At 37.1% G+C, this 144,179-nt stretch overlaps 1 protein-coding gene across 2 annotated transcripts; it reads left to right on the top strand.

Moving 5' to 3' along the window:
* The first annotated feature begins 74,634 nt into the window (after positions 1–74,634).
* On the top strand, positions 74,635–125,981 carry Ano5 (anoctamin 5). 2 transcript variants are annotated; one of them, XM_070032718.1, is made up of 22 exons: positions 74,635–75,098; positions 83,045–83,091; positions 84,432–84,479; positions 88,468–88,509; positions 91,119–91,232; positions 93,716–93,784; positions 94,429–94,713; positions 101,452–101,565; positions 103,884–103,993; positions 105,544–105,678; positions 105,999–106,104; positions 106,211–106,271; positions 107,477–107,628; positions 109,968–110,042; positions 111,645–111,867; positions 113,475–113,644; positions 114,937–115,034; positions 116,451–116,581; positions 117,352–117,557; positions 120,729–120,910; positions 123,083–123,188; positions 123,634–125,981. In XM_070032718.1, exons 1-22 carry the CDS (start codon positions 75,056–75,058, stop codon positions 123,853–123,855), a joined length of 2,739 nt encoding a protein of 912 aa, XP_069888819.1. In that variant the 5' UTR covers positions 74,635–75,055; the 3' UTR covers positions 123,856–125,981. The 2 variants fall into 2 exon arrangements, with proteins under 2 accessions (XP_069888819.1, XP_069888820.1); XM_070032719.1 differs by lacking the exon at positions 88,468–88,509.
* Positions 125,982–144,179: the final 18,198 nt, after the last annotated feature.

Raw genomic sequence — 144,179 nt, 5'->3', positions numbered from 1 at the left:
AGTTCAAAGACAGCCCAGGAAGGAAAGTCCATAAAAATTCTTCTCTCCAATTAACCACCAAAAATCTGGAAGTGGAGTTACGGCTCAAGTTGATGGACAGCACCTAGACCCAGAGTTAAGTCCCACACAAATTACTAACATTTTCCTAGAAGAACAGTTCATACATGTCAGATGTTTCACTCCTTCATCATCAAGTTATGTCATTACTTTTATTTATATCATATTTCATTTTGTAAACTTATTAATTCTAATTAATGAATAGTTGTATTGTTTTTTGTCTTCGATTTTTGTTTGTTTTTATTATCTTGACATTATGAGGGCTGGAACTCAGGGAGTCACACTCTTGTTCATCTTTCTTAATCATGGCTGGTATCCTGCCATTTCAGCAGTGCTTCTAATTTGGCATTTTGCTGGTAGATGAAATTTCAAGGAGTTTCTGCTCAGGCTGCCTTTGAAATGTGACCCGCTGGGTCGCAGCCTCCCAAACATTTAGGATTACAGGCATGAGACACCCTTACCCAATGATATTGTGATTTTAATGTCCATTTTTTGTAGATGTTTATTGTCCATTTGGATATCTTCCTAAAGTGTGCCATGTATGAAGGAGTATTTTTTTCTTGATGATCTATAGGAGTACGATGTATTTCTGTGATATGTATCCCTTGTCAGACATATATGAATTTTATGAATGCTTCTATCTAAAGTTTCACTTTTTCCTTTCTTAATGCTACTTTTTGATTAACCAAAATTTCCAATTTGCTTTTATTTGCTGTTTGTTTCATTTAGTCCTGTTAAATAAAATTTCTATTGGGTGATTTTCTTGGAATAAGTTCTGCCCAATACACCAAACAATGTGGAGTTATTTGTGTTAATATCCCACATCACCAAGACAAAACGAATTTATCTGATCTTCTTAGAAATCAGGCTACAAATAGAGATTATCTCTCAATGTCTAAAAAGGCTAGCATGACAAGTAAGTGCTCTCTAACTTTTACATAGAGTTTTATTTTGAAATGGCCAACCTGTTTCTGCTCTCTTCAGCCCTTTTAATTTTACTATTTTACCATAAAAGTTTGCCTCCTCTTCTCCATTCAAGACATCCATTTTGCCTTGGAGCATATATGTAGTATTTTCATTGTAGAACCACAATAATACCACTAGATCTTTAATTTTGTTTGTAACTTTGTCTTTTGACAAATGTTCAATATTTTTACCTATGGTATGTTGACAAAGAAGTCCTATATATTTCCCCCATCACATTTAGGGTTGTAGTCTATCTTAATTTGCAGTGCAGGGTTTTCTTTTTTTCTGGAACATTCAGTAGTTCTGATGACATTTACTAAAAAGACCTTTCCCCTCATGGAATCTTATTGCTATAGTCTTTACCAAAATCATTCTTTCTCTTTTACATCAAACTAGAGAGTGCAAATAGCTTTATTATATGGTCATTATGAAATCCAACACAAAATATTATATGGAGATCAGATAAAATTTGAGGTCAACTTAAGGATATAAGCAAGCTAGACCTCATATTAATTTAAAAATTAAAAGCCAACATCATATATTATTTCTCTGTAATTATTTATTCATACCAGCTATAAGGAACACTCAACTTCTATTTCATATTTCATATTGCTCCCTCAATCAAATATATCTATTTCTATATCTCTATATCTATCTGTTTATCTACCTTTCTCTTCAGTTTATTTTTAATGTGTATTTTTTATTGTAAAGATACTGTACAAAGGGGTTACAGTTACATGAGTAAGGTAATAAGTACATTTCCTATGGAGCATTGTTACCCCTCCTTTGTTTTTCCCCTACAATCCCTTCCCTCTCCACCTCCCCAACTCCTATCTCTTCAGTTTCTAAATGATCTTGACCTGAAAATTTCTTCTGCTTGTTTCCATGAAAGTCTCTTCCTCTCAACTACAACAGTATGTGCTTGGTAAAATAGAGACAGTCCCTTACTCTGCAGATGACTTTGGATATAAAATTCCTCATCCATCAAGTGATGGAATCAAAGGGTAGATCTAAAAGCACCTTTACCTCCTCTGCTATTCTAAGATTCACTGGAGGAACTGGACGGTGTGCCTTGATTAACAATATGTGCTTCACCATTCATTACAGGGTTTGATAGGAAGGAAATGTATTACAAGGTTTTCCCCTCTCACATCATTTATCCAGCTAGTCAATCCAATGAACTCAATTAAAATTCAAAGTTTTAATTCATTTGTCTGATGTTTTTTTAAAAAAAGAAAGAAAACCCCATAAGTGTAAATCTTTTCCCTCTCTCCTTCCAGGCTTGGCAGCGGTCATGTGCTTTTAATTTGAGCTTACCTCAGCCATTTGTGGCGACTCAGATTCATTATTCTTCACTCCTGTGTATTGATTACATATTTGTGTCTTTTACTCTAGATAGGGATGGCAATTTGCTTGAACAGAATGTTAGAAATGTGCTACAAAGATTATAAATTACCCAGAAATTACTAAAATTATTAGAGAATTAAGTGCTGTTAAATGGCTCTTGGCCAGATTAAATAGGTCAGCCTCACACATGCTATATTTGTAAGTGTTTTTTATCATGGGTCTCACATGGCCTGCTGAAGCTAATCCCTACATCAGAAGTTCTGCGATGTGGTGAAACCCCTTATGTCAAAATAAATTTCCCACAGCTGTATATTTTCACTGATGCTTTCTTTCCTAAATGTCATGTTTACTTGTTTTCAGTATGCGGTCATTTTACACATTAAAATCAAACAAAGAAAATAGGTTTCAAAAAAGCAAAGATGACTGTGTTCTTTTTAAATTTCCATAACATAGTTTCATAAATAATACTAGAAAACAATGGATATTTGTTAAATGAATGAATAACTTCAGAGTTTTAAATGAATAAATCGATGTATTTAGTTGTACCTTTATTATTTTCTTTTTTTAATTTTTAATGTTTTTATTGTGAAAATACTGTACAGAGGGGTTACAATTACATGTGCAAGGTAATGAGTACATTTCTTATCAAGTATTGTAGCCTCCTCCTTTGTTTTTCCCCTACCATCCCTTCCTCCCATCTCCGCAACTACACTCTCCACCCCCACTGTAAAATTCGTTTTTCGACATAGCGTCTTATACATCTCATTCATCAGAAAGAATGACATTGCCCCATTTGTTAGGAAATGGAAAGACTTGGAAAAAAATATATTAAGTGAAGTAAGCCAGACCCAAAGAAACATAGGTCCCATGGTTTCCAATATTTGCAATATATAGTATATGTCTGGGATAAGCAGAAAAGGTCAGATAAGGTGATGTTAGGCGAAATGAACCCCACGATAAGGACACGTGGTTTTTTCTTTCTTTCTATTGTTTCTAACGTATTTATAAGCTACCACGTGATTTTTTTGTTGCTTTGTATGTCCCTCCCCCACTGTATAACTCCTTTATATTTTCTTGAAAATTCTTGTCCTCTCCTAACAAGGATTTATTGTTATATCACTTAAGCACTTACTCAATACAGCTAATATGCTTAGAGTTTTGACAGGTTTTAGTTCCCTCCTGTATCACTCAACACAAATACAGGACAAAATTACCATTATTACTTTCAAATTCGCATTTATGAGCTCAAATGTAGAAATGATAAATAATTTACTCAAGTATCAATTAAACAGTAACAAAATCAGCATTATTATTCAATTGTAAATAACAAACTAGGCATGGAGAAAAGCAGGAAAAAACAACATAAACCAACTAATATGAAAATAGTCACTCCCTGAGAACATTACAGGAAGGAAAAGAAGAAACCCTAGGTCTCCTTGGCCCAGGCCGAAATTTTCTTAATAAAGACTCAGAAACACAACAAATCAAAGAAAGGTTGGACAAATGGGATTGCATGAGTCTGCAGAGCTTCTGCATGGCAAAGGACATAGCTAGCAAGATCAATAGAAAGCCCACAGATTGGGAGAAGATCTTCACTAGCCATACAATGTACAGGGGTCTCATATCTAAAATATACCTGGAACTCAAAAAAATAAATCCCCCAAAGAAACAACTGCCTGATAAACAAGTGGGCTAAAGACTTAAAGAGAAATTTCTCTGAAGAGGAAAGAAGGATGGCCAATAGACACATGAAGAAATGCTCAACCCCTCTAGCCATAAAAGAAATGCAAATCAAAACAACATTGAGATATCACCTCACCCCAGCTAGAATGGCTAGAATCAAGAACTCTAATAACAACAGATGCTGGAGGGGATGTGGACAGAAGGGAACCTTACTGCATTGTGGGTGGGAGTGTAAACTTGTTCAACCACTTTGGAAAGTAGTATGGAGGTTCCTCAAAAGACTCCACTTAGAGCTCCCCTATGACCCAGCAATCCCACTTTTGGGAATTTGCCCAAATGATCACAAATAAGACCGTACTAAAGCTACCAGCACAACTATGCTTATTACAGCATTATTTACCATAGCTAAGATATGGAACCAACCCAGATGCCCCTCAGTAGAGGAATGGATCAAGAAAATTTGGTATATATACACAATGGAATTCTATGCTTCCATAAGAAACAATGACATTGCTCCATTTGTGAGGAAATGGAAAGACTTGGAAAAAAATTATATTAAGTGAAGTAAGCCAGGCCCAAAGAAGCATAGGTCCCATGGTTTCCCTTATTTGCAATAACTAGTATATGTGTGAGACAAGCAGAAATGGTCAGATAAGTTGATGTTAAGCGAAATGAATCCCAAGATAAGGACTCAAACGTTTTTTCTTTCTAGCTATGTGTCTAACATATTTATTTATAAGATATTTCTTTGTTGCTTTGTATGTCCCTCCACCATGGTATAACCCATGCTTTCACTGTACTTGATGTTGGTATAATTTATGCAGGGGAAGGGAAAAAACAAATTGTTTAAATAGGGATACAGGTGGACCCATTGCACTAATGAGATGTACAAGATGTTATGTCAAAAATGAACTTTACATTGGCGTGGGAGGTGTGGGGGAGGAGATGGGAAGGGATGGGAAGGGGAAACAAAGGAGGAGGCAACAATGCTTGATAAGAAATGCACTCATTACCTTGCCCATGTAATTGTAAAGCCCTCTGTACAGTATTTTCATAATTTAAAAAAAAATCTGGGGAAAAAAAGAATTATACCATTTTCACTCTCAAGAAAAGAAAAGAAAATAGTGTCACTATTTTGCTCTAAATTTTCTTTCAAAGAATTTTATGCAACAGTGTTACTCACAAGATACTATGTTGGAAATCAACTTTATAACTTGGGGAGAGCGTAGAAGGGGGGAGGAATATCAGGAGAAAATGAGGGACAATGTAACAATGTTCAACAAGAATTGTGCTCATTATATTACTTATGTAACTGTAACCTCTCTGTACATAACCTTTACAATAAAGAGAAAAAAATTAAAAAAGAATTTTTGTTTTAGCTAAGGGTATCAAAAGCAAATGTTTTTTTAAAAAGGTATATTCTAATTCTTGTATTGTATATTCTAATTCTTGTATAATTTGGGTAATTATCCTAATTATTAATTAGGTAACTTTCCTTAAGGAATGGATGGTCTTGGAATTATGTCTTCTCCTGCCTGGCTATTTTATATTCACTTAAAGGTAATAATAATAATTACACATAAGATATCATTATGGCTATTGTTTTTATTACTAATGTTAGATTCAGAAGCTTACCATGAGTCAGGCACTGGTCATGGTACAGTGAGCACTTTAGATGTAATACCACATGGAAAAACTATGATTATGCTAGATAATCTCTTCTCAGGGCTTTACTTGATAGCATGAGCCTTTTTGGCTCCTTTGCATTTTACAGATGAAGTTTTGAATGAGGAGGAGGGAAATGGAATGGTGAGGAAGAGATTCTACTTAAGAAGTTTAAAACTTTGGAAAGCAGTATGGAGGTTCCTCAAAAACTTCACATAGAGCTCCCCTATGACCTAGCAATCCCACTTTTGGGCATTTACCCAAATGTTTACAAACAAGACCACACTAAAGCTACCAGCACAACTATGTTTATTGCAGCATTATTTACCATAGCTAAGATATGGAACCAACCCAGATGCCCCTCAGTAGATGAATGGATCAAGAAAATGTGGTATATATACACAATGGAATTCTATGCCTCCATCAGAAAGAATGACATAGCCCCATTTGTTAGGAAATGGAAAAACTTGGAAAAAATTATATTAAGTGAAGTAAGCCAGGCCCAAAGAAACGTAGGTCCCATGGTTTCCCTTATTTGTAATATCTAGTATATGTATGAGTCAAGCGGAAAAGGTCAGATAATGTGATGTCAGGAAAATGAACCCTTAGATGTGTATTTTAATGTTTTTTTCTTTCATGCATGTGTTTCTAACGCATTTATAAGATTATCTCTTTGTTGCTTTGTATATCCCTCCCCCACAGTATAACCCCTGCTTTCACTATATTTGATGTCAGTATAACTTGTGGAGGAGATGGGGGAAAACCAGTTATACAGGTGGACCTGTTGCAACAATGAGAAGTACAAGTTGTCATGTCCAAAACGAGCTTTACAACGTCGGTGCGGGGGGGGGGGGGGGGGGGGGGGAGGGGGGAAGGAGAAGGATTGGGATTAGGGGGGGAGGGGGGAGGCTGGGAAAGGATGTGAAGGGTAAACAAAGGAGGAGGCTGCAATGCTTGGTAAGAAATGTACGCATTGTCCTGCCCATGTAACTGTAACTCCTCTGTACAGTATGTTCACAAATTAAATTAAATTTAATTTTAAAAAAAGAAGTTTAAAACTACAGAAAATAGCTCGCTTCATTTTTTTTGTCAGCGAGATAAAAACAAGACTTCTATGAAACTATCGTTTGCTCACTTTTCCATCGACTCCTTCCTTTCCCTTCAGTATTGGCTTTCAAAAGAAAATGAATTGTCCAAGTCTTTTTTTAAAGTTTTTCCTGTTTATACTTCAGTCTTTACTTCCCCAAAGGTTTCAAACCCATTAAGTGTACAGCCAAAAGGAGTGTGATAATTAATCCATCTTACTGTATTCCACATCTCTTCCTCACTATTCTTAGTCACTCTATCTACCCAGAAAACACACACAGGAGGAATCCTAGGACCTTCCCGAAGGCCACAGGCAGGGTTGAGCCAGCCCCTGCTTGGCCAGATATCTAGTATGGCCATGGAATACAAGAGGCCCAAAAGGAAGGTAACGCGTTCCCTTAGTTGTATGCACCCATGCTCTTTGTCTGAACTAATATTTCCATCTCACAAAACTTTTTGTATGGAAAATACTCACCCAGTGATAGTCAATCTTTTCTATTCTTGGGCACACTTTAAATTTTAGAATTTGCATTTCTCACTTGAAGATTATATTTTATTCAAGTTATTCTGCTATTTTGTCAATCTACCTTCCACACTATCCCATTACAAAGGAACACATTTGACTGTATTACTTCCTTCACATATGAGAGGTCTTTCATCTTCCTCTAAATAAAACCATTTCTGTGTTATGCTATTCTCTTTGCTTTACTTACAGCAAAAAATTACTCACCTACATAAAATTTTGCACAAAGCTTTACATTTCCTCTGATACATGTCAGAGTAGTAATATATAGTCTCATTTGCATCTAAAGCAGATTTTATGCAGCACTTTAAATTCCATAGCTAACCCAGTACTGAAACAGTTGTGATATCTGTGTGCCAAAGCTGACCTGTTGCAAATCACATTCCTAAATGGACTTATGCTATCTATATACCTCTGACCACCAGTGAAAATCATTTCATTATGGCCTTCCTTAAATCAAACCCTCACACCTTCCTCAGGTAAGAGTTTGTGAAATTCACCACCTGCACTCTCAGAATAACCAGTTCTTATTTCCTCTGTCACTCACCCCCCCAAACTGAACCACCGAGCACTGTTTTTGTAAATGTTTCCATTTATTCAGGCATTATCAACTGCTTAATTTCTTTTCCAGAAACAAGATAATCTCACTGAAGAAAAGGAACATAGGAAACCACCTGGCATCTGGAAGTCATTTTTTCTGGAATGGTCATTCTAATCCTCTCCTAAATATCTTTTCTGTGTTCCAATATATGTGACCCTGACTTGTTTAGTTTTTCATCTATCATTTTTTTCTTTTGGTAGTGATATATGGATCATACCAAGGATCTTGTACTAAATGCTAAGAAAACACTTTACCACTCATCTTCATTCCCAAGCCCAGAAGAGAGCTGCAAGAATAAAGCATTTAAATGCAATTGAGGTGATACATTAAAAATAGAGTTTCTCTGCATTTCTTACCTAACAGTAAGCCACATGTATATATTTGCCACTTTCCTACTCTTATTATCATTGCTACACTCTTCTTGTCAGGAAAATAGATTCAATTTTATGAAAGTTAAATTCTATTGAAGAGATGTAACAAAAAAAGATATAAATAGCAGGTGTGATAAGTAGGAGGAAGGAAGGGTAGACCTCTACATTACTTCTACAATACAACACTTTTACCAGCCTTCCCTTTTACATGTAGCATATTGACCTATAAATAAAATGCAAACACTTGTACATGGAGATGGGTAAATACTGTACTGTGACTTGTATTAAACATGAATATTTCAAAATAGTACTTGATACTAACGAATTGTTAACTGTACAATCTAGATAGAAATGAGCTATGGAAGACAGATGAGAGACAGACTGGTTTTGTTGTTGTTGATTTTATTTCTTTTGTTTATTTTTTACTGGTGAAATAGATGGATTTTTCTAGTTAAAGAGATAGGAAGGGTCTTAGAATCTCTTTTCTCAAGTCATTTTAATCTGAATGGTAAATTCTTGTCTGGTACAAAAGTATTACCATCTCTTCTTCAGTTTTTCTATCCAAAACTTATAGTGAATGACTCAGGTCCTTTGGGCTCTTAGTAACTATTAATTAAATGGAAATTACAAAGCAATGTGAAGAAACAAATATAAAACACAGAAAAATACCATTTACCACAGCTCAATTAACTTATTAAGAAATAAAGCTGGGGCTGGGAAGATGGCTCAGTGGTAGAGTGCTTGCCTTGCATGCATAAGGCCCTGGGTTTGATACCTCAGCACCACAAAAGCAGAAAAAGCCGGAAGTGGCGCTGTCAGTCAAATGGTAGGGTGCTAGCCTTGAGCTGAAGAGCTCAGGGACAGCACCCAGGCCCAGAGTTTAGGCCCCACAACTGACAAAAAAGCAAGCAAGCAAGCAAGCAAGGAAGCAAGCAAGCAAGAAAGAAAGAAAGAAAGAAAGAAAGAAAAGAAAGCTATTCCATGAAAATATCTTTAATTAATTAAGGAGGAACATATGTATATGGAAAAATACTATCCAGATAACTTAGAAACCTTGAGTTATTAGTAATATATTCAGATGTCAAAAATAACAACTTTTCTCCTAGGGAAATGTCACCTGGTGTGTTAACCTCAGTAATGGAAAGAAATATTAAAAAGTACATTAATGTAATATTAAGCAGTCAGTAAAATAAATATCATAAGCTGAAGAAATAAAATCTCTTCAATCATCTATCATTTAAGTTGTGTTTAATTCAAACTTAGTCTTAAAAAATTGAACATTCTAATCAGGGTCTGGTGTTTTGAGCCTAGAGTCCTACCTACTCCAGAGACTGAGATCTGAGGATCAACAGTGCAAAGCTAGCCCAGGCAGGAAAGTCCATGTGACTCATTGCCAATTAAGTACCATAAAGCCAGAACTGGAGCTGTGGCTCAAGTGGTAGAGCACTAGCTTTGAGAAAAAAAAAATCAAGGCTCTGAGTTCCAGCCCAGAATTGGCATTAATGAAGTAAAGCACACCCAAAGAAATATAGATCCCATGGTTTCCCTCATTTACAATAATTAGTATATGTCTAGGATAATTTTATCAGATGAGCAGAAAGCTCAAAAGCTAATTGCAGGGCTGGGATAGGGGCACAGTGGTAGAGTGCTTGCCTTGCATGCATGAGGCTCTGGGTTCGATTCCTCAGCACCACATAAGCAGAAAAAGCCGAAAGTGACACTGTGGCTCAAGTGATAGAGTGCTAGCCTTGAGCTGAAGACTGAAGGACAGAGCCCAGGCCCAGAGTTCAGGCCCCACAACCAACCAAAAAAAAAAAAAAAACCTGTGTACCAATGAACTCCAAGATATGCACACAAGAGGTCTTTGCTGGTGTTTTTAATGTATATGTGATTTTTTTGTTTCCTTTGTATGTTCTTCCCCCTATGGTATATCCTCTGTTGTCACTGTACTTGATTTAGTACCTGCATCTTGTATATACATTTGTCTGATTTGGGGAGGGAAAGGGGAATAACAAAATGGCGAAACAAGGACATAGGATGACCCATTGCAACAATGATACCCACAAGACAGTATATTGGAAATGAACTTTTCAACTTAGTTGTGGGGGAGGGGAGCATTGAGAGAGGTGAGGGAGGGAAGGGATAGTGGGAGAACGACAAGGGAAGGGGGTAGCAATGCTCAACAAGAAATGTACTCATCACCTTACTCATGTAACCGCAACCCCTCTGTACAGCATCTTTACAATAAAACAATTTTTAAAAAAGAAAGAAAGAAAGCAAAGCAAAGCAAAGCAAATTCTCCAGTCACAATGCATGCATCCACTTAGGGAGCTGCTCTCTTTAGTGAAATGTCAATGCTACATGGTCCTCCGCATCCTTGAGCGGTATCTGAATTCCCTTATACCATAGACTGAGCTTTTAATCTTTGTGAGTGTGTGTGGGGGGGGGGAGGTCTGGTTGTGGGGCCTGAACTCTGGGCCTGGGCGCTGTCCTCAGCTCTTCAGCTCAAGGCTAGCACTCTACCACTTGAGCCACAGCACCACTTCCAGCTGTTTTCTTTTTTGCTTATGTGGTGCTGAGGAATCGAACCCAGGGCCTCAGGCATACAAGGCAAGCGCTCTACCACTGAGCCACCTTCCCAGCCCACTTTAGACTGAGCTTTTTTTTTTATTGTGAAAATGCTGTACAGAGGGGTTACAATTACATGGGCAAGATAGTGAGTACATTTCTTATCAAGCATTGTAGCCTTCTTCTTTGTTTACCCTTCCCATCCCTTCCCATCCTCCATTACCCCCCCAATCCTCCCCCCCCAAGTTGTAAAGTTCGTTTTTGACATGACAACTTGTACTTCTCATTGTTGCAACAGGTCCACCTGTATTATTCCTTTAAAAACAAACAAACAATGCAAGGCACCAAGGTTATGCTATTATCAAGACATCATAGTATCTCCTAGGGAATCTAATGCATGTCTTGCCCTCTCCCTAAATTCCCCTTTGCTCTCATCTCCAAGCTCACAGTCCCAGGAAAATATTTCCTTACAATCATCATTCAGTGGCACTGTTCTATCCCCTCTCCATGTCCACTGCCACCAGCTTGGCCAAGACCTTATTCTTTCTCATCTAGGCTATTCTTAGGTTCTTAATGGGTCTTTTTGTGTTTATGTGTATATATAAATGATACTAATTTTATAACTAGTAAATTAATATGGGGAATTGCTAATTGGCCTTATCATTTGCTTATCTTTCAGCAAAATTAGTAACCAGTTCCCATGGAAAATACTAAGCTTATAACAGAGATCAAGAGAGATGTAGTCCCTATTTCCAAGCCTACATCCAACCTACATTTAAATACATTACAGTCTAACACTAACCTTTCACTCAGAAAACAATTTTCCCTTTCTAGACGTTAACTCTACCTGACATTCCACACATACCAAGTAAGCCTACTGATTACTTTTAGGCTCAGCAATCAAAAATAACCTCACAAAATAAGGTTATTTGAATTAATAAGAAGAATGTACTAGTAATAATGATGTGCTGTTCATGGAGTTATCAGAGTTATTGCTTTGAGAAGGAAAAGTATATGTTTATTTATTATATCTTTAGTAGACACTCAAATATGTCGACACCCAACAAATGCTAACACATCTTCTTGTTAGGAAAGAATCATTTAAGAAGTTATTTACATATCTTAAATCAGATAATGTAGACTATTTCGTAAAATCACCCATGTGTTATTCAAGTTATTTCATATCCCTGTTTTTATTTTAAAAATTAAATGTTCTCATTCCAATTCTTGATCATTAAAAGTGAAAGATGCTGGAATTTTCTAAGCCTTATTTAGATAATCTCTATGGCTTAGATTAGAAAATACGATAATAAATGATGCAATTTTCTCTGAAACTTGTTTAGATCCTCTTTATGGTTTAGATAAGAAAATCAGGGACTCAGCCAGCAAATGTATGTGAACTTCAAAGGACTGCATCCAAAGGTGCAGGGAGCATTTCTTACAAAATTCAAACACCACAGCAAGATTTGGGATCCTCTAATTTTCTATTGTACAGACCAATGGTGCTGGTCCACAGATTCTCTCAACTTTATGAGCAAGTTTGTGGCAATTGCCCACACTAAGGAAGGTTGAGGAGTGAAACCGCTACTCCAAGCTCTGCTTGTTGTTGCAGGTTTTATAGTCACTTGGCAACACTTTAGTCTGAACTTTTCTCACACACCCTAGCACAAACCTGTTCTCTCATCAAGGGCATGGGGGATTTTGCTAGTGCAAGTTTTAACATGTGTTGTAACCTTTTTTTTTTTTTTTGCACCAGCTTCCTTCCCTTAGGCCATTTCCAAATAGTCATGATGTTTGGAGGATGACATTTAATAAGAGTAAATCATGTCTTACAAGGTCTCTGAATGCCAGAAGTGAAAGAGAGGAAATATGTATGTATATATATATATATATATATATATATATATATATATACATATATATACACATATCTTAACACTTGTGTTGGTCTGTATGCATCCAACATTTCCTGGCAACTTTGGCCCTGGGCAATAATCCAAAATAAGAAGGCATTGTGCCATTTTAGCAGATGGACATGCAGAGAAGTAGCCAAAAGACTCTGTAACAAGTACCATGGAGGCAGCTGGAGGACCGGATATGCATCTAATAACATTCAATTGGCTCTTTATCAGTTGCTTAGAAACCTCAGGTCAGGAACACTGTCCTTTTAATTATGACTTGAGTTTAGGACCATCATAAGAACCATGATCTGTGAATGCCATTGCTAATTATTGGGAGCAGAAGGACAGCTGGGGCTTCGCCACTGCCAATAGAGTCAGCAATGAAACCTGCACTGGGGATGAGAATCGCTTCTGCTCAAGCTATGTCCAAATAAAGAAGAGGAAGAAGAAAAAAACACTCTGTGGGATTGTCAGAGGGGAAAGGCCAAGATGGATCCTTGCATGCTTGTGCTCTTTCCCTCTGCTTTCACTCGGAGTGAACAGGAAAATCAGGTGATGCACAAAGAGCCAGACCATAAATCCTTCCTAGACTGGAAAGACAGAAGAGAGTATGCTAAAGCAAGACGAGAAAGGACACAACAACAAATGAGAGAACTGGACTCCAGATCAATATATCAAAGAATATTAGTGTGAAGCATCATGTTATGGGTTTGAACTCAGATTGCACATTATCTGTTTTTGACCTCAGCACCTTACATACAAGCTGCGTAATTACAATACTACTAAGGTCCCAGCTTCATTTTACTTGCTCACAATATGGGGAAACGATAGCCTATATGGAATTTGGAGGATTAAATGAGTTCATATTTAACTAAGAATATTAAATTAATATTAGCTCATAACATTAACATTTAATATTTAGATCAAATATTAGCTCTCATTATCACAAGCAGAGATCACACTATCTTAAATAAGCTTAAACAGAGTTATGTGAGAACTCCAAAAAAGTTATGTGCTTTATACCAAGCGAGTTCAGTCTTATTGTTCCAGTCTTGTTTCTGATTATGTACAACCTTCCAGTAGAACTTCTGTTATCTAGTAGCAGCCATCATCACATAGAACAAACCATACCCCACAAACTCCCATCTCCTGGAAAGAAACAGATAGCTTAAGAATTAATCTGAATCCATTGCTTATCCTTTTTTGTCTCATTTTACAGACATTTTTATGTCTAATTTGTTCAGCTCTATAGATTCAGCTGCTTCTCACAGAAAACAAAATTCCAAATAAATGTTCAAAGTGAGATATGTTTATTCAATCATGTGTCTATCAATCTATCTTTTCATGACACACAAGTTCTTCAGACTTCATGTTCACATGGTTGATTTTTGTGCACAATTGCCGTTCTCCTGGAAATAGGATGCATTTCTTCTATATCTGTCAACAATGTATATTTCCTGGGTTGCTCTGATAGTCTTAAAAGTGTACTGATATTTGCCATAACGTATATGATTGGGCTGTAGATCTCTCATCTCAATGAACTTGCCACAAAGTTGCTTAAGCTCCTAACTTTCTCCCCACCCTATATCTCAGAAGTATAATCTGTCACCCTCCCTTGGCCAATCATACCTATAATTACCTTGCTCTCTTTCATTACATTACCCCTTTCTTTAAGTTTCTTAAATTAGATTTCCGTATTTAGTTTTGTTCCAAACGTATCATTCACAAGACCACCATTATAGGCATTTCAAACCCCAAATCTAATGGTGCCATTTTGCAGTTTAAAACTATGTTCACAGTCTCTAACATGTAAAAGTCAAAACACAAGTTTCTGCCTTGCAAAAGTTTGCAGCTAAATATGTGTAAATGAATTCCAAATATTTGTCTCCAATATCATCTCTCCCAAAGTGGGAGCTTGAAGGTACTTGTCTATTTCTTCTCTGTGGAAACATACATTCCATGCTAAAATTTCTAAATTTAAACCCATAACTTTACCACATGGATCTGCCTTCCCACTTTTCCACCCATAATTAAATGGCAGCTCTTTAACTATACTTTTGTCCAAAATGCCCCCACTCCCTTTATTCTTTATTTGTTTTATTATGAGTGAGAACTCATTCCTCTCCTGCCCGCCTCTTCTCTCACCTCTTCTTAGTTTTGTAGGATATACACTGAATTCGTGTCTGCATTTTCCTTCTCTTCTCTTCATTTGTCTGTTCCTTTTCCCCTTGATCCCACCCACCCCTGCCTAGTACCCACTTCCTGGTACTTTATTTTGTTAAAATTTCTCTGATTTTTTTTTTTTTGTTGTTGTTGTTCCAGTCGTGGGGCTTGAACTCTGGGCCTGGGCACTGTCCCTCAGCTCTTCAGCTCAAAGCTAGCACTCTACCACTTGAGCCACAGCGCCACTTCTGGCTTTTTTTCTTTTTGCTTATGTGGTGCTGAGGAATCGAACCTAGGGCCTCAGGCATGCAAGGCAAGCACTCTACCACTGAGCCACCTTCCCAGCCCCTATTTTGTTAAACTTTGATTTAGGCTCTCTAAGGAGTTACACTATTTGAGATCTCCCTTAAATCTACTGTATTTCAGTTAATACATGTATATGTACTTGCACACCAAACAATTTATTTACTTATGAATTTGTAAGCTAAACATAACTTCTACACATAAGAGAAAACATACATCCTTAGTCTCTCTGGACCTGATTGACTTCACTTGAGATAATTTTTCCAGGTCTTTCCATTTCTTTGCAAATGGTACAATATCATTCTTTCTAACTCTTACTCCCTCCTCATTATTCCATTAACAAATTCCACTGACTACAAGATGTAATATATCTCAAACTATGCTACACTCCATAAGATCTATTACAGGTATCACACCTAGGAAATTGTCATTTCTTTTCTGGATTTCTAGGGAATTTTTTTTAACTCTCTTTAAAAAATTCTTTTTAAAAAAACTTTAAAAAATTCTTTCCCTCTTTTTTAAAATTACCTTCATAGTTTGGTAATTTTATTTTATCTCCTTTATGGACCCATAGCATATTTAAATTTTTTGAGTCATTGCTCTGGAGTTTATAGTAGACATATTCATGTTTGCTTATATCTTATGAACAATGCAAAACCTTAAATGGCATTACTGCTTTCTCTCTCAACTTTTTGGTATTATTGTTCACTTCACATTTAATAGTTGTAAAACCCATGTGTAACTAGTTTTGCTTTAAATAATGAGGTGCTAAGGTGAAGAAAATATTGACCATCACCTATGTTCTCTTATTCTTTGTATAGATCAACATGTCCAGTTAGTGTTACTTTCCCTTGCCCGCAGAACTTCACTTAAATTTCCTGAGTACAGCTTGCTGTTAGGAAAAATTCTCATCTTCTATCCATCTCCAAATAGTTACTTCCATATTATTTTTAAAGATGACTTTACAGGGTGTGGAATTACAGGTGAACAGTTCTGTTATTTTAGTTCATTAAAAATGTCATTCTACATTGTGTTTGAATTGTGACTCTATTGTGTGTAATGCATTCATCTTCTCTGGTGCTTTTAGGATTTTAGTTTTATCAAAGGCTTTGAACAACTTGATCGGGTATAGTTTTCCTTACGTAGAGTCAACTTGAGAGTCACTGGGCTGGTGTTATGCTGGTACTTCATATCACCATACATGGAAAAATTTAGCTACACTTTATTCAAGTAGTTGCTTTGTTTTGCAGTTTAAGACACAGACAGAAATCTGCTCCTCTTGTTTTACTGTGACTGAAAACTGAAATACAAAAGTTATTTTTTTTTACATTATGGCCCTGTCTTGCCATTAAACTTTTCATAGTTAATCCACCAATTCTTAGAAAATCCTACAAATTCTTCTCCAAGGAAGGGTTCTAGGATCAAATATGTTTCATTAAGGCTTCATATAGTATTGTCTCAGGGATTCACAGTTCCCTGAAAAGAAATTGTAAGTCTTATTGCTAAAAGTCCAAAGTATTTAAACTTGATTGAATATTTTATATCTTAATTAGCACTTGTCCTACCATAGGATATGTGAGGGTTTTAGAATTCAGATAATAGATAACACATGATGCGATAGTCCAGGGAAACAGAAGTGTGATGATAAAATAGGATTATAATTCTTTCTTTTTGTTTGCATTAAATTATATTTTTATTTGCATTAAATTAAAAATAAATGTTATGGGATAAATATGGTCAATTGTTATGCCCTGACTACAAGAAAGCAGGAACAACTATTTGAAAATTCAGGAGAAAATGACATGGAATGAAAAATACCTCTGTCCTGGGGCTTTACACCCACATCTTTATATCTTCGAGAAATTTCTAAGCAGTATCCATGGTTCAGAGATTCAATAACTTAAAATGTTTAAGAGCACAGACACTCAGCACGCAAATTCAATCAAGTTTCTTAAATTCTTTAAGGCTCTGCTACCTCATCTGCAAGAGGTGAATAAGAAAAATTCCTAAGACAGAGAGCTGCAGCAAGAAATCAATATTAGGTATAAAGCATTTCACATCAAAATTTCACTATTCATCAAAGGTTCATTAAATATTAGCCTATGATATACTTTTTACAAAGAAAACAAAAACCAGAGAAGACACATCCATGGCTCTAGAGTAAACACATGAAATGATATTCCTAGAGAGATACATAGGAAAATGTAACTTAAGAAGCAGGAAAAAATTAACAGGAGTATAGATACAGCTTGGGTAATCCTTGGTCTTTTCATGTTGATTTAAGGTTTTTGAAGAAATCAGTTCACCTCTCCTCATCTCAGTTTATTCTACTTAGTGTTGAAACAGAAATTTTCTTCTGGTGGGATGTGAGGTAAGATGAACACATGATACAACCGATATTGCCAATCTGAAAGAGGACTTATGCATCATGGAAAAAAAATGTTTAGTGATGCTATTTCTAATGGGAATCCTATAATACCTAAATGCAACGAGTAGCAATGTGTAGTTCAGGCTCAGGAGGACAATTATCATTAAATATTTACAACAAATATACAGGAAAGTGATGCAGGGAGCCTGATGATGAGTCAAGACCCACCAGATAAAGAATCAAGGCTAGAATTTCAGGTTTTTAGCCCCATGTCTAATATTCTCTTTCAGCAGCACCTCAGAATGGCTGCAGTTACTTCTAAATAAGAATCTACAATGGCCCTTGATGCACCAGTCATGAGGAAAACCCTTTCTGTTTCTGTTTTACTGCTTTGCAGGTACCTGAGGAGCATACCCTAAAACTATATTGTGCAAAAACCACATATCTTCCTTGAGGTCAATGATATTGACATTTTCTGATTCATCTGAAGATGCTTTGGCCACAAGTCACAATAAATCTGACTTAGTTTCTTTCTCCACACTACCCGATAATAATGGCTTTGGCAGGAACATCCATCAGGTCACCAAAACAAAGTGAGACAGCAGATCTAGATTCAGAGGTCCAAATGGGATATATGGTGAAGAGTTCTGAATCTCAGCTTCTTTCTGAGTTTTTCACTAATAATGCAACTAAGTTCTAAAGAAAGTTGGAAATAATTCTGAAAACATACTGGATCAAGTCTTATCTGGCATGCTAAGTGGCCAATTGAATCAACAAAAAATATTTATTCATAAATAAGAGCCACAGACTGGACATGACATAGGCTAGAAGATGGGAGAACAAAAATAAAACACCTTAATGAAATCCTTTAAGACCAGATGGGAATTTATTTGAAAAGTATAGCCTTAGTCATTGTTTTTCCAGATAAGGTACTGTAAGTACTAGTATTCTCTTGTCATAATACATGGACCATTACAAATCCAGATTGGGGAATAAACACACACAGAGCATCTGAGCCTGTCCTCCTTTCCCTCATTTGTAGTAGAGTTCTGGTTTATTTTCATAGTCTTTGTCTGTTTTTTCTAATAACACCACAGTAATTTTTCTATTTGGAGACAGTGTAACCACATTTCTTAGAAGGTTTGTACAGCTGTCAAGTATAGTGCCTCCACCTTCCAGCATAACACATGCACATGTGATTCAATATACCTCCTGCAAGATTATAAGGACTGGGTCAATGATGTCCAAAGGTGGAATTGCTAAGACCCTCCTCCAGTAATACTCTCCCAACAGTTGCATCACTTTAATGAGCTATTCATGCACAAAACTATGTTCATTGAGCTAAACCAGTAAAGGAAGAGACCAAATATTAGTTTTAGAACCATGATAAGGAAAGATCTATTGAAGAGGAAGGAAGAAATTTCCCATGTTAACTATCCTCCCTAACTCTGAGCAATGAAATTTGGAGACAGACACTTTCTGCTTGTAAGAGAAAATAAAGATCAAGCCTTTGGTCTTTGGAAAATAGTGAATGTTGGCTGGGAAGGTGGCCCAGTGGTAGAGTGCTTGCCTTGCATTCATGAGACCCTGGGTTTGATTCCTCAGCACCACATAAGCAGAAAAAGCCAGAAGTGGTGCTGTCGTAGAGTGCTAGCCATAAGCTGAAGAGCTCAGGGACAACGCCCAGGCCCAGAGTTCAGGCCCCAAGACCAGAAAAAAAAAAAAACAGTACATGTTGGTCTTTAGTACCAAATAAAGCCTCATGATCCCTGTTCCAGGCCATTCTCTGTGAGCCAAACTGCTGGGCCTGTACTAGCCAAGCACACACAGAAAGACAGATACTTAATGATAATTTGTGAAGTTTGAAAAATATGTCTTACAGAAGTTGAGAGTAGTGGAGTAATTTCTTGAGGTTTAGAAAGGGACAGAAATAAAAGATCAGAAAAGAATTACCTGTGGATATGAATTATAGGCTCATAAGAGTAAGAACTTCTGTTGATTAATTACACACTGTTACTACAGATATTATATTATATAGTATTATGTAGTAAGCTATAAATCTGTTGTTCAGAAAAAATAGAGGCAAAGTTTTTTGTTTGTTTTTTTGGTTTTTGGGGGTTTTTTTGTTGGTCGTGGGGCTTGAACTCTGGGCTTGGTCACTGTCCCTCAGCTCTTCAACTCAAGACTACTGCCCTACTACTTGAGCCACAGCTCTGCTTCTGGCTTTTTTCTGCTTATGTGGTGCTAAGGAATTGAACCCAGAGCCTCATGCATGAGAGGCAAGCAACTACTGAGCCACTTTTCCCAGTCCCGAAGTAAAGTTTTTAAGTCTCTTGAAACCACAAAGAAATTATTACTATTTGAAAGCATGGATAAGAAGTTTGTCCTGATTTAAACATAACAGTATATATGCATATATTAAAGTACTAACACACAAATCCCCACAAATATATATAATTTTGTATATCAAATAATACTAAGAAGAAATAGATGGCCAAAATATGTCCAAGATTTCCATTATATTTGATATCTGAGATGTGAAAAGAAGCCAAAATAAGAGATCACAAGTAATAATGCCATAATAATTTGGAGAATGTAACCTATACACAGAAGAAAGAAGTTATGGAAGGTGGAGACTAAAGAACACCTAACACTACTGATATTACTTGAGTCACTGTTATTACTGAGAATAAAGCTGTGCCTCAACCTATAGATATGAAAAGCAATGTGTTTACCTTTGTTTTTCTTGTTTTTGTTTCTTTTTTTAAAATGTTATTTTAAGAGCTGTATTGACTAGCTTTTTTTATTGTAAAGATTCTGTTCAGAAGGGTTACAGTTGATTTTGTGTGTGTGTGTGTGTGTGTGTGTGTGTGTGTGTGTGTGTGTGTGTGTGTGTGTGTGTGTGTGTGTGTGTGCTCGCGCGCGCGTATGTGTTGGTACTGAAGCTTGGGTTCATACTGTATACTGTTTCTGGCCTAACTTGCTTATGGCTAGTGATATAGTACATGAATCCACCTCTAGTCCAGCATTTTATTGGTTAATTGGAAATGGAATCTCATCAACTTTTCTCTACCCGGGCTGGCTTTGAGTTGTGATTCTTGGACATAAAACTCCTGAGGAGGTAGGATTACAAATGTAGGCCACCAGTGCCTGGTTTAATATGTTATCTTCAGGAGTTCATATTGAGTTTCTTTGGCTTGTGGGGATTATTATCATAATCTCTAGGACTATGTTTTACCAGTACAAAACGATCTAAGACAACTGTTGACTACAATACATAATTTAAGCAAAACCATCAAAGAACAGGAGATGGGGGCCATCTTTAACCTTGTGATTTTACTCACACACAAAAAATAAATCTCAGACTGAATGTCGAGGTGCATGCGTCTATGAGTAGGGCAACTGAGAACATTACCACAGACAGGAGAAATGTATTTCCTGACCAGCCCAGTAAAAAAAGGCATAAAACCCATCTCAAAAATAAATCATATTCAGTGATACTTGCCTATAATCTGAGCTATATGGGAGACATGATGAAGATGAGCACGTAAGGCTGGAGCTTGGGGGGAAATGTGAGAAACTATCTGAAGAATCTGGCTGAAATGGAAGAGCAAGGCCCTGATTCAAAAGCAAGTGCTACAAAAAAAAAAGTAAAATTCAAGAAAATGGTGATTAGCTATCTCTCTCTCCACTTATTTACACTGATGTTCATGAAAGGTTGTTTTATCAATTGCATTTTCTCCATGTAGGTCATAACCATATCAAAATTACCTCATTGTAGAAATTAAGTAACAGTGATGTTTGAATTATTAACTAAGATATTTCCATTTCTCAATCCTTTCTATTTAAAGCAACTGAGTAGCTTTTTTATTGTAAAGATACTGTACAGAGAGGTTACAGGTACATGAGTAAGGTACTGAGTACATTTCCTATTTGGCACTGTTACCCCTCCTTTGTTTTTCCCTTCCTATCTCTCTCCTCCCCACCTCCCCAACTCTTCCTTCACTCCCCTGCCCGCCCCCTGCCCCCGAAGTTGTAAAGTGCATTTTCAACATAGTGTCTTGTACATCTCCCAGACGAGCAATTGAGCATCTTGATTTTACAGTGCTAGCTATGGGATGACTCAGAAGGGTATCTCTGCTAGTGGGTAAGGGTTGAAGTAGAAGAGGGTGGTAAAAGTGTGGGGAGCAGGAGGGAGAGGTGAGATGTAGGTGGGATTCCTGAGAAGATTAGTAACACTGAAATACTAGTGTCTGGGTAGCACCTGCCTAATACAGCACCTCACCTCCCTCTTCCTGCTCCCCAGTGAAGTCCAGTAGGCAGGAGAGCAGCTCAGCTTTCTGCAGGTGCTTTAAGGCAATGGTCAGAGACACATGTAGACAGAAAGGTAGCAGAGCAACCGTCTATGGGAACCAGTGACTCAGGACCAGAACCCATAACAGAAGAAACCTTCCAGGCAGATAACCATGAGGAGGCCATCACTGCGATCTGCGTTAGGATCTTCAGAATGTTTGTGCCATCCCAAAGGAGAAGGGAGTGCACAGAATGGGTTGAAGTTTAGTTCCTGTCATCAGAGGACTGAGGCTTTGGAATGCAATTATACTGAGTAATAGAAAACAGCAACAGAGGTAGACATAGGAGGATTTTTACCTGAGACCAGTTTGGACAAAATCCAACAAAAATAGACAACGCTGGCAGTATAGCTCAAGGGATACAGTGCTTCCCTAGGAAACTTGTCCACCAGTCTTCTGTTCAGTCGTCAGTACCATAAAAGAAAATAAAAAGTACCTAATGGTTGGGTTTGGCTTTTTGTTTGCTGTTGCTCTTGCTTTTGCTCTTTGCTGCTGTTTTGAGACAGGGTATCAATATAAGCCAAAGCCAACCTCCAACTTGCTACTTGCTGTGTAGCCAAGGCTGACATTTATTGTATAATCCTCGCATTCCGCTGCCTCCCTGGCCTGAGTTCTGGGATTGCGGATATGCACTACCACACTGGAAGAATGGTTAGGGTTGAATGGAAATCCATTCAAGTCTTGTCTGTACGTTCTGTCTGAGCAGTATTTACCCTTATTATTCCTTTTGTCAAGAGTTTTCTGCCCTCAAATATTCATATAACCTTGGTGTTCTGTCTTAGATATAAAGTGAAATACCCATTCACTTCCTAAGAAAGACTTTCCCTAGGGAGTTATCTAAAGTAGAAATGCAGTCCTTAGTCCATCAGTGTGGTTGTTCTTTATCACTTCCTGATATGATGACCTGCTGTTTTCTTTAATCTGTTTTCTATTACAACTGGAAAATTCCCATGCACCCTACAGGGGAAGTTGTTTCACCTTCCTGAATGTATAAGTACCTGATCAGCATATTCACCCATCAAAACTCCTGCAAGTCTTCTACCTCACTCAAAGCAAAAGATGGAGTTCTGTCCTGGATGGTCTCTTCTCCTGCTTTTCTGTTTGCCTTGGCCTTCACTTTGGCCCCAGGTTTTTGTAAGTCTCCATCTAGAAAGTGTCTTTTCCAGAAAGCCTCACCCTACCCTCTTTCACTTGCTTTAGCTGTTCACTCTGCACACTAGTGTAAAATACTAAAGACATAATAAAAATACTTTTATGTTAAGCCAAATTCACTTTACAAGCATGCTCACAAGACTAATTAACTAGTTGATCCTACTGATGTTCTAGTATACAAGCTTATAAATGAAGAAATAAAATGTATTCATTTTGCTGCTCCTAGGGGGAAAAAGTAGATTGAATCCACCCTCTGCTGGTGAAAGATGTAACTGACTTCATTTTGGCTTTCACACTTACTGTACTTTTCTCTCATTCCTATACTCAGGTATCTAATTATTTCTTTTAGAAGCTTATTATGTATTCATTTATTTTTACCAAATATGTATTTGGTACCTTCTAAGTATTCTGAAGCGGCTTGTTCACAAAAGTGAACAAGATCTGCCTTCTGTTCTCAAAGATCTGACAGTCTAATTCTTGAAAATTAGTAAAAGATTCCCCTAAGATATGGAACCATGTCTTTCAGTAAATGAATGGATCGAGAAAATGTGATTCACGCACACACACACACACACACACGCACACACACACACGCACACACACACACACACACAGTAGAATTTTATGCCTCCATCAGAAAGAATGCTACTGCCCCATTTGTTAGGAAATGGAAAGACTTAGAAAAAATTGTATTAAGTAATCCAGGCCCAAAGAAACATAGATCCCATGGTTTCCCTTATCTGCAATAACTAGGATAATCTTACCAAACAAGCAGAAAAGGTCAAAAGCTATGGACATATGACTATATTTGATGATGCTAAGCAAAATGAACCCCAAGATATGGACACAAGAGGTTTTTCTTTTTTGCTGTTTTTTTTAATGTACTATGTGATTTTTTTTGTTTCTTCTGTATGTTCTCCCCCCTATGGTATGACCCTTGCTGTCACTTTGATTCTGGTACCCTGGGTCTTGTGTGTGTGTGTATATATATATATATATATATATATACATATATATTTCTAATTTGGGGAGGGGGAAGGAAATAACAAAATGCTGAAACAAGGATACAGGTTGATCCATTGTAACAATGAGATGAACAAGACACTATGTTGAAAATGAACTTACCACTTAGGGTTGGGGGAAGAAGTTGGGGAAGTAGGAAGGGAAGGAGTGGTAGGGGAAAAACAAAGGAGGGAATAACAATGCTTGATAGGAAATGTACTCATTACCTTACTCATGTAACTGTAACCCCTCTGTACAGTATCTTTACAATAAAAAAATTAAAGAATCCCTGGATATGTACTAAGCATTGTTCCCACAGAGAAGCTCTCTATCAAACTATTCCAGGCTTCTATTCACCAACTTAAGAGAGTAAAAGAAATTATCTGGAATGTGGTCTTTAGAGGGCCAGCACAAGACAAAAACATGCCATGCACTAATGAACTTCAGTGTTATTCTTGCACCACATACTCACTTTCCTACTGGAGTCTCTGAAATAGAAATTTTGGTGTGCTCCAAGCCCTTCTTATTTTAGTGTTTAATGATAAACAAACCATTGTGTGATTCATACCTTTGATGAAATCACCTAGAAAGAGGGAGAGGCAAGAGCCAGATTTGATGTTTATTTGCTTGTGGTACTATAGCTAACTGATAAGTCCTCCTATTAATACTGTATCTTGGATTCCTAACTAGACACCAACAATTTTTCTTGGATGAGAAGAACAAAGAGGTGGTAAATGAAAGAGTGAAGGTTGAATTGTAGGAAACACTGACACATAATCTTTATTTGTTTTGGAACATAATGTGGTATCTAACAATTGCATTCAGTTCAATGGAGGACAGTAAGTAGCATTCATTCAGGAACCCAGGTTATTGCTAGATTCCCTGGGTTATGGAGAGACAAACAGGAAACATTGGGTTCTATTGAGATATAGAGCATCATAATCTTTAAAAGGCTCTCCTATGAACATTATGAAAATTATGACTATACTTCAATTTTATAATTTTTGTGTGTTATTTTACTTCCATATGAAAAAGGATATATTATATATGAGTGAGAGCTTATGGCTAAATGAATTACATGTATTGATGTATATCAGTGAACTGTATTTTACATTCTAGGGACTGTATTTCTTAAGAATCCATATTCCATTAATTCTCACTCCTCGAACATAAATAATTTTTATTTGTTAAATAAATAATAGAGATCTCATATTCTAAAGTGACTATGACAATACTGCAAATATTCAAAATCTATTCTAACTCCATCAGACATTTTATGCAAAAAGAATGTTAAATTATGTTCATTGGTTAAACTAGATAATGCTCAAGATTTATTGATAAGAAAAACTTGTAAGTTCAAAAATTCAGGAACTTTATACAAAAATCTGCCTTGCTGAGTGCAATTGCACACATTCTATGATTTCCAGTACAACTTACTGGAGGTCTGAGTCTTCCCACTTTAACAAATGCTTCTACAAGTAAAAGTTGAACTTAACTAAAGAAAATAAATAATTTGTGGAGGGGAAGGGGGAAAACAAATCATTTAAATAGGGATACAGGTGGACCCATTGCAACAATGAGAAGTACAAGTCGTTATGTCCAAAATGAACTTTACAACTTTGGTGGGGGGGGGGGAGTGGGGAGGATTGGGTGGGGGGCAGGGGGAGGATGGGAAGGGATGGGAAGGGGAAACAAAGGAGGAGGCTACAATGCTTGATAAGAAATGTACTCATTATCTTGCCCATGTAATTGTAACCCCTCTGTACAGTATTTTCACAATAAAAAAAAGACCCAAATGCTTCAATAACTTTACCCAATCAGAAAATGGCTGACCTGGAGTCCCTTTCAAAAAGAACTACCAGGCATAAAAAATATAGAGTGTCTACTGCCACAAAGTAGCCCGTCACATTACAGAATACTGGATTTTTGTGCCTCCTCTGTAATAAATATCCAAGTGCTATAGAATTTAATTAGAGACTTGTTTTCATATACTATACTATTTAACAGTGAGGTTGAGAGCAAGAAGATCCCCAGTTCTATTTCCTGTAATTTTGAAGGGTTACCTCTATTACCTTGCTGATAGGTTCACAACAGGCCTCCTACTGAAACCACTGTCTTTTGTAATCTATTTTGAATGATAAGTTGTATTTGTGATGAATACAATGTATTTCCACAAGTTATTTTAAGCCACATCAAAGAATAATTGGTATGTAAACATCACCCACCTGAGACAGCTGTGAGGGATCCAGTTTTCTTAAGCAGAATCTGGGATACAATACAACATAGATTTGATACATCTCACTTGTCATAGAAGATGACCTGACACAAAACTGTCATGATTTGTACTGTAAGAAATGAGTGGGGCAGAAAATAAGCACAAACCACCCTGCAGTTATATGCATATGCATCCTCAAAGAAGTATACTTTTGGGTTGAAACTTTTTTCTTCTGATTGATCTTCAGATTGATCTTTAAGTAGCTGTACAAAGGAGTTGCCATTTAACAAAGCAATTCATGAATATAATGTATCTTGGTCACTTTCACCCCTTTCTACATACTAACACATCCTTCCCCTACACAACCCTTCTCTCACCTTTCTTAACTTTGTAGGATATACTTTGGATTCTTGTCTGCATTTTTCCCTTCTTCTCCTTTTCATTTGTCTAGCCGTTTCCCAATTTCCTAGGCTCTAATAGTGGATCTCATTTTAAAAAGAAATAGTCTTTTGTAGCTCCTTAAATCTTCATAAAATTTATCTGCTATTGAGCTGAAATAATTAGGGAGCTTAGGGCAGACCCAAAGAGAATGAGATTGCTCCCTTAAAGGGTAATTGGTATGTAATTATTTTTGTAGGAATAGTGTGTTGTATAATTTTTATTGCCGATTGCTGACACTTCATTATATTGTGAAAAGTGTTGAACAAACCTAAAAATACAGAATAAGCTCCTAAGATGATAAGTAAACAATTAAACAATTTCTGTTAATCAGTAAAACAGTTTTAAGGTTTGAAGTTCCGTGGCATTAAAAATGATCTCTTTTGTAATATTTAATTCAAACTATAGTATAAACATCCCAAATAAAAAGCACATTTCACACAGGAAGAGCACAGAAATTGATTAGCCTGTTGCTATACCAGTACAGAATGACAAACACAAGAATTCTGTTCAGGATTTGAGACTTCTGATTGAAGCTGAGTAATGAGAAGAGCTTACTGTTTCTTTTTGTTAGGTTTTGAAGGTTTTGTTTATTGCTGTAGTTGATATTTGGGATTTTTGCTTGTTCTCTATTTTTTACATATAAGATCATAATAGATTTGGTATTATTGTTTCTTTTGCAGTATATATATATATATATATATATATATATATATATATATCCAGTAGATATATATATATTTAATGATTTTATTAAAACATCAAACACTAGAAAGTTAATACAAAGTAGCTATCATCAATGTATATATGTGAAAATAGAACTAGAAAAAGCAAGGGAATAGGTGGAGTTGGAAGAGATGAGGGAGAATGATGGGGGAAGTGATATTTGTCAAAATGCCTTGTATTTCCAAGCTTATATGTTGAATTAAAATCCCTTTGTTCAACTACTTAAAGATAATGAAATAAAATATCAAATGCTTAACCATACAGCATCTTGCAATAAACAGGAAACTCTAAAGCTGTCAATGGTCAGAATGTCTTGTCCTGTTCCAACACTATAACAGAATGCCAGAGGGGTGAGTTTTGAGGAATAAAAATTCATATCTCACATTGTATACAATGAGCTCTTCATGGTGGAAGGACTAAATCTTATGCCCTTCTTACTGTGACATAACGTGGTAGAATGTATCATGAGGGGTGGAACAGGGTGAATAAGACAGATAAATTGAAATTAAGTGTGCTCTTGTGATAACGTGTTCCATTAATAGCTGAAGAAGGCAAAGTCATGAAGGGAAAGTCTCTCTGAGCTAATCACACTGCTAATTAAAGGTCATTATAAAGCAATACCTAACCAAAGCACCATATCAGTGGTCACATAGGGGGAAAAAATCTACTGAAGGAGAGAACTGTCAAATCAGTGATAAAGAAATGGAAGAGAACAAGCAATTAGGACCTACCTGTATCTCTTCCTTACCACAATTGTGTGTAAATTCTTTGACCCAATAAAATTTCTCTTTAGATCAAACTTGAGCTGAACTTTTCAACAAATTGGCATGTATTTGATTTTCCTATCAATATAGAATGAGAATACAAATCTTAGCATATTTATCAAAACATGAACTCTAAATCACTGTCATCAAAAGCAAACTGAAGTCACACAACCTGTGGGACATTATGTATCATGCTAACATACATATATGTGTATATGTATGTTATATATATACATATATATACATATACACATTATGAATCCTAGGAAAAGAAGAAATAAATAGGAAAAATACTAAAAGAAAAAAGTGACTGTGGTGAAAAAAGTTGGCTGTGGTGGTACACATCTGTATTCCTAATACTGGGAAGAAGGGATACAAGGATGGATCATGATTTCAAGGTTAGCTGAGCCACCTCAAAACACACGTCTCCCAAAATTGTTATTAATCTACACAGTAAAGAAGGTCCATGAACTTCAAATAAGAAAAAACATTATAGATCTATACATCGATATTTATCATCAAACTATTGGAAATAAAAGACAATTTTGAAAGCAATATGAAAAAGATGACTCAAGTATTCATCTTCAACAAGATCCAAAAGCTGACTTCTCAACAGAAACCTTCAATGAAAGAGAAAAAAAATAAAAGGGATCCAAATAAGCAAGGAATCAAACTATTCCTATGTAGATGTGATATAATCCTATATTTGAAAGACTGAAGAACTCCAGATCTGAGAAATGTCTCCAGCAATACAGCAGGATCTAAAAATCAAGAGATAAAAATCAGTAGCTTGGGCTGGAAAGGTGGCTCAGTAGTAGAGCATTTGCCTCGCATGCATGAGGCCCTGGGTTCGATTCCTCAGCACCACATAAAGCAAAAAGAAAAAAAGCCAGAAGTGGAGCTGTGGCTCAAGTGGTAGAGCGCTAGCCTTGAGCTGAAGAGCTGAGGGACAGTGCCCAGGCCCAGAGTTCAGGCCCGAGGACCGGACCCCCCCAAAAAAAAATCAGTAGCTTTCCTGTATACCAATAATAAATGAGCTGAAAAAGAAATCAGCCGAACAGTTCAATGCATAACACCCTCAAAAAAATAAAAAAAAAACCTAGGAATAAACTTAACCAAGGAGGTAAAATACCTCTACAATGATAACTAAAACTTGAAAAAGGAAACTAAAGACACTGGAAGATGTAAAAAACTCCTACACTCATGGATTGGAAGAATCAATATGAAAATGACTCTACAAACAAAGGCAATATATATAGATTTAATTCAATCCCTATCAAAAAAAACTCTTATCCACATGTAGATAATTGAATTTGGACTCACATTTAGTGCCACATATGAAAATTAACTCAAAATATACCTAATACTTGAATATCAGTGCGAAAACTATAAAACCTTTAGAAGTATTCCATGTAACCTTCAAAATACTCCTTTGTATAGCTCCTATTGTTTTCATCCTCTAATTTTATATCTACAAAAAGTAAACAAGGTAAGACAAGAATTTGGAAAGATATTAAAGGCTTCAATATTCATATCCTAATAACTATATACTCATACCCCTGCTGCAATTATGAAGCTAGAGCCATCAGCTGGAGAAAAATAAACTATGTAGAGCCACAGATTGATATCCAATAAAAGTGAAGTTCTAACAGCACAAACACTAATCAAAAAGCATTTTTAAAAGGTATGTAAATTGACTCCACAGAGAATGAATTTTTAAGGTAAGATTTTAAATACACTTAAATGAACATTAATGAACTATACTGAAAAAAAAAATAAAATCCAAAGTGAATAAAGCTAGTGAGTATATTCAGAGCAACTATGGTACTTGAATTATATTTAAAGAAAACCACACCACTGCCAAATTTTAGATACCACACAATTATTACAGGAAGAAGCCACAGATGAGAGAGGAAATCACATATGTTTACTACATTTACCAATCCACATTTCAGGATAGAATAAGGGTGGTTTGCATTTATTGACACCCTCCAATTCTTTAGAAAGACCTACTCATATGTGGCATTTTCCTTATTTTACACATGAAGAAGTGAAAGTTTGGAAACTTCTCAGAATTACTCAAAAGCCTAGCTAGTATGTTGTTGGAGTGGAATTTGAACCAATATCAATCATCTGTGAGATCCACAGCTTCCCAAATGTATGATGTAACCAATAAAAATAAGCAATTTATAATTACAGACTATTGATAGTGGAGAGATTTAAATTTATTCATGTGTAATCTAATATTTAGTCTGAATTAGTGTCTTGACACAGATGGAAATCCTTCTTTGGTGTATTCTGACGTTTATAACCTGAAGATAGACTGTTCTTTGATAATAGCTTTTGTTTCATTCTATTTCTGTCCCAGTTAGTTTCTAACATCTCAGTTAAATTATCACGTATACATATGTATCATGTGTACATAATTCCTTCTTGCCTAGCACTTCTGCCACTACAACCTCCCCACACACACATTCTGTATGTGCAAATTTACCTAATTAAAAGGAAATATGGGTTCCAAAATGTAGCTTAAAGGTATAGTTATGGAACTCTATATCACCAGACAAAATCCTGAAATTTCCTTACAACATCCTTCAATAATGGCATGGAAGTTGCCATGGTTACAGGAGGCAACAGAACCTATAATACCAAGACTGTATCCATTATTATTGCTTCATTATAAACCACCACAAAATGTAGAGTCTTGACTCAACATCTATTTGATTTTTCACAATATTTTTTCTGATGAACAATATAAGCTGAGTCCAGTTGGTCAGTTCTTTTGATCTTGCCTATGCTCATTAATGCTTTCAGCCCCTTATCAGAATAGTTAAAGCCAGATGATCTTATCTGATTTGACTCATCTGTCCAGCAGTCAGTGCTAGATCTCAGCTAGGCCTTACTCCATTTGATCTCTCATCCCCAAAGTGGCTGGCTGGACCTCATTTATGTGGTAGTCACAGGGCTCCAAGAGGAAAAATAACGGAATCCTCAACTTCTCTTGAAACCATGGTTCGGGAGTTGCTTATTACAATTGACACATTCTGAAATTCATTGTAAGTCACAAGGTCAGCTCAGAAACAAGTTCATCTCTTCATAGCAGGAGCAGAAAAGTCACATTACCAAAAGAGGAATAATTCTTGACACTAAGTTTTATTTTCATTGAAGCTGATTTAGGGCCTAACTCACTACAGTTGGTGATGCCAAATGTCCTGCTTCCCATTCTCCTTTGAACTAATTCCACCCCTCTCCTGTACCTTTCTCGTTTCCTTAACACTCTTCTTTAACACCCCAAAGCAAAAAATAAATGTTATAAAGTGGAAATTAAGGTTTGATTAGGCAGTCTTTTCTTTTCTCTAATAAATTGTAGTCTATAGAATATATAGTAGTATTAAGTAGTTGTAAGAAGCAACAAATTAGTGGTATATACAATGATATAGAAGATCTTTGAACATAGGATGGGCTTCAACAGTCCAAAAGCATGATGCTATTTATGTAAATGCCAAAGAAATGCTTACATAATCACATTGTATACTTATAATATACCTTTGGACTTTCAATGACACATACATGACTGTTGAAGGGACCAATATATAAAACAGTAGCAGTAGATGGGGTGCAGTGAAGAAGGGTCAATTTAGTAGTTTGAAAAGTAAATAATAATCCATGAGAGGACAGAAGATAACTATCTTTCACAAAAGGAGGAAAATAATGAATCCAGCTCAGCAAATCTGAGAGTAAAATGTTTCCAATTTTTAATAAGATAGTGATACATAGGACTGATATGAAAAAGTCTGTTATATTAATATAGTTTCTCAGGCATTTGATGGAATTTGTGGAAGTGTACATACTTCTTATACATATACCTATTCTTCTATATGTTCAGAAATGTCTGCACATATGTGCAAACCACTATTATAAATTCTTATGTTTGATGAATAGTCCTGATAAATATAAAATAGCTTTGCACACATTTTTTGTTTTTTTAATCCTGAAAAATATGATGTGGATATCATATTTTCTGGCAGCTAGATATGAAATCAGAGATATTTGAAATCTAAAGTAAGTGTGTCATACTGACAGGCAACTTCATTTCACTTAAAGCTTGGGAAACTCAACATCAATAAACTTATTTCAGATTCAGTGGAATGCATGGAAAGCTGAAGTGGAAATATATGCAAATTGAAGGGGTTTATGTAGGAGAAGCAACAGTCTTAAAGAATGATCCGTATGTCCATGAGAAACCTGACAGAAACACAGGTGTGTGTGTGTGTGTGTGTGTGTGTGTGTGTGTGTGTGTGTGTGTGTGTGTGTGTGTGTGTGTGTGTGTAATCAACATAGTGCCCAGCTAGATCAGGTGAACTTGGCTGACAATTACATACAGGGATTTGTGAAATCTCAGTCTGATTTTTTTTCCTTCCATGACTCCTGTCCACAGCATATAAATAAAGAGCTCAGCACAAACAAATACTCTGTTATACAAGTACATACTCCCTACAGGAAGTAGCGAGTATGCCCCAAGGAATTGAAGCCAAGGAACCATGGAAATCACAAGATGAAGATCATGATGGACATCAGGTATTTGCCATGGCTTCTGTGTATGTCAGTCACCTACACACATACACAAAAAGACACAGCCCAGGCTGAGTGAGCTTGTGTCTGTGCTAAGTCTGTGCTAAGGCATCTTTTAATATCATAATCTTCCTTTTTTATGAATTAATATGAGTATAACTTTAGAGACAATTCCTATGATTTAAAAAAGATCAATTCATTTCATTGCTGTACTCAGTATATATTGAGTCCCTACTGTGTGTCAGACATTATTTGAGGTTTTGGAGAAATAGCAATGACCAAACTAAGCAGGAATCTATCATCTCAGGCTTATGTCTTAATGGGAAAGCAGATAAAAATAAGGTAAAATAAATGTGTGCTAGGCTGGGTGCCGGTAGCTCACGTCTGTAATCTTAGCTACTCAGGAGGCTGAGATCATGGCTGGGAAGGTGGCTCAGTGGTAGAGCGCTTGCCTTGAATGCATGAGGCCCTGGGTTGGATTCTTCAGCACCACATAAGCAGAAAAACTGAAAGTGGTGCTGTGGGGCCCAGAGTTCAGGCCTCACGACCAACAACAACAACAAAAAAGGCTGAGATCTAAAGATTGAGGTTCAAAGGCAGCCCAGGTAGGAAAATCCATGAGACTCTTATCTCCAATTAATCACAGAAAACACCGTAATTGGAGCTGTGACTCAAGGGCTATAGTACTAGCCTTGAGCAAAAGGAGCACAGGGACAGCGTCCAGGCCCACAGTTCAAGCCCCAGGACAGGCAAAAATAAATAAATACATAAACAAATACATAAATAAATGCATAAATAATTAAATAAATACAAAAAATGATGTATGCTAGATGGTGGTGTTAAGGCAATGAGTAAAAAAAAAGCAGATGTGATTAATTATATTAATTGATTTGCGTATATTGAACCAGCTTTGCATCCCTGAAATGAATCCTGTTTGTGGTGGTGTATGATTTTTTTGGATGAATTGTTGAAGTTGATTGGCGAAAATTTTGTTGAGAAGTTTTACATCAATATTCATCAAAGAAATGGGTCTATAGTTCTTTTTCTTTGATGAATCCCTACCTGCTTTTGGGATGAGGGTTATGATGGCTTCATAGAATTAGTTCGGTAGTGAACTTTCTCTTTCAATTTCATTGAAGAGTTGGAGGAGTACTGGGGTGAGCTCTGCTGTGAAGTCCTTGTAGAATTCTGCTGTAAATCCAAAGCTAGTCCCCAGCTTTTCTTGGATGGGAGGTCTCTTTTTTTATTATTATTATTGTGAAAATACCTTACAGACAAGTTACAATTACATGGCCAAGGTAATGAGTACCTTTCTTTTTTTAATTTTTTTTATTGTGAAAATACTGTACAGAGGGGTTACAATTACATGGGCAAGATAATGAGTGCATTTCTTATCAAGCATTGTAGCCTCCTCCTTTGTTTCCCCTTCCCATCCCTTCCCATCCCAGCCAAAGTTGTAAAGTTCATTTTATGACTTAACGACTTGTACATCTCATTATTGCAATGGGTCCACCTGTATCCCTATTTAAACAATTTGTTTTTCCCCTTCCCTGCAACAAATAATACCAACATCAAATACAATGAAAGCAGGGGTTATATCTTTGGGGAGGGATATACAAAGCAACAAAGAAATAATCTTATAAATATTTAGAAACACTCTCAAGAAAGAAAAAAAAATTTGAATACTTATCTTGATATTATCTGACCCTATCTGCTTGTCTCAGACATAAACTAGTTATTGCAAATAAGGGAAACCATAGGATGTATGTGTCTTTGGGCCTGGCTTCCTTCACTTAATATAATTTTTTCCAAGTCTTTCCATTTCCTCACAAATGGGGCAATGTCATTCTTTCTGTGGAGGCATAGAACTCCATTGTGTATATATACCACATTTTCTTGATCCATTCATCTACTGAGGGGCATCTGGGTTGGTTCCATATCTTAGCTATGGCAAATAATGCTGCAATAAACATAGTTGTGCTGGTAGCTTAGTATGGTCTTATTTGTGATCATTTGGGTAAATGCCCAAAAGTGGGATTGCTGGGTCATAGGGGAGCTCTATGTGAAGTCTTTTGAGGAACCTCCATACTACTTTCCAAAGTGGTTGAACAAGTACACACCCACCCACAATGCAGTAAGGTTCCCTTCTGTCCACATCCCCTCCAGCATCTGTTGTTATTAGAGTTCTTGATTATTGCCATTCTAACTAGAGTGAGGTGGTATCTCAATGTTGTTTTGATTTGCATTTCTTTTATGGCTAGAGAGGTTGAGCATTTCTTTATATGTCTATTGGCCATCCTTCTTTCCTCTTCAGAGAAGTTTCTCTTTAAGTCTTTAGCCCACCTATTTATTGGGCAGTTGTTTCTTTGAGGATTTGTTGTTGGGGGATTTAATTTTTTGAGTTCCAGGTATATTTTAGATGAGAACCTTGTCCATTGTATGGCTAGTGAAGATCTTCTCCCAATACATGGACTTTCTATTGATCTTGCTAGCTATGTCCTTTGCCATGCAGAAGCTCTGCAATTTCATGCAATCCCATTTGTCCAACCTTTCTTTGATTTATTGTATTTCTGGGTCTCTATTAAGAAAATTTCAGCCTGTACCAAGGAGACCTAGGGTTTCTCCTATTCCATCCTGTAATGTTTTCAGAGTGTTTGCTTTGAGTTCAAGGTCTTTGATCCATTTGGAGTTGATTCTGGTGCAGGGTGATATATAAGGATCTAGCTTTAGTTTTCTACAAGTAGTTAACCAATTTTGCCAGCACCATTTACTGAAGAGGCTGTCTTTCTTCCATTCTATTTTTTAGCTCCCTTTTCGAAGATTAGATGGCTATAGGTCTGTAGGTTCATTTCTGGGTTTCAATTCTGTTCCATTGGTCCTGAGATCTGTTCTTGTGCCAGTACCAAGCTGTTCTGATTACTATGGCTTTGTAGTAGAGTTTGAAATTTGGTATCCTCCAGCACTGTTCTTTCTGTTAAGGATCGTTTTTGCTATTTGGGGTCTTTTATTGTTCCATATGAATTTTTGGATTGTCTCTTCTATTTCCTTGAAGAATGAGGTTGGAATTTTGATAGGTATCGCATTGAATTTGTAGATATCCTTGGGAACTATTGCCATTTTCATGATGTTGATCTTTCCAATCCAGGAGCATAGGAGGTTTTGCCACTTTCTAAGTTCTGCTTTGATTTCCTTTTTCAGGTTTTTAAAGTTTTTATCATAGAGATCCTTCACATCTTTGGTTAATTCCTAGGTATTTTATTTTTTGGGGGAATGGAGTTGCTTTCCTGATTTCAGCCACGCTTTTCTCATTGTTGGCATACAGAAAAGCCATTGTTTTTTGAGGGTTAATTTTATACCCTGCTACTTTGCCAAAGTTTTTAATCAGCTTGAGTAATTTGGGAGTAGAGTCCATGGGATTCTTTAAATACAAGATCATGTCTGGGTGAACCCACAGACCTATAGCCATCTAATCTTCGATAAGGGAACTAAAAAAATAGAATGGAAGAAACACAGCATCCAGTAATTGTGCTGGCAAAATTGGCTAACTACTTGTAGAAAACTAAACTAGATCCTTATATATCACCCTGCACCAGAATCAACTCCAAATGGATCAAAGACCTCAGAGTCAAAGCAGACAATCTGAAAACATTACAGGATGGGATGTCTCTTATTGTTGTTTCTATTTCGAAGATTGATATGGGCTGGTTAAGTTGGTTTAACTCATCTTGGTTTAGTTTCAGCATGTTGATATTTGCTAGGAAAAGGTCCATTTCTGTCAAGTTCTCAAACTTATTAGCATAAGGGTTTGAGAAGTATTCCAATGTACAAGACCGTATGTTGAAAAATGAACTTTACAACTTTGGGGGGGGGGAGATGGGAAGGAATAGGAAGGGGAAACAAGGGAGCAGGCAACAATGCTTGATAAGAAATGTACTTATTACCTTGATCATGTAATTGTAACCCCTCTGTAAGGTATTTTCACAATTAAAAAATAAGAAAAAGGCAGATAACACAATGGGGAATACAAGTCAAAGTGGGTTTGAATTTAAATAGAATGGCTAGCAAGGGTCTCAGTGAAATGATAACATTTGGGAGAAACTTAAAAAATAAGATAGAGTTATATCTTTTCTTCTACCTCCACACCCCGACCCATTGTGGGGCTTGAACTCGGCCTGGGTGCATCCCTCAGCTCTTCAGCTCAAGGCCAGCACTCTACCACTTGAACCACAGTACCACTTCCGGTTTTGTGATGGTTAATCTTAGATAAGAGTCTCAAGGACTCTCCTGCTCTTGCTTGCTTTGAACCGTGATCCTAAGATCTCGGCCTCCTGAGAGGCTAGGATTACAGGTGTGAGCCATGGGCGACCAGCTGAGTTATGCCTTTTGTAGTAAAACCATTTAGTGTGCATCTTCTGAGAATTCACTAGTTCATGGTATACCAAGTCATATATGAAAGATAATAAAAGTAACAATTATTAAGTTCTTGCTGTATTCTGAGCACTGTGTTTTGTGTGTTATTTACAGCATTCTGCTTATTCTTCATAAAATAACTTTCTGAAAGAGATCTCACTGTACTATTCCTCCAATAAACTTGAAGGCAAATAGCTAAGATATGGAACCAACCCAGATGCCCCTCAGTAGATGAATGGATCAAGAAAATGTGGTATGTATACACAATGGAATTCTATGCCTCCATCAGAAAGAATGACATTGCCCCATTTGTGAGGAAATGGAAAGACTTGGAAAAAATTATATTAAGTGAAGTAAGCCAGGCCCAAAGAAACATAGGTCCCATGGTTTCCCTTATTTGCAATAACTAGTATATGTCTGAATCAAGCAGAAAAGGTCAGATAAATTTATGTTAGGGGAATGAACCCCAAGATAAGTTTTTTTGTTTTTTTTTTCCTTTCATGCAATTGTTTCTATCATATATATAAGATGATTTCTATGTTGCTTTGTATGTCCCTCCCCCACAGTATAACCCATACTTTCACTGTTTTGATGTTGGTATAATTTGTGGAGGGGAAAGGAAAAAAACAAATCATTTAACTAGGGGTACAGGTAGTCCCATTGCAACAATGAGATGAACAATTCGTTATGTTGAAAAACAAACTTAACAACTTTGGTGGGGGGTCGGGGGAGGATCGGGTGGGGGAAGGGGAGGAGTATGGGAAGGGATGGGAAGGGGAAACAAAGAGGAGGCAACAATGCTTGATAAGAAATGTACTTGTTATCTTGCCCATGTAACTGTAACTCCTCTGTACGGTATTCTCACAATTAAAAAAAAACAAAAACAAAAACTTGAAGGCAAGACCATTCTATGGTGAAGACTTTGGCAGCATAAAAGATCTTACCTGTGAATTAAGTGTTTAAATAATATCCTGAATTGGACCATCTAATTTCCAGATTAAAACTGGCTTTGTAGCCCTAAAAAGATGGAGATTTAGTTAATAAATAAATATGAAGACCAAATTATTCAGGGAAGTGTACAAGTTTCAAGAGAATAGTAATAATTCCTTTGCTAAATAGAGTCAGGAAATAAAGAGTCAAATAAGTGTGGCTATTCAATAATACATAAGAGAAATTACACTGACAGTAAGTTTATGCATTACAGGCTTTAAAAAAAAACTTATCTACCTCTGTTAATTCTTCTTTCCACACCACATGTAGCAACACCTATTTGTGTTCCAATAATGAATGAGGAAAAATTAAAGTTTCATGAATGCCTGCATGGTAAAACTTTAATATTTCTGTAAGGTTCCCTGTTCACAACTGAGGAAATTCTAACAATTAATTGTCCTAAATTGCTTTTCCCATTTTTAGTGCAATCATGGGAAATAAATGCCCTCATTTAGGAGCTGAGAAGAATAGACTGTGATGAGGCAGGCTGCTTTAAAAGCTATTTATAGCTTAGTATCATTACTGATATGTAGACACAGCTCATCAACTCAATTGATTAACTTCAGTCCCAACTTGTAGGTTGCAATGCCATGATGCTATGCCACAGCTTACCTGACAGCTCGTAAAGCTCTAAGACTTAATCCACTTCAATTTCCCATTTTAATAGCAGAGATCTCTTCTGAAAAGATGCATCATGCTTTTATGACTATGTTAGAGTTTGCAATTACGAATGTTACTTTTACAAAGCACTGAGGAAAAGCATCAGGTGTCAAAATCTAAAACAGGCTGTCAGGATGATCTTACACTTACTGGTGTTCTGGCTGCTTGCAGGAGGCTAAAAATATTCTCCAGCATGCAAGCCCAAATGCTCAGATACACGGAAAAGGACACTACCCTCATGCAAGGCATTCACTTGCTTCAGCAAGACTATTGTCATAAAGCTTGCAGAGTCATAGCCTTACCTTTAATAGCATAGCTCAGGATCCTATGGGGACAGCAGGACAAGGCTCCTAATAGACAGCTGTTCAAACCAGAATCTCCTACTCTAGGTTATTGTTTTAGGTTGGTTTGTAAAGGTAAACTGGAATGGCAAAAGCCCCAAATATAAGGTCTTCTATGGAACCCATAGAAGATTGAACGTAAAGTACCTGGTTAGAACATGACAGTTTATTCACAGTTCTCTTTATTCTCAGTTCCTTGGAGATAGGATGGTCATTCCCCCAAGGAGGCTCTAAATGTCTATTCTCAACAAAGGGATACCTGTGCAATATGTATGGATTCATATATATAATCTGCCAAGGTAAACCTCTATTCTCAAAAATATATCCATTAATGCCACCAGATGACTTTTTCTTCTTTTAAGAATACTTCCTAGTAAATATTTTAATTAGAATATCCTCCCTTACATTCTTCTTATATTTTCTATAAAGGAACAAAGATTCCCTATAATACTTCTGATTTAAAAACATTTATTATTTTGGTGTACTTCTTATAGTATTTCATATTGACTATAAATAAGGATGTGTGATATACTATGTGTAATGAAAGGAGTGCATATCATATGTTATAATGTATATCAAATACATAATTTATTTAATCTCCTTATTTTTGGTTTAAATTTTATTGTAAAGGTGATGTACAAAAGGGGTTACAGTTACATTAGTAACTGTAATGGTACATTTCTTTATGAACAGTGTTTTCTCCCACTTTTGCTCCCAACCCACTTTCGACCTCAAGTTGTACATTTCCTTGCCAACATAGTGACTAGGATCAATGAACTGGTTCACCCATTGTCCCACTCTTTCTATGATCTCCCTGTCCCTCCCTCAAATCGGATAAACTTATATACAAGACAAAGGGTCCAGAAATAAAAAAAAAAAACAGTGACAACAGGGAATAAACCAAAAGAAAAAAGAAAAAATAATAACTGCAAACAATAAAAAATTTTTTTAATCTTTTTTTAATTATAATTTCTTTCTTTCTTTCTTTTTTTATTGTGAGAATACCGTACAGAGGGGTTACAATTACATGGGCAAGATAATGAGTATATTTCTTATCAAGCATTGTTGCCTTCTCCTTTGTTCCCCCTTCCCATCCCTTCCCATCCTCTCCCCACCTCCCCCCATCTAATCCTCATCCCCCGCCCCCCCACCAAAGTTATAAAGCTCATTTTTCGACACAACGACTTGTACATCTCATTGTTGCAACGGGTCCACCTGTATCCCTAGTTAAACGATTTGTTTTTGCCCTTCACCTCCACAAATTATACCAACATCAAATACAGTGAAAGTATGGGTTATACCATGGGGGAGGGACATACAAAGCAACATAGAAATCATCTTATAAATATGTTAGAAACAATTGCATGAAAGAAAACAAAAACATTTGAATACTTATTGTTAGGTTTTTAAAAGGAGGTAGCCGAGTAAGAACAGCAGCACACACGTGGTATTCAGGTAAGGGGTAGGTTTATTCAGTAGAAGTGTTGGGTCCAGGCAAGGTTGGCACTCCACGCAACTGGCAAAAGAGAGCATCTGGCCCGGGTTAGGCCTTATATAGGGTAGGGGGCGGGGAAGGGTGTGTCCAGGTAAAGGGAAGTGGGATCAGGTGGGAGAAAGGTGTGGCCACATCAGATTAAGATGTGGATGTGACCTCTTCCCGGTGTCCCAGTTGCCTAGGTAACGCAGGTACTGGGCGAGGTCTGTTCGCTGTCCAGGAATGGACCTTACATTCCAGCCTTTTGATAATTATGAAAAAGGGTGAAGATTCTCTCTGGCTACTTTCTGCTGGCAAGGGGCGTCATAGGGGTAAAAGGCTGAGATGCGGTCCACTCTGGGAGAAGGCAGCAGGCAGCAGCTGTCACTTGGGTGTTGAGTCCTTTGATGAAGTCTGGAGGAGGCAAGTCTCTTGGACGAAGTCTGGAGAAGTTTCATGAGGCACTGACAGAAACCTGAACAAATGGAAACTAAACCTAGAATGGCTAGCCTTTGAGAGGGAATCTAGAGGGGGGTTCCTGGGACCCAGCCTGCATCGCACTCTTCAGGGCACAAGCCAAAATGTAGAAAAGAGAAAGGGAGAGATAGGGAAAGTTGGACATGAGTGGCAGAGAGAAAACAAAGAGAGCCTGAAAGTAAACAGACTTCTGACCATTTACCATTGCAGTGACAAAAACTGTTTAAAACTGAGAATGGCAGAAAAATTGACTTGCAGCACTTCATTAAATGTAGAGTCAGTCTGGTGAGTGAAGGAGAGCTGACCAGGCAGAAGCGGCGTCCCGACTTCGCTCAGAGCTCTCTAGAGAGAGATGGCCAAGCCCCCAAAACCACGCGTCCTCAGCTTCAGAGGTGACCGGCCTTTCAGCTAAAGGCTGTAGGAGCTCTCTGGCGTGGCGCCATGTCTGGACAGAGACTGAGCAACAGAGAGCCATAGAGAGTAGTTTCACTCAACAGAGTAGAGAAGTGGTGTGGACGTGGATGTGAAGGCCAGCAATGGTATTGGTGAAAAATGTCACACGGTGGGAAATTCTAGGTTTTATTGGGTAGCCGATGAAAAGAACACCATGCGCTATTCAGGCATGAAAAGAAGTTAATTTGACTGAACTGCTGCCCCCACCCAGCATGGTGGAGAAGCATGGCTGAAAAAGGAAAGGTGGGGGGAGGAAGAGGGGTGACCACCTCTGGGCCAGGACTTATCTAGGCCAGGGACAGGAAGAGGTGTGGCCAGGTGGGGGAAAGGTGTGGCCACACTGGATCTGGATGTGACCTCAGGCCTGGGATCCTCCTAAGGTCAGATGGGAGGCATGTGACCAGAGGTGGCCTGGGATGTGACCTAGTAGGAGAAGGTGACTGCTTCCAGGTCTGCCAGTTCCATGATGTCTGCAAGAAGCAAGTCTCTTAGATGAAGTCTGGAGGAAGTCTTCTCAGGCAGGGGGCTGGACAAAGATGAAAAGGAAATATATTACTGAAAAGAAAAGATTGGATGTCCATGGCTTGGAGGTGACCTAAGGGATGAGGTAGTGAGGTGTGTGGAGAGAGCAGTTAGCTCAGTGTTACTCACCCAGATCTTCAGGGATGCAAGATAGCCTCACCTTGGTAGGCCCAAGGGGGGAACAGGTTTACCTGGAAGTCAGTGTTGGTCTAGATGGGGCAGGAGCAGGAGCCCTTTTTATTCTTGACAGGTGAATCCACTGTGGCTGTCCCTTGAGCTTGACTGCAGTGGGTGTGGTCAGCAGAACCTGGTGAGGGCCTGTCTACTTAGGGTGTAAACCAGATGGATTAGGGTCTTGAGAAACACTTGATCACTAGGCAAAATTGGGGGAGTGGGAAAGGGGCCTGGATGAGGCTGAGGGAGACACTGATCAGCATGTTGGCACAACATGTGCCTAAGAAAGGTTAGGACTGGAAGGTAGTCTATTAGTGGAGTCTTGGTATTGTCAGTAGGGAAATTACCTAGGAGAAAAGGTCTTCTATACATTAACTCAAAGGAGCTGAGGAAAGTAGGGCTGTGGGGAGAGGCATGTAAGTGGGTGAGTGCCCGGGGTAACAGTTCTGGCCAGGATTGCTGGAGCTCTAGAGAAAGTTTAGTAAGTTGTGTTTTGAGGAGCGCATTTGCTCTTTAAACCTTTCCAGAAGACTGAGACCTATAAGGAATGTGAAGATTCCACTGGATATTTAGAGAGGATGCCACCTGTTGGGTCACTTTGGAGATGAAAGCAGGTCTGTTGTCAGATTGAAGTGACCTGGGTAAGCCAAACCTAGGAATAATTTCTTTAATAAGGACAGAGGCAACAGTGTCAGCAGTCTCCAACATTGTGGGATAGGCTTCAATCCATCCTGAAAATGTATCAACCATCGTTAGAAGGTATTTCAGCTGCTTACATCTGGGCATGTGAGTGAAGTCTATCTGCCAGTCTTCCCCACGTCCCCGTGCTTGGTGTGTGGGGACGCAGCTGTGAGGAGGTAAGGGAACAATTGGGGCAGGCTTAGGCAATAGCCTTTAGTCAGGCAGTTAGGCTAGGACAATGGATTAAAGGTTTAAGAAGGTGGGAGAGGCTTGTATCCAATGTGCTGCACCTGGTGAACCTGGGAAAGAAAGCTGTCTGCTCGTGTCTCAGGAAGAAAAACTCATCCTTCCAGGAACCACCATCCCTGTGCTTCCTGGGAGGCTCCCTGGTGGGTAAGTTCCTTGAGCTCCTGTGGGGTATAAGAGGGTTGTATTGAAAGCAATACCAGAAGCAAGGGAGCTGGAAGTTGTCCCTGGAGTTGTCTCTCGGCTGCTAGCTTTGCCTCCTGCTCTGCTTTTGAATTGCCAACTGTAATGGCATCCAATCCTGTCTGGTGTCCCCTGCAGTGAATGACCGCTACCTGTTGGGGAAGGGAAGCATCTTCTAAAGGCTTAAGAATAAGTGAGGCATTAGTAATGGGAGTCCCTTTGGTGGTCAGGAAGCCACGCTCCTTCCAGATTGCTGCATGCAAATGGAGAATATGATAGTCATATTTTTAGTCTGTATAAATATTAATCTTCTGACCCTTGGCTAAAATTAAGGCCCTAGTTAAAGCTATAAGTTCTGCCTTTTGTGAGGCAGTGCTAGGGGGCAGAGGGCTGCTTTCCAGAATGGTAGAGTTATTAACGATGGCATAGCCTGCAACTCGGTTTCCTGAAGAGGTAGATGCGGAACTGCCATGGATGTACCAGGTGTCTTCTGGGTCAGGAAGAGGACTTTCCGAGATACCTGTAAAATTGGGTGTGAATTCTTCCAAAGTCTCTGTACAGGAATGGGAAAGAGTGTGAGAATTGGATGGAAGCAAGGTGGCTGGATTGAGCAGGGAGCAGCTTTCCAGTGAAAAGTCAGGGTTTTGAATAAAAGTAACATGAAACAGCTGTAGGCGGGAAGGGGAAAGGGAAGACAGGGATTTATGAGACAAAAGGTTCTTTAGTCTGTGGGGAGAGAGAATGGTAGTGGGTTGGCCAAAAGTGAGTTTTGTGCTGTCCTGTGCTAAGGTGGCTGCTGCTGCCAAAGCTTGAAGACAGGCTGGCCAGCCTTTTACCATTGGGTCTAGCTGCTTTGAGAGGTAGGCCACAGGTCTAAAGGAGGGGCCTGACATTTGTCCAAGAACCCCAAGGCCAATTCCCCACTTCTCAGTAACATAGAGTATAAAGGGTTCCTTGAGGTTGGGTAGAGCCAGTGCTGGAGCCCGAAGAAGCGCTTGCTTCAGAACTTTAAATGGGGTGACAATGGGCTTTGTGGGGTCTGGCAGCTCCAGTAGGGAACCCTTGGTTGCCTTTTAAAGAGGTTTGGCCAAGTAGCAAAATCGGGTATTCAAATACAAAGGAAGCCCACAAGTCCCAGGAAAGACAGAATGTCCTCCTTGGTCTGTGGGACAGAGACTCAATGTAGGCTTTTCCATCAAGAGTAATTCTCCCTGTAGGAATTATGAACAAACCCAAGTATGTTACCTCTGGCTTTGTAATCTGGGCCTTTGAAGGGGAGACTCTATCCTTTTATCAAGAGGAAGTTGAGGAGGTCAGCTGTATGTTGGCAAGCCAACTCAAAGGAAGGGCTGCAAAGCAAAAGATCATCCACGTACTGGAGAACGATGCCAGGAGACACCTGAAGAGAGAGGAGATCTTTTGCTAAAGCCTGCCCAAAGAAATAGGGACTGTCTCGGAACACTTGAGGGAGGACCGTCCAGGTCAGCTGTTGTGCTCTTGAAGTGTCTGGGTCCACCCAAGTAAAAGCAAGGAAATCTTGGCAGTCAGGATGCAGGGGGATTGTGAAGAATGCATCCTTGAGGTCCAGCACTGAGAAGTGGGTGGTACCAGGAGGTATCTGTGAAAGGAGGGTATATGGGTTAGGCACAACAGGATGAATGGGAAGGACTGCAGCATTAATAGTGTGCAGGTCCTAGACTAGGCGGTCGGTCCCATCAGGTTTAACTACTGGCAGGATAGGGGTGTTAAAGGGGGAGTTAGTGGGTCTGAGAAGTCCTTGTTTAAGAAGGCGAAGGATGATGGGTTTTAAACCTTGCCTGTGCCTAAGGGAAATGGGGTATTGGGAAGTACCAGGGAAATGGGTAGGGTCTTTAAGTTTAATGAGGACAGGAGTATGGTGTCTAGCCATAGTAGGAGTGGAAGTATCCCAGATGAGGGTTGACAAGATCTGGAGGTAAAGGGAAAGGATCTAGTTGGGAGGTTACAGGTGGAGGTTCATCTAAGGATAAAAGTAGAACAGGTGTAGGCTGTTTGGGGATATGGAATGAAAGGGAGACTTGAAATTTAGAGAGCAAGTCCCTTCCTAGGAGTGGGGTAGGACAGTGAGGTAGGATTAGGAAGGAGTGTGAAAAGGAAAGTCTTCTATTTTACATGATACTGGTCCCGTAGTTGGGGGACAGGTAGGTAGGCCATCTACACCCACCACCGAGATCTAGGAGGGAAAAGTCTTGCCTGTATATTGACATAGCACCTAGTAAGTCGCTCCTGTATCCAAGAGAAAAGATATTAACTTACCGGCTACATAGAAACACCCTGGGCTCCGTCATTGTGATGGTCTGGTTGTTGGGAGCAGGCGGCCCTGGGCACCTTCATTCTGTAGCCAAGCAGAAAATCTTCGACCTGTCTGGCTCCACTTGCCTGGGTGGGCGGGGTGGGGGAGGGGCTGGCCTACCTTGTGGAGGTGAGGAGGGGCAATCGACTCCCCAATGTCCTTGTTGCCCACACCTTGGGCAGAGTCCAGGTGGCCCTCTTGCCCACACTTGAAGCATGCTCCAGGTGGTGCATGTTGGTAGCCTCTCCTCAGGGGAGGCCGGATGGCAGCAGCCAGGATTTGATAGTCTCATCGGCAATCTCCTGCTCTTCTCGATTATTGAAAACTTTAAATGCCATGCTCACCAGATCTCGTTGAGCGGTCTGAGGACCGTCCTCAGCCTTTTTTAACTTTTTCCTAATATCGGGGGCTGATTGGGCAATAAAATGAGTATTGAGAACCACCTTAGCCTCTGCTGACTCTGGGTCCAGCCTTGTATATCGCTGGAGCGCTACTGTAAGGCGTTCAAGAAATTCCGCTGGGTTTTCATTGGGCCTTTGAGTAATGTGGTTTAATTTGTCATAATTAACAGGGAGATAGGCTGCCTTTTGAAGGCCAGCCACTAAGCAAGTTATCATCCTATTTCTGCTTTCCCGCCCAGGAGCATTATGTTGATAATTCCAATTGGGCTCTTCGCTAGGCACATCTGTTGCTCCCACTGGAAAGTTAATATCTAGGCGGTGGGCACCATCGGCATGTGCCTGGGCTGCAGTCCACACCCTTTCTTTTTACTCAGCAGTAAGGGTATAGTATTAGATATATGTCCTACCAAGTAAGGTCATAGGTCTGAGCCAGGTTCTTAAACTGCTTGATATAATTATTAGAATCTTGGGCATAAGATCCCAGCTGGTTCTCAATCTGAGTAATATCAAACATTGAGAATGGCGCATGCACCCTAATTACACCTTCAGCCCCTGCCACCTTTTGCAACGGGCACATGGGGTCTGGGTGGAGGTTGTGTGCCACCAGTGTGAGACCAGGTGTGAGCTGCAGGGGGGGAAGGGAGAGAGGGTGAAGGGGAGGAGAGTGAAGATGGGGAAGGCACCAGATGCTCGGCAGGAAGAGGGGCAGAGTCAAAAAGAGGGTCAGGCACATCAGGCTCCGGAGGGGGCCCTGCGCTATCAGAGTTGGGTTCTCCACGTGCCAGGAGGAGTGGAAAGGCCGGGCATGATTGGCATAGGGCAGGGTTGTCCCGGAGAGCAAAGAATGGCTGAATATGAATGACCTCAGACCATTTACCATTAAGACGGCAAAAATCATCTAAATCTCTGAGAATGACATAGTCAAGAGTCCTGTCTTTGGGCCATCAAGAGCGATTATCCAGTTGGTACTATGGCCAAACTTGAGTGCAATAATAAATCAGGCGTTTCTTGTTGATGCAGTCAATGGACAAGACATCCAGGGAACGCAGGAGGCATTCCAATGGAGTTTCCTCCTTTGGGCATGACTTACAACAACCCATTAGAAATGCAAAAGAGAAAAACGTAGGAGGAAAATTTAGTGAGTGAAGGAGGGCTTACCTATTAGAAGCCGTTTGGGGTTCATTCCCCTCTCATCAACTTATCTGACCTTTTCTGTTTGACTCAGACATATACTAGTTATTACAAATAAGGGAAACCATGAGACCTATGTTTCTTTGGGCCTGGCTTACTTCACTTAATATAATTTTTTCCAAGTCTTTCCATTTCCATTTCTTGGAGTTCATTTTGATAAACATCATTTTGTGTGGTCCTATGCACATTGAGCCATTGTGATACCATCCTAAGAATATCCTCCTCACTGTGTGATGCTTAGAGTGCTGTTTAATTAATTAAGTCCCACTATAATTATTTGTCTTTATCCATTGGATTAACTTGTAGATTTTTTGTACGCTTTTTAATTGTAAAAATACCGTACAGAGGGGTTACAATTACATGAGCAAGGTAACGAGTACATTTCTTATCAAGCATTGTTGCCTCCTCCTTTGTTTTTCCCTTTCCATCCCTTCCCCCCACCTCCCCTACCCCGCCCCCGCGAAGTTGTATAGTTCGTTTTCAACATAGTGTCTTGTACATCTCACTGTGACAATGGGTCAACCTGTAACCCTATTGATAGATATATTCAAGTTATTACAAATGAGGGAAACATGGAACCTATGTCTTTTTGGGTCTGGCTTATTTTTCTTAACACGATTTTTTTTCAAGTCTTTCTATTGAAAGGTTAGAGTCTTGAGGCAGTGACCATTTGTTGCTTGTTTATCTCAGCTAGCAGAGCAACACGTGGTGGTAATCCAAACACCTGGTTGTGTACCTTTATAAGCCCTGCAAATCTTTAGCTCAGGGCTCTCCTCCTAGGCTCCTCTGTGTCCTAGTGTAGGATGAAGCCCGAGCTGCAGCCCTTCTAAATAAAACCTTAAAACAGCTGTAGAGTCTGACTCGGTGGTCTTCTCGGTGGGGGTCCTGCGACCTGGGCACACTATTTCCTTTTAATTATGTTAAACATACAGTAATATTAAGATAGCATATAAAAGATTTTTTTTCTAATTCTCCACTTTAAATACAAAACCTTTGAAATGTTTTTATAGGGTGTCATATATTTCTATCATGCTTTGACCAACCAGTCTATAGATTATTTTTATGTTGCTTCCAATGTTTGACAAAGTAAATATGTATAAGCATATATAAGGCTAAACCATTCTTTGTATCGCTGGTTATTTCCTCCATCTGGAGTCTTCCTTCTAAACATATTGTTAATCTGAAAAGATCATTATTTTAATCCTATAGATACTTATCACTGAATGACACTCAAACATATTTTACTAATAAATGCTTTTTTCAGTTAGCATGTGAAAAATGCTACCACAAGACTAGTATTGAATAAGAGCTTTAAAATTTTTGATTTGATGAGATGTACAGGACACTATGTTGAAAACAGAATTTTACAATGTGGGGGGGTGAAGGAGGTGGAGGGAGGGAGGAGTTGCAGAGGTGGGGAGGGAAGAGATGGTAGGGGAAAAACAAAGGAGGAAGTAACAATGCTAGATACCCAACTCATGTAACTGTAACCCCTCTGTACAGTATTTTTACAATAAAATACATAAAATATAAAAATATATAAAAAAATTCAATATATTAGAGCTAGGGTAGAGCTCTGGAGTTAATCTCCAGCATTACAGAAAAAAAGTTGTAATAGCTCACTGATAGTTAAGTAGAATATAAAGATTATTATACTACCCAGTGAACTCTTCATATATTTAAATTTTTCATAATGAAATTGCTATTAAAAATCAAGTTTTGCTTTGAAAATTGGATAAATTAACAAGCCAACATGGTTTTATTTAAAATTAGTAAGCTGAATTACCATCAAAGTTAACTGGTTAAAAAGAATATTAAGCACTATAGTTTTAGACTGTCCCAAATTAAGTGGGGTCTTTCAACTCAAATTTCTCTGTACAGCAACATAGGGGATACCACTCTCATTTGAAACTTTGTAAGAATCAAAATAATGTTTTATGAACAAAATAAATCTAAACAATCTACTATGAATTCTGTAGGTATCACTATTGTTAACTGAAGAACATTACTCAAAATAAAGCCTAAAATATATGACATAGCTCTAAATATGGACTTCTATTAAGGCAAGAGTTGGGCATAACTGAGGAGTTACAGTACTTAATCCAAATTGACAACAAATCTCTGCTTGTTCTTTTCATCTCTTTGTTCCAAAGCAATGTGGATTATTTAATTGATATGCTCAGGATTTGAATATTCATTTTCTTAATTTTTTCAACTAGTCATGCTACTGAAAATTGGCTTCTCTAGAGTATTGCTCTTCCTATATTTTTTTTCTAAAATACTTTTGTGGAGCTACCATTTTCTAATCTGACCATGCTTTTGATCTGTATTCTCTAGTTCGGCAAATATGCTGTAGCATTTTTTAAACCTTTTTCCCCGAATTTTTATTAGCATCAATGAGTTGTGCAAAGGGGTTTCATTGTGACATGTTCATAAGTGCATAACATTTTGTCTACTTCCCAGAACAATTTCACCAAGATTTATTGTTCTATTTTTGTTCACCTGTACATAAGGTAGTTTGATCCTCCCTCACCTCCCAATTTCCCCTCCCCCCGCCCACTAATACACATTCTTGGGGCCCTCTGGACAAGACATTCTTGTCTATTCTTATTTGTATGCTCATTGTTCAAAGGAGTTTCAACCTGATAGACTTGAGCTGAAGAGCTGAGGGACAGTGCCCAGGCCCAGGGTTCAGGTCCACAACCAAAAAATAAAAAAACTGAAGAAGAGAGCTGAAGCACTGTCTCAATCCCCAGATCAAAAGAGGGAAGGATTTCCTTTAGATGTCTTCATACTTGCATATAATGCACTTTGATCAAATTCACTTCCCAATTTGTTTTTTTAAAACAGGGTCTTACATACAGGTCAGGCTGGTCTCAAACAGGTTGTCCTCCTGTCTTAGACTCAGTATAACAGTCTGTGACACCAGGCTTGGCCATATTGTCATTCATAAGCTTAATGAATAAATAATAGAAAGAAGAGGATGCTATTTTACTGCAAATGTATTAACTTTTATAGCCATCTCAGGAAATTCTAATCAAATTTCTGAAGTATGAGAAATGTTCTCTATATACAAGATCCTAAATAGTAACGACTTGCTAATATGTACTTACTGATGCTTTGCTCTCACAATATGTGAGGTTCATTGAGAAATTGAGTTTTAAGTCATTTAAAAAACAAATTGTTTACTGTAAATTTAATGAGCTACTTTACATTAAATTTGACAATTTGAATAGACTCAGATTCTCAAAGCTCATGTAAGAAGAAATAGATGACCATAATAGCTCTTTATAAGTGAAAAAAGCATTACAATTAAAAACCTTCCCCCAAAGAAAACTCTTAATATTGAAGTTCAAGGCTTCATTGGTCTATCAAACATTCAAGAAATTATTCAGAAAATATCTACCTGCTGTACCTAAATTCTTCCAATTATTTTAGAAAAATAAAAAGCATAATCTTAGCTCTGTTTATGAACACAGCTCTAACTCGATATTGGAACTATAGAGAAATGTTCCAAACAATTATATCGATATTCCCCCATGAACGTAAGTGAAACAAACACGTTTTTTATAACTTCATTCCAACCAAGCATAAATGTATGACACACAAAAATCAACTGGATTTATTCCAGGAAAATAAGTTGGGTTTCATATTAAAAGATAAATTGGTGCAACTCAATGTATTAGGAAACAAATAATAACCAGTTATAGCTTACACATGCAGAAAGTATTTGCTACAATTCAAAATTTATTCCCAATTTCAAAAGATGCACAGCAAAATAAGAATACCTCAACCTGATAAAGACTATCTATGAAGCACCTACCACTAGCACCAATTTTAATAGAGAGAAACAGAATGCTTTCCGCTGACATTAAGAACAGAAGAATGATAACTAGTCCTATAGCTTCTGCTGTACATTCTATTGTAGACTCTAAGAAGGACAACAGGGTGACAAACAGAAATTACATAATTCTATACTGGAAGGCAAGAATTTAGAGCACTACTATTATTTGTAGACAAAATTATTTCCTATGGAGAAATAATTATGCTGGAGCTAAAAACAGTACACAATATTCGTTTTTGCTTCCATAAAATTCTTCAAAGGAAATTAACCTAGAGTGACATAAATCAGATATTTGGTTGATTGGGGTTGAGAGGTGGAACAGGAATTGAGCATGTTGAAAAGGTGACATGCTTATTAAGATATGGAACCAACCCAGATGCCCCTCAGCAGATGAATGGATCAAGAAAATGTGGTATATATACACAATGGAATTCTATGCCTCCATCAGAAAGAATGACATTGCCCCATTTGTTAGGAAATGGAAAAACTTGGAAAAAATTATATTAAGTGAAGTAAGCCAGGCCCAAAGAAACATGGGCCTCATGGTTTCTCTTATTTGCAATATCTAGTATATGTATGAGTCAAGCGGAAAAGGTCAGATAATGTGATGTTAAGAAAATGAACCCTGGGGGAGGGGGGAGGCTGGGAAGGGAGGTGAAGGGTAAACAAAGGAGGAGGCTGCAATGCTTGGTAAGAAATGTATGCATTATCCTGCCCATGCAATTGTAACCCCTCTGTACAGTATGTTCTCAAATAAAATTAAATTAAAAAAAAAAGAAAATGAACCCTTAGATATGTATTTTAATGTTTTTTTCTTTCATGCATGTGTTTCTAACGCATTTATAAGATTACTTCTTTGTTGCTTTGTATGTCCCTCCCCCACAGTATAACCCCTGCTTTCACTATATTTGATGTCAGTATAACTTGTGGAGGAGATAGGGAAAAACCAGTTGTTTAAGGATACAGGTGGCCCTGTTGCAACAATGAGAAGTACAAGTTGTCATGTCCAAAACGAGCTTTACAACGTCGGTGTGGGGGTGGGGGGGTGGGGGGGGAGGAGAAGGATTGGGATTGGGAGGGGGGAGGCTGGGAAGGGATGTGAAGGGTAAACAAAGGAGGAGGCTGCAATGCTTGGTAAGAAATGTATGCATTATCCTGACCATGTAATTGTAACCCCTCTGTACAGTGTGTTCACAAATAAAATAAAATTAAATTTAAAAAAAAGAAAGAAATTTTAGAGGTTGGTATAAGTGTGCCTTCATTGAAGAAAGGAAGCCCACTGGGGTCTTAATCCAGGGCATCTTGCTTGCTAGATTGGCACTCTAGGACTTGAGCCACACCTGCAGCCCTGCATTTTGCTAGTTATTTTGGAAATTAACTTTTTCACCAATATTGGCCTTCACCCACAATCCTCCAGTTCTCATCCTCTTAACTAGCTGGGATTACTGATGCCTAGCTAGGTATGTTCTTGTTTGTAATGATTTTGTAATACATGTGTGTAATATACATCTTATACATACATAAAATGTATATTCATAAATGTATATGAATCAAAGCTGGGCACTGGTGGCTCACGCCTGTAATCCTAGTTACTGAGGAGCCTGATATCTGAGGGTCACGGTTAAAAGCAAGCCCGGGCACAAAAGTCCTTGAGACTCTTATCTTGAATAAACCACTAGAAACCCAGAAGTGGTGCTGTGGCTCAAGTGTTAGAGTGCTTGCCTTGAACTGAAGAGCTGAGGGACAGCACCCAGGCCCAGAATTCAAGCCCCATGACCAACAAAAGAAAAAAAAATGTATATGAATCAAAACTTTTCAAGTGGCAAACATTAAATAGATGCAGTTTAATGTTTGTCAGTGAAGTCACTGAAGGTTATTAGGAAATTTAAATTGGACTACATGCACTATGTGCATATTGCATTGGACAGTGCAAATCTAACCATGAAAACGTTCAAATATTTTCATGGTTGCTGAGGCCAAATGCAATGATCAAGTCTGATATCTACTCTGTGTATGGAAGAGGAAATGGATGCACATCAAAAAAAACAAAGCTTTTCAGGTTTCATAGGAATTGAAAATGGGCAATATGTGAGGAAGGGAAAATAAGAGTGGTATGTTCTTCTTAAATAAATAAAATAAAAGATCACTTTCTGAACATTAAGATTCTAAACAGTCATATGGATAAGAGCATTTTTTGTTTTTGTTTTTGTTTTTGTCTGTCATGGGGCTTGAACTCTGGGCCTGGGCACTGTCCCTCAGCTCTTCAGCTCAAGGTGAGCATTCTACCACTTGAGCCACAGTGCCACTTCTGGTTTTCTAGTGGTTTATTCGAGATAAGAGTTTTGTGGACTTTCCTTTGGGCTGGCTTTGAACTGCTATCCTCAGATCCTCAGACTCCTGAGTAGCTACGATTACAGGTGGGAGCCACCGGCACCCAACATAAGAGTATTTTTATACAAAGTCATTAATAGAGTGGAAGCTATAACATTGGTGTCCATGAGAGTACTATAAGCAAGATGAATGAATAGGAGTGTAGATCGAGAATTTCAAAATAAATTATATCCAGTGACTGGGCAGAACATTAAGTTGAATCACTGCCATAAGTCTACAATTATACTCCTATGGCTGCCTCTTTACAAGATTTAGTCCACTTAAACTGTATATAGTAACACAGAAAATTTGAATCACAGTGAATCCACTGAGAAATACGGATTGAAGACAAAAATAATTCATGGTAACCCCATCAACACTTCTGACCCATTCTTTGATGATACTTGTGAACTAGAATTTTTTTCTAATATTTTCTAATCTCAAAACTTTACTCTTCCTTTCCTATTTAAAATTAAACAAAATTAGCTTTTTAAAATAAAATATAAGCCATACACATTCACACTGTCTTGTTTTCCCTAGCCAAAAATCTCCAAACTTGCTGCACACACATTAGTAGTCTGATAATGGTTCTTCCTGGGCTTACCTCTAGTTCAGCCTCTACTTTCTAAGGGCAACTTTTCTCTCTCTAGACTTCCAGTGTCCAAGGAAACTGTGTTGTTGATTATCCCTCCTTTTTAAAGTGCTGCAATATCTCCTTGGATTCTTCCACTGACAATTAAACATACCTAATTGACTTCCACCCTAGGGTATGAAGCTTTCAGAATTTTATCAGAGGTCTGGCTGCTCACTTTTGCCTTCTTAGACACTTCAAGTTGAAGCATATAAAAGTTCTGCTAAAGGGCTGGGAAGATGGCTCAGTGGTAGAGTGCTTGCCTTGCATGCATGAGGTCCTGGGTTCGATTCCTCAACACCACATAAGCAGAAAAAAGAAGCTGGAAGTTGCTCTCTGTGGCTCAAGTGGTAGAGCGCTAGCCTTGAGCTGAAGAGCTGAGGGACAGCGCCCAGGCCCAGAGTTCAGGCTCAAAACTGGACACCTCCCCACCAAAAAAAAAAGTTCTGCTAAAGATTCTTCTGTATTATCATTTGTCTTTGCTGTTGTTTTCATGCCTATCTACACTATTTCTATCCCAATTTTATCTCCAGTTGAGCTAGATCTTTTGTATCAGTAAAAATTTGTAATAATCATCATGAAAACATATTCCCAATTCTCTTAAAATGTGTTCTATGGCTGAGTAGCAGCATATAATCCCTTGGATTTAGGAGGTTGAGATTTGAGAATCCACAGTTTGGAGTCTGTTTTAGCAGATGCAGAGGTTCTTATTTCCTGTAACCAGCAAAAAGCTGGAACAGAAGTATGGCTCAAGTGCTAGAGTCAGCCATGGATGAAGAAGCTAAGTCAGAACACAAGCCTCCAAGTTCAAATCCTAGTACTGGATGTATTATAGACAAACCACACTATGATTTCCCCTGCTTTAACCAAAAGTTTTCACCTTCCTGAGATACTTTGCATCCCCATTAAACGGAATGAGATGGAAATCTACAAATTATCCTTCATAGCTCCCTTTCCCATACACCATACACCATATATCCAATCAACCACCAAGCTACTCACAATTATTCTTAAAGAATTTCTTAAAGGAGCTGGGAAGGTGTCTCAGTGGTAGAGTACTTGCCTTGTATGCATGAGACCGTGGGTTCAATTCCTCAGCACCACATAAGCAGAAAAAGCTGGAAGTGGTGCTGTGGCTCAAGTGGTAGAGTGCTAGCCTTGAGCTGAAGAGCTGAGGGACAGCACCCAGGCCCAGAGTTCAGGCCCCACGACCACCAAAAAAAAAAAACAAAAACAAAAAAAAACTTAAAGATATTTGCTTTTTTTCTATTTGTATGTACACATCACTGCAGAATGCATTATAATCTTTCTACCAGAGACAAATGACCCCATCCAATCCCAATATATTCACCATCAAATAAAGTGATTTGGTCTTGCCATGTATGCTCAAAACACTTCCCATTTCTCATAGGATATAGATCAAATTCTTTTCATAACTTAGAGGCCTTTGTCCTTGGCCAGCTCCGTTCATTCCTGCACATTGCTTTCTCAGCCACATTGACCCTACTTCCCATTAATCGAAGTGTTTCTTCTATGTCTACTGGGTGGGATATTTCTACTTCCTTGCTCTGTCCAGGAAACATCTAACTTGTCTTCAGATCACCTCACTCATCATCTAAGAAGCTTTCCTGGTATTCCATTCCATCTCAAATCCCATCATATGCTCTCATGGTAACATTTGCTGTTTCCTCCATTAAATACACTACCTTAAATAGTGTTATTTATTTTGGCAACCGTTTAATCACTGTATACATAAATGGTACTTATTTAGTAACTATGCTCCTAAATCTTAAAATAATGTCTATCATTAGGTATTTATTAAATATATAAATAAACTCAATAAATGTTGCTAAGTTTTGAGATGCAAAAATCACTTACATTAATGAAGTGTATCAACATGAACTCCAAGAATTGGAAACAAGAGATTCTTATAATGATTATGTCCTGTATGGAGTTCTTTCTCTTTTTTTTTTCTGCTTTGGTTTTCTGTCTTGCATATAAATTTATCTGACCCGTGGAATAAAAAGGGAATCATAGAAGCAGCAGAAGACAGGATGAACAATGATACTCACTAGACATTATCTTGGAAATGAACTATACAACTTGGAGGAGGGGAGTAGGAAAGGGCACAGGGGAGAAAGTGAGGGAGGAGGTAACAGTGTTTTAAAAGAAATGTACTCGTTACCTTAAGTAATTGTAACCCCCTGTTCCTCACCTTTACAGTAAAGATAAAAGATAAAATCACTTAGTAGAACTGTCATATTTAAGGATAACATTTAATTTATAGGGAGGGGCATTTTGTAAATTTTCCTATTATGGCTCTTTCTGTTCAAACATTGTCTCATAGTAAATTGAGGAGTCTCACAGGTAAACTGAGGGATAGGCAAGAGGAGAGGTAAAATGACAGAGATATAAATCCTCCCAAGAATTTGTTTCACCAGGTTAATTTTATTTTCCCTGTAGCATGGAGTGAGGTTTGTCTTTTCTATTTTTTGGTCAGTCATGTGGCTTGAATTTGGGGTCTGGGTGTAGTCCCAGAGCTCCTTTTATGCAAGACTAGCGCTCTATCACTTTGAACTACAGCACCACTTCTGGTTTTCTGGTGGTTAATTGGAGAAAGGAGTCTCACCAACTTTCCTGCCCAAGCTGGCTTTAAATTGCAACCCTAAGATGTTAGTCTCTTGAGTAGCTAGAATTACAAGAGTGAGCAACCAGCACCTGGCATAGTTTATTTTTTGTAAGTGTCAAAGCTTTGCAAGTTATTGAACTAAGTTAAATCTCAGTGTACAGAATAGAAGAACCAAGCCCACATTGTGACTATGGTGTCCATCTAAAATTAAGAAAAATCATTATTGGCCTTTCTTTTTTTCTTGTTAGTTTCCTGTCCATGTTTGTTATAATTATCCCCACAATATTTACTACACCATTAAGAAATGGACTTCCCAGACGCAATGTGAAAATTTCATTTTCTGACTTTGTAAGAGAGTTATACTGGTCACTATGTTCCCTAGGCAGTTTTTACTCTTCATCTGCTATATTGAAATCCCAGGGGTTTTTTTGGTAGCATAATATCTCCCAAAAAAACTAATATGTTAGCAATAGTTTTTATTACTAAAGCAAATTTTAAAATATTCAAACATTTACCCAATCTGTGGAGATGCAATTCAGAAGGAATCCTAATAAACTGAAAACAAACTGGAAGCAAAATGTATTATTATTATTGCATGTTTGTGAACACCAGAGGGCAGTAAATTCTGATGTACAATTCAAATTCTGAAAAGCATAAATAAATAGATCTCACTAGAAGGATTGAGGAAAGAGGTAAAATCAGATCTTGTATTTGCTCTCACAAGAACGTCTTTCTAAAGAAAAAAATATTTTCTACTTCAACATAGGAAAAATGCACATTTGTGTTCATGTGGAGAAACAGTACCATCACACAAGGGAAACGAAAATTAAGCAGAGGAGGGGGAAAGACCCCTTGCTCAGTAATCTTAATGGGATAGAAAAATCTATATCAAAGTCATATAAAATATTTTCTCGGGGGGGGGGGAGTTGTGGAGGTAGAAGGGAAGGGATGGTAAGGGGAAAACAAAGGAGGAGGCAATAATGCTCAATAGGAAATGTACTCATTACTTTACTCATGTAACTGTAACCCCTCTGTACAATGTTTTTACAATAAAAAATGTACAATTTTTCCCCTCAATCCTTTTTCCTCCATCTATCTCATCATTATATTTTCATTTTCTGCCTCCACTCCTACCTATATTTCTTCTTTATCTAATTTAAGAGAAACATTAAAGTTCCACCAACCGATGTCAAAATGCAGTACAAAGATATACTGGAAAAACCACTAACAGCACAATAGAGGAGTCAGGAAGGCATCAAAATGGAAGTCATAGGATGTTTTCAGGAGAGGATCACAGGGAGCAATGCCTATCTGCATCTGATCGCATAAAATAATTTTTATTGAAATGAACTGCAGGAACTGGAGTGTTTTTTTCTTCTTTGTTGTTTTTTTGTTTTCTTTTCCTTTTGTCTTGTTTGTTAGCTTATCTGTCTGGGGGAGGGTAAGGCAGGTCACAGAAATGGTGGGACAAAGTGTGAACAAAGACAGCAGTGGTACTCACTACGCACTATGCTGAAAATGAACTATACAATATGTGGTTGAGTACAGAAGGGAAAACTGCGAGAGAGTGAGGGAAGAGGTGATATTGTTCAAAAAGAAAAGAAATGTTCGGGGCTGGGAAGGTGGCTCAGTGGTAGAGCGCTTGCCTTGCATGCATGAGGTCCTGGGTTCAATTCCTCAGCACCACATATGCAAAAAGAAAAAAAGCTGGAAGTGGCACTGTGGCTCAAGTGGTAGAGCGCTACCCTTGAGCTGAAGAGCTAAGGGACAGTGCCCAGGCCTAGAGTTCAGGCCCCATGACCGGATCCCCCCCCAAAAGAAAAAGAAATATTCTCTTTATCTGACTTTTGTAACTATAACCCCTCTGTACATCACCTTTTCAATAACAATAAAAATGTAAGAAAAGGAGGAGGACAAGGAGGAGGAGGGGGAGAGGGAGGAGGAGGGGGAGAGAGAGGGGGAGGGGGAGGGGGGAGAAGGGGAGGAGGAGTGGAAGGGGGAGGATGAAGGAGAAGATGAACCCATGTAAAGAGGCTGGAAGTGTTAAGGTTGTTTGCTCAGGCCTGAGAAAGTTGTCCACACTTTCTGGTTGAAGGTGACTCTGCTCAGAGCATGTTTGAGATAGTGAGCCTGAGTGATTTTGAGTAAGACACTTAAGTTTTCCTGTATTCCAGTTTCTTCATCTCTAAAACAAGGCTAATAGTACTACATGTAAGGTTGTCATACAGATTAAAGTAGTTTGTAGATTACAGTGCTAATAGGAACTATGAAGTATTTGCATGTATCCTAGCTATACAAATATCCAAAGAAAACAAATTCCTTAAGGACAAGGTAAAACAACAACAACCAGAAGCCATACAAGTAGATGATTAATAATATCAAGAAAAATATATTTGTGGAGAAATGTTCAGCTATAATATCAATCACATAAGAATGCAATATAAGACAAGAATTCTATTATTCAGTACTAGTGACTATGTAACCAAATAAGCATTTTTATATAAGCCACTAGCAAAAGTAATAAAGTTGGCAAGGCTGGTACCATTATCTCACACCTGTAAACCTAGCTATGCAGGAGGCTGAGATCTAGATCTTGAATTTAAGCTAACTTCTGGAAGAAAAACTCTATATGACCCAACCCTAGGATAAAAAAAATGAGGGCCCACTACTGGCATGAAAATAAATAGTAATAAAGTCATGATTTTTTTTGCTTTTCTTTGAGAAAACAATTTGAGTTTTTTTCCCCTTCTATTTATTCACTCACGTGTTTGTTTGTTTTTAATGAATGCAGGTACATGGTTTCTTTTAGTCAATGGATTAAATTTGAGTAATGTCAGTGCTTACTTTGACAATCTAGTCCTCTCATATCTGGGCACCGGGAGTCTCTCTGACCTAGCCCTGCTACACTTCTGCTGTACACCGTTGTTGGATTTGATTCAGACATTTCCTGTTTTGTAACCTCTTAAAATCTTCCATGCGGGGCTTGTACTTTTCTCTTTTCTGAAGCACTCTGGAAAATTCCAATCTCGTGTTACAGACTCCTCTCTTTCTTTCATATCTGTGAGCCCCCTTTTCGTAGATTAAAAACTCACAATCTTTATCCAGTTGTTCAGCCTGGCATCACACAAAATCTGTTTCAGAATTGTCAGGAACACACTTCTGTAAACTCTACTAGGCTCAAGATTACTTTGTAGTTGCCTATATTTTAACAATAAGGTTATATAGTGAACTATAGTGTGTAAAATGCATTTGGTCTAAATGTATTTTTAAAAGCTATTTGACTAGAGTTTTTACCTTCTTCCTTTAATTGTTCCCTTAAAATATATGAAATACATGACAATTATTTTTCATTGAATTTAGCTTACTTGAATGATGTCACATTGGAGTTCCAAATGTGCTTATTAATAAATTTTAATACCAATTTATAAATGTTTGCTTACTTGGTTTCTCATATTATTTTTTCTAAGAATAAAAGCAACAACCCCATATTTTATTCTAAAATGTAAAATAAATTTCCATTAGTCTATGCTCGTATAAATAGTTAAATTAATAAATAAAAGGCAAGAGCAAAATTTCTATGCAGAAGTATTCTGAATATTTTATATAGTAATTTTGTCTTCAGAGGTACAGCTGAATTCCCATTTAATAATTATGACTTTTTGTTATAGCTTCTTTCCAAATGGTATGGAAATATATAAAAAAGAAGGAAGAAGGAGTTATATTACAGTAAATTGAAAATATAAAAAAGGAGTACTGAATAAGATTACAGTAAATGAAAAATATCTAGTAAAAGGAGGAAAGAGTGGCATTACGGAAATTCACCAAACAGACTGCATTCAAGGTGATCAGTGTCACCATGAACAAGGACAGTTCAGATTGTACTTATTTTGATATGATATGATAAAAACAACAATTTACCTCTGTAATCTTCATCATCAAAATAACCTAATCCTGAGGAAAGCATCATGTATGTTTGAATTAAATGTATTCTGTCAACTACCAAGCCAGTATACCTCACCACTATAAACAAGGAAAAAAGAATTCTGAGAAACTGATCTGGCCCCAAAAGCCTTAACTAGACACTGTCAGCTAAATTTAGTATAGTGTTCTGGACAGGATTCTAGACAGAAATAGGGCATTAGGTAAAAATTACAGACATCTGAATTAATTAACTATGAAATAAAGTATGAATTAATTAACTATGATGGATCAATTTTCATTCATTAATTGTAGCAAGTGTACTATACTAACATGTAGAAGAAACAACTAGCAGAGATATAGGATACCTCTATGATATTTTTGGCATTTTTCTACAAATCTAAAATTCTTCTAAAATATTTGTTTTACTTTAAAAGTCTTTGCAGGGCTAGACATGTAACTTAAGGTGTAGACCTCCTGTTACTTTGTTTTCTATTAATAAACTTGTTATTGCTTTCATTCTTCTGTATCCATCCTTGAGTTCTTTCTCCACTGGTACTAAGAATTTCCTCATTCCAAATCTAGTGACCCAATCCAGTGACAGAAATGCTCATAAGATGTAGAATGTATACCAAGGGCTTCAGGTGAAGTGTTTGAGTACTTATCCAGCATGGAAAAGGCTGTAGGTTCAATCCCAGCAATAAAAGTACCCTGCAAAGTTTTGATGATTAACGGTTGATTTTTGCCTGAGAATGGCACTGTTATCTATGGTATGCTAGTAGATGTGGTTTCACTTGGAGAGACTTAAACTCTAAGACTTTGCTGGAGCAAGGAAAATAAATTATTTCCTCCTGACTAGATATTAACCATGCAAGAGCACAAAGGTATAATGTTCCTGGCCAGTAAATTTATCTAGAAGAGAACAGAGGTCTAAGCTGGATAAAGCCATCTGATTATAGCAACTAAGAAAACCAGCCACGAGCTATTGTTTGGATAAGGACACATCCACATAGGTCAAGAGAATTACTGCAGAGAGGGATTCATCAATGGTGACCACTAATATATTAGCATCTTTGAAGCCTAAGCACAAAGCTATCCAGCCTAACCAGGAGAGTACTGTGCCTTTCCCCAGTTCTCTTTTCTTCTCCTTTTGCATCTAGGAGCCAGAAACATGGACTAAGAGGAGGAAAGTAAGAAAACGTCCAATCCCTCATCTGAAGGCAAGTAGCTGCTGTCATCAGCAGAACTTAGCACAGAGAAAGAAAGAAGAAACCTCTGAACTCTCAATAAGTACGGAACCCTTTGACTAATATCGGAAGCAGACAGAACCTAATTACTGAAGTGAAATAATGTTTTCTTCACTTAAATGGTGTTTTGACTCTTTGGAAGTTAGATAATTCTTGGACTCTTTCCAAATGTGGTTTAGAATCAGTAAATGTTTACTGCCATTAAATTAATGTCTAATCGGGTGTGGGTGGTTCATGCCTATAAATCCACACACTAAGGAGGTATAGGTAGGAAGAATATCAACATAGGACCAGGAGAGGATACATAGAAAGTTTCAGGCTAACATACTACAGAGAAAGATCTTCTCTCAAAAAGCCAAATAAAAGTTTAAAAGTTAAAAACTAACCAGAATTAGCATTGATACTGTATGGTGAATCATACTTATCACCACCTATGTATATAAATACATATTTATACAATGTAATATACAAATATAATATATAATGGACTGAACTATACCACCATCCTCAAATTCATATCTTGAAGGCTTAACCCTCAGTGCTTCAGCACAAGACTTGGATATGATGTCTATAGAGGCATAATTAATTTTCAATAAGGCCATAGAGGTGAAGAGCTAATCCCACTAAGTACATGCACACGCAGAGGTGAATATGGGTGGACACAAAGCGAATATATCCATCCTCTGTAACAGAAGAGGCGCCTCAGGAGAAGCTAGACCTACTGACATCATTTTTTAATTCTAGCTCTAATGTTCTGGAGAAAGCACTTTCTAGTGTTTAAACTACTCATTTAATGATATTTTATTATAATAGGCCCTCAAAAATTAATATAAATACAATTTAATACCTTTATGCATTTGGTTTATGCCTTGGTCTATTTACATTACTATATCCAAATGACTGAAAATAGGTAACTTATTTTTTTGATTGTGAAAATACTGTACAGATGGGTTACAATTACATGGGCAAGATAATGAGTTCATTCCTTATCAAGCATTGTAGCCTCCTCCTTTGTTTCCCCTTCCCATCCTCCCCCCCCACCCTCTCCACCCCAACCAAAGTTGTAAAGTTCGTTTTTGACATAACGACTTGTACGTCTCATTGTTGCAATGGGTCCACCTGTATCCCTGAAAATAGGTAACTTATAAAGAAAGGCTTTGTTTATCACAATTCTGAATGCTGGGTAATATAAAACAAAGGGAAACACAAGTTTGGTGTCTGTTTTAGGGTCCATATGGTTCTTCACATGGTAGAGGCTGAAAACAGACCAAAACCCCTCCACTAACCCCTTTTGTGAGGACATTAATCAATTCACAAGGGCAGAGCATGTCCCAGTTCACCTGAATGTCTCCCGATTGATATTATTGCACTCTTAAGAGTCAATGTGACTTTTAGAAAGCCCACAAATATTCAAGCCATAGCAACCTAATTCTATCACTGTAATTTCTCTCTGCTATTGTTATTGGAGTTTCTGTATTTTTAAAAACTGCAGTTGGCAGCCCTTCTCTTGCATTAGGCCTGCTTTTCACCACTACACATACAAATGACCTGATCAAAGTGGGCGCTGGCAAGTTCCTGGGGACCTCTTTATACTCAAAGCTGGCACTCTATCATTTGAGCCACATCCCCAACTCCTGAGCCCTCTTTCAGAAGACTGATGTAAACTCTGATCCCATCTTTTCAATTCTCAATCAGCGTCTTGTGGTTGACTATCCCAAAAGCCAGAAACTTTAACTTTAAAAGGTCTCATCAACCAGCCTCCTACCAGGAAGGAGACTTCCTTCCAGTCATTGAAAAAAGGAAGAAGTCACAATGCCTATGATGGTTCATGAGCACAATTATAATTGACCTTAGAAAAGCTGAGATGATTTCCTTATGTAATGACTGTTACCTGGATTGGAGCTGTGGAGGGAAAATGATATGGTTTCCTTTGCCTATAGGTGTCTATAGGGAACTCTTTTATTGCTGGAGTTTGGGGGTATTTTGTTTTGTTTGCTGCTTTTTTTTATTGAGGCAGTGGAAGAGATCAGAGTCCAGAGGCAATGGGATTGTGTGTGTTTCCCCACAAATTCCTTAGATTCTGTGAGAAATGGAGGCAGGGAATGGAAGATGATAGGACCAGAATATGACTACGCAGCTGACATGATAAACCCAAAAACTGTCACTGTGCCGTGGTGCTCAGGTACCACAGGCTGAAGGACAGGTGGATTCCTCTCCCTTTTTAAAATTTTCCTTGCTCTGGCCTCCATTCCCACTGGCCGTTTTCTCCTGACTACCCCGCATGCATATTTCTAGATGTTCCCGCCCTTCCAGTTCTGAAGACACTGAGTTATGACACGGGCAGGCTGAACAAGAGGCAGCAGACCTATTTGCTGGCTGTAGCTGACTTGAGAGAGTTCATTTTCAAGTGTGTTCTACAGCTCATTGAGAGTCTCTGGCAATGCCAAAGAGGAGAACCTTTGCTGGGGAAAAGGGTGTTGGGATAAAGACCAAGTACTGACAAGAGGATGAAGTAAAGGTAGGGACTTTTTGTAAGGTATTTTGCCTCCTGTTTCCATGTAAAAAGACATTTATAACTCAATCTTCTCATGCCAAGAGCTTCACTTAAGTTATTGCTTCAAATAGTTAAGCAATGTCAGACTCAAAGGTGCCATGTATCGAACATATCTTTCTGTGTGGTGGTGGGTGGAAAATTATAAAAAAGTTTCTTTTCTTCATCCTATTTTTCCCCAAAGAGTCCCAAATCCACCTATTCATCTACTTCTCCCCTCTACAATAATAGGGGGAAATGGCACATAAATACAATGTCAGAAATGATTTCCGATCTCTGCTCTGCTGTTCTCCAACTCTGTGATAGGAAAATCCCAACCTCTCTATCCTCAGTTTCCTGATTTACAAACCTGGAGGAACAATACTGTATACTGCAGTAGTATGAGTGAGACCTAGGAGCTGTATTTGTTTCCTCATCTGTAAAATGGGAACAGCAATAAAATACATACTTCTTATCATTTTCAGTGGTATTAAGGATGTTAACTCTTCAATATCCTCACACAGATAACAGGCAGGAGGGAATACTTTTTATTAGGTGTCTACAATGGACTAAAAACTTACAGTTATCAACTCACCTGATGCCTACAACATGCCTCAAAATGAACATCAGATTCACTTCAAATTGAGGGTGTTGAGGCCTAATAAGATCTGAAATCTTGTGCAAGGCTTTAAAACAGTGTATCTCCCCCTTAGTTTTTTAATTCTTACTACTATCAAGTAGATGTAATCACAATAAATTGATGTGGAATAGATTTCAAAATGATATTTAACAATCACATATAGTTCAATGTATATTTTGAAATATATCTGGAAGCATTACAACTCTTTTATAACTTCTTGCTTCCCTACATTTATTTTTGATTTTCCTGACCAAACTCCTAAATTACTATTCTACAAATGTCAGTACTGATTTGGAAAAAAGACTAGTCAGAGGGATTTTTTAGGAACATGACTTGTACTGCCATCTCTTTAGTGATTAGGGTCTTTGGGGGAAGATAAGATAAAACACAGATATTATTTGAGAGCAAAACATTGAAGAGGTTCAATTATCTATCAACCAGTGGATTCTCATATGTTATGCCATACACCTGCCTATGGTGAAAGCAATGATGAGGACAGGATTCTTGTCCCATACAGCAATGGCAGAATGAAAAACAAGCTAGTAACTAAATGCTGCAGAGGTAACATATTTTCATGACTCTCTTCTACCCTGAGATGGATGTGCAGAGCTGTGACCAGTGAATTTAAAAGCAGCCTGCACTGATTTTAAAGATTTCCATGCCTTTATCTTTGAAGATGCTTTTTTAGGGCAATTCTGGATTAGAGCCTTTTCTTCATTGTAAAACAAATATATAATTAAGCTGGGTGCTCATTAAGCAGAAGTTCATGCTCCCTGCAAAAGTGTGCTTGCTTCCACATAAATCTGAAGGAACTAAATGTAGAACATGATTAACAATGGTATTCTTAAAACATGAAATTTCAAGCCACAGTAGGTTCAGTTACAAGATTGCTGACTATTTGGGAGAGTCAATTATACTCATGCTGCTTTCTGTGGCCACTGGTGAAACACACATCTGGCCACTGGGTGGAGCACAGAAGATTTATTTAAGGAGTCTCAATCACAGATGTAACCACAGAAGCAATGGAACTCTTTAATTTTACTCTTTTTATTACTACATGGGGAAATTCCATGAAAACAAGAAACCAAAAATAGGCTATAATTCTTAAACATGTTTTATAAAATGTTTGATCAATTTTAGTATACATAAATTGTGGGTTTTCAATAACTTGAAGCTCTTACATTTTATTCAAGTCTGGTTTTCAATTTAACCCTAGTTTTGAGGAGTCTTAGAGTTTTCACAGTGGGTATGAAATATTTTAGGTAACCTGAGTTGACTAGCTAGCAGAACATTTGAATCCAAGAATGGAGTCATCTTTTAATAGGAATCCACTGTACTCGGAACTTATACTATATTCACAGAGTGCTAAAGATCACCGGCATATTCCTTTTAGAAAATTTTAATCAATATATAATTCTACTGGGTGTAAAAATTGCCTCCAAAAAATTTCTTTCACTACTGCAACCATATTTATATTGACATTTTCATATCCTGTGTACTTGATTTTAAAGTATGGATATTTAGGGACTTTCCAAACGTGTTAGATTGCTAAAAGTATTCTAAATCAGTACAATAAATCACTTCAAAAAAAGAATAAATATAATAAATAATCTTAGCTACTCAGGTTGTTAAAGTTCAGAGGACTGAAGTTTAAAGCCAGCCCACATAGAAAAGTCCTGGAGACTCCTTCTCCAATCAGCCAGAAAAAAAAAATGGGCTGGAGATATAGCTAAGCTGGTTGATTATCAGCTGTGAGCAAGCAAGCCAAGGAAGTTCTAGGCCCTGTGTACAAATTCCAGTATTGAGTAAGGAAAAACAAAGTAACAGCTTTTCTAACAATCTCATATGTAACATAAATTCAACAATAAGAACAAATGCAATAACATGAAAATGGCATAATATGATTTAAAGTTTGAAGATATGATCCCATGAATTCTTACATTTAATCTACCCAATAACCTGTATGTAAAGAATTACTTCCTTCATTGTGTAGAGAAGGAAACTGAGACATAGAGAAGTTAGGAGACTCACCTTATTGTCCACAGTTAAAAAGTGGGTGAGCTTGGATTTAAAACTAGTTCTGTCAAAGTCGTTAAATGACTAAATGTATCCCTTCAATCCAACAACATTGCTTTACTGGAAGAGTGAAAATCAACTAATAGGCTATTGTAAAAATAAAAATGGGAGGTAGTAAAGTGAGAGCAGCAGGAAAAGAGAAGCAGCAATAGATTTTTAATGTTCCCCAAAATTAGTTACCATGGCTTCCAAGTAGATTAACTATTTTCAATAAATAATGAGGTATTTTGTCAGTCATGGGGCCTGAACTCTGGGCCTAGGCGCTGTCCCTCAACTCTTCTTGTCAGTTGTGGGGCCTGAACTCTGGGCCTAGGTGCTGTCCCAGCACAAGGCTAATGCTCTACCACTTGAGCCACAGTGCCACTTCCAGCTTTTTCTGCTTATATGGTGCTGAGGAATCGAACCCAGGGCTTCATGCATGTAAGGTAAGCACTCTACCACTAAGACACCTTCCCAGCCCCTGACTGAGGTATTTTAAAAGAAACAATGGTGAAAACTCTATCAGTTTAGATTTAAAACATTAAATATACTGGTCCAAACAAAATTGGCCTGCTTTTACTTTTAAAACAATATGGTAATTAAGAGAATGGACTGTGGAGTTGGGCTATCCTGGATCTTACTCTGTATTTTAATAGCATTGCATTTCTGGCAAGTGATTTAACCTCTTTTAGCCTTAGATTCCTAGATGATCTTTTTAAAAAGAATATAATAATGATGGTACTTTTTTCTTGGATTTTCTCTAATTGTGGAGCCTGAGATAATACTTAGGTACAGGAAAACTACTTTGGGAAATGTTCTCTAAAAAAAAGAGATTGAGAATGGGAACAGTTAAACATGAAAAAAGAAAGCCAATCAGAGAATATGTTATTTAGCTTGCTACCACTCTGGGCAAATGGGAGTCGGTGTGTCTGGGGAATCCATGAAGAGTATAAAATGCATTTTAGCATTGTTTCTCCAAAGAATGATAAAAGGAAATATTTACAGCTTATCCTCAATTTTTCAGTGTTATCGTATTTCATGGTAACATTTTTCTGCTTACAGGTTGCATGTTTCAAAGTAGATGCATGGGCAAGCACAGGCAGAGAAAGCACATAACAAAGGTATTAGAACTAAGAAGAAAAAAGAACTAATTGAGCTAAAAAGAAAGCATAACAAACTTAATAGGCCTAACTAAAACAATTCATAACCAAACTGAGCTAAGTCAAGGTCCTGTCAAATTATCTGTGCTCAAAATTAATTGTCTTAGTAATAGCTGGAGTGGAACAATTGAATCAAGACATACTGGTACCTAGCAACTATTCAATAATAATAGTTATTGAAATGATTAATTACTAATATCTAATCCTGCAACTTTGAAAGAAGTAAACAATTTGGGAAATTCCAATCAGTTAGGGATGACTGAGTAAGCTTTGGATTTGCTCAGTTATGTTTATGTTACAATATATAAGTGATATGGCTTGGAATTTAATGACTTAGAGAAGGCCAGGAAGATGACTTCTGAAGAAATGGGCTCTTTAAGCAGCAGCAACAAAAGATTTGATTGTTTAAAAAAAAGTGCCCAATCCTTGGGTATAGACTTAATGGAAGTGTATTCAGGAATGATGAGGATGAATTTAGAATATGGAGGTGTCCACTCATGATCCAAAAGTCCAGATTCTTACTATTTGATTCAGCTAGTACAGAACATGAGTTTATTAGTGGGTTGGGGCTGATTATTTGCATGCTAGAAAAAAATGACTATCCTAGGCACTTTTCATTTTAAAAGCAGGATGTCTTCAAATTAAAGGATACTCATTGCAATGTCATTTGCTCCAAGACTTGTTTCCTTCCCAAGGGAAGTCAGGTTAATGCTCCAATGCAAGGTGTCTTACTAAAATTTTCTAACTAAACTGATAAATTCTCTAAGTCTTCTGACTCTAGAACATTCTTGAGGTAAAGTTTTGAGTTCTTTAGAGTGACAAAATTAGTTTTCTGACTGGCACATGGTACTTTCAAATTTACAGGTCACTCCCAAGTGGGCCACATAATCACCTTTCCTGTTTCTTCAAAGCAAAAAGCACGGGAGAATTCTGCTACTAGCCCAACTTAGGCTATGAGAAATCTGATGACAGAGTTTGGTCACATCATTCCTTTCACAGATATTGACAACAAACTTCTGTGTCCCAGCTGCCACAAATTCAAAAGAGAAGGGAAAAGACACCAGCTGATATAGAACTTGTAACCCAATATGCGTTCAAAAATAAAAATGAATAAATAGAAAGACCTCCAAAGGAAGTGAAATCTTCATGGAAAACTGAAGGATAGATGTCTGAGTGAAGCCTGAAGCACTTGTGCAAAGATCTTTATTGTGGCTGGAGAGCAAGTGCCAAAGCCCCTGTAATGAGAAATCACTTGTTGTATTTGAGGGATGGTAATAAGATAGCATGATTGGAGCATGCTGGGGGAAGGAGGAGGTGGGAAGTAATAATGGACATTTAACTAGGCCCAGATCATGTAAATATAGCTATTGCAATTCTACTGCCAAGAACTGTGTTTGGCTATGTTCTTGTATGTGATAGGAAGCCTTTGAAAGATAAAAGTAGAGGCACATTATTTGTAATCTTTGTTTCAGTCATAAGGCATTATGGGAAAACCCAATGGCTCCTTGTGCCTTGTATTTTGCAGAAAGTGTCACCATAATACATTTTGAGTATGCTGTTTTCTAGCTACAAAGTGGAGAGAATATGCTGTACTAAGGGATCTGAAAACATCAAGCAGGTATGTGAAAATACCAAGCGGATATGCTAAATCCTAAATTGGGTTTTCTGGTGACCACTTGATTATCAAGGTCAGCCTGTAAAGTGGGCTTTTTCTAGGTGTGGATACTCTGTCACTTGATAAAACATGAATCAAACTGGAGTAAAACAAGCAAAACATTAGAGCTTATTGTAAAGGCCGAGGGATTGTTGTAAAGGTCAGCGTTCAGTGTTGAATTTTGCAAATAAAAACGTTTGGTCACTTTCTCTAAAACCAGGGGGTAGTAGGTGTGTGGTGGTAGAAAGTGAGTGCATATCCCACAGAAACACTACTGTAGCATTGTATAAGAGAAGCAACCCCCATACCCCATATTACCCTGCACTGGCAGATCTATCACTTCACCTCTGACACTCAACAAAACTTTATTAGTTACAGTTTTATTTCTAAAAGCATATAATTTTGCTTTCACAACAACCTCAGGAAAGGGCTGGAACAAGTAAGACCCTTAATAGAAGAATAAAAGAAAACAAGGCTTCTAAGAAAGCAAGTCACCTGCCTAAGGTCAATGTACTACTAACCTTCTTAAAGAACAGAAAAGGGCAGGTCTTTTGAGTTCTGATCCAAAGTTTCACACACTAGAGTATGTTTTTTCTTAATATATGGAATACAGTGGTGCTGAAAACATGTGGAATAAATGATATGTTAAGGGTTAAAAAAATCAGTGCATGACAATTAGTCCAAGAGACAGAATTCTAGGAGTAAAAGCTTTAGTAAGAAGAGAAATTGAAAAAAAATCATATTAAATGAAGTGAGCCAAACCAAAGAAATATAGGTCCCATGGCTTCCCTTATTTGCAGTAATGATTATATGTCTAGGATAATCTTATCAGATGAGCAGAAAAGCTCAAAATCTATGTACATATGACAATAAAAGATAATGCTAAAGGAAATGAACTCCAAGATATGGACACAAGAGGTTTTTCTTTGTCGTTGTTGTTTTTAATGTACTATGTGATTGTTTTGGTGTCTTTTGTATGTTCTTCCTCCTATGGTATATCCCATATTGTCACTGTATTTTATTTTGGTACCCTGCATCTTGTAAATACATTTATCTAATTTGGGGAGGGTGAGGGGAATAACAAAATGCTGAAACAAGGACACAGGATGACCCTTTGCAAAAATGATACTCACCAGACTGTGTTGGAAATGAATTTTATAACTTCTAGGGTCAGGGAAGACTAGGGGAGGTGGGGGAGGGATAAGATAGTAGGAGAAAAAGGAGGGAGTAACAATGTTTGACAAGAAATGTACTCATTATCTTATCATGTAACTGTAACCCCTCTGTATAGCATCTTTACAATAAAATAAAATTTAAAAAAAAGAAGAGGAATTGAGACTGACCACACTGGAGTGGAAATGCCATATCATTGCTTCTAGGAGGAAGATGAATTTATTAATTGACTTTCTAAAGTCTTTTCTGGTATTCAGTGTCTATCTTGTAACTTTAGGCTATTCAACATGGGTAGAGTTCATTGATTTCAATTGACTGCTAAAGGGGGAAAATACTGCTCTTCCACTAGTCATGTAAGTTTTACATATTCTGACTTTCTGTGATACAAAGTATTACTGACATCCCAAGGTGCTTTTCTTATAGTAAATTCAAACTTGTAATTTTCTGCTAGTTTCCAAAAAATAACCCCTTATATACTTAAGGCTGTGCTTGTATAAAAATTTAAATAATTTAATAGATTTTAACATAAGTTATAAAAGAAAAAAATAAAGGTACTCCCTGAAGCTTGAAATAAACAAAACAAAGGCTAAAAATATGTAGAGGGCTAAAAATATCCCACAAATTTGGGATCCCAGTATAATTACATTTAATTACATTGTAATTAATGAACATGCATTCATTATTCAGAACATGATTCTAGAAATGTATGGTGGAAGACTGCATTTAAAGAATGAAAATGTCTTAAAATTATAGCTAAGCAATAAAAACATTTAAACACAAAGAAAACTTTTCAGGATCTAAAAAGTTATAGAGAAGACCATTATGAAAATAATACAACTTGTTTTCAACTTCTTGATGACAATGTTAATGGATGTTGATAAAACTGAAGCAAATTCAGCATCAAAATATTCCATTTAATTTAGAAAAAAACTATATGTCATATATGTCATATGCATATATATATATGAATGTCATTTCAAATATGTCCAGAATCAAGAAATAAGAATAAAATTTGGTAATTTATACAAGAATAATGTCATTTTTTTGGTTGGTCGTGGGGCCTGAACTCTGGGCCTAGGCGCTGTCCCTCAGCTCTTCAGTTCAAGGCTAGCACTCTACCTCTTGAGCCACAGCACTACTTCTGGCTTTTTCTGCTTATGTGGTGCTGAGGAATCAAACCCAGGGCCTCATGCATGCAAGGCAAGCACTCTACCACTAAGCCACCTTCCCAGTGCAAAATATTGTAACTATGTATTCCCTATGTCCACCTATACATGTCTACAGTGAGACCATTAATATTTTTGTTATGAATATTTTACTAGAGTCAAACAGTGTTTAGGTTATCAAAGGGTAATAATTTCCAAAGAATTCAAACATTATTAGTCATTTATTACAACTGTGTGCAAATTTATTGCTTGTTTTATTTCATTAACTTTTGAAATCTAATTCCAAACTACATCAAGTAGTGATTATAGTCTTGAATCACTTGGCCAGAATTGATGGGACCCTAGAAATGTAAGTACAGAAGAGATAACATAGAAACAAATGAACAAACAAAAAACCAACCTCTGGTTCCTCAGTAAAACATGACTCTGTGTGTGTGTGTGTGTGTGTGTGTGTGTGTGTGTGTGTGTGTGTGTGTGTGTGTGTGTGTGTGTGTGTGTGTGTGTGTGTGTGTACGTACACTGGGGCTTTAACTCAGGACTAGAGCCCTATTGCATAGCTTTTTCTGCTCAAGGCTGATGCTCTATGACTTGAGCCACAGCTTCACTTCTAGCTTTTTGATGGTGATTAATTGGAGATAAGAGCTGCAACGAGTCTTCTGTCTGGTCTTGCTTCAAACCTTGATCTTCAGACCTCCTTAATAGCTAGCTTTAAGGCCTGAACCACCAATGCCAGGCAACCACAGCTCCCCTGTGGACTTGTTTTCTTCTGTGTAAAATGTGATTTGTTTCTCAGTTCTAAAACTTCAAGCAGAATGCCTTAAAACAAAGAAGAAAAGGGTTTTTCTTTGGCCTCTACTTCTTTAGTCTCAATTCACCGCAACCCTGTCCTAAACTCAGTGGCTCTCTGAGCACTGCCATGACTGTGGACTCAGATCCCCTTCACTCATATCTTTTCCCACCTGCTAGTAGGTTTCTTACCTCCTAATCATTGAGACATTCACAATATTTGATAGGGTCTTACAACCACAACTAAGCCCAATGAGCCATGGGGGGGGGGGTTACTCACTGCTTCATTTTAAAGTTGGAGAGGTATTTAACGAATCTTTGAGACAGAGGTTTCAAATTAATATGAGTGGAATTATTTATGAATTAAGTAGTAGGATTATTATTCTACTCATATTAACAGCTACATTTATAACACATTGTGCTTCAAGTACTTTACAGTCTTTACAGTACCCACCCCCTAGGAGTTGAGTACCATTATTCTCAGGGAAACATACAGAAACATTAACCCATACTTACAAACACTTGCCAAAGCTAACCAACTTTTTGTTGTTGTTGGGGGGTGGAGCTTGAACTCTGGGCCTGGGCACTGACCCTGAGCAATTCAGCTCAAGGCTAGGGCTCTACCACTTGAGCCACAGCGCCACTTCTGGTTTTCTGGTGGTTCATTGGGAATCAGAGTCTCTCGGACTTTCCATGCCCAGGCTGTCTTTGAACCGTGATCCTCAGGTCTCAGCCTCCTGAGTACCTAGGATTATAGGCATGAGCCACCGGCTGTGCAGAGGGTGACTTTAAGTTCTGACCACAGTGCATTCCCTTACTCTTACTATAGGGAAAAACAAAAACAAACAAAAAAAGGTCCTATCCAATGCCCAGAGAGCAAAGAAGAGGACACACACACACACACACACACACACACACACACACACACACACACACACACACACACACACACACACACACACACACTCCCCTGGAACCCTAGAGACCACCGGGACCCTGTGCTTTCTAAAAGGGGAGGGGGTCCCTTTAAGGGAAGGTAGCATTTTCCCACCGGACAAAAAGTAACTCCGGAACCGGGAAGAGGGGTTTTCTCCGGAAGGGGCTGGGCGGGGGCGAGGGGCTCTCTAGGAAGGAGGAGGGGGGTGGGTGGCCTATTGGCTGGGGCAGCCCCTGCTCCAGCCTTTAAGGATCACCGATCAGAGAAGCCAGGGCGCGGGGTCGGGACTGGGGGGAAGCGGGGTGGGGTGTCCTGAGGGGGGGGAAGGAGAAGCAGCCCGGGGGGCCGGGAATGGAGCAGGAGGAGGGGCCGGCGGGCCCGGAGGGGAGCGGGGCGCCGGAGGGGCCGGGGGCCGCGGAGGCGCGGCGTGGGGAGGAGCCGGCGGGCCCGGAGGCGGCGGCGCCCGGGGGCGGGGCGATGGCGGGCCCGGAGGGCGGGCCGCCGGGCGGGGCGGAGGAGGCGCGGCGCGGGGAGAGGCGGGGGCCGCCGGCGCCGCGCCGAGGCCCGCAGCCGCTGGCCCGGCGGGACAGCTCGCAGGAGCAGTACTACGAGCTGGTGGAGCTGTACGTGGACAAGGACAGCAAATCCAGCCGGGAGCGGGGAGAGAAGCGCCGGCTGCGGGGCTTGGAGGCGCTGGTGGAGGACGGGGGCGTGGAGTGCAGGCGCTCGCTGGAGCGGAGGCCCAACCGGCTGGGCAGCTCCCGACCCGCGGAGCCCGAGGACGACGACGGCGAGGACCCGGCGTCCAGGAGCGACTATGCCCACGTGCTAGACCCCGAGGTGACCATCCGGAGACCCACGATCCGCTTCGGGATCGGCCCCGGGACGCCTCACAGCGTTTCCTTGCGGACCCTGGGTCGCTGTTTCTCGGGCGTCAGTGCCATTAACCAGCTGGCGATGATGGGCGACCCCAATCTTCTGGAAATGGTGGAGGAGGAAGGTAGGAGCGCTTGGCGTGGAACTGGGCACGGGCGGGCTGCACGCGGCAGGGACCCCCCCCCCTTCTCCGCAGAGCACCGGGGTTCCTGCGGGGGACGTTGGGCGGGAGGCGGTGGAGCCCGAATCCCGGGGACGTTCGCAGCTGCGTGGTGCGCCCGGGCGCGAGACTGGCTGCAGGACCGTCAGCCCTGGCTTGGGATGGATTTCAGCTATTTCTCCACCCCTCCCTCCCCGCCCCCAGCTACTTCAGGGACCTGTACACTATGTCCTCCCCAAACCCTTCCGCATCCCTTGATTCCTTGCAGCCCTGATTCCAAGTAGCTGCGTACTGGGCATGCTCTTTGCCATGCTCCAGCCTCGGATTCCAACTCTGGTAGGAAGGATTCCCAAAGCCAGGCTTGGTTTAAAGCGCATGACCGCCGCTCCACCTGCTAGAAAGATGGCTCTTGTCTAGCCTTTTTTTTTTTTTTCTTTTTCTTTTTTTCTACCTCTCTTTGCCAATTGGCAACAAATAAAATACATGGCTTTTTTTTTTAAAGTTATATTTTCAGATGCTTCTCAAAGGTCTGTCCGTTTAATATACTCTTGGGAACGCTGCTCCTTTTGTTGCTGTGGTAAATGAAGCTTTGGCTCTTTTAAGAAATATTTGTCCACTCTTTGCTACGATGTTTTCTTTGCACGGACCTGTAGACCTATATTCTGTAGTTCTATTTTAGTGAGCACGTCTTTCCCCCCCCCCCCCCCTTTCTGGAAATGCATGTATATTTCTGCTGCTATCTTTTTTTTTTTTTTTTTTTTTCTTTTTGGGTCCGGTCGTGGGGCCTGAGCTCTGGGCCTGGGCACTGTCCCTCAGCTCTTCAGCTCAAGGCTAGCACTCTACCACTTGAGCCACAGCGCCACTTCCGGCTTTTTTCTTTTTGCTTATGTGGTGCTGAGGAATCGAACCCAGGGCCTCATGCATGCAAGGCAAGCACTCTACCACTGAGCCACCTTCCCAGCCCCTCTGCTGCTATCTTAAGGATCTCAGTCCCCTCCATATTTATTCCATGTGCTGTTTAGTCTATACAAAACCGCTTTGCACATTTAGGCCTAATACCCTCTATCCTTAGCAGAACAAATCTATTTACGATCTATATGGGTTGGCCTGCCTACCCCGGGCACTTCATGTCTGAGACACTTCATGTGTTTTGGAAGTTCATTGGTGTAGCAGTGCTAGGTGCCTTTTCATTGCTAAGTAATAGTCCATGGCATATGTACATCTATCTGTTGTAGACCTATTGGTTATTGACACATTTTGCTACTAGGAATGGTGCTACTATGAATATTCTTGTTTATTATTATTAATAAGTTTTTTTTATTGTGAAAATACGTACAGAGGGGTTACAATTACACGAGCAAGGTAATGAGTACATTTCTTACCAAGCATTGCTGCCTCCTCCTTTGTTTCCCTTTACCATCCCTGCCCTCCCATCTTCCCCCCCCACCCCCAAGTTGTAAAGTTCGTTTTTCAACGTAGCATCTTGTACATTTCATTGTTGCAATGGGTCTAACCTGTTTTATATGGACCGATGTTTTAATTTTCCGTGTGTATAACACTAGAACAATTGCTAGATCATCTTTAAATTGGATATTCTAAGAAACTGTGACACTGCTTTATAAGTTTCTGAACTGTTTTACATTGCCACAGGGAGTATATAAGGATCCAGTTTCTTCACATCCTCACCAACACTTGATAGTTTGCTTTTGTGAATTTGTAACTGGCTGTGATTTTGATTTGTATTTCCTCCAGTCACTAGCATGCAGATGTTGTATAAGTTTTTGACATTTACATATATATTTCAGAGAATGTGTATTCACATTTTTTGACTATTTATAAATTTGAGTTGTCTTTTGTTATTGGTTTGTAGGAGCTAACTCTTTATATGTTCTATATACAAGATACAAGTCCCTATAGAGATATGGAATTTGAAAATATTTTCTTCCATTTTTTTGAGTTGCCTTTCATTATATTGTCTTAGTTGGAGTCACTTGAAATCCTCCTCCCTTATTTTTTGATGCAGGTACTGGGGATTGAACTCAGGGCCTGAATGTTGTCCCTGAGTATTTTGTTGTTTGTTTTTGTTGTTGTTGTTTGCTCAAGGGTATCACACACAAAGATGTATTAAATGTATCTGCTAGAGAAAATGATTTATTTGGTGATGATAAAGTCAACTTTCAGAAGTATAAACCTGGAAGGGTTTTCCCCCATATTTATTTTATTTTTTAAATTTTTCTAAGAATTATTTACCATTATAACTTTCATTATAAAATACCTAAATATTTGTTTTATAAAATCTGAATCAGTAATTACATACAATTGGACATTCTGATATAAATTGAGATAAAACTGCAAACTTTTTTCTTTTAGGGCCTGGGCTCTATTCCTGAGCTCTTTTGCTCAAGGTTAGCATTCTATCACTTTGAGCCATAGCGTCATTTTTGGGGGGTTAATTGGAGATAAGAGTCTCATAACCTTTCCTGCCCAGGCTAGCACTGAACAGAGATACTGAGTTCTCAGCCTCCTGTAAAGCTAGGATTCCAGGCTTAAGCCACCTGGCTAAACTTTATTTTTTAAAGGAACAAAATAACATTCTCTGTATAATTAAGAGCAATTTCAATATTGGATTAACAGAAGTTTACACTCACTTGGTTGAAATTCAATGTAATTTTGGTTCAAAGTAATGTTTTGCTTACTGGAGTCTATAAAGTTAGTAACATTTTAGCATAGTTTGTTTATAGCATAAATCCATCCCAAAAGGTTTAAGATCTTTTCCCAAATTGATTTCAGCTTCCCTGCCTTTGCCAAAGGGCTTTGTAATTTCTTCATGTTTCCTCAGAACTAAAGCTGATTTTGGTAGAGGTGAGAAATACCATGTATTTGATAGTTTAATAACTGCACCCACGTTTTGTGTTCATTCTTGATCATAGATCAAGAACTCAAGCGGCGGACATTATTGAGTGCAAGGGCTAAGCAGGAAGGTGACCAGAGACCACATAGAAGCTAATTATTTTGGTTTTGCTGTCCATTATCTAGACCTTGGTTACTGCTGGAGTTTTATGAAAATATCTTGTAATAAAGATATGTTGCATTTTTAATACTAGGACTTTTGAAAGCCTGCTTTTAGGTTATCTTTTATTTTTATATTTTTAGAGTTTACTGACATAAAAACAAAAGTGCTAACTGAGAAAGGCTACAGATTATCTAGAATTTGTAGTATCAACTTTTTTTCTTTTTTTCTTTTTTTGGTCTCTTGTGGGGCCTGGGTTCTGTCCCTCAGCTGTTTAGCTCAAAGCTAGCACTCTACCATTTGAGCCACAGTGCTGCTTTTTTTCTGTTTATATGGTGCTGAGGAATTGAACCCAGGGCCTTATGCATGCAAGCCACCTCCCCAGCCCCTGTAGTATCAACTTTTTAGGAAAAGTTACTTTTATTTCTTTGTTACAAAATACAAATGCATTTTTCAGAGTAAAATCACCCACATGTGCAAAACTTACCTACGTTAGTTCGGTGTCTCCTAAATTAATTTAGGCGATTAAAAATGAGTGAGTTAAATAATAGATCTACATGTGAATGATGTTATTTTTTTCAGAAACATAGTTAACATCTCAGCCTTTTAGGTATACCAGTTAATGAAGTATTTCTAAGATTTGTTATATTTTCTGAACCATTTTCTCCACAGTTGAACACAAGTGATCAGAACTTTCCAACTAGTTTCTCTCTGACTGTCTCCTAATTTTTAAAGTGAAATTGTAGCAGCCAGATGTAATAGATATTCACATAGCTGTATAAACAAACTCTTCTAGTGAAATGTTAATGTTGCTAGAACTAAACCATTGCCTGGCTGGTGTGGTTAGGAAGTTCTGATTGTCAATAATAATATTTTCATTGGCTTGTGAACAGTCAGCCATGGAAATGGCAGTTCTGCATTTCACAGTGGAAATGGCTTTAAAGTTAAATGTAAAGTTGCTTGAGTCCATTATGTACTGCGTCGAATCAAACTGCATATGTATATTTGATTTAATACGCAGTTGTAAGTCATTTGATGACAGGACTTGCTCTACCTGTATATCATTATGTGATTTCATAGATATGGGAAAAACACAGGCTGTATTATAACCTTCCAAAAAACACTCATATATGGGGTCTGTTGTTGACATAAATGTTGCTATGCCAGCATATGACTGTATCTTACTTTATCCTACTTGTAAGAGTGTAAACTGAGAGGGACATTTGGTAAATGCCAGGGCTATTTTTGGATGCTGGGTTTGCTGGATATTATATTCTTAGTAATGTGCTTTCAGTGAAAACTCAAAGCTCAGCCTTTGTGTTGAGTTTCTGACATACATTAGTGACTGTTGCCACTTTAGTGTTGCCACTTTGATTGCTTTTAGAGGAAGTGGAGTGGAGAATAGCAAAATACCGACTTGGTTCCTTATTGTACCTCTTCCAATAGGCCTGCTTTGACAGAGGGTTACCGATTGTGCACTGTTACTACATTATCAGACTCTGTGAGTGTGAATGTGTGTCTGCTGTATGAACGTCTATGTGAGAAAGAGAGTTGAGACTAGTGAACAGGATGCATGAGTGAGATAGCTGTGTGGAAGGACACAAATAGATGTTCTTGAATCTTTGTACCATTCAGGAAAGGACACGTCTTATAAAATGTACTCCTGGGGTGATTGGGAGAGAAGGTTTAATAGACAAATGCCTGACCTGACATAATGGAAATGTAAGGAACAGTGAGCCAGGGAAGGCAACAGTTGTTCATTCTAAGGGGAGAAAGCAGGTGCAGGAAGGTTAAGGTGTGAGAGTACTGACAGTGATGGAGAGGGTGGATCCGGAAGAGTCAGTGGTCCTTTTCTAATTTTCAGGTATATTACATTAATTTCAATAGGAGATTGGAAATGTTTGTTCCCCTGGTGAAAAAAAACCAGAAACAACAACAAAAAACAAAAAACATTAGCTGCAAATTCTTTAGGTGGTGGGAAGGGGGGAGGGGTGTGGAGGGGGTAGAGGTGGTGGAGGGGGAGAGACAGCACTAGCTGTTTTCAACTAGTTTGTGAGAATGGAATTATAAAATATTCTGTAAACCACTTGATTGTTCAGTGCTGAGAACTTTGTCTTGTTTAATGAATTGTTCTTTGGTGTAATAATGACCAATTTTGTGCCCAAGAAAATAAAAGCTTCCCAAAGTCAATAGTTCAAGTTCCACAATTTGAAACACCAAACATATGTTTCTTCTAACTGTATTTGTCTTTACTTCTGCTAAGAAATATCAATTGTGTGTGTGTGTGTGTGTGTGTGTGTGTGTGTGTGTGTGTGTGTGTGTGTGTGTGTGTGTGTGTGTGTGTGTGTGTGTGTGTGTGTGTGTGTGTGTGTGTTAGTATAACATCATAGCTGAGGCTGGGTTCCTTAGAAAGAAAAGGGTTTTTATTCAGCTCACAGGTTTTGGAGCTGACTAAGATCAGTTGGCCTCATCTGTTCAGCCTGGTGACTCCTGGTTGTGTCACCAGATGGGAGATGACACTGTGGCCATGTTGTGTGAGAGGGAGAGATTACTTAGCAAGAGATACTCAGGAGCCTGGCCTTCTCTTTTCCAACATCTTATTATCCCAGGACTAACTGGAGTCCCTTGGGAACTACCTAGTATCTTTCCTGACTGATGCCCTCAAGATGTTTAGGTCATTTCCAGCATAGTGACCAGTATCACTGCTGAGCTGGATCCTTATAAAATTTTGAATTTAGTAAATTTTCTGAGTTCAGTTTCAGAATCTGAGAATCAAGTTGAAACAACTCTTTTTGTATTGTGCCCTGAAGTTACAGTGACCTTAAGTTAAGGGACCTGTGTTGGGAAGTCATTAGAGGGCATCAGTCAGGGGTTACAGTGACATCATAAGGTAATGAGTGCATTTCTTTTTGAACAGAAGGGAAAAACTGGTAGAAAATGAGGGAGGGGGTGACACTGTTCAAAAAGAAATGCACTCATTACCTTATGATGTTACTGTAACCCCTTTGTACACCACCTGCACAATAAAACCGATGCAACAGCAATATACACAAGACAGTATGTTGGAAATGATCTGTACAACTTGGGGGGGGCGGGAAGCGAGGATGGGAAGGAAAGTAGGAGAAAAATGAGGGAAGGGGTAACAAGTTTGACAAGAAATGTACTTATTACATTACTTACGTAACTATAATCTCTCTGTACATCACCTTGACAATAAAAAAATGAAAAAAAGACTAGACTATATCCTAATAATAATGGACATTGATTGATCTCCTGTACCCTAAGTATGCATATTATGTCATTTAATACATGCAAACACCTCATGATATAAACCTTCTGCCACTTAAAGATGAGAGTTCTGAATTGATTTCACGTGCTGGCAAGGGAGCTGAGCATGCTTTGTTTTGTTTGCTGCAGTACAGGGTTCTACCCAATCCTCAGAGTCTTCTTATTTGTGAAGAACATCATTCCAGTACCAGAAGTATCTGAACTTCAGATAGAACTAAACCCTAAGTATCCTATATTCCCTATGAGATCATGCCCATGTTGTGCTGTGCTGTGTGCACATGTGTGAGAGTGCACACACACTGATAGTGGAGCTATTGGAGAGTAAACTCAGGGCCTCATGCTCTCACTCGGCTTTCTTGTTCACAGTTGGCACTCTACCGCTTGAGCCAAGCCTCTAGCCTAGCTGTTTCTCTTTGAGTAAAGATGAATCTCAGACTTCTCTCCTTAGACTAGCCTCAAGTCTTGATCCTCCAGGTCTCAACCTTCCCAGTAGCTGGGATTATAGGTGTGAGCCACTAACAGTCAGCTACTTAGGTTAAATTTAGAAATTAAGCAACTAAGAGCTTTACAATTATAGTAGAACAATAATAACAGAATAATCTCACCTACATTCTGTAATAAAATTGAGTGGTTGTGCTTTCTCTTTTTAAAAGTACATTATGATGCTCTTCTAACCCTACTGGTGATTCCACTTAATATTCATAATTTGTATCATCATTGGGTTCTTACAGTTTGAGTCAGTCCATTTATCATATATCTGTTCTGTGACTTGAATTGTGTTTCTTGGATAGCACTAAAAGCTATATAAATGGTAGATCTTTTATAATTTTGGAATATATACTGTTCCTAAAATCATACTTATTTCAGATGATTTTTAAGTGGTAGCAACATTTTATTTCATTCTTGTGATATTTTCTCCAAAAATAGTTCATATGTAGGAAAGTTCTCACTTCAAAAATACTTTTCAGTGTTTTTCCAACTTAGAACCACTAGCAAATAACAATCAAAATTCTCTGCATAACATTTTTTAGCGTCAGAAAGTCATTTAAACACTGTATTTTGTCCAAATGACTAAAGGGCATATTCATTTTGAAGGTATCTGTAAATGAGAAAAATAATGTAGCCTATTATAAATTAGGTGTATTGGAGCTTTTTCTCAACAATTGGTCTGGTATCATTCTGGAGAATAAGTGTAGAAAACATTAAATCTCACATGAGAACACGTAGATACCAATGGATACACATTTTGGCTGTATATTGCTCAGTTAAACTTATGTCAAAGTTCTGGCCTTGAGCCAAAAAGCTGAGGGACAGCACCCAGGCCCAGAGTTCAAGCCCCACAACTGACAAAAAAAATGAGAAAGAGAGATTATGTTGTTCAATCTTAATTTCAGTGTTTTATATACTCCTTTTAGATTATAAACAGATTTTAGTGAGATTTCTTTTGGGGAATGTTTTGAACAATTTCCAGAAAGTTTTTTCCCACATTTTCTTAATTATTCTTTGAGTTATATTTGCTTATTGAATTCCAATTTTCTCTCTGTGTATATATTTAAACATAGCAAGATTAGTTGACCAATGTAATATGTTTTATTTTCCTTATTTCATCTAGGGATCTCAACTGATAAAGAAATGGAATTTTCTGTCCAAATGAATGAGGTAAGTTAATGATACATCTATTAACTTTATTGTAAGAAAGATTGCAAGATTAGCATGCTATGCCACATAAATAGTTATGTCTTTGTGTTTCAATGAAACAGAGTTAGTTCTTTGAAAAGATAAATATTATTTGTCTTTATTTAAGAAAAGAAATAAAGAGGAAGAAGATACAAATTATCTAAAGTGAGACATTGTAAAGTTATCAATCTGTTGGCTTTCGGAGTATTTACTATGTGGTTTTCTTTTTTGTTGTTTATTTGTTGTTATTGTTTTTCTGGTTCTGGGCCTTGAACTCAGAGCCTGAGTGTTGTCTCTGGGCTTTTGTGCTCAAGGCTAGCACTGTACCACATGAGCCACAGCTCCACTTCAGGCATTTTGGGGTGAATAATCTGAGGTAAGAGTTTTATGGACTTTCTTGCCCAGGCTGGTTTTGAACCACAATACTCAGATCCCAGCTTCCTGAGTAGCTAGAATTATAGGCATAAACAAATAGTACCAGGCTCCATTTTCACTTTTTATTGGCTGTTTTCATACATCATCCAGTAACATCTGCTAGGTTTTGTGTTCTAAGATCATAAGTGAGCTCTTAGTATAGACATGAATTTTGGGTCATCTCTGTATCTGTTGCCCCTCTTAATACACTATACCTGATCCTAGTAACTACTGAGAAGTGAATATGTGGTCTCAGAACTGTTCCATGATATGTGGTTGATTGAGTTACATGAAGATGTTAAAACCTACCACACAGAGGGAAATGCTTTAATTACAAATGGCCTGTGTGTATTTACATGCATGTGTGAATTTGTCCCTTGAGTTATAATTTCATGTTCTTAAGAATCTTGCTGATACATTTCCAAGTTCACTTTTATAATTTTAAAACAATGATGAATTGTATAACATAGCCAATTAATTTTCTCCTATTCAGAATTCAGTATGAGTAAAAGAACAGACCTCTTTTTTTTTTTTTTTTTTACTTTTATTTTTTACAATGTAGTAGTTTGGGGCCATTTCCACAAGGTCTTTTCTTATGTAGTCAAACTGTCTTCCACATTGTCTTTTTCTCTCAGTCACTCTTTATGTCTCTCTCCACACACACCCAGAGACATAATCAAATATACACTTACTGATACACATCTTCACATGGGCATCAACACATAGGAGCATGTATAAACACAATTTTGCGTACATGTTCAAGAGTTTCAGACTTTCTTTGAGCCTTTCCTTTAGTATTCCTGCATAGAGAATTCCTTTTCCTTTCTTTGCTATAGCTAGTTAATGGCCCACTTACTTCTCTTGCACTATTACTAACAGCATTGCATTTCCTCTGATGCTGTTAACAGGATGTGAGCAGTAGAGAAACCAGCTTTCTCATCAGTGAAGAAACAGCGGTAAGCAGATACCAGTACTTTCCTTGCCTGCCTGACATACAGGGGGCATCTCTGCAGTAGATGTAGCATCTTTCCCAATCAGTTGTTCGTCAGACCCTCATGTGTGATATTTGAGAAATTATTACTTGAGAAAATTAGTGTACTTTTGATTTTAACACATTTTATTTATTTGCACATATGAGCAATACAAGAGTTTTTTAAATTTTATTTTATTGTAAAGATGCTGTACAGAGGAGTTACAGTTACACGAGTAAGGTGATAAGTATGTTTCTTGTTGAGCATTGTTACCCCCTCTTTTGTTGTTCTCCTACTATCCATTCCATCCCACAACAAAAAGGTTTATTGTTTCAGTTTCATAGACGTGTTCACTATAACCAACTGTATATATTTCTTTTTTTTTTTTTTGGTCCGGTCGTGGGGCCTAACTCTGGGCCTGGGCGCTGTCCCTCAGCTCTTCAGCTCAAGGCTAGCGCTCTACCACTTGAGCCACAGCATCACTTCCGGCTTTTTTCTTTTTGCTTATGTGGTGCTGAGGAATCGAACCCAGGGCCTCATGCATGCAAGGCAAGCGCTCTACCACTGAGCCACCTTCCCAGCCCCTGTATATATTTCTTTAAGCTTTCTCCCGCTTCCTCCCAATTTTAAACACACAAGATGTCACTGTGTAGATGAGGTTGAGCTTAAACTCTTCATCTTCCTGCATCTGCTCCTGAGTGTTAGAATTATGGGCCTATGATACTATATCTGGTTTAGTACATATTTATCTAAAGAAAAAAAATAACATTTATGTACTGATTAAAATGACATATCAATCATAGCATTTGGTTGGTATCTTAATATTTCCTATTCTTACAAATAGAAAAATGAACGATCTAAATCTCCTGGCCAAAATTATCCATATGTTTATGAGGGTGGATCTTTGACTGGGACTAAGATTTCTAAAACTTTCTTCAGTATACTTTCTCCATCACTTTTCTTGTCTATAAACATATGCTAAGAATAATCTTGACTCCCAAGTTAGATAAGAATTAAATTGCAATGTCAATTGAAAGGTCAGTAAAGACCCCAAACATATAATTATTGATGAGTAAATATGCTATTTGGGAAGTTGAGAAGATAGTACTTTAATATTGACTATGATTTATTTTTCCCTACGTTCTTATATTTAGGATTCTGGATTAGGGTTGAAAGGCTGGAAAGAAAAATGAAAAAGTTCACTACTTGGTTTTCTTTTTCTCTTGTTTTTAAATTTTGATCATGGAAAACATTTATGTGATCCTGGATTTGAAAACTGTAGATCAAAGTTCAGAGAAGCCTAAAGCTTACACAATTTTGGTGTCACTCACTAAGAAACACAATCAACCATGAGGAAACAATGCTAAAGTCCATCCCAAATCCTAAGAAAGGAGAGATGCAAGTCACACCCAGTGTTTAAACTAAATTATTTTGAAGTTAAGTCTATCACAGATTAAAAGGAGGTAGTAAAGCACTTTCAGAGAATACTTTCTTACTGTCTTTCTTTTCAATACCAATATGATGGCCATTTTCTTTGCCTTGTTCTTTTCATATTCATTTTCTTTTCTTTTCTTTCCTTTTCTTTGCTTTTCTTTGTCTGTCTGTCTGCCTGCCTGCCTGCCTGCCTTTCTTCCTTCCTTCCTTCCTTCTTTCCTTCTTTCCTTCCTTCCTTCCTTCCTTCCTTCCTTCCTTCCTTCCTTCCTTCCTTCCTTCCTTCCTTCCTTTCTTCCCTCCCTCCCTCCCTCCTTCCTTCCTTCCTTCCCTCCCTCTTCCCTTCCTTCCTTCCTTCCCTCTTCCCTCCCTTCCTTCCTGCCTGCCTGCCTTCCTTCGTTCGTTCGTTCGTTCGTTCCTTCCTTCCTTCCTTCCTTCCTTCCTTCCTTCCTTCCTTCCTTCCTTCTTTCTTTCCTTCCTTCCTTCCTTCTTTCTTCCTTCTTTCTTCCTTCTTCCTGCTCTGGTACTGGGGCTTGAGCTTTGGTCTGGGTGCTGTCCTTTAGCCTTTTCCTCAAGGTTAATTGTTTAACTCTTGAACAATAGCTACATATCTTGCTTTTTGTTGGTAAATGTTACTTGGCTTTTTGGAGATATGTGCCTCATGGTCATTCCTGCCTGGACTGGCTTAAAAATGTGATCCTCATGTCTCAGCCTTCTAACTAGTTAGGATTATAGGCATGAGCCATGAGCACCTAGCTTGTTTTTTTTTTTTTTTTAATGACCACAGTTTTGAGGAGTATATTTGGTCAGGTTTTATGTGGAATGTCCATCCATTTTTAAACTGTTTCTCATGATTAAGCTTGGCGAATATGTTAATACATTTTTGCAGGAAGTAGAAGCATTAGTGTCATTATATCAGATCCACAGCACATTCCATCCACAGGAGTTACCACTCTTGAGGCTTTAACCTTGATTATTAGCTTCAAGTAGCTTTGGTCAGGTCTGGTCTCTGCTCTATAAAATGATTCTATTTTTTCTTCCTTTCTATGCTTTATTCTATGGAATAGTCACTATTTGCAGATCCTACCAACTGAGCCATGCAGCCAACTTCTAATCATCTTCTTTGACTTGTAAAAAAAATTTTCTTACAATAAAAAAATTTAAAAAATTTCTTTTAGAATATATTCTGACCTTTGTCAGAATCATTTATCATGACTATTTGCATGGAATTGATTGCTTTGTTTTCATTTACATAAAATTGTTTCCTAAAAGCAAATTTAAAAATCTTTCAAAAGTGGATTTTTCCTTTTTCTTTTATAGTCTAAGCTTTCATATTCTAAGATGTACTTGTTTGTCTCAAAGTAAGGGAGGTTTCTCATATTTTCTTCAGTTCTATACTATTAGATTTTATGATTAGGTCTACAATCCCTTTTGGGTTAACTTAAGTCACATCTAGGCCAATTGAACTCATAATGTATATCCCCTTAGTTTAGAGCTCTCCTTTTTTCTTACAATTTGGTAACAAATTTAAAGGCAAGCACTAGAGAAAAAAAGTAGCTGGAGAATATAATGAACAAAAATGCCAGGAAAATAAAACAGTTGAGGCTAACAGAGTATAGTTCATACTTTATACGAAGACTTCCATTCTATACTTTATACAAGGACTAATTTTCTTCACAGCTCTTACTTCTTATCTATACACAGACAACTTATCACTTCACAGACCAAGAACTTTTACTCTCACAGCCTCCTCTGCTTAGAAATTTTCAGCCTGGTCCATGAATTCCTGAAGAGCTGAAGTAAAACTTCCTGACTAGCCCTGAGCATCTTCTATGACATTTTACTAGGCTTGTGTATTCATTACTGTGTTTTATATTATAAATTTTATTTATTTCATATATTATTGCTTATCCTAGATATCATCAAGCTATTTCTTTAGGGTTTAAATAATGGCCATAATAATAAATGATTAAAGCATTAAAATAATAATTAAATTTTTCTTTTAATTAATTGTTTTGGGGAACCATGAATATTTTTTAAAACATTATTTGTAAGCATTCCATATTGTGAATTACCTCAGTATAATTATAGTAATTAAGTGTTGTGATAATTGTTGTGTAAACCGAGTAATTGTAGTAATAAATGCAAATGTAAGAATTTAATATGTAAAAGCTTGTTTATCAGCATATTTGTTTTGTTTCTATTATTCCCATACTGTATTCATTATCTCTCTCTTTCTTCCTTAATTTGATTCAACAAATAAAAGTCATTTGTGAAAGATTTAGGGAAATAGATAATGAAGGCTTTTCTTTTCCCTTTTACCAAATTTTTATTGCTTTCTTACTATTTTTTCTTCTTGCCTTCTTACTAACTACTATTACCTGACAGCTTTAAATATCTCACAAACATAGATACGAAAGGAATGATTATACTGAAGTCTCATTTGATATACGTCTATTTTATTTCATCACCCATTCATTAGTGCAGCCTTCATTTTAATCTTTGGTGAGTATATGCTAACTCTTTGTTGGTTGCTTCACAGCCTGCAAAGCGATTCAATTTGTTCCTGAGACGGCGACTTATGGTAAAACAGTGCTGAATGATGCCACTGATGCTCTGATGGCTGCAGTAATAGTGTGGATACTGTTTCTTCCAATGAATGCATTTAATATTGGATGACCCTGTCACTAATTCCTAGTTCCTACTTCAAAAGCAATTGACATTGAAGAATGGTTATTTTCACTACTGTTTGGAACTAGTGAGATCTCTGACCTATCTTCCTAAAAACATACTACATGCACAAATAAAATTTAAATCATTTCTGAGGTTTTTGACCTCTGTTAGAATGAGAAATTTAGGAATCCTAGAATATCACTCAAAGGAAAGCCTCTCAGATACTATAGATAAAGACATTGAGAAGAAAAGAAACGTAAACACAAACACCTACACATGGCAGATATGATTGTTATGTCATGTTTGCGCTAAACAAAAACATGATGTGTTTTAATTATATATAACAACTAGCTAATTTGTTTGTTGTAGTTGTCTTTGATCAGCTTTTTTTATTGTTGCTTTTCATTTTGTTGTTGTTGTTGTTGTTCAGTCATAGGGCTTGAACCTGGGCGTCTGGGTGCTGTCCCTGAGACCTTTTGCTGAAGGTTTGAGGGTGGTCTACCACTTTGAGCTATAGCGCCACTTCCAGCTTTCTGATAGTTACTATAAGAATCTCATGAACTTCCCCAGCTGGCTTTGAACCATGATCTTCAGATCTGAGCCTTCTGAGTAGCTAGGATTACAGGGGTGAGCCACACTTCCCCCATTTTGATCAGTTTTTATTAATTATCCTAAAATGCTTACGTCTTGGCAATTTAGAAAGCTATCATTGATTTTTCTGTATTTTTCATTTCTGAATTGCTCATAGTTAGGGTTCTACATAATGATATGAGTTTCGTTGGCTTTCACATGAAGGAAACACATTTTGGCTGTTGAAGAAGGAAAATAATTGAAATCTCTGTTCTTTTTAGCTGTGTTGTCAATAACCTATCAAAATACTGAATGTTTATTTGCTTATGTGTCGCTGTCACCAGAACTTACCTTTGTGGCCCTAGATTAGCTTGTCCAAGCAATATAAACACAGCTAATAATACTAACCAATTTTTCTAAATCTACCATACAAATATGGCTGCCACAGAGTTAAAGTAATATGTTTATTATTTTCCCATCTAATTTTGTGCTTTGATTATACCTAATCTGATTTATTTTTCACACCTGTGTTTGGTTTCATTTGATTTTACTTCTTGCTTCAAAAGAATTTGTGGCTTCCAAAATTTTTGGTGAGTTTAATAAAACATGCTAAACTATAGTTTACAAAAGTGCCGGTGATTATTTTACAATTTTGTTTTGTTTTTAGTTTTTCGATGAACCAAGTCATAACATGATAGTGGTTTGAATATCCTTAGGTTAATTTGTTCTTTAGTCCGGGTACAGAGAACACAGACATAACATTTGAATTAATGTATTTTAGAAGTGAATCTGTGAGCTACTCATTTTCTCCTGTGCATTGACCCCTGGCTCTTTCTGAGGCATATCAGCTACCTACTTAGTCATAAATAGAGTCACCATGTTCGTAGACCACAGATCAAACATGGAATCTTACTTGTTCATGACTGATCTATATCCATTTCTGATGTTGAGTCACTGGTCTGGCCTCTGAGTGAAAAACGCCTTATAAAAGAAATTCATAAGCTAATTGAAATGTCCATTGTGAAAATTCAGGTGTTGAATTCCCCACTCACAAGTTAGCTAAAGCAATTGGAAAACTGTCTCACTGATACTAACTGCATACATCACACATTTGCATAATTCTAAGCACGGCATGTAGGCAACAGTATTATTACATCTTACATATAAACAGTGAAGAAGTCCAAATCACTCAAATGTGAAATCTCATTTGTCTGATACTCTCCATTGATTCTAAATACTTTGAAAAGGAAGTAATTATTAAATTTTACAGCATGTGCAAGTTCTAAGTTGAAGTAATTTGTATGAAGTAAATTTGTATGAAGAAATTTGTATGAAGTAATTCATACAAATTTAATCAAGATTTGTTTTAATCTGATAGATTGTCAATAAGGGACACTGCATGAAGACATACTTATGGCAAGGTCAGCTAGCAAGTTATCTGCTTTCTAACTATGAACTAGGCATTGACTTTATTTGAATATTTAAGTATTAGATTATAAAGTGACGATTTTAAGATCAGTAAGTGTTAATCATAGATTTATTGTCTTGCAGCAAAATGCCATTAATCAGGTTGTAATTAATTATAACCTGAAAGAAGTGTGTAATTATTTAAAACAGTTGCCTTGCTAATGAGGATAACAAGTTTCTCTCTAAACATGCATTTTTGGCACAAAGTACAATTTTATTCATTTTGTATTTTCATATAATTGTAGTATTTGTATATGTGTGAGTGCATGTAGTTAATATGCTTAACTTCTTTCTGAAATTTTACTGTCTAATCCCATCCATGGATTTTTACCTTACAGAATGTGCATACTTTCCTGCTGTGATTTGTCTTGATTTGCCATTTCAAGACATAAAAATTGGGTGGTGACTACATTTTAAATAATCTTCATGTTTTTGCCATTTGAGAATAAACAATAACCCAAATGTCATTTTTGTCTCCTGCAGTTTCAAAGAGATAAACAAAGCAAAGATTCTATATTCTTCCGAGATGGGGTTAGGCAAATTGACTTTGTCCTTTCCTATGTGGAAGATGTAAAGAAAGATTTAGACATAAAAGCGGTGAGTGTTTACTTGAGATGAATAGAGATAACACAAAGAAGTACCTCCTATAGTTTCACAGAGATGTTTGCATTAAATTATTCTGGGAAAGTCATATTTTTTGAAGTTGAAGTTGACTCAGAAGACTGCAAGGTTAGAAGTCTTAAGAATGGATGTGTCAAGTGACTTCTTTCTGTAGATATTTTGGAAACTTACTGTTTTTTCCTCTTCTTTCAAATGACTAGTGCATTTATAAAACTCTCTTCTTGATATTAAATGTGACCTCTAAAGTGAGAAGTATGATTCTGAATATAATATGGATATTTTTATTGTTATTGTAAATTTGATGTACAGAAGGATTACAGTTATGTTAGTCAGGTAATGAGTACATTTCTTTTTGAATAGTGTCTCCTCTTCCTTCATTTTCTCCCAGTTTTTCCCTTCCAACCCTACCCCCAAGTTGTATAGTTTATTTTCAATATAGTGTCTAGTGCGTATCGCTACTGCAGTTGCTCTGCAGTTTTCATTTTGAAAATGTGTGACTAATTAATCTGACCTAAAATATATTTTTCCTGTGCTGTGTTATTGGCTTCATTTTATTTTTATTAGAATACTCATTACTTTCTGAACTTAAACTTCTTTTTCACATTTTTATAATGTATTTAATGTCTCTAATGCTTAAATAAGGCCATGAGGCCAAAATCTTTTCACTTGTTCACTACTGTCTGCTCAGATGTCCAGAATAGTGATAGAGATATAATAGATGCTTAATAAATATCTGATATTTTAAAGAGTGAATTAATAAATTAATTTGTATGTGTAAGTATTCATATATATGGAAATAATGATCTTCGATATATTTAACATTCCACAAATTCATTTAACTTATTTTATCCTTATTACTGTGTTCTGGTCTACCTTTATGCTGGAAGACTTTTACATAGCTTATTTTTTTTCATCATTTTCTTGTACTTACTTGTTATCTTCAAGCTAAAGCTAGCCATACTTCTCTCCTTCTTTGAAAAAGGAATTAAACCTAAACAATAAGAATTCCTTAAATTTCCACCATCAGGTGTCTACCCACCAACATTTTTGCATACATGTATATATATTTGCCTTCCTTTCTGTTACCATTTAAAAACTCTATCATTCTTTCTAAATCTAACTTCATGAGCAAATTGGAGTCTCCAAGACCACCCCTTAAGTTTAGTGCTTCATTAGAAAGACTCCCAGGATACACGTTTATGGCTATGTGTTATTAAAGTTCATGGCTTTGCTTTTAACCAAGCAAAAGCACAAAGAAAAAGAGTGATGAGATAAACTCCAAGCAAAACTAGATGCAGATATAAAGAAAGATGATACTTTGTGTTCTGATATGTAAGGACAGATTTAACTTCTCTACTAAGACAACCCATGTGACATATTCTGTGTAGTACAGACTCATTAGCCACCCATTTCCTAGGTTTTAATTGTAGGTTGGCCACCTTCTCATTTCCTTTGTAGGTCATTATAAGTCCCTTATTTCCAGAAAGAAAGTTAATTTTTAGCATGAAGTACACTGTACAGTTAGGGAACGTATGCTATTCCTTAAGTCCTGAAGGTATTGAGAACTCGCCAGAAAACTACAGTCCTTTACTATAGGACCAGCCTTTCTAAAGTTGCCAGCAGGCTACGAGTTTCATACCTGTTGTATTCATTCTGTGATATATACCTACTTATGGATATTGCTCTTACCATTTTTCCTCTCTCATCTAAATTATATTTTGTTTTGTTTTTTTTTTAAGAGAAAGTAGTAAGTTTTGTTTTGTTCTTATGGGACCATTTCCTCCCAAAAATATATAGCCTGTTAACTATTCCTATTAAAAAAACAAGTCAAATATGAAATCTTAAAAATTTTCTAAAGATAACAGATTCCCTACCAGCTATTGTTTACTTCTCAACATTTTTGTCTAATTCCTTCTTAAATCTATTCCTAACAGGGCCCCCTTCAACCCCTCTGTTCACCACCAATTATAAACCAGTGTGCAAGTTCAGTCCTATATTACTTTTCTAACATTTGCCATTGTTGATGAGGATGAGGATGATGACAATGTGATGATGGTGCTATTGTGGCTGAAAATTACACTGAATTTATAATATCTTTAAATGCTGTTGGTTTTTGTAATATTCTGCCTTGAAACTAAGAACATGTTTTATCTTTGTGTTTATGGAAGTTTTCAATTTTATTCTGTATTGAACATCTCTTTAATAGAGAGCTTGCATTTTTTTAGAAATTATTTATAAACATCCTGTATTTTCATTGTCATTATCAGCTATAATACTTTAATTAGTGCTGTGCCTCACATCTTAAGATGTGAGTATTGGAGAGTACAATTATATAGTCCCAGGAGAGGGGGCAGAGAACCATCTGGAAGCACAGCAAGAGTGTATTGAGTCTACCAATCACTGAGAAAATAAAACAAGGTATTCTGTGGAGTCAGCCTATGTATTTATTTTGCCTATAGGAAAGAAGAAGAGAGTTTGAAAGAAATCTCAGAAAATCAGGTCTTGAGTTGGAAATTGAAGACAAACGGGTAAATATAATGGATGATTTACGCACAATCTTATTTTTTGAGTGGTGTTTTCTCCTCTTTGGGCCCTTAGCTAGATAGATTTTGTGATTAGAACAATGCATAACTCTTGGCTGTAGATATGTTCACCAAAGATACTCAATCTGTGGTCCTACAGCTCAGTGTGTAGATCAGTGTATAGAATGTCAGATGGTCAGTGGAACACATTATTGTTTCTTCTGAATACCAAAAAGAAAAAAGGAGGTCTTGGTTTCATATCTATTTTTGAAGGCTACTTCCAGTCTTGTGCCCTAAATAGTTACCTTGCAGCATAATAATATACTAGTATATTCTGATCCTATCAAGTTCTTTTACTTTTGCAAAAATCCCTTTCATTTACTATTTTTCTACAGTTTCTAAAAATTATTTTGAAAGGTTTAATTAAGGTCACACCTTGAGTATGACACTGCCAGTATTGCCTGATGTTTTGTTTTTTCTCTGTTTTTCTTGGTATCTTTAATACCTACCTGTTAAAAAAATTTGTTTCCCTAGAAGTTCTAATAATTCAATAAAATAAAAATGCAGTGGCATCTATGGGATTTTATAAAATCCGGTTACTTCCAACAGATTGGAAAGCTTTCTTTGATTTTTACCTCTTTCTCACATAGGACTCTGAAAATGGAAAAACTTATTTTGTCAAGATCCACGCTCCTTGGGAGGTACTAGTTACTTATGCTGAAGTGTTGGGAATCAGAATGCCCATTAAGGAGAATGATATTCCCCGAACTCAGTACACTCCCTTGAATTACATGCTTGGGCCAGTGAAGCTTCCAGCCACTGTGAAGCATCCTCACCCTGAGTATTTTACTGCCCAATTCACCAGACATCGGCAAGAGCTCTTCCTTATTGAAGATGAAGCAAGCTTCTTCCCGTCATCATCAAGAAACAGAATTGTAGGTAGACAAGTCCTCAGCACATCTTTCCAAGTATGGCATATGTACTCATAGGTGCTTTTGATTTGTATGCAGTTCCACATCTGTGCAGTGTTCCTGTGTAAAACATAAGTCTTTGATGGTATTAGGTTGTGGTCTGGAAGACTGTTTAGTCAACTTCAACTTGACCTGTTAACTTCTCTGCTTCTCAAACTATTGTTTCAAGATGAATAATAGGCAGTGTGGATATGGTGATGAAAGATGTACCATCATATAATTCCAAAAGAGCACTCAACTAAGAGTCAGGAAATTTTGTTTTTGTTTTTGTTTTGTCAGTCGTGGGGCCTGAACTCGGCCTGGGTGCTGTCCCTCAGTTCTTCAGCTCAAGGTCAGCACTCTATCACTTGAGCCACAGCACCACTTCTGGCTTTTTCTGCTTATGTGGTACTAAGGAATTGAACCCGGGGCCTCATGCATGCAAGGCAAGCGCTCTACCACTGAGCTACCTTCCCAGCCTTGAGTCAGGAAATTTTGGTTTTGGATAATCTATGTAAAATGCTTTTATCCTCTTAAATTTTAGTTTTATAAATTCACTGCATATGTCAAGGAATATTGGTCAGTATAAGTAAAACTTGAATAGTTTAATTTCTTTCTGTATGGATAAAATTTGAAAGCCCTCAGACTATTTTGAAGTTTTCTGTTTATTACAAACCTCTCTCCTAAAAATATGGTTTCTGTGCACAGCTTCTTTGTAGGTTAGAATAATATCCACTCTGTAGACTACACAGAGAAATAAATGAGTGAGGATATGAAAGGTTTTAAATAGTACTTGGCAAACACAAAGTCTTCAGCAAGAATTAGATACAATTGTTATCATTACTGACCTGACTTAAGAAGAAGGGAGATTGGCCAGAAGGGAACTCTATGTACTCTATATCTGCTACTTAAATTAACCAGATGGTTTCTGACAATCACAAAACATTTTCCTTTTTTCCTGAGGAAAGAAACCTGATTCCATTTGTCTTTCCAGTTCCCGAATAAACACAACCATTTCTGTGACATGGAATATTAAATAACATGGGGGTACACACTTGTAATCCCATCTATTCTGAAGGTTGCAGTAGGAGGAACATGGTCTGAGGCCAAACCAGGAAGAAATAAGGGAATCCACCTGAAAAACAAAGTAGAAATTGCTAGGATGGACACATGGCTTAAGTGGTAGTATTCTTTCTTAGCAAACACAAAGCCCTAAGCTCAATTCTTGTCACTCCAAATTAATTGATTAATTAATAAATTAGATAAAGTTGAATAGTATTGAAAGATCAAGTTAGTATAAAAATCTCAAACCTCACAGGAACCATTTGTATATGTATATACAAATATACATAATATTTATATATGCATAGATGTGATATATATGTGACGATACAGCAGACATATTGACTTACATGGGACATGTCTGATATGTACACCTTCGTATTGAGAAAAGGCCAAACTTTTTATATAAACCAAGGTTTGCCTTTATCCAACTATACAGAAGAAAAAAGTCATGCAGTAAGTATAAGATTTAAATGGAACACATGGTTAAGGAGTTTCTGTACATATACAGAAACACATAAATTACCTAAAAGACCCAAAACTAGTTATTACAGCACACTAAACCCTGTTTCATCCATCTGTAGTAGAACACATTCCATTGCATGAATATAGGCATACCTTGCTTTATTGTGCCATAGGTGATTGAACTTTCTGCATCTGTATCCTGAATTTGTCTGTTGGTGTCATTTCTTCCAATTGCATGTGTCTACTTGATGCATCTGTGTTACCTTGAAAATTCTCATAATACTGCAAAATTTCATGATGATATCTGTTATAAGTTTCATATCTGTGGTACGTGATCTTCCATGTGTCTATTTTATTTGTTTCGATGCACCACAAACTGCACCTATATAAGTTAGCTAACTTGATTGATCAATGCTATGCCTGTTTTTACCTCTCCACTGGCCAAGAGTTCCTCAGTCTCTTTGCTTTTCCTTGGAAAATAATTTTGAAATTAGTACCATTAGTAGCCCTATGATAAACTGATACAATATTTAAACTAGAACATTCCAACCACTCTGGAAAGCAGTGTGGTGGTTCCTCAAAAAACCACACATAGAGCTTCCCTATGACTCAGCAATCCCACTTTTGGGAATTTACCCAAATGACCACAAACAAGGCCACACTAAAGCCACCAGTACGATGATGTTCATCACAGAATTACTTATCATAGCCAAGATATGGAACCAACCCAAATGATTCTCAGTAGATTAATGGATCAAGAAAATGTGGTACATATACAGAGTGGAATTCTATGCTTCCATCAGAAAGAATAACCTTGTTCCATTCATTAGGAAATAGAAAGACTTGGAAAAAATTAGATTACGTGAAGTAAGCCAGACTCAAAGAAAAGCAGGCCATATGATCTCCCTCATTTGTTGGAAATAGAAATGTTATGATATTCTTACCAAGGACTCTCAATAACCCAAGTGCTTAGTGCAAAGGATAATATATAATGAAGCATATTAACGTGAACTCCAACCCATGGAAACAAGAGGTTCTCATTAAACCCTGTATATAGTTTGTTCTTTTTTCTCTATTTCTTACTTTCTTCATTTCTTTTAGTTTTTTGTACCTCATGTATAACAGACAATGCAATATGTGGAAGGGAAAAGGAATCACAGAAACAGCAGGACAATGAATGAACCACAGCAACATTGATACTCACTTGAGTTCCAACATAGGTTGGAGATGAACATTACAACTTGGAGTGGGGGATAGGGATGGGTTAGGGGGAGAGAAAGAAAAATGGGGTTATAATGATTAAAAACAAATGTACTAATTGCCTTACTTATGTCACTATAACCCCCTGCTCATTACCTTTTCAATAAAATTTAAAATAAAAAAATAAATTAGAACATTTAAAAACCCTATATTAGCCATAAATAACATTGAGATTAGGACATCAATGGTCTCTCTCTATTCTCTTACTTTATATCAAAAGCTAGAAATACTTTAACTTACTGAGAAAGACATGTCAAATTCTGAAATAAGCCAGAGCTACACTATCAAAGCAGCAAATGAGTAACCAGAATAGGTTGACTGCATAGCTTTAGTGGTCTTGAAGACAAGAAGTTTCAAAATTCTTTTAAACAACAGCTCAATCCAGAACAGTGCCTTCTCTTCAGTTCAGAGAAGACTGAAAGAGGATGAAAGGTGTAGAAGAAAAGTTTAAGCCAGCAGAGGTTGCTTACTGAATAAAAAAGCCATCTTCATAACATAAAAGTTCAAGGTGAAACTACAGCACGTTATCCAGAAGATCTAATTGAAAGAAGTGATGATATTGGCTATATGAAAGGTATATGGAACAACTTTCTACTCATTTAGAAATCTAAGATATTGATAGCCAAAGCAGAGAAGGCAAAGCCTGGCTTCAAAGCTTCAAAGACATGATTTGGTAGGTGCTATTGCTGCTGGCAACTTTCAGTGGAAAAACCAGTGCTCATTATTCTGAAAAATCTCTGGTTTATTGATTGATTGATTGATTTTAATCATTCAGTGTGTTTACTTGTAGATTTATAGGCACATTCTAGTTAACCACAAATTAGGAAAACCACACAGCTCTGGCTTACTTCACTTAATATAATATTTTCCAACTCTTTCCATTTCCTTATGAATGGTACAGTATCATTCTTTCTGATGGAAGAATAGAATTCCATTCTGTATCTATACCTATATCTATTTATACCATATTCTCTTGATCCATTCATCCACTGAGAGACCCCCAAAAGTAAGCCTTCAAAAACTCAGCAACCCAATCACTAAATTGGCTAAAGACTTACAGAGAGACTTCTCAGAGGAAGAAAAGAATGGCTAATAGACACATGAAGAAGTGTTCAACATCTCTGGCCAAGAAATGAATACAAATCAAAACAACACTGACATTCCACCTCAGTCCAGTTAGAATGGTCATTATCAGGAAAACTAACAATCACAAATGTTGGCAGGGGTATGGCCTAAAGGGAACTCTATTATACTCTTGGTGGGCATATAAACTTGTTTAACCACCCTTGAAAGCAGTATGGAGGTTCCTTAAAAGACTAAACATAGAACTTTTCTATAACCCAGCAATCCCATTCCAAGGCATTTATCCAATGAACCACTACAGCCACCAGCACAACCATGTTCATTGAAGCATTGTTTATCATAGCGAATATGTAATTTCTTAACATGGTAAATGGAAGATGGTGATTTTCCCCATCTGTTTTGTCAAATATAGTTCCAACTTCAAGTCATTGCCCTAAACTAAACTCAACTAGAAACTTAAAGATAAGAACATTCATTGTTTACATTTAAAAGAAATTGTATCAAAACTTTAAGAAAAGCATTCCTAATTTGTAATGTAAGAACTTACTTAGCTTTTAAAATTTGCATTCATTCTCCAAAGGAGAAGAGGTGGAGCAATGTCTCCTTTAATACTAGAGAAAGTTCCTTTCTCTCAAGTTTGTACTTAACTTTAAACTTTCTCCCTTTTGTCATTAACAAAGGCCAACAGACTCCAAAATTCCCAATTTTTGTTTAACAAATGTTGTTTTCAGTCCTTTATAGCAGTTGATTCTTCAAACAAAATACTTCTTAGCTGACTTGATCAACTTTTAAGTTTCTCTCCTTTCCACTGGACTCTGATTCTTGGCCCATCCTGAGTTCTAGCCAATAGAAACAAGTAGAACATGTGCTTCAGAGATTTTTCTGACTCTTGATTACTTTGTCTCTATTAAAAATTACCTTTTGGGGGCTGAGAATGTGGCTTAGTGGTAGAGTACTTGCTTAGCATGCATGAAGCCCTGGGTTCAATTTTTCAATACCACACAAACAGAAAAAGCTGGAAGTCATACTGTGGCTCAAGTGATAGAATGCTAGCCTTGAGCAAAAGAAGCTCAGGGACAGTGCCCAGGCCCTGAGTTCAAGCCCCAGAACTGGCAAAAAAAAAAAAAAATCCCTTTTTGTTTTGCCTGACAATTCAAATGTTTGCAAATCTGGTTAGAATACTTTCTACTTTAAGACTGCCCTTCCCAGTAATAATTTTTATGGGAAAAAATCATTAACAGATTTTTCTATAGTTTTGTAATACATTTCAATATATAGTATTTTTTTTCAACTTTGATAACACCTTAAAATAATGTTGTTGAGTTGCTGACTATTTTCTATTTTTCATTAGCACTGTGGCTTGCATACATTAATTGTACAAGGGGAGTTTGTTTCATTATGACACTTTCACGTGTGTGTGTGTGTGTGTGTGTGTGTGTGTGTGTGTGTGTGTGTGTGTGTGTGTGTGTGTGTGTGTGTGTGTGTGTGTGTGTGTGTGTGTACCCCACACACTCAATGGACTCAATGGAGGCTTCCCACTGGAATAATCCAAAGTGTATAAAATAGTTCTTATATACAACATTCATAAAAATTAACCTGCCGTGTATAAATTGTGTTTTCTTCTTACCAAAGAGAATATTACACTTCCTTTAAAACAAATGATCAGGTTTAATGATGATGAATCAAAGAAGCTATCATTAATTTCTTTTTTTTCTTTTTGGCTTCTTTTTTTTTTTTTTATTGTGAAAACACTGTACAGAGGGGTTACAATTACATGGGCAAGATAATGAGTACGTTTCTTATCAAGCATTGTAGCCTCCTCTTTTGTTTCCCCTTCCCATTCCTTCCCATTCTCTCCCCCCCAACCCAGTCTTTCCCCCCCCACCACACCAAGGTTGTAAAGTTTGTTTTCGGCATAACAACTTGTACATCTCATTGTTGCAATGGGTCCACCTGTATCCCTATTTAAACGATTTGTTTTTCCCCTTCCCCTCCACAAATTATACCAACATCAAATACAGTGAAAGCAGGGGTTATACTGTGGGGGAGGGACATACAAAGCAACAAAGAAATTATCTTATAAATGTGTTATAAACAATCGCATGAAAGAAAAAAAAACATTTGAATATATATCTTAGGGTTCATTTCCCTAACATCACCTTATCTGACCTTTTCTGTAAATCTTTGAATGATAAAATCTAAAAGAGGGATAAAGATATCTAAACCAGTACTAAAATCAACAGTCAAAAAAGTAAATATTCTGAAAAGTTTTAGAAAACAAAAGAGATGAGATACAGTTGATAGGAACATAAGAGCAGAGGACACTAAAGGCCAAATCACATGTAAGAGAAAGAAAATGTACACAAAGATAATGGTGACTGAAAAGAGGTTTGAGAGACAAGGACAATCTTGAATAGTAAACTCAACCCAAGAGTATGGGCAGGTAAAAGTTTGTCAGACTAATTAATTTTAGAAATAATGCAAACAACTTGGCTAAGTATTAATTGTATTTCATATTTTCTCCAAGTTAACTCTTAATAGTACTATTAGATTTCAACTTTAAACTTTAATTGTAGTAGGAATTTTGGCACATGACACTTGTAGAGGAGTTTGACAGAAGAGAAAATTGGCCCAATCACTCTCTTCCCCACCAAAGGACCAGAGGCTAAGAAACCTACAAATTCCCGTACTAATTCATACTCCATATGCTTCCTCAAAAAAAAGTTTCCTTCTATATTTGGCCTATGTGTATAGTCAAGCAATAATGGTTATTATTAACTTTGAATTGGTAAACGAAAACTGTAAAAACCCTAAGTCTGAAACTTTCTGGTATCTCTTTGTATTATCTTGTAGGTGTACTATATTCTCTCACGGTGTCCTTTTGGCATAGAAGATGGAAAGAAAAAGTTTGGGATTGAAAGACTACTAACTTCGCACACATACTCATCTGCGTATCCACTACACGATGTAAGTACAGCGTTGACTTGGAAATGTGAAGCTCATTACCTCTCTTACTTGCAGAGATTTCCTTGTTGAAGAAAAGAACTGTCCACTTGTTCTCCTTTTTCTTACATTTTCATGAGAAGAAAATTCCCAGACTTTCTGATTCTGAGTTCAGAGTTCCAGCAGCCTATAAAACAGAGCTAATGTTTTAGGCACTGAGGTTGCAAATGGAAATTTCTTTTCAAAAATTGCTTTATTTGTATCTGAGTTTTCTTTAAAGTGTATTTCCGAAGGGTGTATTTTGAAACTAGCAGTCACATTTTAAAAGATGTATATCATAGTATTTGAAGATTTCTATGTGATCCATTAAGTCTCTTCTCATTAAGATTTTTTAAACAGTATTTTTATTATTATCAATTAGTCATACAAAGGGATTTTATTTTGATATATACTTTGATCAAATTCACCCTTCTGTCCTCCTTTATTCCCTACCCTCCTGCCAAAACCATTTTCAACAAGCTCCATTGTTCCATTTTCATACCTGAATATAACATATTTGACCACATACATATTGTTCATTAAGATTTGAAGATGTAAAGGATTGACATTACATATGTCATTCTTCAGATATGTACCTGCTTTCAGTTATATGGAAAACATTCTGCTAGACCACTATTGATGCACACTCATGAATTCCAGCTCAAAGACTGTGAAAGAATTTCCTAAAGATAAAGTATGTGTACCACTGCACTCAGAGCTATGTCATTTTTGAGACAGGGTCTGAGCACATAGCTCAAGATGGCCTGAAACTCAATTCTCCTGCCTCTGCTTCATAAATGCTGGAATTTCAGACATGCAATACCACGCCTATCTCAGGAGAAATTTTCTTTGAGGCTGGCATCATGAATATTGAGCTTTGTATGTTCTTCAGAGAAATGATGTTTTATTAAAGTGCTGCACTCTTTTGAATCAGTCTCAAAAATAACTTGGCAACAAAGACTTTTGCCTAGCTTCTGAGGTAAACCCACTCATTTGGACAGTCAGTGAATGAATTTTACCAGCTGCCAGGAATAAAAAAAAATTCACATGGCAAGAAATATATAAACTACTTTAAGATCATCTGTCCTTTGAGTCTTTTTCTTTTTTCTTCCACATTTACAAAAGATGTTTTCTTCATGAGAAAAATCAGTCTTCAGCAATATAGAACAAACACATATGATGGTTGAAACAAGTGGTAGAAATCAGTGGGCCATTAAGTTATTGTGAGTTTTTCCTTAATTTCAAAAGGCTATGCAAAGCTAGGCATTGATGGCTCACATCTGTAATCCTAGCTTCTCAGGAAACTGAGATCTGAGGATGACAGTTTGAAGGAAGGTGGGCAGGAAAGTCCTAGAGACTCTTTTCTCCAATTAACTACCAAAAAACCTGGAAGTAGAACTGTGATCAAGTGGTAGAGTGCTGGTTTTTGACAAAAAGGAGCTTAGAGCCAGCTCCCAGGCCTGAGTTCAAGCCCCAGGACTAGCACCAAATACATACATACATACACACATACTTATAAGAGGGCTATACTTTAATGGGTCCATCTAAGTGTCCACTGCATTTATTTATTTGTTTGTTGTGCTGGTCCTGGGCTTGAGCTCAGGGTCAGTGAGGGACAGATCAGGGCTTTCTTCCTATAGTAATGTGATTTGCATCAGTCACTTTATTTAGCTTGGGGTTTAATTTTTCCATGTAAAAAATGAATGCTTTGGGGGCTGGGAAGGTGGCTCAGTGGTAGAGCACTTGCCTTGCATGCTCGAGGCCCTGGGTTCGATTCCTCAGCACCACATAAGAAAAAAAAAGCCGGAAGTGGCGCTGTGGCTCAAGTGGTAGAATGCTAGCCTTGAGCTGAAGAGCTGAGGGACAGCGCCCAGGCCCAGAGTTCAGGCCCCACGACCAGACCCAAAAAAAAAAAAAAAAAAAAATGAATGCTTTGGTTTTTTTCTAAAGTCCTAGCCAGTTAAGTAGTGATGTGAATCTACATATATGAGTTTTTAAATAGAGGGAAAAAAAGAGCCTCCTGGGTGAAAAGTATGGCTTAATTAAGTACAGCAAAAATCCCAAAGTTATCTTGCATTTATGGATAAGCAAATGTAGTGAATAAACCAGTCTAATGATACATTATTGATTTTAGTAAATCATGAACTATCAATGAATAGAAGATACAAATCTAGAAGTGAAAGGAAGAATTAGCTTGTCCACTAACCTTTAAGAAAATAGCCTTAAAAAAAAAGAACATAGCCTTCATTTACTGAACACTTGTCTTTTGCCTTATCCTTTATTACTTTCTTGGATATGTATAGGGCCAATACTGGAATCCATCAGAAAATCGTTGCAATGAAAGGTATATACTTCATAAGCACTGGGCTCGGTTTTCCCTTTTTTATAAGGAGCAACCTTTAGAGTTGATTAGGTAAGTTTCTTTTCCCAGGATCCCATCAGGTAAAACTTGATGCTGTGATTTTTATCACAATGAGAGAATATCTATTATTTTGATTACTAGTTTCACTCATTATATTTATGGCTTCTGTGTTTCATACCTGTATGATTTGTGAGGAATTCTATATCAAAGAAGAATGTACCTGCCAAACTTTGTCATGAATAATATGTAAAGCATCATGGTTAAGGTCTAGAAATTAGGCAGGCAAAATTCAAATCCAAATTCTGCCTCAAGAAATCTGTACAGATTTGGTTAAGTATTTAACAAGTATGAGCCTTCCCCATTAATTGGACATATTAATAGTACTTTCTTTTGATGTATTTGATAATTCATAATATAGCAAAGTACACTTTTGTTAAACTATGAGAGAAATTTTTGTAAAATGATAGAAAAGGATTTTTTATGAATTATAGCCTTCTCAAGAGATTTCGTGTTTTGTAAAGGCAGACATGTAGAGGGATGATAAAGAAATTCAGACAAGACTGAAAGAGCAGTAAAGACACTGTTAAAATTGTCTAGTAATAAGTAGTTGAAGATCTTATTCAAGGTACTGATTACAAGTAGATAGTACAGATTAGAAAACTATTCTTATGATTGAGTTTAATGGATGTAATATGTGACTGAAGATAGACAATAAAGGGAAACAGAATGACTTGAGATGTTTGAAAAGAGATTTAGATTGTAGATTACAATTTAATATTAAGTGTTTTCATAAAATTACAGAATATTTGGTTAGAACCCCAAATGGATTACATCTCTCTATCTAGGGCATGATGAAAAAGCTCACCAAATTGGAAAATTAGGAGGAGCATTAATAATAAGAGAAGGGGGTCTCAATAACTTAACTGATTGAGTTAAGCCAACTAGAACAAAATCTGGTTTTCTGAGGCAAAGAAAGAGTGTTTTCACATTCCTAAAAGGAAGATTTGGTTGAAAGGAAAAAAGATACACTTGTTTGTGAAACTTGAATGTTTGTACTAAGGATTCTGGATATTTCTTAATTCTCTGTGAAGTAAGAACTGAGTTGTATATTTTACGGAATTGCTATTAAGTAGTTACTTTTAGTCTGCAATTCTTCAAGTGTCCCTCAGATATCCAAACTTGAGGAAAGATGGAAATTTATGGAGTTGTCAGAATACCTTTTTTTTTTATTGAGGTATTTAGAAAATTCAGATTATGACCACAATTTTGATTTGTTGAATCAATGGCTAGCAATTGCACTAAAAAGTGTTGTAAAACACTTAAAATTTAGAAAATGTTAAAATTAGTTCCATTCGAGTGACTTCCTTATTTTATGTACTCGTTCTAATCATCCCTACACCTATATATTTACAGTATGCAATAAGCGTGGTCCTATGTTTTATATGTGGAAAGTAGCATTTAGAGAGTTGAGTAACTTTACCAAAATTATATGGCTAGAAAGCAATGATGCCCAAATGAGAAAACATGCCTGTCTGAATACAAAACCAGGCTCCCTGCGCTATAACATTCCTTCAGCCTCTATTTTTCATTCTTTTCCACAGGAATTATTTTGGAGAAAAAATTGGTATCTACTTTGTCTTTCTTGGATTTTACACAGAAATGCTATTCATTGCAGCTCTAGTTGGATTAGCTTGTTTTGTTTATGGCTTATTTTCAATGGAAGCTAACCAAAGCAGGTAAGTAACAAGTGAGTTGCTAAAAAATGAGATATAGCTTCATCTTATGCTATCTGAAACTCATGAATGCCAAGGCATTTGTCTAAAAATGTTTCCTTATGAAAGTAAGTGGTGGGTAACTCAGATAGCAACTATCCCTCATCCAGTGCTATAGAAAACTCTGTTTGTAATAATGAGCCCTAAGGAGTTTATTCCGTATGTATGAGTTGATCCAGAAAATGCTGCTTTATTGACACTTTGTCATATGCAGTTGTTCTATTAGAAATAGCTTGTTTTCTTTACACCATCACTTTTAACATGATTTCATGTTTTCTGGGTAGCACTGAAATCTGTGATCCTAACATTGGAGGGCAGATAATCATGTGTCCACTCTGTGATAAAATGTGTGATTATTGGAGACTGAATACCACCTGTTCAGCTTCGAAGGTAGGCCTAATGAATGCATGGCAGTATTATAACTTGAAATTTCTTGCCTTTTTTGTTGTTTTTTTTATACCAAATGATCTTTGTGATGTTGTTCTTCCCTTTACAGTTATCCCATTTATTTGATAATGAGTCAACAGTGTTTTTCGCAATATTCATGGGCATTTGGGGTGAGTACACAGTCCCAGAAGAAAGAGCTTCCTCCACACTACACATTGGATGTCTTGGTCATACAACATTTACAGATGGCATTTCTTACATATCAAAGGTGATGAGAGTGTTGTTTGTCATCACCAGTATATTGATAGAGTCGTGGCCCTGGGTTCTTTGGTTGAAAGGGCTGTAGGCATAAGGGATGTGTTCAATTATATGTTGAATATGTGAATAATCTGTATATGGATTTGATTTTTCTTGCGTTTCATTAGCATACAGTAATTGTGCAGAGAGTATTATTGTGTCTTTTTGTGTGTATATAGTGGTACTGGGGACTCATTAAACTCGAAGCCTTGAGCTCTTGCTTGGCTTTTGCACTCAAGGTTGGCACCCTATCACTTCAGCCACCCCTACACTTTCTGAATTATTTTTTATGTATTTAAAAGATGAACTCTTATATAGGCTCGATCTATAAGGCCCAAATCTGTTCTAGAACAGACCTGAATTGTTATTCTTACAGACTCATGTAAGCACAAGAAATCTAGAGAAATCACAGGGATACATTTGGTTTTATTATATTATCTCTTATCTTTCTTTATCTTTTTGATAGTTTTTTTATATGATTTACTTATGTAGTTTAAGGCTAGCCCTAAACTCATTATGCAGCCAAGTCTGTCCTCGGCCTCTTAAGTGCTGAGATTACAGTAGTGTGCCACTACTCCTGGCTCCCGTTTTTTTTGCTATTTTTACCATCATTAATTTCTCTCACACTTCATGTATGATAGCCATTTTTAGTTCTGTTTCAGAATTACAATCATTAAGACAGGAGAAGTACAACTGTTTAGTTGCACTAAAAGTTTTATCAATATGTATAAATATCTAGTCTATTATATACTCATAGTAACCAAGTGTTACTTTTGAATTTTGAATTTTGTCCATTTAATGCTAACAAAGCAACAAATACTAAATTACTACTTAATTTTACAAACTTTTGAAACTTTATTATCTCTACTAATTATGTGTCAACTCTATACAGACGTAAAGAAATGAATGCTAACAAAAACTGGTAATTCCATCATCAACCAGTTTCAGAATAGCTAACTCTAAAAACTGATCCAGCTTTCAACAAAAATGACAAAAGTGTGAGAAAAATCATTTTCTTAGTATGTTTATTTCTCCATCTCTTGATGATAATTTCTTTTGTGTACTTGTTCTTCTGCAGTCACATTATTTTTGGAGTTTTGGAAACAGCGACAGGCCAGACTAGAATATGAATGGGATCTGGTGGACTTCGAAGAGGAACAACAGCAGCTACAGCTGAGACCTGAATTTGAAGCCATGTGCAAACACAGGAAAATAAACCCCGTGACCAAGGTACACTGAGAGACTGAGATAGGCAGCTCAGTCAACACTGCTGTAGGCTGCCTCCAACATGTAAATTCTAAAATTTGCTTGTTTCTAATATGTGTACTTATATCCATACAATGTTTAAATATGTGACAATGTTTAAATATGTGACAATGTTTAAATACAAATAGAAAACTATGAGGAATTTGTGGATAGATCAATTAACCAACACTATTTCTTATTCACAATTAATTTTTATTCATAATCCTTTACCTTGCTGACACTAGATCATTTTAAAGCAAATCCAAAGCATCATAACATGAAGTAGGAGGTTCTAATACTAGGTGAGATAAAAGGAAATGGGAAAGCTATGTTCTCGGCTTTGTCTATTTTAGACACGAAAAAGTACTAAGTTAATATATAAAAATTAAAGTGGTTGTATTTATAGAGTGGACTTACAAATGAATGTTTTATTAGGCACCAGGTCTAATAAAAACCTTATTCTTCCAATAGGGTTATTATTTAATCATAATGAGAAAGTCTTTACCTCAATGCCTATAGGGGTAGGACTAGAAAGGAGTATAAATTTTAGCATCCTTGCATAGCAAACTGGCTATCTGTTCATGACTGAGTCATTTAATTTCTTGTACCTCATTTTATTCTGTTAAGCATAAAAGATATTTTCCCTCAATATACAGCATTTTGGTTACATATTCAATAACCACCTAGTAATCCATAATATCTCTTTTGTTTTATCTGCTGCTATTAAAAACCAAACACAGTCTTTTCTTGTTGTCAGTCATGGGCTTGAACTCAGGGCCTGGGTGTTGTCCCTGAGATCTTTGGCTCAAGGATAGAGTTTTACCACTTTGAGCCACAGTGCCACTTCCTGTTTTCTGGTGGTTAATTGGAGATAAGAGTCTCACAGACTTTCCTGCCTAGGCTGGCTTTGAACTGTGATCCTCAGGTTTCAGCCTTCTGAGTAGCTAGGATTACAGGTGTGAGCCACCAGTGCCAATTTCGAACACAATCTTTCTAGAAAAATATCCTCCCCTTCTTGGACACTATTGTACTATATGACTCAAAATTCTCAGTTTAAGCATACACTGATCATTTATTAGATTTTACATATTATTACAAAAATTTCAGCAAACGAATAATGTAGAAAAAGCACCTTAGAAACTATATCACTAGGGCTGGGAAGGTGGCTCAGTGGTAGAGTGCTTGCCATGCATGTATGAGGTCCAGATTCGATTCCTCAGCACCACATAAGCAGAAAAAGCCAGAAGTGATGCTATGGCTCAAGTGGTAGAGCTCTAGCCTTGAGCTGAAGAGCTGAGGGACAGCGCCCAGGCCCAGAATGCAGGCCCAATGACTGACAAAAAAAAAAAAAAGTACATCACTAATTCGGGTATTAGTTTGAAATTATGGAATAGAATTGGTGGAATAATGACATGGTGTTCATAAAGCAGAAGCAATCCTAGTGGTTTTGCCAAAAACTTTGGAGGTGGGGAGAAGGGAAGATGCATTCACTGTTTACCTTCAGAATTAGTTGAGTTTCACTGTCAACCATTCGCCTCTCTTGGCGATGATAGGTTTGAGATGCTCTTTGGTGTTTAAGCACCACTTTGGCCTCTGTGTTTGCAATACACACAGGTGTGAATATAAACATGGTTGCATACACATGAACTCAGTAAACACACACATACACATTCACAGATCCCTTAAAATGTGAAATCTTCTATTTTATAGAATTACTTGATTTACCTCTTTCCTGACCACCATTTTTAACTGTGTAGTAGCGTTCATTAGTAAAATCTAAATATCTTTTGATGAGTCTCAGAACATTAGCTGATATAATTAATATAATTATAGAATTGTAATTATATAATTAACATCTTCCATTAATAACTATAAAGATAATGGAAATGGAATGTGATCTGCTGACTTATGTGGAAGAATTGAGTTTGTCTCATAAATACAAAGGGCACATCTAATTTAGTATCATGTAGAACAATTAGAGAGCCACACTACTTATTTCAATACAATTTCAAACTCACTTTAGCAAGATTGGTCAAGATTTGACTTTCTTCTCTCTGTCAGGATATAAATAGCACTACACCTGCCAATCAGGAAACAATCATTGCACCCATTTTGTCTTTTACCATGTGGAGAATCATTTAGGAGGCCTAAGGTTTTTACTTAAGGGAAGGGGCCATTGCCAGAATGCAACTCTCCCTGTGATGTATAGGGAACTCTTCGTGGGAGGTTTCTTCTTTAACTGTGCCCTACTATTTTTGGTGCTTACAGTCCCAAATATGCAGACAGATTTTGATTTTTTTTCTGTTTTGTCTTCAATATTACAGGAAGTAGAGCCTCATATGCCACTGTACGCTCGAACCCCATGGTATATGTTATCAGGAGCCACAGTGACACTCTGGGTATGTCTTTAAAACTTCTTTTTATTTCCTTAGCAGGCAATCATGTAGATCATGTCAACAATTTTATCTATAATGGCTCTGGGATCTCATCTGCTCTTTTTACATTCACTACAACTCTTATACCAAGTAGACTTTAATTTACAACAATCTTCCATGATTGAATTTTGGGGAATGATCTAAGGGAAGAGAGGTGCTTTATCTTACAACCTGTTTTTGTCCATTTCACAACATTTCATGAAGTGATAACATGAAACAAGGATAGAACAACAAATTTATTCTGATTGCCGATTGTGGTTAGCTTTATAAATATAAACAATATAAATTTATCTTCACTTACTATATATGTACAAAATGAATAAGCAACTCAGCTAATGTACTTTCTTTTATTGCTAAATAAATACAATGCTCCATTTTTGTTTTTGTTTTCTTTTTATTTGTTTATTTGTTCAGTGCTGGAGTTTCAACATAGCTTCACACATGCTAGACAGCTACTCTACCCGCTGTGCTACACAGGCAGCATTTCTTTTTTTTACTTGAAGAATTTAGTTAATGTCTTTCATGGTGAATTTGTCAGTGTTTGTCCATGTTTTTTAGCTAATAGATTTCTCCATCACCATAATCTCCAAAGCCTCTTAACAACTGGCATTAACTTTAGGAAAATAAATGCTGTTAAATTTTCAGGAATTAATTGTGTAAATGATAAACAAATTGTTGGCTATTATTTAAATCTTCCATTTCACATGTACCATGTGGTATGGTATATCTTGTAGCATTTCTTGAAAAGATTGTTATTTTCAAACCTTAAAAGAATTAGCAACAATGTGTTTTCTTAGATCCATAACAACCTTGAAAAGAAACTGTGGAATAAAAAAAACGGGGATGATTTTAACTTTAGGATGATTTTAACTTTAGGATGATTTTGCAACCAGGAAATACATAAAAATTATGCAGATTTTATATATAACTAGAATATGACAGCAAATTTGTGTGGCAATGAGCAGGATATATATTGGGTTTTGTGGCTACATAATCCCAACTCATAATTGTCTTTAGTTTTCTATAAGGCTTTTAAGATGAAATGTGCACACACACACACACACACACACACACACACACACACACACACAATAAGGCTTTTAAGATGAAATGTGCACACACACACACACACACACACACACACACACACACACACACACACACACACACACACACACACACACACACACACACACACACACACACACACACACACACACACACACACACACACACACACACACACACACACACACACACACCTTTAGAGCCAGGTAATGAGAGAGAAGGCCTTGGACAGAATTTGGCCTTGTGACTCTTCTGCAAATTCCTACTAAAATATGAGCAATGAACATGTTTTCTTGCTGTATATTTATCCAGTTGTTAACCAAATGATTTTTCCTTAAGTCCTTTGTTTTCTTTCCTGCTGTGTGTGTAGGAGAGGCTGACTCAATTTACTTTCCATATGAGAGCCCTTAGATGTTGTAATGTTGTAATGCTTTAGATACATATACCTTTCGGACACACAGAGACCAGAGTGACTAATTCTTTTTCTCCCTTCCCCAGATGGCCCTGGTTCTCAGCAGTATGGTATCTGTGATTGTGTACCGCCTGTCACTCTTTGCTATATTTGCTACTTTCATGGAAAGTGAAGATTCTCTACAGCATGTCAAACGTTTCTTTACTCCCCAGCTAGCCACATCACTTACTGGATCATGCTTGAACTTCATAGTCATCATGATCTTGAATTTCTTTTATGAAAAGATATCTGCCTGGATTACAAAAATGGGTAAGCTGGTCAAATCGTTGTATAATCTGAAAATAAATCCCTACGAATGGCATAGCATCCATTTTGGTTCACTTTCCAGGGATTCCATTTGCTAAGGGCATATTTGAAGGCTGCTTTGTTCTACAGGTAAACCCGGCCCTGGCCTCTCAAAATCCCCTGAGAACTACACTTAGGCCTGCCACACAGGAAGCAGGAATAACTGATAGAAGGAATTAAGACTTGTCAGATGATTTTGAGTATTTTCGTCCTAAACCTCCCTTGATGGAATCCTGAGCAAACTTCTCACTATACTAAACACACAGACAAACTGTTCATGTATATACAGTTCCTAGAAGGCATTTCGTTTCTGAAACTATCATGAGAAAATAAGAAAATAAGCTCCTCCTAAATAAATCTAAAATTGAATATCTTGCTCTTCAGTGAGCATCCTTTACAATCTGCATGCTTGTCTTGTTATAGTATTCTGCCTTCCCCTAAGGGAACTGACGTGGTCACAGGTGTAGTGAAACACTGGATCAAAGAGTACAGGGCACAGTTGCTTCTGTTCTTGTCAGAGACTCAGTCCAAGGCCCCTCTCCTGGAAGTGCTCATCCTAGAATCTCACAACCTATTTGTCAACCTCAGTCTTTATACTGATACCATGTGCCATGGGCAAAAAAGCTCTGGAATAAACACTGCCAGGTAACTTTCCTTACACACTGTCTTCACATTTTGAGTTCTCGCTCAATTTTACTTCTTTCCTGTGCTATTATTAAGAAAAGAAACTGTGTTTAAAAGCAACTGAAACGTCACAGTTTTCTTCAAGTGAGAAAAATCACTGGAGTTCAGATTATGTATATTTTAGGAGGAATGCCACTGAAGTTCACTTGAGGATCAGTCTATGTCTTTGATTTGCTATTTCAATATTTCCAAAAGTAACATGGATTTTATTGGATCAGCTATGCTATTGGGAGATTATCAGCCCAGAAAAACGTGTTCCCTTACTGCATTGTGCTTCACAGTGCCCTTATGGACATAAAGAGAATTTGTATCTAATCCCTGGGATTGATTAAATGACAAATAATAATCATATATTTTAAATCAAGGAAAGGGAAAATGCATACTATTTCTGCCAGTATTTGTCATCACATTATTTTCAAAGATAACATAACTTTTAATTCATGAGAGGGGAATGCAGCTAAGTTGGAAATCACCTCAATTCTTGATGTATGCTTATCTTGTATAAAGCTGATTGAAAACGCATAAAGGAGAATAAATATGTTTATGGGGTGTTATTGGGATGATCAATCAAAAGGTTCTTCAGTCCTCTAGAGATTTGAGTTGCGAATGCTGTCTGTGGCAGGGTAAGCCCCTACCCCAAAGAAGTAATCTACCTTCTAAATGTGATAATGTCTGATTCTTAAGCTTTTCCAGTGATTAACAGTAACACAGAATGTCTTAAGAGCATGCCTATATATAAATCCAGTTATTCAATATTGTTCTGTATGGCAGAGTAGGAACATTTCTATGAATTTTCAAAATGATATGATCAGATTTCCACTTTTGCTACAAAAGCACCAGATTTTTTAAAAAATGCATTAAAATGTGATTTTTTTTTTACTTATCAGAAATTCCTCGAACTTACCAGGAGTATGAGAGCAGCCTTACCTTGAAAATGTTCCTGTTTCAGTTTGTAAATTATTACTCGTCCTGCTTCTATGTTGCTTTCTTTAAAGGAAAGCTTGTGGGCTATCCTGGAAAATACACATACATGTTTAACGAGTGGAGAAGTGAGGAGGTAAGAATTCTTTTGAGATTTGAAGACTATGGCTTTAGTATCTCAGTGTTAACTAGGATGTTAATGGCACTAACTCAGATGTTATCAACTTAAATAAAAACCTACCTGTAATCAAACCTACTGACTGGTCCACACATGAGACGTGTTGTCTGTTAGACTTATGCAACAGAAACAGACTTTCCATCTGTTTCTTTGGGTCAAGAATCTATTATATTGTTAATGAATGCAAGCATTGAGAAGGCTTAGCAGAGTGAAAGGAATGGAGGGGACAAATCAGATTAAAATATAATCTATGCCCATGTGAAATATCATTGAGAAAACTTTTTGCACATATAATATACACTAAAAAGTGAGAGACAGGTTCTGTTTTACCTTGGGGGGGGGGGTGATGAATTCCAGCAGGAGGAGACAGGACCAAGGAAGATGGGGATTGTGGTCAAAATACTTTATAAACATGGATGAAAATAGAATAATGAAACCTGTTGAAACTGCTCTCAGAAGAAGGGACTGTATTGAGGGAGAGTAGAGACTGGGGTTACATTGTATTCATACTTGAAAATATCACAATAATGTCACCTTGTACAAAAATATATATGAATAAAAATGTTAATATAAAGACTACATAGATACTATACTTTTATTATAAAATATGTACTATGCAATAAGTAAGGTATTTTTTTTGGGGGGTCCGGGCATGGGGCCTGAACTCTGGGCCTGGGCGCTGTCCCTCAGTTCTTCAGCTCAAGGCTAGCACTCTACCACTTGAGCCACAGCACCACTTCTGGCTTTTTTCTTTTCGCTTATGTGGTGCTGAGGAATCGAACCCAGGGCCTCTGGCATGCAAGGCAAGCGCTCTACCACTGAGCCAACTTCCCAGCCCCAAGTAAGGTATTTATTATAGAAAGCTTCCTTCAGAGGATTAGTGATAATGTTCTGGGGAAGAGGTTCCATGTGGACTATAGAGCGAGAGAGATCATTGGTTTCCAAACTTGTCTATACACCCAAATCAAGGGGAGAATAAACCAACATCCAACCCTAACCTGGATGTCAAGATCCAAGGTGTTCTAAGAACAAGAACCAAAAATGGATGCTTTTTTTACACTGATACACCAAGTATAACTTTCCTGGTGTCTCAGAAAGCATGAAAGTAAATACCTGTTTATTGCTATGACATATTTTCCAACTTTGTATTATACAACCTCAAAACTATAATCTCTGATTTAGAGTTTTAATTGCAAAATTTTATTTCATCATTTGCTTTTATTTTTCTCCTTTTTGTTCTGTCCAACTAGTGTGATCCTGGTGGCTGTCTAGTAGAATTGACCACACAGTTGACCATCATAATGATTGGGAGACAGGTGTTTGGAAACATTAATGAAGCCATTTACCCGTACGTATGACTTAGACAAGTTTAAGTAACTGAGAAAATGCCTCTAGAACTAGATGGATTTTTTTTCATTATTATGGTGTCTTTGTTAGAAAATGTTTAACCCAACAAAAGGAAAGCATGTCTTAAAGTAATCTAGGTCTTCATTTTATTTACTTATTTAATTCCTTAGCTACCAAAATCTTCTCAAATCTCATTTCCAAATGACAAACAATTTAACAACAGAGTGAAGAGACTGATTGTAGAATGGAATGAAATGTTTTCCAGCTAGTCATCTTATGGAGATTTTTTTTTTCTTTTTTATCAGTCATGGGGCTTGAACTCTGGGCCTGTTCGTTGTCCCTCAGCTATTGAGCTCAAGGCTAGCGCTCTACCATTTGAGCCATCGTACCACTTATGGTTTTCTTAGTGGTTTATTGGAGACAAGAGTCTCACAGACTTTCCTGCCTGGGCTCGCTTTGAATCATGATCCTCAGATCTCAGCCTCCTGAGTAGCTAGGATTACTGGCATGAGCCACCAGTGCCTGGCTGGAGATTTTTTTTTAATGTTTAAAGAACTCAAACAATTAAAACCAAGGGTAGCCATAGAAGCTTGTAATTGTATCTTCTCATAAAGCCAGAGGCAGAAGGATGGTGGCTTTCTACAATAGCAACTTTCAAATGATCGCTGAGTAAATAAGCAAATAGATTACTCTGAACAGAGTGAGAATTATTTTGCTTTGAACTCAAGGCCTTATGCTGGCCTTGGAAGGCACTCTGCTACTTGGTCTACACCTCCATCTCATTTTTATTTTATTATTTTTTGAATGTCTCATATTTATTCATGGGCCGGAATAGACTTTGTTCCTCCTATTTGTACTTCTAGTATAGCTGGCTTTACAGTTATGGTTGAGATGGTGGTTTCAAAAACTGTCTATATGGGTTGGGAAGGTGGCTCAGTACTGGTAGAGTGCTTGTCTCACATGCATGAGGCCCTGGGTTCCTTAGCACCACGTAAACAGAAAGAGCCAGAAGTGGCGCTGTGGCTCAGTAGCAGAGCGCTAGCCTTGAGCTGAAGAGCTGAGGGACAGCGCCCAGGCCCAGAGTTCAAGCCCCATGACTGGCAAAAACAAATACAAAAAAAACCCCAAACCTATCTACCAGGCTAGCCTTATACTACAATTGTCACCATTTTTTCCTCCTGAGTAGCTAGGATAACGGGAATAAGCCGCAATATGAGGCTTATCTTGTTTTATTAATCTTCCTAAAGAAACTCTTGATCTCCACATGTGGTAAAAGGAACATGAGACTTTGATTTGGTGTCATGCATCTCTTTGCTCTGAAGCCTTAAGTTGTTTAAACTCCTTTTCTGCCATTAATACACTGGGTCTCTGATCTCTGTAGCACTGTTTCACATAGTTAGTTTTATTTTTCCAACAGCTTGGCTTTTAATTGGTGGAGGCGTCGAAAAGCTAGGACCAACTCTGAGAAACTGTACAGTCGCTGGGAGCAGGATCATGACCTCCAAACTTTTGGACATCTTGGGTTATTTTATGAGTACTTGGAAACAGGTAATTTCCAACCACTGGTCTGAAACATATGATCAATCTGAACACAGTAAAGGATTTCTAAAGCTCTGACCTTAGAAAATACCTTATTCCACAACCTTTGATTTTCTTTGCATACAGAGAGAGAGAAGAAGAGAGAGAAAGAGAGCCATTTGAAGTGTGAAAATGAATCAGTCTTCGAATAGCGTAGATTGTGAAGATAGAAAAATGTAGTCAGGGCTGGGAAAGTGGCTCAGTGGTAGAGCGCTTGCCTTGTATGCCTGAGGCCCTGTGTTCGATTCCCCAGCACCACATAAGCAAAAAGAAAAAAGCCGGAAGTGGCGCTGTGGCTCAAGTGGTAGAGCGCTAGCCTTGAGCTGAAGAGCTAAGGGACAGTGCCCAGGCCCAGGGTTGAGGCCCCACGACCGGACCCAAAAAATATTTTTAAAAAGAAAGCGAGAAATGTAGTCAGCATGAAACAAATGTACATACCAATACAAATGTAGTCACACAAAAAAAACTAAATTTAGCACCTAAAGAAAGAATAGTTTATTTTTTTCTTTGAAGAAGCAATCTCCAAAGGCATACACAAAAATAGCTGAGGCATAATTACATATCTAGCAGAGAAATAAATTTCTCTTCCTCTTTTGGTGAGGAGGACATGGATCAGAAGACAAGAGAAGTAGATTTGGGCGAGCATAGCTAGATGTCCTTCCAATGCAGAATCAAGGGAAGGTGGTCAGAATGGCTGCCCCTCCTCCATCCAGTGGCGCCTTGGTTTTGTCTCTCTACAGTTATCCAGTTTGGATTCGTCACACTGTTTGTGGCCTCTTTTCCTTTGGCTCCTCTCCTTGCCCTCATAAACAACATTGTAGAGATCCGAGTGGACGCCTGGAAGCTTACGACTCAGTACAGGAGACCAGTCGCTGCCAAAGCTCACAGCATCGGTGTCTGGCAAGACATTCTTCATGCAATGGCTGTGCTTTCTGTTGCAACCAATGTGAGTAAACCCACTGCTGTGGACCGACTTGTCATCTTGTGTTTTCCAGGGGATGGGAATCATATGAAAAAGGCTTCTCTCAAGTGTATGCATACAGATTTCATCACTTAATAGTCCAGTCGCTTACATTCACCAACTAATAGATAAATCTATGACTGCCCACTTTTACAAACAGAAATATGTGAAATCATTCATTACAGTTCTATGACTGTCACATAGGAGAGAGGTAGAAAATAAGTGATTGATAAAAATGTTGAACTAGCTGATGATTGGCTCTCTATAAATGTGTAATCTACATTTACTTAGGTATATAGAACATTTTTTTGCATTTTTAATTTTGTCGGTCATGGGACTTAGACGAAGGGCCTGGGCACTGTCCCTAAGCTTTTGTGTTCATGGCTGCCACTTTACCACTTTAAGCCACAGCTCTATTGCCAGGTTTTCTTGTGATTAACTGGAAATAGACTTTCCTGCCCAGGCTGGCTTTGAACCACAATCCTCAGATCTCAGGTTCCTGAGTAGATAGGATTACAGGTGTAAGCTACCAGTGCCTTGCTTAGAACATTAATTTTAAATGATGTGAATATATAATTCCCAGAAAAGGAACTTTACATTTATTTAATTTATTTTTATTTACTTTATATTCACTTAAATTTTTAATTAAGGCTCTAACATTATCAGAAAAGAAAAAATCTAACCCCTCAACATTGTCTATTAGCACTTCTCATAAGTTTCATGGAACCAACCAAGATGCCCCTCGGTACATGAATGGATCAAGAAAATGTAGCATGTATATACAATGGAATTCTATGCCTCCATCAGAAAGGATGATACCACCCCATTTGTTAGGAAATGGAAAGACTTGGAAAAAAATAAATTAAGTAAAGTAAGCCAGGCCTAAAGAAACATAGGTCCCATGGTTTCCTTTACCTGCAATAACTCTTACATGTCTAGGACAAGCAGAAAAGGTCAAAAGCTATGTATATATGACCAGATAAGATGATACTAAGCAAAATGAACCACAAGATAGGGACACAGAGATTTCATCTTTCTTGCTGTTGTTTTTAAGGTACTTACAACTGTACTATATGATTTTTTTTGTTTCTTTGGTATGTGCTTCCCCTATGGTATAAACCCTGTTTTCACTATATTTGAGTCCAGTTCCTTGCATCTTGTATTTACATGTCTCTAATTTGGGGAGGGGAAGGAAAATAACAAAATGCTGAAATAAGGATACATGATGACCCATTGTAACAGTGAGATGTACAAGACACTGGAAAACGAACTTTACAACTTGGCTGGGGGAGGTAGGAAGGGAAGGGCTAGTAGGGGAAAAACAAAGGAGGGGGTAGCAATGCTCTGTACCTTACTCGTGTAACTGTAAACTCTCTCTACAGTATCTTTACAATAAAACATATATTATTAAAAAAGAAGAAACATAATTGAAATAATAGTCATTTTAATTAACATGAGAACTGATAGGTATGAGCTGAAATAGTAGTTACAGAAAAACCAAAAACTGTTAAATGCTTTTACTATTTAAAGGAAGACTGGAAAAATACAAACAGAGCATATAGCTTAAGACATGTTACAAAGTACTTTTTAAAAGGAGGAGAGAGAGAAGAAATTATAATCATAAATAAATTAGAAAATAAACAATAAGACAATTTCTAGGCAAGTCAGCAGTTAATTTGTGAAAAAGATATAAAAAAAGTTTACACTTGAAAAAAATATGGGAGACTACTTTGGAGATATTTAATTTCTTGAAATAGTTTTTAAATAAAATAAAGCAGTCATACTTATTCAGTGAGTAATAAAAACCGTGAATGAACTAGGAGGTACAGAAGTAATCATTGAGGCTTAAAAAAAAATCTGTCAGCAAAACCTAGATGTCAGAGCCAAATGTTTTTTTTTTCTTTTTTTTTTTTAATTTATTTTATTTTATTTGAGAACATACTGTACAGAGGGGTTACAATTACATGGGCAGGATAATGCATACATTTCTTACCAAGCATTGCAGCCTCCTCCTTTGTTTACCCTTCACCTCCCTTCCCAGCCTCCCCCCTCTCCCCCACCCAATCATACCCCCCTCCCCCCCACACACCGACATTGTAAAGCTTGCTTTGACATGACATTTTGTAATTCTCCTTGTTGCAACAGGTCCACCTGAATCCTTAAACGACTTGTTTGTCCCCATCTCCTCCACATGTTATACTGACATCAAATAAAGTGAAAGCGGGGGTTCAGAGCCAAATGTTTTTAAACTGATTGAACTAACCTAAAAGATATGTTACTTATATGTTTTGGAGCTTAGGACAGAATACAAAATAACATCTCATGAATCATATTCTGAAATTGATTGTACTAAACGTAACCATAAGAGGTTATTAGTACATAGTCTTCTGTGTGCCATTCCCTACTCTTCTACCTCCTGTAACATACTCCTACAAGTTCTCTCTCTATCTCTATCTTTTTCTCCCCCCGCCTCTCTCTCTCTCTCTCTCCCCCCCGTCACACACACACACACACACACACACACACACACACACACACACACACACACACACACACACACACACACACACACACACACACACACACATCTTAGCTTTTGGAATTTTTGTCAAAAATATTTCGTTAAGAACAACAGAGCTGTGCTATGAAACTATCAAAAAAGTAAGAAGTAGAAGGCAAGACATAGGGGAAAGAGCCATACATGGAGGATCAGGTTTCAATTTAGCTACTTTGTGGCTATAAACATTTGGAATCTTAATTCCACATTATTTATCAACCAGTTTGTGATTTAGACCAAAAGAAACATCCTGTTATGGTCTGTAATAGTTTTTTATCATTTTGTTTTTATATGACCCATGGGCTTGAGAGACAACATGTATTACACATTTTAAAAATGATTTTTATTACCATATGTTAATTTTCTGTGGTGATGGTTTTGTTGTGCTGTTTTCATACATATATATAATGCACTTCAATTGTCTTCACTCCTTTTGTTAGTCTTTCTTATTCTCACCTCCAAGTTCCCATTTGTTTAAATTTCTTACAAAACCTCTTGAATATTTGTATGTCCTTTATGTATGTATGTACAATGCACTTCATACATCTGACAATTTTGAAGCAAGGTTAACTGTTATCTGTCTTTTGCTTTTCTTTCAGGCTTTTATTGTTGCATTTACATCGGACATCATTCCTCGTTTAGTTTACTATTATGCCTACTCTCAGAACACCACACAGCCTTTGAGTGGCTATGTCAACAACAGCCTGTCAATATTTCTGATAGCTGACTTTCCAAACCACAGTATGCCTTTGGATAATAATCGTGACTTCACCACTTGCAGGTTTCTTTTTGCCTATGTTTCAAACTTTCCTTTTAAATGTTTTTTAATGATCAATTTTATATCTATTTTAATCAAATTTCATATCTTTATAGTGTAAATTATTTACTTGAGGCAACAGAAATCTTGGATAAATAATTTGCATCATTACTTTATGCCTTTTATGATTCTTATTTTTAAAGGTTGCATGTGCAAAAGTAAGAAATCATATTGAGTGTAAATTGCTGCTTATTTCTTATGGTTTTCAAGCAGATGGCTCGCCAACAAATGTCCCTTGGTTTCAAGTTGTGTCATCTATCCATCACACAGCCAGATTATATTCATATGCACTTAATTTACCTAGATTTGGTCGTGTATACTCAAAGAGATTGAATGAGAAGGGGGAATAACAATGTTATAATGGAATCCCTTTAAATAATACCATTCTCTTTCAGTGGGGGTTTTTTCTGTGTAGGGAATGTGAAAGAAGATATGTGAACCACTCTGTCCACATTCAATGTATCATATACTGTGAGCATATTTGTAGTGTAGAACTTAAAGATGGGTAAGTCATAGATAGATAGGTTGAACCATGATAGAAAGATCAATCATAGGTATGTAGATATAGATAGATAGATAGATAGATAGATAGATAGATAGATAGATAGATAGATAGATAGATAGATCTTAACCTTAACTTAAAGTTTTAACTTATTTCTTTTGGGGGGATTCTTTTATTATCTTTCTTTTTTTTAATAAGATTTTTTTATTGTGAAAATACTGTACAGAGGGGTTACAGTTACATGAGCCAGGTAATGAGTTCACATCTTATCAAGCACTGTTGCCTGCTCCTTTGTTTTTCCCCTACCATCCCTTCCCTCCCATCTTTACAATTACACTTCCACCCCCGGCCTAAATTGTAAAGTTCCTTTTTCGACAAAGCGTCTTGTACATCTCATTGTTGCAATGGGTCAACCTGTATCCCTATTTAAACAATTTCTTTTTTCCCTTCCCCGCCCCATCTTTTGGGGATTCTTACAAAGAGAAAAATATTGTGATATAGGAAGACAAAACCATTGTTATATTACATTATTGGATATAGAATAATCTTAGCATATTTTTAAGAATGCAAGTACAACTATCATATTTCTTTTTCATAATCTTGTTTATCATTTATAAGTAGTTGTTCAAAGGGGTTTCAGTTCAACATATTAGTTTGTGAATACAATGCAACTCATTCAGTGTCACCTCTTCCATGATTCCTCTTTATCTCTTCCAATTTCACCCATTCCCTCAATTTACCTGATTTCATTGTCATATGTACATTTAATGTTATGACTACCCTTAATTTTATTTTATTTTTTTGGGGGGGGGTCCGGTCATGGGGCCTGAACTCTGGGCCTGGGCACTGTCTCTCAGCTCTTCAGCTCAAGGCTAGCGCTCTACCACTTGAGCCACAGCACCACTTCCAGCTTTTTTCTTTTTGCTTATGTGGTGCTGGGGAATCGAACCCAGGGCCTCAGGCATGCAAGGCAAGCGCTCTACCACTGAGCCACCTTCCCAGCCCCCACCCTTAATTTTAAACTACTATCAGAATTCTTAAGATCATCACTTTCTAGGACTAAGGTTTTGAAAGATAGAAGGATCTAATTACTTTAAATAGCATAGAATGAGATTTTTTTTAAAAAAAATGTTGAGAATGAACAAATGTAAGAAAGGCAGTATGAAAAAGGGAGAATGCAGTGTCGGCATATCCAAGAGGAAATAGAGTTTCAAAAAATAGAAATGGTGAACCACATCAAGTCCTATTAGTAACACAGGAAGAGGATGCTCCTTATTTAATAAAAGAATACAATTGATGTTGGTCAGAGAATGGTGGAACTAAGTGTGTGGAAGGTTAGGAAGAGAGGAAGAGGGAATGGCAAAGTTGGTTAACTCACTTGAGAAGCTTGTTTTAAAGGATAAGAGAGACATTTTACTAGTTTATGTTCTGTGAGAGATAAACTGCAGGGAAGTAACATATGTCTGTGCTTTTATATAATAAAATGTTTTAAGTTATCAATTACCTTCCAATGATCTAATTTTGTTGTTAGTGAAAAGCAAGGAGAAAGGTGAGGTTAAGGAGAAAATAAAGAATTGATGACAGGTCTCTACTCGAAGTTATAGTTAATTATTCCATTTGTTTCCCATTTCCAGGTATAGAGATTACAGGAATCCTCCTGATCATGAACATAAATATGCTCATAGTATGCAGTTTTGGCATGTCCTTGCTGCCAAGATGACCTTCATCATCGTTATGGAAGTAAGTACTCTTCACGTGCATTCCAAGTCCTCTCCTCTACCTTTAGGCAGAGATTTCTAAATGATCTGTTTAGCAGAAAGTTAGTATTATGTCTTTGTATATATGTATACATACTTATGTATGTGTGTATACATATATACAAATATGTGTATGTTGTGTATGTTTGGGTTTCTGTTATCCTTTACAAATCTATTATTAGATTTTTCAAATGGGAGCAGGGATGAAGAATGTATTTAGTAACCATGTTCCATCAGAATTATTGAACTATATTTTAATTACATATTAAAAAGCGAGATGTGTATGAAAACTGTAGGTCTGGAATTATATATCTACTTGATTGCTATTAGATATCTGTGGTCAAACACAGCTTATCAAAATGAGAAAACAATTTATAAGGATTTCTTATTCTAACTGTGTCTCTACTTTTCCTTTACATTTTCTCTAGCACATTGCATTTCTAGTTAAATTTTTGTTGGCCTGGATGATACCTGATGTACCAAAAGATGTTGTAGAGAAAATCAAACAAGAAAAGTTAATGACTGTCAAGATTCTACATGACTTTGAGCTCAACAAATTGAAAGAGAACTGGGCACTTAATCATAATATATATGCCAAGCATGTCATGATGGAGGAGAGCAAAGTCCAGCTGGCTAAATCAACCATCTAACCAGCAGAGTGAGCAAGCAGAGGCTTGCTAGTGTCCTATATCTGTATTCTCTGGGTTTAGGGCTAGAGGCCAGAAGCCATGTATGTAATTTACCTGTTCTGTTCTTTTTTTACTCGAAGAATTTTATATGCCTTTATAGAGGCCAATTTTGTGATGCTGAAAGAGTACCGCTTGTGTACATCATCTTCTGGGCCCTCCCCAGGTATTGCTTTCTGGGATCCTGTGAATGATAGTCAGAAGTGCATGTGGAATTGGAGCCTGGGAAATCATGTTGCAGTTTAGAATGAACCCAGGCCTTGAGTATTCCCTTCCCTTTCCAGTGCATCTGTACATTAGTGTGTTCTTCTGTGGAGTGACATATCTCTTTCCCATCAAGATTTGAAAGAGAGAGAGAGAGAGAGGGGGAGGGAGTAAGGGAGTGATGGGCCTATGGAGTCATGTGATGCTGCCATTTAAAAATGTATAAATGGAAAACCAAAATCAGATGATGTAAGGAGACTTGTGTATTAAAGAATATTGGGTAAATAATAAACCAGGAGTCTGTTCCTAGAGTTGTCTGGTATAAGCAAAGCTACAGTAGAAGTTCAGATCAACCTTCCAGAAGTCAACTTTTTCAAGAGACTAAATGAGAGTCAATAAATGATAAACAAGTTAACATTTTGTTGGTAGTAGTTAAGACTGTGGATCGTCTTATCTGACAGCAGCAATAATGAAGGTATTAAGTAACTTTAAGCTTTCAGGTAAATTAAAGTTATAGAGAAGTAAATACATTTTCTTAGTTGTTAAAGAAGGCAAGACAGTGATCATAATTAATTTATTTTAATCTATAAAATTATTGAACTTAAAAAAATCACTTTTCTGGAATGTCTATTTTGTATCATGAAGCATTTTTGAGCATTAGCTTTTGTATAAATTAGGTACAGATTGTTTATGAAATGTGATCTCTTTGTTTTAATGCAACTTTCAAACTTTTTCATAAGTTTACCTCCTTTTTTATTGATGTATCTATCACTTTCCAAAATATTCAGTGCCTTGTGGTGTATGCCTTTGACACCTGAGAAATGGTATTGTCTGTTCATTTGACATGATGTAACATTTTTAATGTAAGCTTGCCTTAGAGAAACTGCCAGTGTAATAAGAGCCAGAAATTAACACCCAAAGATAATCAGCAAAGGAATAATAATGTGGTAGACCTGATAATATAGTGGAAAATACATCTAATTATTAATTCCAAATTTAGCACCTTATCCATGAACACAAATTCTCATTTTTTGATCACTTAGCAAAATATTTATATAGAAGTAACATAGGTATGTCTGCATTACATGTTATCAATACAGTGAGAAATGCAACCCAGTTATAGTAATCTTTGAATATTTAGTTACAAATTACTATTCAGTTTCAAAGGAGCAGGGATTTTTATCATCATACACATGCAAAGAAAGTTCATAATGTATCATCATCTATGTTAGTAAATTCTTACAGCATTGACAATACTAAATGTAAAACAGATGGTATTAAATACCATTTAATTAAATATAAATTAAAGCAATTAGGGCCAGGGATTATGAATTTTAGAGTACCTTGAGACAGTTACCCCAGTAATGGCAGTATTAGTTTGTCATCCACTGGGTAGACTGTATGAATATATTTGAGTAATTTGAAATAATCTTGTAATTCAAAGGTATTTCCTATATGGTAGAGATATACTTTTGCTTAGGAAAACTGTAATTACCATGAAATATCTGCGCTTCTGTTGTGTATGGAGAATAGCAGAAGAAATTTAATTGAGGGATACTTTTCTTTTAAAACATAATTGAAATACTTTGTATTCACCTTACAATTTCTTACTGAGTACTTTCTCCTTGCTTCATAGATTTTTACAATGAAACACTGGTATCATATCCCTCAAGGTTTACTAGATTTGTCTCATCCATATACACCCACTGATTATGAAGGAAGGACCAAGTTAAGAGCATCTGACCAACTGAAATAAGTTAGCATTTATTTACAAACATGGCAGTTGTTTTTATCTTCCATTTAAGTACATGATTATTGTTTCCAGGGACATCCCAGGAAATATTTGAGATGTTACATAAAATAAAAATGTTAAGTACCCAAACACATACAGCTCTTTCCAAATGTCCTCAGTAATTCCTGCCTTCAACAGTCTTTCTTTGCATCCAAGAAGCTCAGTTGTAGATGTATTTTAGAGGGAATGTCCTAATTAAATGAAAGGCTGTTTGACAGTAACTTCATCTTATGACTCCTGAATTGGATGTTCTTCCTTCAGAAAAACCATTAAGTTAGTGGTCAAAGAAGAGGATGAGGAAAAGGAAACAGACAGAGGAGGAAGGAAAAAAGTCTGTTTTTAAACCTGTGGTTGGTGTCATTGAGAGGCAGAGGTATTATGTGGAGGAGTGGCAGGAAAGGCAGGTCTCCTCCAAGTGCCATCTAGTGACCCTGACAGAAACCAGAGAAACTTCCAGATGACAGTTACTATGTGCCAAAAGTAAAACTGATTCCACGGTAATTTTGTACTGTCAGACACTGTTGGTGGATTGATTCCTTTTCAGTGTGAGGAGTATACACTATTCATTTAAAAAGTGAGTTCAGTGTTCTTGATGCTCACACTTAAGTCAATAGTAGTTATTATGTAATTGAAGACAGTTATTCATGGAAACAGTATCATAATACTAGTATTGACCTAGCTGAGAAGTCTCCTTTTTTTAATTATTGTGTTCTTTTTCTAGACCCAATTTTTACTCTTAAGTTGTTCTGTGTAACATTATATAAAATTATGTAAAAATTGATGAGAATATTTAACAGTATATACAGTGTGATTTAATTTGTATGAGATACTTGCTTCTATTTCCCCTTTCTTATTACCAGTAACAATACCTAGATTTTATTCAGACTATTGTACTCCTGAACAATAGTACAAACTTATGTAAAAGACTTAAAGAACATTGTAAGCATACCACAAGACAAAAATGCTGGTAACTAGAGCCAGTAATCAGAGGAAACACAATAAGAAGTACTAGGTCCATCTCATAGTGAATTTGATTTTCTGCTTGAGGAAACTAGAGATTCCATGGGAAGAAACAATATGGAAACCAACACAGAGTTTAATCTTCCAATAGAGCCTTCTACAAAACATGCAAGGACTCAGAATGGTTGAAAGTAACAGTTTGGAATGCAAAGCTTCCTTGGAAACAGAAGTAACATAGATTTATACTCATATCAGATCGAGGTGTTTTATAACAATGAAAAGATGGCTTCAACATGAAAATATACATATAATTCTAAGAACATATTCATCTAGTAATATGTAGAAAATTATAAAAATATAGTACTAAAAGTAATATGAATTTACAATTTTAAATGTTTTTATTGTAAAAATAGTGTACAGAGGGGTTACAGTTTCATGAGTAAGGTAATAAGTACATTTCCTATCAAACATTGTTACTTCCTCCTTTGTTTTTCCCCTACCATCCCTTCTCTCCCTACCTCCCCAACTCCTCCCTCCCTCCCCCTCACAAGTTGTAAAGTTCCTTTTCAACATAGTGTCTTGTACATCTCATTGTTACAATGGGTTAACCTGTATCCCTATTTAAGCATTTTGTTTATGCCCTACCCCTCCCCAAATTAGAAAAATGTATATATAAGATACAGGGCACGGGGATCAAATACAGTGAAAACAGATTATACCATGGGGGAAGAACATACAAAAGAAACAAAAAAAATCACATAGTACATAATAAATACATTAAAAACCATAGCAAGAAAGAAAAAATAAATACTTGTCCCTGTCTTGGGGTTCATTTCGCTTACCATCATCTTATCTAGTTATAGCTTTTGACCTTTTCTGCTTGTTCTAGACATATAAGAGTTATTACAAATAAGGAAAACCATGGGATCTATGTTTCTTTGGGCCTGGCTTATTTCACTTAATATAATTTTTCCAAGATTTTCCATTTCCTAACAAATGGGATGATGTCATTTCTTCTGACGGAGTCATAGAATTCCATTGTATATATATACCACATTTTCTTGATTCAGTTATCTACTGGGGGGCATCTTATAGCAGCATTATTTACCACAGCTAAGATGTGGAATTTACAATTTTATTTTGGAGATGCTAACATGCTTGTAATGACTGGCAGTCAAAATTGGGGTAAGAAGGGCAATAAGGATACAGTAAATTTGAATAATGCAATGAATCAACCTGACTACTAATATTATATCTGATCATGGAAACATATAAATTCTTGTCAAGTGTTCCTGGAATTTTTTTAAGAGGACATGTCCTGAGCTATAAAACAAGACTGAAATCATTCATAACACATATCTTTGTTATTTTTGTTTGCTTTGAGACTTGATTTTGTCATATAGACCAGACTGACTTCCAACTCCAGACCTTTCTGCAACCTCTCATATATGAGCCATTATTCTCAGGTTCCATTCAGAATATTTTTTTTCTGAGTTAATTAAATTAGAAAAGAAATCAATTTTTCCAAACATTGAAAATACAGAAACACAATACTCAAAACACAAGAAGATACAGGAATGGATAGTAAGTTGTTATATGAAAAGCATAAATATGGGCTGGGATGTAGCTCAGTGGCAAAGCGCTTGCCTAGCAAGTGCAACGTCCTGGGTTCGATCCCCAGTACCAAAAAAAAAAAAAAAAAAAAAGACAAAAAAATATAGTTAAAAAAAAAAGGATTAACATTTCAAAGTTTGTAAGAAGCAACTAAATCATTGTTTTAAGAGAAATGTATGAAGACATTAATGAATATTTCTGAACGTACAAAGATTATGAAAATCAAGGCAGGATATAATTCAGATATGTAATGAGCAAATAATTATATTAGAAATTATTAAAATATAAAGCAAACTTGTATAGAAAGAAAAGCAAAGATGAAATTGATACCTTGAAATAACAATACTGATATACAAGAAATCAAGAACATAAATAATAAAATTGTCAAAATTAGAGAAAATGGAGCGAGCCATGCAAAGTAGTGATAGCTGTTTATGACTTCTATAAAAATAATGAAATTCTGCCAAAAAAGACCAGAAATCTGAAAATGCATGCCATAGGTGAAGAGATTTCATTTATCTATTATCTATCTATCTATCTATCTATCTATCTATCTATCTATCTATCTATCTATCTATCTGTCTGTCTGTCTGTCTATATGTCTATCTATCTAATGCATACATTTCTGAATCTATCTTGAAAGTCAAATTTTAAAAGACTTCAGTTGTAGAACTTGGCAAACATTTTAATCATATAATACACAAAAGAGGTTATCCAAATTGCCAGTAAAAGACTGAAGAGTTATGCATACATTGGACCTAAGACAAATATAATTAGACATCTTCGATATCCATGCTAGAATGAGAAGTATTTCAAAGACTAATACCAAGTATTGGAAAGATGAAGGGAAAGTGGTATTTCATGAATTGTTAATAAAAGAGAACATTATTAATGACCCCTGAGAAGATTGATATGGGCTACTGAATATAAACGTAAGTTTGTCATCTGGCCCAACAATCCTTTAAAGTGCGTGTCCACCAAGAGCCATGGAAAGAATGTCAATAGCTAGGAGCTGGTGGCTCATGCCTATAATCCTAACTATTCAGAAGGCTGAGAATTGAGATCTGAGAATTTTGGTTCAAAGCCAGGCAGAAAAATCCATGAGACTCTTACATCCAATTAACTACCAGAAAACTGCAAGTGGAGCTATGGTTCAAAGTGGTGGAATGGGGCTGGGAAGGTGGCTCAGTGGTAGAGCGCTTGCCTTGCATGCCTGAGGCCCTGGGTTCGATTCCCCAGCACCACATAAGCAAAAAGAAAAAAGCCGGAAGTGGCACTGTGGCTCAAGTGGTAGAGCGCTAGCCTTGAGCTGAAGAGCTGAGGGACAGCGCCCAGGCCCAGAGTTCAGGCCCCACGACCGGACCCCCCCCCAAAAAAAAAAGTGGTGGAATGCTAGCCTTGAGCAATATGCTCAGGGTCAGTGCCCAGTCCTTGTGTTCAAAGCTCACAGCCAATCAAAGAAAACAAAAACAACATAAAGAATGTCAATAGGAGCTAAGTACAAAAGGATTCCACTATAATATAATGAAGAATTAAAATATATTTTGTTTATATGTGGAATACAACAATAAAATGTAGGTAATCACGGGTAAATTTTCCAGACAATGAAGGATTGCAGGTCTGATTCAAGAGTACTTGCCTAGAAACAATAAAGTTATGAGTTCAATCCCCAGTACCACTAAACAAACAGTAGTAGAGTGAGTGCTTGCCTAGCATGCATGAAGCCGTGGGTTTGATTCTTCAGTACCTCATAAACAGAAAAAGCCATAAGTGGTGCTGTGTCTCAAGTGGTAACCTTGAGCAAAAAGAAGCTTAGGGACAGTGCCCAAGCCCTGAGTTCAAGGCCCAGTACTGGCAAAAAAAAAGGCTGAAGAAATGCTTAATGCTTAATATTTCTAGCCAGAAAAGAAATGAAAAGCTAAACAGCACTGAGATTCTCTCTTACTCTTGTTAAAATGGTCATTATCATGAAAAGGAGCAACAAATGCTGACAAAGATGTGACCAAAAGGGAACCCTAGTACACTCTTGAAGAAAACATAAACTTGTTCAACCACTCTGGGAAGCAGTATGGAGGTCCCTCAAAACAACTTACTGAAGAACTATGCAATGATCCAGCTATAAGATTATAAATCAGGATATAATAAAGCCACCAACACAACCATGTTCCTTTCGCCACTATTTACCATAACAAGGTATAGAATCTGCCCAGATGCCTCTTAATGGATTAATGGATCAAGAGAATATGGTATATATACACAATGGAATTTTACTGATTCATTAGAAGGAGTGATATGGTAGCATTTGTACAGAGATGGAAAGACTTGGGGAAAAATATGTTGTGAAATGTGTTAACAGGCCAAGAGAGACAAAGGTTGTAAATTTTTCCTCATATGTGGAAGCTAGACTTTATATGAAAGTGTGTACAAATGTATTTAGTGAAATACAATACATTTAAAGGAGAACTCAAGTAGTGTAATTCCTTAGAAAGACAAAGTTAAAATTCAACAAAATAAACACCAGGAAACAGGTACTTGAAGGGGGTGGAATGAGATTATGTGCATAGGGTAGACAAATGAAGACCAGGTGGAGGTGGAGGGATGCAGTCAAGAATTCAATGTATATCCCACAAAATTAAGAAAAGTGTGGGTTAGAAGGATGGGTGAGAATGTTGAAAGGGGTGACATTGATCGAGATAAATTTTATTAGTGAACTGCTTTGGGAAATGACAACACTTTGTACAACTACTTAAAAGATAATTTTAAAAAGAATGAAAGTTGATAGTTACCTTAGACAAAGATACTGACAGTGTTTTTCATACAAAGAGGAGGGAAAAAGGAATTTTTAGCAAATGACTACCTACCGCTTATCTTTAGATGAGTGATGTATTATTTTTAATATCTCTTCTATAACCTAATGATGATTTTAAGGGTACATATCTTTTAGAGAAAGGAAATATTTCCAAGTATTGTTATACTTGCTACTCAGAATGTCCTCCAAAGAATTGTAGATAGGAGCAAGGAACTAGAAGATCTGAGTAAAACATGATTAATTGGTATTCATATTTGTTCAAGATCAATAAGAATAGGTAGATTTTGAAAGCCATTGTTTTTACTTTTAGAACTAATCTCCACAATAAACAGATAAACGCACACATATACACACACAAATGAACATATGCACAAATAGACACACAGAACTGCATATTTTCCAACTAGTAATTTCACTGTAGAAATTACTCATCTTCAAAAATACAAATTTATGCATTATGGACACAAAGATGTGGAAAGGAAGCTGGCATTGCAAGTATATTCTAACCTACTGGTAAGTACTTTTAAAATTATTATTAACATTATGATGCTTAGTGTAACTCATTCAATATTAATATGCAAATGCTATTGTATTTATTGACAACAGTAAGAAAATCATGCTGAGTGTATAACTGCTTAGTGTATAACATGCTTCTGTATAACTGAATTTCCAGTTAAACTCTCAGAAGAAATTCAAAGAAGCTACAAAAACAATTTTGCCTGTATTTACAGTATTCTCAACTGGATTGCCCCCTACTGGTTGTAAAGGAGAAACACAACTTTTAACAGGTTTCCAATTTGGAGGGAGACCAAAGAAGTAAAACAATATCCTTAGATGAGTTTTCCATAATTTCTGGATGAACGACTAGTCTCTTGCTTCTGCAGTTTATCAATGCAGAAAAACATGGTATTGGTAAAGAAGGATGTGTGGTTCATGAGTTGGGAATTTGTGTCAGCAGCAATCCAATGTTTCCCATCATAAGTAAACATGTAGTATAATCTTCTGACTTGTATACTACTTCAAGAGAATAACAATGATAATCACCATGCCATTTCTACTCTCCTTTAGATTTTATAGCCAAAATTCCTTAGGTCTTTGTTAAACCTTGTCCAGTGTTGAGGTCAGCCTATGCTTTATAGCACCCTCATTATTTCACAGTGTACTCAATAAAATTCATGAATTCTTAGCTTAGGGTTTATTATATACAGAAATTAATGAGAAAGTCAACCAGACATTCTGTCTGATAATAAACACCACAACTTTTTATTAAGGTAGGCTGTCCTGAATTATTTACATGGAATCTTCTGTACTTCTTTCTAATTCACAATTAGATACCCAAATTGTAAGACAAATACCTCCCCTTGTATGAGTTAATTCACTACATGAGTGAATTAATTTAAGATGTGATTGTAATGAACAAGAAAGAGAGAAGGAATGCAAGATACATTTATCAGAGATTTATTCTTAGGGGAAACTAGAGAATTCTTCCAAGAGAATGTACCAAAGAAACTCTGATTGGTACATTGACAGATGTACAAGATGAACTCATTTTCCACCAAGTAGCATACATAGATTGAGGTTTTGTCTGGGAATGATAATTTCTTTAACACTTCTAGTGGTCTAGCACAACCAAAAACATGCCAGTATCCAAGCCAACACATGCATGTGCATATGCACTCGGGCACACGTGCACACACACACACATACACACACAAACACACAAGCCATAAAGTGTTGTCAGGTACAAGAAGAATTTAATAAATGATTGTGGTACTTAGCCCTTTTAATACAAATGAGTCAAGGGCAAAGTAGGACAAAACCAGGAGGAATTCCTGTGTCATGATGATACTGATATGTATCTTACTGACTGGCCTGAGCCTGGGAAGAGAAAACATCCTCAACTGATCAATATACTTCCCTCCCCATCTCTGTTATTGCCTTCTTCCGTAGTTACCAGCAATGATGGACTTTGTTACTGAGATGCTCTTGGAGGGGAAGATTTCAGAATCGTGGTATCTCCAACAAAGAATTCAACGAAGACACACACAAAAGCAAAGTGGAAAAGGAAGGGGCATAATGTACAGAAAGTATTATGTTAAGAGAAATGGCAGCCATGTGCTAGGTCGTTCAAAATCAAACACATGGTTAAGAAAATCTCAGCTTTCAAAGGTTTGGAGATGTGGGAAGAATTCAGAGTCATGGTAGTGAAATGAGCTTGAGGAAATAAATATTTTAATAAAATGTCAATTTCCTGAATAAAATTAAGAGTGACCCAGCTTCACCAATTTATTAGTAAAGTATGCTGTGTTTAAGATTAGAACCACTAATGTTGTTGGAATGCTAATTCTTTTTCAAATGTATTTACATATTTATCATTCATCTTACCATTGGAAATCATTGAAATTTCTGGTGAGGAGAAGATCATCACAGGATGCCTAGATTATGCCAAATGAAGCACAGCGCTTATTCCCACATAATGTATGCCTTTACCATGGAGACAGATATTAAATGCTAGCAACCTAAAATTTCATCAATTATGATTTTATTATAACAGTCACTGTACAGTTGGGCTAAGGACTAACAAAGGCATTTCCATTTTCTTGAGAAAGTCAACAAATATCTACCCGAAGAAGTTTCAATCTAAACTGAGATTCATGCCATCACCGAGTCATGACTGACATATGTCAGGTTAAATGTGAAGGAGTAGAGAGCTTCTGAAAGGAACTGCTTCACACAAAAAATAAATAAATTAGCAATTAAAGAAGTCAGATTGGGTGCCAGTGGTTCGTGCCTGTAATCTTAGCTACTCAGGAGGTTGAGATCTGAAGATCATGGATCAAAGTCAGCCAGGGCAGGAAAGTCTGTAAGACTCTCATCTCCAATTACTTAGCAAAAAGCTAAAAATAGAGCTATGACTTAGTGGTAGAGTGCTAGCAGTGAGCATAGAAGCTCAGGGACAGTGCCAAGCCTTGAGTTCAAGCCCCAGGACAGAAGAAGAGAGGAAGGAGGAGGAGAAAGAGGAGGAGGAGGAAGCGGATGAAAAGGAGGAGGATGAAGAGGAAGAAGAAGAGGAGGAGGAACAACAAGAGGAAGATAGGAGAAGGAGGAAGAAGAAAGAAAAGAAAATAAGAAAGAAAAAGGAAAGAAGGAAGGAAGGAAGGAAGGAAGCAAGCAAGCAAGCAAGCAAGCAAGCAGGCAAACAAGCCACAATGGCTAAATAACAACCAGGCTACTCTAAGCTCCATTCTAATTTATTATTTTAGTTGTTTTTTTTTTTTTTAATCTTTTTGGGTCTGGTCGTGGGACCTGAACTTCTGGGCCTGGGCACTGTCTCTCAGCTCTTCAGCTCAAGGCTAGCGCTCTACCACTTGAGCCACAGTGCCACTTCCGGCTTTTTTTTTCTACTTATGTGGTGCTGAGGAATCGAACCCAGGGCCTCATGCATGCAAGACAAGTGCTCTACCACTGAGCCACCTTCCCAGCCCTTATTTATTATTTTTATTTTATTATTTTTTAATTTTTTGGTCAGTCATGCGGCTTGAACTCTGGGCCTGGGGCTGTTCCGTCAGCTCAAGGCAAGCGCTCTAACACTTGAGCCACAGAACCACTTCCGGTTTTCTGAGTGGTTTTTATTGGAGATAAGAGTCTCACGGACTTTCCTGCCTGGGCTGGCTTTGAACCATGATCCTCAGATCTCAGCTTCCTGAGTAGCTAGGATTACAGGGGTGAGCCACCAGCACCCGGCTCCATTTTATTTTATAGCGTCGTGATAGGTGGTATTAATACTGTTCTTTCACATGTGCAGAAAATGAACCTGCTTGTAGTTAATTAATCGATCCAAAGTCATACAACCAGTGAGGTCAGGATGGGCACATTCTCATACCTAGGGAGTCTAACTCTAGAATTGGTGTTTGTAACTACAACTTGTTTTAAGTGGAAGAAGCCTTGTCATGCATGGAGTTAGTTGGATAGTGTTCCTCCCACAAATCCACGCCCTTCATTCCCCAATAGTGTGGTCCCAAAAGGGTGGAAATAGGGTCCCTACAATGTGATTATTATCCTGAGATGAAATCATTTTACATTGAGAATGGACTGTAAACCCAATGACTTGTGTCTTTATGAGAAGACCCAGAGACACAAAGAGTAAAGACAGTAAAATTAAAGTAGAGAATGTAGTGATGGTTGATGTTCCAACACAGGTATTACAGAGTTTGTCAAGTTGTCATGTCAAAAACGAACTTTACAACTTTGGTGCTGGGGTGGGGGGATTGGGTGAAGAGGCGGGGGAGGCTGGGAAGGGATGTGAAGGGTAAACAAATGAGGAGGCTGCAATGCTTGATAAGAAATGTACTCATTATCTTGCCCATGTAATTGTAACCCCTCTGTACAGTATGTTCACAAAAAATAAAAATTAAAATTAAAAAAAAGAGTTTGTCACCAACCACTAGAAGCTAGGAACTTATTCCAAGTCATTTTTCTCCCTCCCAGAAAGAACTGACGATGGGGACACAGTGAATTTGCATTTCTGTCCTCATAATCCATGAAAGAATAAACTTCTGCCATTTCAAGTCAGTTTGTCATAATTTTTTTAAAGCTTTAGGAAGTACAATACTATTTGCTACAAAAATCAACCTCATAATATTTAGAAGTGTTGACTCACTCGACTTTTTAGTTTTATCAAAAATAATGGAAAAGACACAGGATATAATATGGACTCCATGTCCAAAGACTGCAATTTAGACCCACATGTCAGGGGACAATTTGTCCTGTACTGAAGGGAAAGTAGGTGAATGGATTTTTAAGTTTCTTCTGAAAAGGGAAATATAATTCTTTTCACTTATATAAAGAAATTTAGCCCAAGATCTTTGAAATTTATTTACCAGGTTTGAATCTGTGTTAGTACTTGCTCAGCTAGCACTCTACCATTTGAGCCACACGTATAGTCTTTGTGCTGTTTACTTTAGAGATGATTTCACAGACATTTCTGCCCAAGCTGGCTTTGAACTTGAATCAAATAGATCTCAGCCTCCTGAATAGCTAGGATTAAAGACATAAACCATGACATCTGAGTCCACAGAGTTTTCAATTCCTTTATTATTATTATTATTATTTATATGATTTCAGACTTTATTCCAATTAAGATTTTAAAATATAAAATTATTTTATATCTAGACATCATTTCTACTACCTCCTGAGGTTTCCCTCTCAACATTTTTCAATTCCTTTTATTCATGGTTGAGCACCTATAATAATAATAATTAGAACTGGATTCCAAATCTCAATGAGAGGATAACTGAAGGAGCTGAGTTAAATAATATACATTGATTTTGGTCTTAAAAGCTGAATGTTGACACTGGTAAATGAAGAGGAAAGGAAATGACATTATGGCAGAGGCTGAGTCACTGTAGAAGCATATGAATGGGAAATAGCTTGTTTGTAAGCAATGTAATGTCCAAGCAGAGGAATTGGAAATAGCTTCTTTGTAATACAATATTCCATTTATTGGAGGTGGCATCAAATAGACTTCCAAATGGAACTGTGCCTTTATGAGAGGTAAAATGATCCCAGGTACAACACAAATCTGAAAAGGACTTGAAATAAACTTCTGCTCACAACACAGGCCATGTTAATGTTAATTGACCAGTCTTCTAGGAATAAAAGCCCATGACCTGCATTCATGCAACATTTGGGTCACCAAGTCATCTAGTGGCTACCGGTCTCAGGGATGACCACCAGCCGAGAAAGGCAGCTTGTGCTAATTAATTTACCAGTGTTCTATATAATGTATAATGTGTGGACATTTCTATCCAACATGGGTAGTTTCCTGAGGGTGTGTGATGTGGTAGATTTTGACTTGGGAAGTTCTGCATCTTTAGCACCAGGTGGGGTCACTCAATAAAAGCGTTAAAATGAATTGAGGAGGTGATGGGTTGGGAGAGATGGGGGAAGAGTAATGAAAGAAGTGACATTGATCAAGATGCATTGTACTTACAAATTAACATGTTGAATTAAAACCCCCTTGTACAACTTCTTAAGGATAATTTTTAAATAAATAAAATACAAGTTAATAAAGTAAAAATAATAAAAATAAACATCTTGAAGAGAATGAGGGGGGAGAGGAGATGGTGTTGAACGGATCTGAACAAGAGCTGTGACAGAAATGGGGGGAAAAGATTTGAACAAATGCAGCAGTGGCACTCATTCAATACTATATTGAAAATAAACTATACAACTTGTGAGGGGGGATGGGAGGGAAAAGGTAGGAGAGAGTGAAGAAAGAAATGTACTCAATTACCTAACTTTTGTAACGGTAACCTTTACACATCCCTTTATCAGAATGATAAAAAATTAAAACAAAATTGAGAGATTAAATTTGTACAAATTAAAAAGAGAGTTGGAGACAGAGTGGATGGCTCCCTGACTTTTTTTTTTTTTTGCCACATCACTGTGTTTGATGAACATCTGCTTTCCCTGCAAACTAAATATGGTTACTGTGATTCACCAATTCCTTTTGTTAGAAATTGCTTTAATTTTCCAGCTATCCATAAGAAGAAATCTAACTTTCTTAATTAAAAATTAAGTTCTCTGAAAGCAATATCTATCTGGTTAATCTCTGTTCTCTTGGTACCTAACAAAATACCTGGCAAATATTCACCATTTCATTACAATAAGTAAAAAAATAACTAATTACTCAAAGACTTCCTTTCGCCTGTCTTATTGAGTTCTATTATTGCTTTTATGTAATGCTTCCTAGGGTTTCTATCTAAACCTCTATCCTGTCTCTATCCATCTACTCATCTTTCCACACAAAAAAATACTTTTTAAGATGATATATTAAGACTTTCTCACTTGTAAGTCAAGAACAGACTTCAAATCAATGTGATGAGTTCTGGCCTTCTGCAATGAATGACTGAAGGGAATTACAACCAGTATCCAAACAATCCCAGGGAAATATCAAGGACTGAGTTCTATAGAGAAGCAAGCACTTTCCTCCTATAAGAAGGTATTTGCAAAAGCGTTTAAGTGTGCAACACTGCCTCATGACTCATCAATGCTCTTTTATCCTCTTTCTGGGAGAGAAAACTCTATGTAAAATATTAGCATGCTAGTAGACATGTTTACCCCCTCACTTGCAAATAATGTGATGATTGACCTCTTTTAACTCAAAATCGTTGCAAATAATGTGATGATTGACCTCTTTTAACTCAAAATCGTTTTTTTTCTTCTTCCACCACCAGAGGGCGGAAGCTTGAAAACAATTACCACCACTGTACCTTTTTCTGCGGGTCTTATTTTCACATCTCCAAAATCATGATTAGGGTGTGATTGCAGAAGGGAAATATTCTGTCTTTGAATATTTTCTTCTATTTTTAAACTATATATTCAAATCTTTACTTTCTAATGTATTAGTACATATTCTAGAAATGGAAAGGCGCTCATCCTCTACCTCTGATAGCTTAAGTGTGTGGTGGAGGGGGAAAGGAGGAAATGGAGATGGGGGTGAGCCCAGAAAATATTTATATCTTTAGCCCAACAGGAACATTTAATAATGTTAAAGGTCTTTCTTCAGCTAATATGGTTTCCTTAGTTTTTGGTAGCAAAGGTATGGTACTTAAGGGAGAGAATCAGTAACCCAGTATGGTTAATGCAAAATAGAACATTTTGAAATCTTGATTGAGAGTACAATTAGGTAAGACTTTGCTACATCCAAAGAATGTTACTTACACATTATTTATAATTCAGTGTGCTCATTAATCTGTAAAACACCATAAGCTTTGGTGAGCACTGTTTTGACCTACTTTATATTGTCTTTTAAGTCCTATAAATTGTTTTTTTCCTATTCCTAATCCCCCCCCCAAGTTATCACTTATACAACTAAAATTTCTTTGGACATGTTATTGACAATTTACAATGGCAATCATTTCAGTGACCTTCTGTAACTTGCCATATGACTCATGTGGCAAGTGTGAAATTTAGCACTATTGTTTCCTGGTCTCAGAAAATAATGATTATTACTATTATCATTTCTGCGCAAGTGTTGGCATTCACTTAAAATCTTGGGTTTTCCCATGGTACTATTCTTCTCTTAGTTATAGAAAGAAAGGACTGAAATAAGATATGTAAGTCTTTCTAACTACAATTTCTAACTTATAGAGTAGATGAACACAAAAGGACATATTTCATATGTAAATATATTGTTGAAGTTTTAATAATCAAAACCAATAGTGAATGGAAGAATTTGTACTTATTTAAAATTTTTTAACAAAGAGATGACACAGAAATCTAAAGATAATTCATGTGAGGCCACTAAATATAGCAATATTGAGTATTGTAGCATGGTCGTAGATGTGGTTCTTAAGACAAACTGAATTACTTTTATTTCTGGCTCCCCAGAAAAGTATAATGATAAGTTCTTAGACATGTCTCAAAGGATAACAATACAAAGTAAAATCAAATAATGCTGAAATAAAAACTGTACTCTTAAAAGCTTTAGAAAAGAAAGAAGTCACAGATGAATCCTAGAAGTCCTTTATATAGCTGCCACCTGAAAAGCCTTAAAAAAAAGTCACAGATGAACCCTACAGGTTACTTACATAGCCACCACCTGTAAGCATTTACTTAAGAATCCAAAGTCAAACAAAGAACTACTATAAATATGCTTTTCAGAGCATTTTTTTCTCCTTAGGAATATTTTCTCCTTATTCTATTTGTTGCTGAGCTAATTTGTTTACTCTGGCAGTTAGTAGAGCATAGATCCCCAAATAGGACCTTATCCCACAGTAGATACCCATATCTGTTGAGTGAATATTTGTTGAAATAGCAAAGAGAAAATGCAGTGTTAAAGATACCCTCACCTTAAGGTATTAGATTTGCCTTTAAAACACCATACGAATGATTTATGGATTACTTGAAAATGATTGTGGGAGGGGAGACATAAAGTTTATATTACCATTATATATACTTATAAACCTTAACAGTTTAACCTATGGACTGGAAATTGCAAACCATTTTCCCTATGTGATTATCATACCATCTCTATTCTAGTGATTTTTTCCTTATAGGCATAATTCTTTGGCCAACTAAAGGACTGTCAGGCAATCAATTTATTTCAAAAAGACATTTAGTATTCTAAAAGAAAAATTGAAAATGAGTTATACACAAAATACTTCATGATGTAAGGAATAGTTTTGATTTTTAGCAAATACTAAGAAAAAGGAAAAATTATGTAATATGTTTTATATTATATAATTCGGACTACATTGTTTGTGTGGTATTAACATGGCCTTCCACCAGAGGGCAACATTTACAAGATGTTTAATTTCCCAAAAGTGTTTCTTCAGTACTGGATATAAACAAATGTATATCCACTTTTAGAAGCTGTTCATGAAATCATCTGAACAATTGTAAATGTGAATTTCAACTCATAGTAAAACACAAAAATAAGTTTGCTCCTTACATAAGATTAAACTTTCAAAGAGAGCACATTTTTACATATATTTTGTTCTTTTCAGTCTATTATTAATCACTTTACTTAAATTGTTTTGGAAAAGAATCTTGTAATTGGAAGAAAAAAGGATAAGAAATGTGTCCGTGAATAATTCATGAAAGTGTTATGAAAATTTACAACCAGAAGGCACAAGTGTGATCACTTACAATCAGCCTTTATTTGGGCCAATTACAAATGCTGACGTTTTTTAATATTAACTGGTTGAGTCAAAGTTACAGGAAGGATAATCAGTAGTATCTGGACCCCAAACCAAAACAGCTGAGATCAAATGCTATACTTGAAGTGGTTGATTGTAAAATCTGTGATTCGATCAGACTTTGGATAATTATTAGCAGTGCTTAATTTGGGCCTCTACCCATGACATACTGAATTTTACAAGATCTTAAACTGTGAGAAGCTGAACAGAACCATGCTGTTTCTTTATCCTCATCACCAAATGCATGACTTTAGGAAATTCTTCTATCCAACTTTGCTGCCCCATAAAATAAGAATGAACTAAAAGGTATAAGCTCATCATGTAAATGAACCAATTCACAAATTGTAATGTTCTATCATGTTAGTTCTATGCAATGGAGTCTTCTTGAGCAGGGATCATTCTCTGAGCAGGAAACATCTAATGATGAGATTTAAGTGACTGTTAAAACTTGTTGTAAGAGATCCGGATTAAATGAGAGTGTCCAGGAAAAGCAAGGCTTTTAAAAAATGCATCCAGAGGGGCTGGGAAGGTGGCTCAGTGGTAGAGCGCATGCCTTGCATGCCAGAGGCCCTGGGTTCGATTCCTCAGCACCACATAAGCAAAAAGAAAAAGCCGGAAGTGGCGCTGTGGCTCAAGTGGTAGAGTGCTAGCCTTGAGCTGAAGAGCTGAGGGACAGCGCCCAGGCCCAGAGTTCAGGCCCCATGACCGGACCCCAAAAAAAAAAAAATGCACCCAGAGCAAATGTATAATTATGAGCATTTCTTTGCCTAAAGTTAACTTTGGTATGCTTATAATGATCATAAAAGTCATGTTCAATATTTGGAATTTGAGACCCGATGGAGAAATTCTGTTGGGTTAGTAAATAGTATTGAGACATTTTAATATTTTTTCCAATTTTCATACACAAAATTTCCCCTTGTTTATGCCCTTTGTTAAAGATGTCTCCTCTAGCTGAATAGTGTCTCTTCCCAACTCCATTTGGATACCACTTTAACATAGGTCTACATTTTTCTTAAAGCATTGAGAAAGCTGGGCACCTGTGGCTCATGCCTATAATCCTAGCTACTCAGGAGGCTGAGATCTGAGGATAGTGATTCAAAGCCAGATGGGGCAGAAAGTCCATGAGACTCTTCTTTTTGTATGTGTGGCATTTTTTTAAAATGTTTTTATTGTAAAAACATTGTACAGAGAGGTTACAGTTACATGAGTAAGGTAATGACATTTCCTATGGAACATTGTTACCTCCTCCTGTGGTTCCCCCCTACCATCCTTTCCTTCCCCACCTCCCCAACTCCCCCCTCTCCCCACCTCACCCTCGCCACCCCCTACCCTCACCCACTCCCTGCCAAATTTGTAAAATTTGTTTCAACATAGTGTCTTGTACATCTCATTGTTACCATGGGTCAACCTGTATCCTTATTTAAGCATTTTGTTATTTCCCTTCCCCTCTCCAAATTAGAAAAATGTATAAAGATACAGGATACTGGAATCAAATACAGTGACAACAGGGGTTATACCATAAGGGCAGAACATACCAAATAAACAAAAAAAATCACATAGCACATTATAAATATGTTTAAAACAATAGCAAGAAAGAAAAAAACAAAACAAAACAAAAAAACACTTATCTCCCATTATCCACCAGAAAACCAGAAGTGGTGCTGTGGCTGAAGTGGTAGAGGACTTGCCTTGAGCTGAAGAGCTCAGGGACAGCGCCCTAGACCCAGAGTTCAATCCCCCCAAACAACAACAACAGCACAGCATTGAGAAAGATAATGAAACAATGCCTCCTAAAATCTTGGCTGGACTATGTTTCATATGCTTAATTTTACAATTGTTTATTTATATTATATTTATGTATTTATCTCTCATGGAGCTTGTGAGATCTTCCCTGAGCATTCCCAGAACTAGTGTAAGTGTTGGCATTCAACAAACATTTTTTAGAATGAATAAATCAATATACTTATTCTGATTCAAGCAAACTGCTATTAAGAGAGCTGAGGAGAAAGCCAGATTTTTTTTTTAATAAAGATGAATGTGGTTCTGTGATTGGAAACAATGCTTTCATGACAGATTGTTAGAATGAGTGAGTTGGTGACATGACCATGAGATTGTGGGTGGTTTAGATTTCTAATCTTTTGGGGGAGAAACTTAAGCAGGATTGCTAAATTGCTACCTCAGATTCACAAACACATGTTAAATTTTATTTTTTAAATTTAATTCAAATAGCTAGACTTTAAAAGTCAGGGATAGTACTCAATGAATTAGGTCTAATTGGAATCACTAAAGAGTCAGAAGGCACAGATTTTTTTGACAAGCATCTTTGAGTGTGTTGAGTAGCTGGAACTTTATTTGCAAGGAAGTTACCTAATGAGTGTGTGTGTGTGTGTGTGTGTGTGTGTGTGTTTAAATGTCTTCATTTCTGAACTGGCTGTGTTCAAGGCATTCCAGAGCCATTCAGAAATATTCTTCTATGATTCTGTACTTAGATCCATAGCTCCTGAGATTCAGTCTTCTGTTCTCAACATATCATATACTCACCTCTCTTGCTGAAATAACATCCAAGGGTTTGACCTTGGGAATATGGTTCAAGGGCAAGCTTGTTTTATAAGTATTTTCCTGAGTTAGGTGAGTGTTGTAATTAATGTGAAAGGCATTAATAATTAACATTAATTTAGCAGAGCTTGTCTCGCTAAATAAAATGAATCCATTGAGAATATGCTTATATGAGTAAAACCAAATTTTCACATGACTCAAAAATTCTGCCTTAGGAGAACATAGCACAGAGGAGTGAACATAAGACTTCAATGGATTTCTAACTACATTAATATAGATCTTTTAAAAATTATCAATTTTCCCATTTGGTGTATACTTTTTATGAAAAAAATCAGTCTTAATGTGTTGACTGGCTTAAGCTAGAGGCACGCATTTCTTTGGTACATTGCTATATCCATACTGTATTGTGAATTGGCACAATAAAAAGCTTAAAATCCTAGGGAATTTAATATCAATGGTTTGTCTCTAATTTAACTAAGTATTCTGACATGACAGCTCTTCTTTTTTTCTCTCTCTCATTTTCTTTTCTGCCCCCACCTCTTTATTTGTCTCCCTTTGTTTTTACCCACCTATTTTCCTTCCTACTCTTGGTTAAATCAAACACAGGAACAATGTAATTATGTTTTACATGCACATACATTTTATATTA

Source organism: Dipodomys merriami, unplaced genomic scaffold, assembly GCF_024711535.1.
Source record: "Dipodomys merriami isolate MVZ:Mamm:240054 unplaced genomic scaffold, mDipMer1.0.p SCAF_21, whole genome shotgun sequence".
In the NCBI taxonomy this organism is placed as follows: Eukaryota; Metazoa; Chordata; class Mammalia; order Rodentia; family Heteromyidae; genus Dipodomys; species Dipodomys merriami.
Note: the sequence above shows the minus strand (reverse complement) of the source record. Positions and strands in the feature narration are given on the sequence as shown.

What these genes read in the sequence shown, in the direction of transcription:
- Ano5 (XM_070032718.1), top strand. Translation starts at nt 75,056, where the DNA reads ATGATGGGCGACCCCAATCTTCTGGAAATGGTGGAGGAGGAAG. An exon ending in TGGAAATTGAAGACAAACGG is followed by an intron (nt 93,785 to 94,428) that starts GTAAATATAATG and finishes TTTCTCACATAG; the next exon opens with GACTCTGAAAATGGAAAAAC. An exon ending in AATATTCATGGGCATTTGGG is followed by an intron (nt 106,272 to 107,476) that starts GTGAGTACACAG and finishes GTTCTTCTGCAG; the next exon opens with TCACATTATTTTTGGAGTTT.